General features: G+C 37.5%; 1 protein-coding gene and 1 long non-coding RNA gene across 2 annotated transcripts; one reads left to right on the forward strand and one right to left on the reverse strand.

The window, feature by feature from the left end:
• Positions 1 to 21,654: 21,654 nt before the first annotated feature.
• Positions 21,655 to 77,152, reverse strand: LOC120529669. Its single transcript, XR_005633791.1, has 3 exons — positions 76,565 to 77,152; positions 40,865 to 40,983; positions 21,655 to 21,970 (listed from the first exon to the last, which is right to left on the reverse strand). It is a non-coding gene; the product is annotated as an uncharacterized LOC120529669 (long non-coding RNA).
• On the forward strand, positions 75,183 to 101,529 carry LOC120529668 (aquaporin-1-like). The gene is made up of 4 exons (XM_039753672.1): positions 75,183 to 75,561; positions 78,954 to 79,115; positions 80,401 to 80,481; positions 101,041 to 101,529. The coding sequence occupies exons 1-4, from the start codon at positions 75,208 to 75,210 to the stop codon at positions 101,218 to 101,220; spliced, it is 777 nt and encodes a 258-aa protein (XP_039609606.1). The 5' UTR covers positions 75,183 to 75,207; the 3' UTR covers positions 101,221 to 101,529.
• Positions 101,530 to 112,036: the final 10,507 nt, after the last annotated feature.

A 112,036-nucleotide genomic window follows, 5' to 3' on the forward strand; every position in this document is an offset into this window, starting at 1 on the left:
CTTGAGACACATTCCTGTCTTGAATGAGCAGGGGTTGGCACAAGGCATTTAGGTTTTTTTCTGTGTTTGAAGCTGTGAATTTGACAAGGGACTAGAAAGCCAAGCAGCTTGACATAAATGAAAAGGAGGTGATCAGGACAGTAGAGTGCACAAGGTTACATTTTGAAAAGTAATATGAATTTTGTATTATTATTTTCAACTTTGAAACAATACCGTTTGATGTGTGATTTATGCCATACTCTTCTGATTTGTTATGGAGGAATTAGATAATGGGTGGAAAGCTATTTTTTTCCAATCAGTTGCTTATTAAATAGTAAAACAAGTCAATACAGAGGAAGCTTATTTATAACAATTTGCACCATTAACTCAAAATAAAATAACCTTCCATTCCCAAACCATCCTTACTAATATTTCTTTTGTATATAGCTGGAGAATCACAAACCAAAATGTGAGAGGGACAGCCAGGATGGGTGGTCTCCAACACCTGATTGTAAATAATCTTGACTCAGTGGTGGCACTTATTAACATTAATCATGGACACCCCATTAACCCTTTCAAACAAGTTATTAACATAGAATGCAGCAAGAAAGATGAGCATGAATATTAACTTTTGGGGTAATTTAAGTGACAGAGAAGAAAGATCAAGTAGAAGGAGAACATGGGATACGAGAGATATGCTGTGTGACCTGTTAGGGTCATTATAGCACTACAACCACACAGACACGAGTCCCAGGTGCAAATAAAAGGTTTATTGCAGCCAAATACTTTACAGGCTTCTTTGCCTACAGTTGTAAAAACACCACACCATTCTTTATTCTCTCTTTTTTTCTTCTTTTTCCTCCTCATCCTCTTCCACACCTCCCAGGTGAGCTTCATCTGTTCTTAACTTCCAACTCCAACTGTCCTGGATAAGGCAGAGTGACTCCTTGTATACAAGATAATAATAATTCTTTACATTTATATAGCACTTTTCTCAGTACTTAAAGGACTCTCCATGCAGGGAGGACCCAGGAAGCTAACCAACAATCTCCTTACTACAAAGCAGCAGCACTACCACTGTGTCACCTGCGTGGATCCGAAAGTATTTCCAGTGCCAGGGCATAGCCTGCAGTCAGAAGTACTGGTTGAAACAGAAATCCCAGAAAGTAGGAATTGTGAATCCCAGTAACTCCCCCTAGTGGCAACCACAGAACCCACAGGTTGCCCTATGGGACTACAATTCCTAGCATACCCTACAGGTGTCTGAATGGGAACTGAGGCCCAGGGATGCTGCCATCTCGGGGGAGAATGTAGTCACAACAGGTTTTTCTCCCCCGGTCCATCTATTATATTGTCCACTGGGCTGGGTGAGAGTTTTTGCTCCATTCCTGCTGGGATGCCAGCCCATGTGTCCCATCCAACAGAACTGATAGCAAGAACAGACAATAGAAAAGGGGCAACTTTGTACCAAAAAGTGACTAATGGTCCTGTAAGGCCAATATTGCCACAGATGGCATAAATAGTTTGGGGTACAATGGATGAAAGCTAGTAATAAATATAGGACACTGATATTTTTGTTTTCTTGCATTTTCAATAATATGCTGTCTCAAGAATGCTGAGTCAATAGTGTTATATAGCATATAGTTTAAAGAAGGCTATACAATATACACACTGGTTTTCAACGCTCTTCCTATATCTTTCACACTCAGTCCAATGTCAAGAAACAGTCCTGGACAGAACATCAATCCACCCACACTAACACATTGGGCAATTGGGAATTGCCAGTTAACATAACCTGTGTGTCATTGGGGAAGTGGGAGGAAAACCCAAAGAGATATGGAGAGAATGCAAAATCTCTATAAGTACAACAAACAGGCATGGGATTCAAAGACATGGATGCTGGATCCATGAGGTGGCAGTGCTACCAACTATGCCACCCTCTTGCGAAAATGACAGTAGTAATTCAGATATTTTAAATTGAGGGCTGTATTGTTTTTGAATAAGCATAGGTTTTATTGTTGTTATTTGTATGTTTGTGTGGTTTATTATTCAGTACCTTTATTGCTGTCTGTCACAAGGACAATTTATTTCTTACACTTGTTCACAGTAAAGCAAGCAAAACATATTGTAACAACCTGGGAATGTATCGGCCTCAAGGTCTGCACCTGTCAGGGACATGCTCCACAAGTGGTCACAAGTGGAAATACCTGGAGAAGCCCACTGTTAGCAGACTGTGAGCAGCAGGTAGCAGGGGGGCAGACACAACACAGAGAGTACTTCAGACATACCACACCAGCTGCTAAATCCCATTGATCATGATGCATGACTGCTGGCGAGCCACAGATTTAGACCCTGGTGTTGGAGTGAAGAATATTGTGGATTATGGGTTTCCTCTGACCCTGGGTAAGTGAAGTGAGGTGGACTCAGGCAGCCTGTATAGACAGATAAAAGGACAAACAAGCTGGGAGCCCAAGGTGCTATCAAACATCAGGGCAATGCAGTGGAGGCACGCTCAAGAAACCAATGATCCTTTTAGAGCCACTTACCAACAATCAGCTTTAACATAATTCCCTTCTTCTGTCTCTTGTACCCCCTACAGGAATTCATTAATGAGTTTACTAGTTTCCATCCATCTCTGAAGTTTACAGTTGATGTTCCATGACAAATTCTACTATTTTTAGATATTTATCTTTTTATCAACTTTTAAAGACTTAAAACCTCTGCCAGTTACAAGCCAACTGACACACACAGTTACCTTCTCTACAGCTCCTTCCACCCCTGCCATACAAAAAACACCCTAACTCTCTCACATTTCCTTGGACTCCACCATCTCTACAGTGATGAAGATTACTTTTGTAATGATGTGCTCAGAATAAAGAGTTTCATCAGTGAAGCCAGGAGTAGACCTTGCAACATCCATTCTAAGAGGAACCCCAATAATGAAAACCGCTGGTCCTCCTATTCTGCCCTAACACTTTTTCTATCCCACTGGATATCAAAAAAACTTCCCCATTTTGCCGACTGATACTTTCAAAAGAGACTTTTTTCCTAACCCTCCCTTGATCTTCTTCTATCGGCCACCTAACTTACACAAACTTCTTGTCCGATGCTCACTTCAAAGAGGAGAGACACATTCTTTTTGATGGACTTTTGAAAATATGTCACCAACATTATCTCATCACTCAGGTAAACTCAATATTAAACAACAGGCTTCTTGCCAGTCTAACAATCTCATTTAATGCATTGCTTGGAGGAAGTATCCAGCCTTCTAGATAGGTGAAACAGGGAGACAGCTAGCAGACAGTTTCAAGGAGCACATTCAAGTCATTAAAGACCTCACAAAGCCTACTGTAGAACACATGATCATATCCACACTCATCTCTTGGTTTGTGTTCTTTCATGGGGCTTCATAGACATTTCTCAAAGAAAAGCAGAAGAAGCTGAGTTCATTCTTAGCCTGGGATCACATATTTCTCCAGGTTTTAATGACCAACTAACTTTTACATTTCTTAGAGGTGAAGAAGAGAGTCCAGGCAGGGTGGAGTGGCTGGAAAAAAGTGTCAGCAGTGATTTGTAACATAAGGGTTCCAGCAAGAGTTAAACGAAAGGTTTACAAGACGGTAATAAGACCAGCGATGTTATATGGGTTGAAGACTGTGGCACTGACCAAAAAAACAGGACACAGAACTAGAGGTGGCAGAGTTAAAGATGTTAGGATTTGCATTGGGTGTGACTGCAAGAATGGATAGAATTAGAAACAAGTACATTAGAGGGTCAATTCAGGTTGGATGGTTTGGAGACAAAGTCAGAGAAGAGGCGAGATTGCATTGGTTTGAACATGTGCAGAGGACAGATGATGGATATATTTGGAAAACGGTGCTAAGAATGGAGTTGCCCCATAAGAGGAAAAGAGGAATGCCTAAGAGAAAGTTTATGAATGTGTTGAGAGAAGACATGCAGGTGGTGGGAAAAAACAGGAGATTCACTGTGGCAACCCCTAATGGGAGCAGCCGAAAGAAGATAAAGATCTTTTCTAATGGCAGCTTTTCTTCACCTAATCTCACCTTTTCTCTTGTCATCTGCCCTGACTTTGTTCCCTCCTTCCTCTGTTATGTACAGTATGCAACCTGCTCTTTCCTTTTCAGTTGCACACCTGATGAAGGACATACAGTACATCCAAAGCATTGTGTCTTTAACTTTCTTTCCTTTAAATGTCTGTTTCTTAATACATTTAATGGCTTTCATAAGGTACATTTCACAATAGAAATATGGGATAAATCCAATTTAGGATTGGGGGACCAAAGACTGTCCCAGAAGTATTGATCAAAAGGCAGACACCAGTTTTAGAAAGGGTACCAGTCCATCACAGGGCTTGTGGCATAAAGTAGTAATTGTTAAAATGTTCAGCACTCCTGAGTTCCATGTTACTGTTAGGCCAGGTCTAAGAGGGGAGCGGAGATCCACATGTGAGAGCTTGGGTCTTAGAGATCAAATGATCGTATGTTCCATGAAAGCTGCTATGTAAAATAGAGTGTTTGAATCTCTTAAAATAGTGACACAGAGAAACAGAGAAATATAATTTTAAAAATCTATGATATCATTTAAATTTCATTTGATGAATCAGTTAATGGGGTAAAAAGTTGGTGCATCCTGCAGTTACTGAATAAAAGGTTTTCACTATATTTTGTTTGTTTTTTTTTTTTTTATTATAACATATTTTAGTTGAAAACATTTTACCTGTACGGTAAGTGTTCTGAGTTTGGTTGCAATTACAGAATTTTTCAAATGGTTCCAGATCAATTAATAACAAATTTGAGCATTGAGTGAAAAGGCATATAAAACTGCACTTCTTTAAATGGGGCTTAGCTGTGTATATTAGTCAGCAAAAGTTACGTTAATGGACTGCCATTAAATCTAGCCACGCAACAAGTGCATATGATGAATTTAAAACTATGTGAAAAAAAAAGAATTAAATAAACACCATATTTTGATGTTACAGTAGCACACGTGATAAGGACTCAATGCCTTAAATGTCTGTCTTTTTTATTTTTCAACATGGAGTTAATTTTCATTTATTTTGAAATGCTTATGCAGTCCTTCTCTGATTAGTTGCATTTGGTGATTAAATTAAGCAATCATAGAGTTAGATGGTATGAAAGTTATAATATTCAATGAAATGATTTAATTGCTATGTATACATTCACTGTGTGTTTCTACTGCTTATTGCTTCTATGAACTTGAAGCTAATGTCAATACAAGTGTTTTCTCTAGTGTTTTAATTTGGGATTTGAATAAGAATACTTTCAAAAAGTAAATATAGCCAAACCTGTTTTTTATAACATTTATTTTCCTATCCCATGTGTTCATATCCACACTTTCTAGCATTATTTTATTAACTTTTTTTTTTTTTTGAGAATTTCATTTGTACAGGTTTAGTGCAAGTAAACATGTCAGGACCATTGTTCCTTAAACTATTTTATAAATTGACCATGTACGTTACAAGCAAATGCAACGTATTATCACATGAATGACTGTACATTCCAATTTGGCACTTGGTTCGTTATTATTATTTAAAATAGTATTTGGACTTTCTGTGAAATAAATATTACTCATATGATTATTTTTCTTTATGTGAATGAGGCTCACAAAGTTGCTGCTTCTTCTTGATTTATTTAACATTTATCATTAATCATCACTGTTGTAATGTGAAAATTTGCATACAAGTTGATAAATATGTTGTATGTCTTTATTTGTAACTTAGACAAAGCAATGTAATATTAGTGTTACATTATTGATAATAACAACAATGGTTTAATGGTTTCAGAACCCCTTCCTCCCTTTAGGACGGAGTCTCTGAATTTTACGACAGAGTTGGGTGGAAGTGCCTCAAACAAGTTTGGTCAATGTTTCTCAACCCCCATAGGAAATTCAGGCTGCCTAACTGGCAAACTTTAGCTCAACAAATGTTTTTAGGCGGTGGTAGGTGTGAAGATGTTTTCTGTCTGATAATTGGTCTGAAGTATGGCTGTTTGGAACTGGCTTGTGTAATAAGCCTTTAAGTACAATGACGCCCTATTGGCTCTAGGGTTGGACAGAAAACCTATAAATTTGCTCTCTCCCTCACTCTCTCTCTCACCAAACTGATGAAAGAGCATCACACACCATGAATTGAAAAGGACAACGCAATGAAGAGCACAGCTCAACAGCCATATTGAGACAGGCATGTGACCTGTTCTGAAGAAAGCTGACCACAAATGATGACTTAACTAGAGACATTTTAAGTAAGTCTGTGTGCCACCTAAAACTAGATATCACCATTTATCAGGTTGAATGGTTGCCAATATTCAAATGTACTTTGCATATTATTATTTATGAATATTATCAATAATATATTGTTTGAATTGTGACTTAACTCCTGCTTGTCTTTTACTACACCTAATTGCCTGAGGTTATAGATGTAGAAGGGAAGGTGTGGAGAAGTTATATGGTACAGTAACATAAACAGTGGTAAATCTGGGAGATTTGAGGCATTCTGACAAAGGCTACACATTAATAATACAATAGGGGAAAGTACAGTAAAATATTACTCTACCAAGATAAAATAATCAGATTATTAAATCATTTAATTAAAAAATTACAAAAAACATAATTGTATCTGGTAAAATATGCCCATGACTCTGAACAGACTGAATAGAGGTGCTATTACACCTAAAATAAAATTATTCTTACAATATTTATTGTCCACCTGGACTTATATTTTATTTATTTATTCACTAGTAGTAATTAAATATTGAATTTTGCAAGTCATTGTATTTTTCTCATGGAATTAATAAAACAGTTATTATAATAATATGTATAAGAACAGAGACTTAATCCTATGATGCCACTGGCCTAGACATGCATCTGCATTGTTATGCTAGACTGGCCCTAAGATTTACTTAAGAAAGGATATTTAACTTTAAGAGAGAGAGTTAAAGCTTCATGTTCTGTTCAGTCTGGTCCAAGTCATTGTAGAAATAGTGACTAAATTTACATACTCAAACTCACCTAGATAATAATCTAAATTAGAATATTAACACAAAAAAATATCTATTCTAAATGTTATCAGCGCTTATTTCTCCTCCATAAACTCCATAGACTATTTAAAGTGGACCTCATGTTGCCCTTTTATAGCAGTGTGTCATCTGTCATCACTTGCATCTTCATTCCCTGTTTTGGTAGTCTGACAAATCAAAATTTAGAAAATCTCCAGCAGGTTGCCAAACACGCGGCTAAAGTTATAGGAGCTGATGTAGATGATCTGGTAAGTGTGTATGTCAGAGGGCAACATTAACAAAACTGGAAATAATCTCAGTTGAAGACAGACACCCACTACACACACAACTTAACTTCAGTAAATCAGGGAGGACAGTTATTATAAAGACCCACACAAACTGCCCCAGATATTATACTGGATATAATAAAAATTCATATCATGGAACTGCTTTAAGTAATAGCCTTCTACCAAAAATGCTACAAATTGTTTGCAAAGTACAGTATATTTTGTCAATTGATGCAACTATTTCAGAATTTTTACATCTTAACCTGCTTGTCTCAATGTTTTTTTTTATTTCTGTCTTTCTGGGTGCAGCTAAGAAGACTATTTTCATGTTTTGTTTTGTTAATATGGCTAAATAAAAACATGGAACCTTTGCAATTAAATTAATTCAATGAAAAACATCATAGTTTTCTCAGATTTTTTTTTTTTTTTACAAATAAGTTTTTTGCAAAGAGTCAAAGATTTCAGGTGCTTTTTGCTTGGTCCCTACAACATAGCCCAGTACATCAGTAAGCACAGAACGCAATTCTTTCTTTCTTTCTTTCTTTCTTTCTTTCTTTCTTTCTTTCTTTCTTTCTTTCTTAGGAAGCTTCATCATCTTCCTTCCTAACTCTGGCCTATCTCTGTGAGGCAGCTGGCTCCTTTTAAGCCACAGCCAAGAGTATTCCAGGTAGCTCATTAGGGAGGTCTGAAATTACTCCCAGGTGTGGTGGAAGCCCAAAAAAGGGCTCTGCCACTCCCACAGCTCCCTCTGGTGGAATCCATGAAACCCAGCAGGACTAAGCTGACAAATAGTAAGTTCCATACAGCCCTGTCAGAATCTAAGGCACTGTTGCAACCCAAGGGGGCTGCCAAGTAGCAGTTTGGGGAAGATATTGTGCTTCATAAGCTTTCTCCACCTGTCCTTCGATTATGGAGGCGTCCCAGCCCGGTAATGACGCTGGGCACCATGCATCACATTATAAGTATAAAATGATTATTTGGGAGGTTACCTAAATGATAGCACTTGTGGTAGGTCAGCTAGTCGTCAAACGTCCCCCACATCCTCTCTGTTGCGAGAAGCATATCATACGTATATTATACAGTATCTGCCAAATAATACAAAGAGTACACAACACATGTTTCCCCCACCAACCTCAAGCGTTACCTGGTAGGTAACCCAAATAATCAGATTGCAACTCAGATTTTAGAATGTAACACTCCAATCTTCACCCTCTTAAATAAGTGAACCAGCCGCCATGGTCCATTAGCGGCTTTGCGTCAGTCACTGACGTCTGAGGTTCGATTCTGGCAAGTGGAAGCAAAAGTGAGTGCAACTGATGAGCCCCACGTGTCATGTACTCTTTATATTATTTGGCAGATATTGTATAACATATATATATACATATATATATATATATATATATATATATATATATATATATATATATATATATATATATATATATATGTATATATACATATACATAGTTCTGATAATAATCTGCTATTTCCAGTGCAAGTAAAGGCTTTTTATTAGCATGATTACCATGTCAAGGTTTTTTCTTCTCCACTATGTATTACAATAAACTTTCTTTTCTTTGCACCTGACACCAGTTCCCCTGGTGAAGCAGAGCAGTCTCCTTTACACCAGACCTTGGGAGTACTTCTGGTGCTTCTGGTAGCACTTCTGAGTAAAGCAAAACGTCCGTAAACTGGGGGCAGCTTTTCTGCCAGATCTTCTTGGCAGCTTCCACGCATCGGAGCAGGACTGCCCATTGGAACTACAACTCCCATGAAGTTCTGTGGGTGTGCTCGCCAGATCCCGCCAGAGAGTTGCTGCCACCTACTGTGCTGCGGTAACACATGGACCCAGGAGGCAAACTCATTCCACCCTTTCTTTATCAAGGTTCCGCCGGTTGGATTCCATTCATCCTGGCTGGGATACCAGCCAACCCGTGTCTTCTATATGCATAAAGGGGTCTATAAATGATTTAGATAGGAATATAAGTAACAAGCTGGTTAAGTTTGCAGATGATACCAAGATAGGTGGATTAGCAGATAATTTGGAATGCGTTATATCATTACAGAAGGACTTGGATAGCATACAGGCTTGGGCAGATTTGTGGCAGATGAAATTCAACGTTAGTAAATGTAAAGTATTACACATAGGAAGTAAAAATGTTAGGTTTGAGTACATAATGGCCGGTCGGAAAATCAAGAGTACACCTTATGTGAAGGATTTAGGAGTCATAGTGGACTCCAAGCTATTGACTTCCCGACAGTGTTCAGAAGCCATTAAGAAGACTAACGGAGTGTTAGGTTATATAGCACGATGTGTGGAGTTCAAGACCAAGGATGTTATGTTCAAGCTTTATAAAGCACTGGTGAGGACTCATCTGGAGGACTGTGTGCAGTTTTGGCCTCCAGGCTGCAAAAAGGACATAGCAGCACTAGAAAAGGTCCAGAGAAGAGTGACTAGACTGATTCCAGGGTTACAGGGTATGAATTATAAGGAAAAATTAAAAGAGCTGAGCCTTTATAGTTTAAGCAAAAGAAGATTAAGTGGTGACATGATTGAAGTGTTTAAAATTACGAAGGGAATCAGTAGAGTGGATCGAGACTGTTATTTTAAAATGAGTTCATCAAGAACACAGGGACACAGTTGAAAACTTGTTAAGGGTAAATTTTGTAGAAACATTAGGAAGTTGTTCTTTACACAAAGAACGACAGACACTTGGAATAAGCTAACAATTAAGTGGATAGGACTGGTGAGCTTTGTTGGGCTGAATGGCCTGTTCTTGTCTACAGTGTTCTAATGTTATCTATCTATCTATCTATCTATCTATCTATCTATCTATCTATCTATCTATCTATCTATCTATCTATCTATAGACAGTTTCTACTCCCCTAATGAACAGCACAGTAATTGTATGTACAACAGAAGTGCAGATAATGAATACATTTTACTATAACCAATAATTACATTACATTGTTGGGAGGGGAATAAAAACCTTCAGTCTACCAGAAAAACAAACATGGACCTTCTGATGATGTCATTATTCTGAATTCACAGGAAAGAAAGCTTTACAGTGGGACGTGCAAAGGAAAAGAAAAGAAAAAGAGGAAGGCTTAAAACTACATGAAGTGTGTAAAACAGGAAACTATACCCTATACTTTTAGCTTGACAAAAAAAAGCGTAGCCACTACAAGTAATGAGCACATTTTGATTAAAGAAATTATAAATCATACATCTACTTTCTCAGTTCCCTTTAACCTGGTTTGGAGTTAAAGGAATATGGAGCCCATGCACCTAACAATTGGTGCAAAGCAGGAACAGACTCTTGATGGGATGCTTGTGTATGAAAGGGCACATATGCAATACATACTACCTTATACTGAGTCTTATTATGTATCTGTGGGATTTAGGACCACACCATTGTTGCTTCATGTACTTGAATCGATAAAGCAGCAGTTTTAATTACTACCCAATAATAAATCAGCCTTCCATTTCCTCAACTTCTTTTCAAATTTTAGGCTCACATGAGCCTATCCATGTAGCATTTGATGTGATATACAGAGAAGGCATATCTTTCCTTGATTTACCCATCTTCCATACAGTTTAAAATTACAAATCAAACAATTCAGATGTGATTTAAGTGCACATTGCTAAGCTTAACTTAAGTTTCACTTTTTTCACTTTCATTGGCACAGGTCTCATCCTCATATTGAACAATGGCAACTGCAGAATACAAAGGTAGTCTTTAGTTAGAAGCAGGTCTAGGGATCTTATGCCTGTACATAGGAAGCAAATGAAACACACCTGAATAATCACAAAAACCTGTGACACCAATTGTCCCAAACATTATGGTGCTTTGAAATGGGGGCATCATGTACAAAAGTATTGTCATGTCTACATGGTGTGACAGAAATGTATGCAAATCCCTTTAAATGAAAGTCTGCAATGTGCACTTTAATCACGTCTGAATTGTTTGATTTGTAATTTCAAACTATGGAGCAGAAGGGTAAATAAAGGAAAACTGCGTCTTTGTCCTGAACAGTATGAAGGTCCCAAACTATACAATCTGATGTTTTTTTCTTTGTTTTTTTGCAAAACTCCACAGAATTATAAAAAATGATTTGAATGACATAATATGAATTACTTAAAAAGTGAACTCTTGCAATTGGTATCCACGAATAACACAAGTGAGAAATGGGTGCAAAAAGTGAAATGTGGATTTTGAAATCAGACAATTATTCTTTTTAAGAACCAGAACTAAATCATAGTTGCGTCAAACCTTTGTAGACCTCCTCTTTTCGCTTAGTACCGCATCAATCGACTTTGCAGTGCAAATCGGGGATGTGTGAGTCATCTGTCAACTAGTTCTAGGGAGCTAGGAACCAGAGCTTATAAATAAAACATATTTTAGAAAGAAGAAAGGAAACAGCAGAATTCAGAGTGATGGGCAAGTCTGATCCTCATATACTCGTTACACACAAGGAGGGAAATCCCTTTGTGAAAATGTCTGGAGGAAAATCCTGCACATTGTAGACAGGAGTGTTCATTCATCAGGCACATTGTGTGCTTGTAACTCCAAACACAGTTTGTTTGTGTTTTTCTCTGTGTTCTGTTTGGTTGTCTTCTACTTGAACTGTTTAGTCTGAGTAGGAAAATGCATTCATACATATAGTGAACCTGATGATCTGTTTATACTGGAATAAACCCAAGCTCATTGTGCCTAGTAGCTGGTTCTGCACTTTAGTATAAACACATTAACATCATCTCATATGCAGATGTTTTACAGTTATTTACCATTGTTTTAAATATATACTGTAAGAATTTGGCAGCCTTTTAATTGCTAGAGAATATTATAGTAAATTCATTCACTCCTTGGCCCAGTTACTAAACTATTTTATCCATTATATTTTTCATTTTGAGTCATTATTTAATTATCTTCTGTTACATTTCTGTGGCTCACTCTACTTTTGATTCCATTTGTCTTTGTGTTTATTTGGCCACTGTAATCAGGCATAGGCAAGATGAAGAGGCCCTACTCCATGTCTTCTTTCACTATAGGTTTCTATTTCTACTTTTCCATAAGTATTTGAGAATCCAGCTTCATTAACTAGCAATCAATCCCCAGCTACTGAACTGAGTTCTGTTTGCCGACAAGTAAATCAAGTTCATTCAGTCAAAAGCTTTTTTGTCAGATTACACAAAGAGCGTTGCACAAACAGTTCATTATTCTCTGATTTTTTTTAGCTTTTGATTCTTCTTTATAAAATTGTTGCAAACATTTGCACAACTTATCACATATTTTTTCAATTTCATTTGTTCTGGAAGGATACTGTTACTATTTCAAATACTTCTTTTATTGACTGTTGCTCTTTCTTTAATATAGACTGGCTAGCAATTAATATTTAGGGCAGCCATGTCCTGCAAGTATAGTTTTTATTGTTTTATTGTTATTACTGTTTTCACTTACATTTTGACTGTTGACCTTCTCAGATTTGCCATGTATGCTATGACATTAGCTTTGGGAAAAGGCTGCTCAGTGATGCGCCCCGTCTGCAGCAGGCATTAAAACTGCCACTACTGCCTCCTGCATCATGCCAAACTGATTCAGATATCTCCATCTAATGTTTTACCTATTATTTATGCATTTTATATTATATATTGTATTCTAATGTATTTGCAAACATGCCATATATACATATGGTGGAACCTCAGTATGCTACATTAACACTGTCCAAACAAAGAAGGAACTCCTAAAATATCAAAATAAAAATATTATTATACAAAAGCAAAACGCTGTAAGAAAAGACAGAATAAACAGACTGAAAGGCCTAACTAGACAGATTGTTTTCATGTCCAACAGTAGAGTTACCCAACATACCTTCTCGAAAAATAATCAACGCCCTCTGTTCTTAACTTAATTGGACAAACTCCCTGAATGTTAACCCTTTAGTCAAGTTCACACGACACATCCATATTCATTGAGCTTTGGCAGGTGATTTCGACTTATGACTAAATTCAGGGACTGAGGAGACCCTGCAGAGTTACCAGGCCTCCCAAAAACACTGCTTCAGCCAACATGAATTATTTTTTCAGATATTACTTATCCCATGTAGTTTATAGTGATGGGTGAGAAAAAATTTTGATATCACGTTCTCATGCATAATGGAGAGAAACATTTCATGATATAAAAGAACCCAACAGCCAACAATGCTGTACAATGGCAAACAATGTGAAAAATGTCCATTGGAAAAAAAAAAAATCTCACATTACTTGTGTCACATAATCCACATGTCAGTTATCCAGTCATATGATCAAAACACATGCATTTTTTTTTCTAAAATACTGTAAAATACACACTTCCAGAATTATCAGGACTCTTGACCTATGAATGACAGGGAGAGGTAGTTCTTTGAATCAAAAGTGACAAATTTATTAAGTAAATGTTTAACAATATTTTAGTAAAAAATGCATATATTTTGCATGTTGTAAGACTGGATATCTTAAATGTGGATTATGCGCCACAAGTAACGTTTTTCTTTTTTCCATTGATATTTAACACATTTTTTCCCTTTGTACTGCATTGCTTGCCATTAAGTTCTGTTATAATCTAAGCATTTTTCTTTCAGTTCTGCATGAAACACAAGTTTAAAAGCTTTTTCATGCTCATCACTGAAAACTACAAGGTGTAAGTAACATATATAAAATATTATTGGGTGAAGTGTTTCTTAAAGCCCATTTTCAGGGGCAGCTGTAAGAGTGATTTCTGGTGAATTTATTTTGCTGTAAAATCTTTTTTTCCTCCTCTCATTTTTAATAAGCAATGGGATCATATCCGTCGAGGTAAGGATCTTGTGCTACCAACTAGTCATTTCAAAGAGCTCTACTGGCACCACGTCAGTACCTATGATCACTTACATATTATGGAATTTCATAGTTTCATTTTCCCCGAATATCTTTTACACTTGATCCTGGTCAGCCTCTGTTGACCCATGCTGACATGAAGAGGGTCTCTGCTTTCATCAGTATGAGTTCCTCATCCTGGAACAGGCACCTATTTGCACTTCCCAAGTCCTGTGACTTTTTCCTTCTTCTCCTGCTTGTGCTACATCTTTCTCTGCCAGGCCACCTGTCACAGATACTGTATACTTAATATGTTGATGCTGAATTTGATAAAGTAAGTCTAAAAACAGGTAACTATATACATATACAGTGTCAGAAATACTGTACATGTTCAGTTGATTACTGATTTTAAATAGCCTGATGGAAGATGTCTGTGATACACTCAGGGTTAAGTGATTGCAATAACTAATTTTATCTGAAAGTATTGAAAGTGTGTTCAATATGGGTGAATACCTCAGAATTCCATTTTTATATCTATATGTTGAAGCCTGCAGGGGACACTCAGCTCCCTAACACCCAATATGGACAGATGCAGACACAAGTTCAACAATACACAAGGCTTTAATTTTGCTGTGGGAAACACTTCCCAACAGTTTCCCACCTGCACAGCACAGTTACCGATGCACAAAGCAGCACACTCTTCAGCCCTTTGTCTTTGTATGCTTGTTCTTTTCTCTCTGCCTCTGCCTCTAGTGCTCCTCCAGCAAGCGTTGTCTTCTCCCTCCTAACTCTGGCTCTGGAACAGTGGCACTGAAGCCCATTTTATGTACAAGGTCTAATACCATCTACCTAGAATGAAAGGGTCTTTAGACATTTGTGGAAATCACCCCACAATAGTAGTAAGAATTTTTAATTTCTTGAAACCACTAAGGTAATGTGTGTTCTTTTTTGTCTAAGTGGGCCAGTGTATTTATGACATCAATGAATGATTCCGACTTTGAGTTTACTTCTTCCAGGAAAAGGTTTAGGCTCCTTTTGACCATAGGTTGGAAAGGCAGGTTGGAAAAATCAATGGATGAAGGAATGGATGGAATTAAACTATGTATTTAGGTTTCAGCTGTGAACAGAACTGTGTTTTCCCCTAAATACCTCAATCTGTTCATTTTTTTACTGAGGACCTGTAAGACATTTGTTTCTCAAACTACACACTCTGATGTCCTTCTCCTCTTATGTAGATGCCCATTTGTGTCTTTCTGTACTTTATTCTATCCATTTTGTCCTCTTCTCTCAAGACAGTAATATACATATTTTGTATGAAATCTTCAGTTTGTTGGCAATCTATCACTTTCATTCTACAATAAAACAATTGACTGGCTTGTTGCTCGAGTAGGCTGTTTCATTTTGGCCATTTTGAACCCATATCTCAACTTTGGGAATGCCAGTACCTTGCAACCCAAGTGAACAGAATAACAGGTTTCAGTGTGCTAATTCAATTGTCAAGGTTTATGAATAACCAATTAGCATTTAAAGTGACTAAATAACATAAGCTAAGGGAGTTTACCATTATGGCACTGAAGAAATGGCTGCTAAAAATGGGGCTTTGCGGTATGAATAATAAATGAAAAAGCAATCATTTCAAACACTAGCAACACTAGTAATGTATTGGCTGTTTTTTAGAATCAATTTAATGGTAACTTGATAAAAAGTGTCTATTTCTGTCTCAGCTTTTGTACAATTAAAGAAAACCACAATTTAAAAGAATAATAAGTCAGTACCTGTAAAACTTTAACTTATCAATATCACTCTTTATGAATTATCTTATGATTAGTCATTCATTTGTCTCTTATCTGACCTGCTAATCCAGTTTAAAATCACTGCATTTAAGACACGAATAAACACTGGACAGGGAATCAGTTCTTCACAAGATGTGCCAATTCATCTAACACTCAACATGGGGGCATTGTATGAAAGACAGGACCCAACTTTGGATGGGGCACAAGATTATCACAGGATATGGTAAGTAACCTACTCGACATGTTTTTAAGGTGTGGGTGGAATTCAAGAGTACTTAGATAAAAATCCATTCAGGCATGAATAAAAAATGCAGACTGTACGCATGCAGTATGCATGGTCACAAGGTTAACCATGTGGAACTGTGCTGCCCCACATTCACAATATTCTGTTAAGAAATCAAATGGCATTTTTAAAAGTGTAGATAGAAAAGAAAGTATTTAAATTTTACTTTCTTGTCCACCTATAAAGCAGAGGCAAAAATATATGGTTAGGCAGGTTGCAGCATGAGTTAAAAAAAACAAGAAAAAACTTTGTTTGTTTGTTTACTTCCACGTTACCATGGAAACAGCCCTATCACATTTGCCGGGGCTCCATTTATTTATTTGTCTTTTCTATTTCTAATATGAAAGCCCCGACACTGTGTTTCTAAGCAGCATTTGGTAGTAGGGAGATATTCTTTGTCCTTAGTTTTAGAAGTCATTCTTTGAAAAGCATCCAGGGATCAAGCATTGAATGGCTTTTATTGGTAGAAACAAACTGCGCATTCTAGAATTTTTATAATTGGTAATCTTTTAAGATTTCTTTGAAATACAGAACACAGGTAGGACATACTTAACAGAAAAATGGCAAAGCAGCACAGCTTGAAGAATTGTAGCAAAGAGCCTAAATTAAATGTAGCCTAAAACTGTTAATAACAGTTGCTGGGTTTAAGCTATTGTAGGCTTCTTTTGGCATACAGTATTGGGGTTCATTAGTTCTGGACATGGCTCAGTTATTTTGGTAATAGTCAGTATATTTACATGAGAACCACGTCCCGAAGTGTCACAATAAAATGTGTTGCACTTGTGATTGAATTTTTCATCCATGCCAGCAGGGAGTCTTGGAAACGCTCTTTATTGACTTCGAAAGCAGTTTGTTCACAGCAAGGAAGTGATTATAATAATAAACAGAAGTGATGCTTTTACTATGCTTTGCAGCCTAGCAGCTTTTATTTTGGAGCTGTTCCATCCTTTTGTATTTTTTCCCCTTTGAAAAAAATAATAAAACAATAACAAACTTTCCAAATGAAAGTGTTATCTGTATCGAGTTTCTAGTGTATTTATTTCATACATGGAATTTTTAATTTGATGGGAATGAGTTCTTGACTGATGTGCTTTACTGTTGTTGTTGTTGTTGTTGTTGTTGTTGTTGCTGCTGCTGCTACTATTGTTGTTGTGGTAGAATGTTTTGGGACTTTCTGTACTATTTTAATTGGAATTCCAACCTGCAACGCCGTAACGGAAAAAAAAAAAGACTCAGTGAATGTGTTTTAGGCTCCAGACCATTCTGGCGTCTCATTATTGATGGTTTCGAAATATGTTATAACTTTTCTACACAATGTTGCTATGTTTAAGCATTGTCTTTGTGGAACTTGAAGGAAATGGCCAACACCCTCTTGTGCATATAATAATATGATGTACTGTACTTCTGAATAATTTATCTGATACGTCAATTCTTTGTTTAAAAGCATACTAACGTAAGTATAATTAACATTCAGTGAGAGCCACCACTCGTAGCGCTGTCACTGTCACCCCATAGCATTTGAGACCTTGTAGGGTGTTTTCTAAGTGAAATTTTCAAAGTGTTTGTTTTGGACCTTTCAAGGATGACTGGCTTCCAACTGGAGATTAACAGCATGTTGCAGGGTTCATTTGTTATTGCTATGTTTTCAAGGCTGTGGATTAAGCTGTTAATATACCCTGTGGTGCACTCGGATATTTTATCTCTTGTTGCCAGATTAAACCATACTGGTTCTTTAATGGCATTTTAAGTTTCTTTATTGGGTTGTGTGGTTCCTTGAAGAACTATTGTTTGACCAAGAACCATTCCATTCTGGGAAGGGCTCTAAGCATATGAAGTTGGTTCTTTGTGCTTTGAGAAACTTCTTAAAATGTAAAAAAACAACACCTGAAATCCTTAATTTTTGGTAGGCTACCTAACAGGAAAGCAATAGATTAAGAAAACCTGGATTTAACCAGTTTATTGTTGCAGCAAGAGTCCCTTTAAAATTATCACTCATTGGTATTTTATAAACATGTCTATTAGGAACTAAATATGGTTCCCCTATGGAATCGCTCTGAAGAAGCCACCTAGAAGTGAATGAGTGGGAACACATTTTTGATTTTCAGAACTTTAATTGAGTTATAATAAAGATAACCTAAAAGAGGGAGAATGAACCAGTCATTGGTTCCATGTGCCCATAAACTGGATGGGTTAAATGTACCCCGCAGCACACATAGGATTAAATGCACAGTATACACCTATAACATCTATTCAGTTCTTCTCACTTGATTCCATGCTACGTGTGGCCTTAACCTCTTTTTCATAAGCTGTCACTAGACAAATAAAGTATGTGTGGGCACGATGTTACCAACCGCAGCAGGCAATATCTTTCTGAAATAACGCAACCTTTTTGTGAAATAATGCAATGTACTTTTTTGGGTTGTTTGAAATAAGTGTCCATTGTTCCTCCTCCTACTTTATGTTTTTCTTTATTTATGGAATTTTCTGCTTATTCCCTCACCTTGGTTTCCTTAATGTTTTGTGTAATTTTTCTAGTTTCCTCCTGATCCTTACCCTTGTCTCTTGTGTGATGAGATGGGACTTCCAGTTAGATTAATGCCCTCAGATACTGCAGTTGTTAGGGCCTTAGATTCCTGTGGGCTGTTTGCAGACATCTGTGGCCAAAGACTCTTTTTGCTCTAGCATTACATGCATGTTGGCTCCGTTTTTGTTCCTCTGTTTGACTGAGTGTTTGCTTATTAGAATTTTTTAATTTTTGGATTTAGTGATAATTCAGTTCACTGTTTTTTATTATATTTTATATCAGTCAGTTAGTGCGTTCCTTTATTGTTATTAATATTGATATAAATAGAATTTAATAAATACATATTTATACATAATACATACATCTTAGTGTGGCCAAGATGTTTTGGTGGCTTTGTCTTTTCCATTTGAGAATGAAACCCCAACTGTATGATTGGAAATTTGATTAAATCTTTATGTTAATTGTGGATATACGTAGGGTGATAATTCAAATACTCCAGTTGTGAGTTTCAATGTGAACTGTTTCAAGATGGCAGATCATCTGGGGCCTCATGTATAAATGGTGTGTATGAATGTTTCCACATTCAAATCGCGATGTATAAAACCTAAACTTGGCATAAAGCCACCCACATTTCCACGGTAGCTCATACCCTGGGGTACGCAAATTCTGCGCTCGGTTTTGCAGACTGGTGGCACCCAGCATCAGAGCAGTGCTACTGATCCAGTGTGGTTTCCCTTTCTTTTTTAGATCCACATCCCTGACGCGGCTTTATAAATATATTCAAATTAACCACATATTGTTTATTAGTTTAATGCATCTGATTGTAATTAACCTGTAACAATATAATGATCCACAGTATGGTCAAACTATTCTAAATACAATAGCTGCTTTAGCGTTGTTACTCTTACTGCTCCTTTTTCTTCTTCTTCTTCTTTCAGCTGCTCCCGTTAGGGGTTGCCACAGCGGATCATCTTTTTCCATATTACTGCACCACTTAGAGTATTAATATCCCTATATCTGAGTGAGGAATCACAGATCTACAGCAGCTGATCGGAAAGAGAATTATCGGTATACAGCATCAAGCCACGCTGCTCTCATACGGCAAATGCTTCAGAGCCTTTCCTGTATGGACCTCGCAGTTCACAAACAGTTTCACCCCAAGAACTATTAATGCACTCAATCAGTCCATCAAGTGCTCCTTGTAGAACTGTTTGTACTTATAAGTACAATTACCTCACTGTAAACTATTGCACAACCTGAGCCACTTTATAAAGCACGTATTTACATATGATGATGATATCATTTTTAAGATGAAATGCAGCAAAATATGTTTATTATATTATACAGATAAAACTAACTTAATTTAAATAATCTACATTGTTAATAAATAAACATGTGACGACACGGTGTTGCAGCGCTACCAAGGAGCTGGCACTCGGATTGTTCCTGCCTCGTGCTGTATTCTTGCTGGGACTGGCATGACGCTGGATGGATGGAGTAATTTAACATGTACTACAAAGGTATTTCAGTGTTCCTTAAAAGTTTCGAAGAATCGGCATTTTCAGCTTACAGATGGCTTAATGTCTATTACAGAACTGATTGTGTGCCGATTGGGTATTTGGAGCAAGAAAAGTAAGGAAAGGAATTGGGGGTTAATACTTTTGAAAGAGACAGTACTGCTACAATAAATTATTTTATCGAAGGTTGCACAGCAAGCATCTTGCGTGACGCATGAACAATCACTGAGCCACCGTGTTCCCACATTTAATAACATCCTTTAACTCATAGCATAATGAAAATGATATCAAGTATACATCTCAGTATTTTAATACTGTAATATCACGAATGTAATGGATTCTGTGTCTTGTCGGAGGAAGAGAAAGCCCGTTTAAGAATCACATAGTGATTTACACACATAGAGCACATAGAAGATCAAATAAAAAACAAAGCTTTTAACGTGCTACTTTAGTTACGATGGGATTTGAGAAACTAGTAAATGAAATGATTTTAAGATGAAATTTATAATGTTCTACTTTAATGACAAAAACTATATGATTAAAGTGGAAATTTCAAGATTAAAGTTGACATTTTGTGCTTTTTTCCCCACTGTGTGCCTATTTTTTTCTCTGTACCCTAATAAGCTTTCATATGACACTCAGACGGTGGGCTACGACTCGCCTTTTCACAGCAACTTTGATATCTGACAACTTTTTTATTTTGGACACTGTGCGACTTTGTGAACTTGAGCTTTCGAGTTTCTCCGACACTCTTTGTCACTTGATCAACACCTTTTTGTTGTTTATACCACTGTTTAAACAAACAAATAGTACGTTTTTCCTTGCCTCCACTTGGTATTCGCTGAAATTCTTCTATTTACCCCTGTGCTTTTGCCATTGCCTTTTCACAGAACACTGAGCTTAAGGGCTATTTATATTGATTTGCACATTCAAAGAGGCGTAATTCCGGAAGGAGTTTGGGAGTGGCAGCAGACACGTGCACATGCGTTACTTTTCACGCTGACTGAGATTTATGTAGAGGAAAAACATGAAAGTTGGTGAATGCACAGATTTATTCATCTGGCTTTTTTTGTGCATCCGAATTGTGGTAAGTGGCCCGGACACAGACAGGCGGACACTTTCATGTCACCCACAACACGTTTATTATACATAATATATTACAGTAAGTGCACAAAATCCCAAAAATCCCCAAAGTTCTGGCCAACACAATAATGCCTTACTTTCTCTTCAGGCTTCCTCCTTGCCTACTCCAAGACCTCGTTCATCTTCCACCCAACTCTAGCTATTGTATGAAGGGAAGTGGCCCCTTTTATAATCCCCCGGATGTGCTCCAGGTGTGTCCCTGCTCCTCTTCCCCCCAGCACTCTCTTCCAGGTGTGGCGGAAGTGCTGACGTCCAGGGCTCCAAAGGCATAGGGGCGCCCCCTGGCGGTGACCAAGGGCCCCCAAAGGTACCAGGGCGGTCGCCCCCACATGGCCTGGGGAAGGCATAAGTCCTCCACCGGTCCTCCTGGGCTTCCTGGCCGGGTGGCCCCCCCAGCCATCTCTGACAGAACATTTCTGCTTTTGTCCACACACCATGTTATAGTGTGAATTCTTCGCACGGCGGTATGCATGAGGCCCTTGGTCTTAATTCCTTCTGGCAGAAAGAGGCAGATCCAGGCAGATTGACACCGGAAGTGACATCAGACGTGCTATAGCTGTCAATGATATGGTCTGCTGTGGGAGGAAAAGAAAAGTAATTAGGACACTACGCCAATCCCTACACTCAAAAAGATAAGCTCTGCTTTATGTTAAACCTAACAACATTTCTGCATCTAAATGTTTCTACAGCAACACATCTTTATACAGGTATTGTCTTTACAAACAACATGCTGTGGTGTAATTTTGAACATAAAAAATAGGAACCGACCTTTTATTGACCAGACCATCAGCCACTCTTTTACTTTGTCTGGACAGGTCATGAATGTTCAGATTTCCTAAATATCGACAACAATGCTTACTTATTATTGTAGCAGAGATTGGTTGACGTGTTCTATGTTGATCACATATGCAAGGAAATATTACTCTGCAACTGGTATGTGTGACAATAAACTTAAATTTGTTACGCGCATCTGGAAAACCCTCATCTCTCCACAGCGCTTGTCTTATACCACAATAAGGTATATCTCATCTTTTATTGTAAAAGACAGAGTAAACAAAAAACTGAAGTTACTGATCAGTTGAACAACAACAGTGCCATAAATAGTTAAAGATTTAAACTGTTGGTAAAAACCATTAATACACACTAAACCAAAGACTTAACTGTTTGCATTTGGGTTTGGGAAAACAACTAGAAAACTGTAAATGGGGACATAAAAATAGTATAAATATAACTAATAGATGGTGTCACATCAGAAACATGCTAATCTGGGCCCAAAACATATATTCATATATCAGACAAAATGAAAAGATTTAAAAATAGCTCAAGTGGATGAATAAAGATTATATTTAAACAACACTAAAAAAATCAAAAAGAAACTTTTCAAAAGAGTGAAATTCAGAGCTAGAGGAATACAAGAAACTGTAGCAAAGCATAAAGAAAACATTTTAAAGGTTAAAAGAGAAACTGCCATTGAAAATAAGACAAAACAGGACTTTTCCAGTAAAAAAGATTTTATGAGATCTTAGAGACACACAAGGAACAATCAACAAAAATGAGTAACGAAATGAAATGTCATCGTCAAACCTGCTTATTTCAGACCAGGGTCGTAGGGAGGTTGGAGTCCATCCCATCTAGCACAAGGTATAAGGCAGGAACATACCAAGAACTGGATGCCAGTCGAGTTCAGGGTGAACAACCACACACACATCCACACAACAACCACACATTGGGGTCAGTTTAGTGTCACCAATTCACCTAACCTGGATGTCTTCAGACAGTAGGAGGAAACCACAGCATCCAGAGGAATTCCACACAGGGAGAACATGCAAACTCCACACCCAAAACAAAAGTGTGGAAAATAAATACTTCACCTAAGTCATCACAAAGTAATAAAGAAATTGCATAAGGTTGAGCTCTGAGTTTGTAGAGTTTAGAATACAATGTTAGATGCTTACGTCTGTTGATGTTTTGAAGACTAATAAAATCTCTGGTATCAATAGCATTTTAACACTAGTACTGACAAAAAGAACAAAACCTTTACTAATCATACCCAAGTTCAGATAGAAGTTCCTGATGACTAGAAAGTTAAATTGGAAGACAATTATATGAAAATGATATACTACATAATTTGGTTCAACATTGGAAAATCTTAAGGCACAGTTATGAACCAACCATTAACTATTGAAACTTTAAGGGAAAAAGTTAAGTTTTTAGTTTCCATGTTAAATGTTTAGTAAACGTGTGCTAGCTTATCCTCATTTGACATGGCTATACCATCAAGATCAACCAGCAGGATTTTCACACGTCTCTATAATGTATTTATTGCAGGATCCACTTTGTATGCTATCTGGCAGACAATTTCTATTTTTGCACATTGTAATGCAAAACACATTAGGACCAGCACATCTGTTTGGATTGTTCCTCAGAATCTGAAGACTTCTACCAGTGGGATTTCAGGGCACGCACTTCTGTGCATTGGGGATTTACATTCCAGGCGTCTTTATGTAGGGTAGATTGCAACAAGAGAGGAAAAAGGATGCGGCACATTTCAATGGTGTCTTTCCTTTTGGAGACCACCTTCCTAGGCTTTGTTTGTTTTTGCATTTCTTTGAGGTCAGATGGGAACATGACGATCTTTGTAAAGTAAAGCAATGGAATTCATGTAATGGGTCTAAAGTACTCCTCATGCCGCACATATATTTAAAACTGTTACTTAAAACTAACCTCTCATGATAGTAATACCCATGTCTTTTGTTTAAATTATTAACAGAATATAAAGCCAAGCAGTAAACAATTAATGTTTGTAAACAAAGAACTATTCAGTTCCCCAGAAATTTCAATTGTCAAGGATTACTATTAGTGTGATGGTAAAGATGATTCCTTTGCAAAAGAAGATGGCTCATTATGACATTTTAAAATTATGCAAAAGCAAGAGAATGGTTATACATTACCTCAGATAATGTTATTATAAAAAACACACCTGTAATATTATTTCTCATAGAATATATATGTCTGATTTATTGACACATATATTTTAATTAAAAATCAATTCATAATATCTTTTTTTGCCACGGACTTCACATAAACCTGTAGTAATATAATAGAATTCTTTTCTTACATTTTTACTGTGATGTATGTTGTAAGAATATTTATTATGACTGCAATATATTTTTTTAGATATACTGTTTTTCAATTGCAGTTATCTCATAAACGTTGTTGTTTCAGAATGTTGTGTTTTAGCAGGATAATGATTAAATATTTAAATAAAAAATAATAATCATAATAATAATAATTTAGTTATGCTAAACAACGATATTGGAGTTCCTAGCTGGATGCCTGACAAGCAATAAGTTTCCAGGTGTAATGGTAACACCAGCATCGCAAAAAACATGAATGAGTCCAAAGTAATGTGTCTAGAACAAACACTGGCATCAATAGAGGAGGAGTATAGGGATGCTAGTTACCAACATGCTTTTCAGGAGTTCTGCTTGCCAGGATAGAGCATCTTTGTGTTAAGGGCAAGTGGGTCAATGCAGCTACTTTTCCAGCAGATGGTGATGTTTTGCAAAAATGAACTAAGTACTAAATAAGTACCTTTATTGTTAAAATATTTACAGAACACTCAACTCATATTTAGATTTTCCAGTTTTCCATGATGTAAACAATGCAATTTCTTATCTACAAAATATTTTTTTGGAGTATGTGGAATTTTCTTTGTGCCTGGTGCCACTAACCTGCTTTCAGGCTATTATCCTGCAATATTATTGTTGCCCAGACTCTGGAAAGACCTACCAAAATTAATCAGGTCAGCTAACTCCATGAATTCTTTTAAAAAACAATTTAAAACTCATCTGTTCAGGAAAGCTTTTAGCTTTACCTGACTTTATTACCCTTCTCTAAGTTTACCTCTATGTCAAGGTGCTCATGTGACCTGTATTTGCGTGTGCTAAACCATCAATCATGTTGTCTGTTAGGCTTTTTCTCTGAATTTACTATCTTACTCTTCTTTATTTATTTATCTAGTTTAGTACAATGCTATATACTGTATACCTTGCCCTTCTTTCTTAAACTCTGTGAAGTGCCTTGAACATCGTAAAGGCGCTATATAAATAAAATGTATTATTATTATTATTATTAATAAACGCAGCCTGAAGTGACCCAATAGTTGACTTTTTGTGATGCACTGTAAAGGACACCTTTTATTTTGGAGTCACCATCATCACTATCATGAATCAGGTCAATTACTTAACCAACAATATTATTAGCACTTTGGGAATTGTTCAGTGTCTTTCATTATTCAGTATTTAATGTTGATGTTCAGGCATCCCCTGCGGTGGGCTGGCGCTGAGCCCAGGGCTTGTTTCCTGCCTAGCACCCTGTGTTGGCTGGGATTGGCTCTAGCAGACCCCCGTGACCCTGTAGTTAGGGTATAGCGGGTTGGATAATGGATGGATGGATGAATGTTCAGGCATCTGTTTCATGATCACATTTTACTTTTAAATATGAAATCCAACACTTTAAAGGTAAACATAAACTTTTGAGAAGAATTAAAAATTAAATAAAACCCAGAATAAAGGAGCCTGTGAGGACCAGCAAATATCGCAGAACAAGCACCATTAACAATAGGATTAGGGTTATTGCCAATACTGGAGGATGTTGAGACATATTTTAATGTTGTCCTTTGGTTTTTGTACTTTATTGTAATTCATGTGATTTTTATGCCATTATTTGGCTGATATTTCATCATCACTGGTGCTGCTGTTTTAATACATTATGAAAAGCAGTGTCTCTACCTTGCTTCCTCATGTGAGATTTACCAGTGGCTATCTACTTCCTTGGCCTCCTTCCATTGCTGCTGCTGCCAATCTGATCTTCCATAACTCTTTCCTTGATCTTTTTTCTATTATGTCCCCTCCCAGCTCAGCCTCATACTATAGACTTGTGAGCCACACAAACTACAGTAGCTTATAAATGTCAATTATGAAACAATAAAATCCACCAAAATTATGAAATTCTGTTATCTTAAAAGAAGATCAGCTATGTGTGCTATCTCAGTGCTTGTCATCTTCTGCAGTAAACCTTCACTGCACTGGGGCATTTTGTTTTTTTTGAAAGACAAAGTCACAGTAAATCATTCATGCCATGTGGTTGTTTTGGTTTTGATTTACTTCCATATTTATGTGAGAACCTACACAAATGAGTAGAAAACATACATATCCTTACATCAAGAAAAATGGGAACAGAAATATGCAACAAAGAATTTCCAGATCCATCTTGTTGTCACAAACATGTTTTGGAAACATGGAAGGCATGTTTTGTTTTATCGAAACACAAAAAGGATGAATTAGAAGGGTTGCGAAGCCCGATTGCATCTTATGATTGAGATGGCGTACAATAAGAATATTTAGTCAGCTGTATTGAACAGTTTCATGAACAGATTTTCTGGTTCAAATTGGTTCATTCATATTGTGTTTCATTATTTTGTAGTATAATAGCTGGACATTGTACATTGGGTATTGCTATTGTCACTATGTCATTTTTATCTTTTTGATTTCAAAAATCAAACTATTTTACAAGTAACACATGTACAGCTAAATGGCCAATGACAAAAGTATCTTAGAAAACATTTGCTGGAAGAACTCAAAATAAACACATGCAATCGTTAATTATACAGATTATAGACCTTTAGTTCTCTCTGTAAAATAGACAGACTATATTGTCTTCGCCATCCCAACCATCCATGTGTCCAGTTACATCTTTTTTTTTCTTTGTAGCTTCAGAGCACAGTACAGCAAAAGCCAGTGATGCAGCTCTTTTCTTTGTTGACATTTTGGGAAGCCAGTGGCCATATTGCAACTTTGAACGAGTGAAGCCTTATTGCAAAATGTCAGTGAGTAAAACCTTTTCTTGGGGCCAAATACACATAATCTAAGCATTCAAGCTGTGTCATGTCAATATGATTGAACAGGCTTATACAGTTTGAGCATATATGATTGGCAACTCTGTTGTGTAATGTGAGTAGTAGCTTGCCCATGATTTCAAAAAATCGCATGGTGCAGAGTATACCAGCTTAACCAAAGCAACAAGTGGTAGGTTGTAACCAGGAAGTCAGAAAACAAATAACTAAGGTTGAATATGTACAGAAGGTTGTATTCAGATACAAAGGATAGGAATTCAAAGACCAATAAACACACATGTAACAAGAGCCAAATTGTTCATTTCAAATCATAGTCAAAAAGCAAAGCCAGAATTCGTTAACTGGAAATATTTCAAAACAACAAAAGAATTACAGTTTTAAAGTTTGAATTGAAAAAAATTAGGCACAAACAGGAACTGCTCAACATGACCTTTATACACTAGCAAACTTGTACAGAACTTTTATCAAAAATGTATGAAAAATGTCCCAAGCTTCCTTGTGTTCCAAGTCTTACTTGTGTGTCTTAATGGATGAGTAGTAATTTTCTCAAACTAAATAAAGAGAAAACAGAAATTTTATTGATTGGCAATAATGGATATAATGAGGTTATTAGAAATAAACTTGATGCATTAGGATTAAAAGTCAAAACGGAGGTACAGAATTTAGGGGTAACCATTGACCTGAATTTTAAATCACATATTAATCAGATTACTAGGACAGCATTTTTCCACTTAAGAAATATAGCAAAGGTTAGACCCCTTATAACACTGCAAGATACTGAGAAATTAATCCAAGCTTTTGTTTTCAGTCGGCTAGATTACTGTAACCCTCTCCTCTCAGGACTACCCAAGAAAGACATAAATCGTTTGCAACGAGTGCAGAATGCAGCTGCTAGAATCTTAACTAGGAAAAGAAAATCCGAGCACATCTCTCCAGTTTTGATGTCACTACACTGGTTACCTGTGTCATTCAGAATTGACTTTAAAATCTTGCTAATAGTTTACAAAGCCTTAAGTAATCTCACTCCATCTTAGATTTTGGAATGTCTTACACCTTACACTCCAACTTGTAACCTTAGATCTTCAAATGAGTGTCTACTTAGAATTCCAAGAGCTAAATTTAAAAGAAGTGGTGAGGCGGCCTTCTGCTGTTATGCACCTAAAATCTGGAATCGCCTGCTAATAGGAATTCGCCAGGCTAATACAGTGGAGCACTTTAAAACACTGCTGAAAGCACATTACTTTAACATGGCTTTCTCATAGCTTCATCTCAGTTTAATCCCGATGCTTTGTATATTCAATTAATTATCATGATTATTCAGGGTGGCTTCAAAATCCATACTAACCCCTACTTTCTCTTCTGTTCTTTTTCCGGTTTTCTGGGGTGGCAACCTGAGCCATCACCACCTAATCAAAGCACTGTGATGTCCCTACATTGATGGAGTAAAGACCAGAAGTCCACATGACTGTCATCATCAAGTTCTTCCATGAGAACCCTGAATACCATGAGGACTGATTGAAGTCATTGATAATAGGTAAAATGCCTAGAGGGGGCTGGCCTGTCTCGTGGCCTGGAACCCCTGCAGATTTTATTTTTTTCTCCAGCCGTCTGGAGTTTTTTTTTTTTTGTTTTTTCTGTCCTCCCTGGCCATCGAACCTTACTTTTTTTCTGTTAATTTGTGTTCCCTTATTCTAATTTTCATTTATTTTTTGTTTTCTCTTTCTTCATCATGTAAAGCACTTTGAGCTGCATAACTTGTATGAAAATGTGCTATATAAATAAATGTTGTTATTGTTGTTGTTGAAGATTCTTGAGTAAGTGTTGTCTGGTCCTAGGGATTTATTAGATTTTTTTATGGGCCTGGAGATTTTTCTAATTTTTTTATTATTTTTAAATAAAACTGTACATATATTGTAGCTCTGTGTCTGCAGTTTCAAAATCATTCAGCACATTGTAAATAGTACCTGTTTTTACTGGAAGGTTACCAACTTCTTCACAGGAGGCAAATTAAGAAAAATGAGAATTGACAGCATTTAGTAAATTCTTTTGTGTACAATTTAATCTCTCTTAGTATTCGTAATACTTAAACTCCTCTTTGACTGTTCTTCTAGTGCTAAAACACAGAAAGAACTTCTGGAGGCGAACTTTAGCATTTTCAGTGATATTCTTCTCTCACACTTCTATTTTTTTCTTCTACAGTTGTTCCAAAATGCACATGAGCATACACATTATTCATTCTTAGAACATTTATTTCAAATTTGCCATTACTTCAAACTTTTACTATGTATGTGTTCTGCACTTTAGGAAGTACAGCTTTTAATTGAACCCATTGCTTTTCATTTATCTATATACCTGACATTTCAGCCCATTTGCTTTCATTAAATGTTTCTCTTTGTTTAAAGGAATACTGCAGCTAAACATATTTTTATTATGCTACTTACCCATTGTACTTTGTAGTGCTGGCCAAGTGTTTCTATGCTAAAGAGACATAATATTTAGAACACACTCCACTTTTTAGGTACACCTTGCTAGTAGTACTGGGTTGGACCCCATTTTGCCTTCAGAACTGCTGTAATTCTTCATGGTATAGACTGAAAATACTGAAGTGCCGGAAACATTCCTCTTGAATTTTGGTCCATATTGACATGATAGCATCACGCAATTGCTGCAGATTTCTCGGCTGCATATCCATAATGTGAATCTCCCATTCCACTACCTCCCAAAGGTGCTGTATTGGATTGAGTTCTTCTAACTGTGGAGACCATTTGACTACAGTGAACTCATTGTCACATTCAAGAAATGAGTTTGAGGTGATTTGAGCTTTGTGACATGATGTGTTATCCTGCTGGAAGTAGCCATCAGAAGATGGGTACAATGCGGTCATAGGGATGGACATGTTCAGCAACAATACTCAAGTAGGCTGTGACATTTAAAAAATGCTGAATTGGTACTAAGAGGCCCAAAGTGTGCCAAGAAAATATCCCCCACAATATTACATCACTACCAGCAGCCTGAACTGTTGACACAAGGCAGCATGAATCCATGCTTTCATGTTGTTGACACAAAATTCTGAGAGTTTGCGTGTTCTCCCTGTGTCTGCATTGGTTTCCTCCTGGTACTCTGCCATCCAAGGGTTGCAGCAGAAATTGAGACTCATCAGACCAAGCAACTTTTCTCCAATATTCTATTGTCTAGTTTTGGTGAGCCTATACAAATTGTAGGTCCAGATTCCTATTCTTAGCAGACAGGAGTGGTCAGCTTCAAAGTTTGACATGTTGTGCATTCAGAGATGCTCTTCTGCATACCTCGGTTGTAGTGAGTTGTTACTTGAGTTACTGTTGCCTTTCTATCAGCTCAAACCAGTCTGTCCATTCTCTTCTGACCTCTGGCATCAACAAGACATTTTCACCCAGAGAACTGCTCCTTCCTGGATATCTTAATTTTTTCTGGCCATTCTTTGTAAACCCTAGAGGTTGTTGTGTGTGAAAATACCAGTAAATCAACAGTTTCTGAAGTACTCAGACCAGCCTGTCTGGCACCAACAACCATGCCACATTCAAAGTTACTTAAATCACCTTTATTCCCCATTCTGGTGCTTGGTATGAACTTCAGCAGGTCATCTTGACAATGTCTACATGCCTAAATGCATTGAGTTGCTAGCTTTTGACTAGATGATTAGATATTTGTATTAACAAGCACTTCAACCAGTGTACCTAATAAAGTGGTCGGTGAGTCTATATATAAAATCTAACGTCTGTCTGTCGGTCTGTATGTCTGTCCGCTCTTCATGGGAGAACTACTTAACAGGTTAGATCTTTTTTTTTTCTATAATTTGCTTGAACATTGTTTTGTTTATTGATTTTTAAAGTTTGTCCTGTTTCACTGCTACGTGGGTGGAGCCACCAGGAACAGCTAGTATATAATATAAATATATAATATTTGTCTATGGTGATCAAAAACTAGAAAACAGCAAAGAATATCAAAAGTTAATTAAATAAATTTGCATAATCCACATCAAGTCATCTATTTGTATGCTCATAGCCTTCCAAACACAAAATATTGTTACATTACCCACTTTTGGAAAACGCTCTTGCAAACGAAAATAGAAAGAATCTAGACACGACCAAGGGACAATATTGTCAAGGGTGCAGACTACAGTGAAAATCTACAACATATCATCATTGTCCAGTGTCATGATCAGTGAGTATTACAACCTTATCTCAAAACTTCCATCTCCCTTACCTTGAAATCTCTGTCTTCCTTATGTGAAATAATTACCTTGCTTCAAATGTTAAATTTACACACATATTGACAATTATGGTCTGTGTTACTTTTTTAGGACAATATGATCTTTCAGTGTGAGTGCAAATCTTTTATGAGAATATTTGACCATTCTCCAAATACTCTGGAATGTGCATGTGAAGTGGATCAATAATCTCTAAACTCTGTTTTCTCACTTCATTTATCAATGGCTTTCTCCTCTTCTTATGTTCTGCTAATTTTTGGGTATTCCCAAGCCATACAAATAAGATGTTCTCCATTAGTTTCCAGATATTTAGTTGTAGTTAAAATCACTACAGCAAGAATCCAAACAAACAAACAAACAAACAATTCAAGAAAAACAATGCCAGGAACACAAACAACCAAATGTATGCCAGTTGCCATTAATGACTGTCAACTAGATAGAAATCCATTAGTTCAACACTCATACTTTCGTTTTTTATTCTGATCCATATTGTGCAAGTTTTTTGGTGGCAAAATTACAGAGAATAATTATAAACCATTCTCCAAAACGAAGTAATGTTATATTGATTGATTTTTTTCAGATAATTGTTAGCTAGGCTCCAGAAAATTAAAAGTGTAGAACATCCTGGGAAATTTTAATTTTGTACCAGCAGCAGTTTATACTGAGACATTGAAAAGGAAACAGAGTTCCTTACCTGAAAATCATTCTTTAAAGTGGCTTGCGGAATTCATTTTTTAAATATTTAGTATGGTCAACAGATTATAAAGTTAATAATCATGTAAAAGGGCGGCACGGTAGCACAGTGGGTAGCGCTGCAGCCTCGCAGTTAGGAGAGTGGAGTTTGCATGTTCTCCCCGTGTCTGCATGGGTTTCCTCCCACAGTCCAAAGACATGCAGGTTAATTGCATTGGCGATCCTAAATTGTCCCTAGTGTGTGCTTGGTGTGTGTGTGTGCACACCCTGTGGTGGGCTGGCGCCCTGCCCAGGGTTTGTTTCCTGCCTTGCACCCTGTGTAGGCTCTAGCAGACCCCCGTGATCCTGTGGTTTTGGATATAGTGGGTTGGATAATGGATGGATGGATAATCATGTAAAAGGCTATTGACAATATAACACAATCTAATGCAGTTAATTACTGCCTTTGGGTTTGTGTGTCAAGTCCAGGGGCATGGATGAGACATACATGTATAGATTGTATGTTCATTTAATTTATTTAATTTATATTTTCATATTTATTGCCTTCAGTGTTTTCGCTCACTGAACTCACTCTCTCTTAAAAGAAAGTACCTGCTGCCAAAGTTTTAGTGGAGATTTTCAGGGACAGTTTGCTGGCTGATACAGTCATCCTTTCGAATTACACAAAGAGCCATAAGAGTTGGCTACAGCACCAGTTCAAAGCTAAGCTGAATAATAGTTTCCTTTCATTTGTAAACATCTTATATATAGATTTTACAATCCGATGTCACAAGAAAGACAGCATAAACTCATTATTATGATGTACTTAAGCTAATAATTCACAGGGATAAGATTTATGTTTACTCTGGTGTCCAAGGTTTGCAGTTGGAGAAGATTTATATTTCATCACTACAACTTTATTTCAAGTGCAAAAAATAAATTATCCATGTCAACCGGAGGTGCTAACATGTGGGAACAAGGTCTGTGTTTTTTCCAGCCCGTGTCCCCATCTAGGCTCTATTGCCATGACATTCTTTCCAAAGGCTTTGTTACTGAATTATTTTTCTGTGTGAAAGTCACAGTCCTTTGTAGTCAAAACAGCTGATTAATGAAGCACCCCATCTAACACTAGTAATAAACCGCAGAGTGCCTGTGCCATTTTAAGTCTTATTTGGTCGTATATCCTCTCCGATGTTGACATTCTTTTATGTTTATAATAAATTAAAAATAACCTTCACTATCACAACTAGAATTCCTTTACACAATGAGAAATAAAGAAATACAGAAATACATGTATTTCAAATTCATTAAAAATCCCATCCCTGTTGGATTAGCAGTGTTTCCCAAAGCCGAAAAGCTTCCAAGAACAGAAACCTCCCCTGGATTTTGGCCAAAATTCTCTTAAATCAGAGAGGATTTACTGAGCTCAAAAGGGCATTATCTATACAAAGTATTTGGCAATCCTAATTTTATTTATTAGCTGTAAGCGTTTCATGCTAATTTCCATTAATATACGGTTGAATTGAGTAGCCCAGTGTTCCCTGTGAAAACACAAGAATTCAGAAGTATTTTCTTTCCATTGGAAAAGTTAGTACTAAATAAAAATGAATACGAGTAAATTCTTTGGTCTTCTCATTAAAGTTACTGAAATTTACTGCTTTTGTCTGATATCAGACTGAGGTTTTACTTATTTAAAAGTTCTTGTGTTATTATTATTTTCAGCTAAATACCTGAACTAGGTATCTTAGAACATAAATGGATTCTTCATAGCAATTGTTACATTTAAAAGAACATAAGCAATTTGATAGATGAGAGGTGACCGTTCAATCCAACAGGCTTGTTTGTTTAGCTATATGCTAAACTATCCCAGTATCAGAATCATCTTGATTCTTCTTAAAGGTTGTTAAAGTGTCTGCTTCAACTGCTTGTCTCACTAGTTTGTTCCAGATTCCCACAATACTTTGGGTTAAAATGTTTACCTGGCTTTAGTCCTAAATGCACTTCCCATTAATTTCATCTGGTGTCCTCAAGTGCACAATTCACCTTTAATTCTGCTGGATCTACTTTATCTTTGCCTTTGAGAATTTTGAAAACCTGGATTAGGTCCTCATATAGTCTCCTTTGCTCAAGACTAAACAGGCTTAATTCTTTGAGTCTGTCAGTCTTGGGATTCACTTGGTTGCTCTCCTCTGTATAGCTTCAAATCCTGTTATTTCTCCCTTGTAGTGTGGTGATCAGAATTGCACACAGTACTGCAGATGTGGTCTGATAGTACATTATATAACCTGAGCATAGCATACCTTTATTTACAGTATATTCAACAGCTTTAATGCTATAACATTTTATTTGTCTTCCGCACATTGCTTACAAGATTAAAATGCAGTGTCAACATTAACTCTTAAATCCTTTTCAGAGGTTGTTTCCTGTATAAATGTATCTTGTATTTATAATTGATTTTCCTTTTACCCAGATGTACCACTTTACACTTGTCTACATTAAACTGCATTTTCCAAGTGTTTGCCTGTCTCTAAAGCTTGTCAAAGTCTTTCTGAAATGTTTTTGCTGCCTCCTAAGTGTTCGCCTTGCTCCAATTTTAGTATCATCTACAAATTTCACAAGTGCACAAACTATATTGAAATCAATGTCATTGATGTAAACCAGAAAAAGTAGTGGTCCAAGAGCAGGCCCTGGAGGGACTCCGCTGATGACCTAAGTGTTATATGTCCTCTTTTTCTCCTGCAGATTAACTAACTTGACATGCAGATGTGTTTGTTAGCTGCAACTATCTATATCAAAGGCTTTTTGAAAATCTAAAAAATTAGGTGTTATGCTCTGCTTTTGTCAACTATTGCAATTGCCTGCTCAAAAAAATATAAAAGATTGGTTTGGTAGGATCTTCCTCTGATAAACCCATGCTGACTTTAATTTAGTTTTCAGTTTGTTATTTAGTTATTTTTATTTAGTATTCAAAAGTCAGGTTCCCGATTTTCAAAACAATTATATTAAAAATAGTTAAATGTCTAGAAAGAGAAACTTGAATTTTTCTGCACTTATGAATTTTTCAGGTTTATAGCAATGTATGGTGAAAAAAATATTTTCCATATTATGTCCAAAATAATCTACATATATGCCATATGCTCAGGGACATCCTTTGCCACACATTTTTATGTCATTCACATGCTTCAAGCTTGTTGCTAAAGCACTGGTTAATAAAACATTCCATGTGATTATTGCTTAATCATCAAATTTCTCACATATTTACATTGTTCTTGCATTTAGTTGTAGAATATTGAAATCTTATTTTTTGGACAATTCGACAGCCCTAAAGCATATTTCGTAAATTAAACTATTATTCACTGGCCTAGAAGCTCCTGTCTGTATAAATAATATAATTCTGACTATTCTTCTTTTGAGTGTGAAACTAGAGAGTTCTGCCCTTTATCACCACAGCTATTTTCTATTGCATTTGAACCCTTGACTATTTACTTCCACAAATAAACAGATATTTGGGACATTGTAAAGGAAAGACTTCAAACACACTCTTTATGTTGATGACATGGTGCTGCACATTACAGATCTATGTTTAATTGCTGCCATATCTACTTAGTAAATCTACTTGAGAAAATGTATGTAATTTCTAGATTTAACATTAGCTTGAATAAGAGCATTTTATTTTAATTGCCATACAACAGTTCAGATATCTAAGTCATGGTTTAAAAAATATGACCTATTCAAATTAAAGTTTTGCATCTTTGTGGAAAGTATTAAATGCAGAGTTAATCATTGAGTTTGCTTCTGGTTTATTGTATACTTGTGTGTGATGGTAAGGATTAGTATTTTCACATTAATGCATTATAGTTGTAAAAAAGTGTGCTTCACTCTGCATTATTCAAAAATAACTTGAATTAAATTGAATGTTGTCATAATATTTCCTTTATACAAACCTTTCCATCAAGCATAAATGTTGGCATTCATGTGTTATATCAAGGAACACACAGCTGTGGAAAGTTAATTCTTTGGACAATTGCTAAATTGAACCAAACTGATTCAGTTTAGCTCAGTGAGAAAGCAGGTTCAGCCAAATAAAGCTGATCATTTTTGTGCACATGCATAGAAGAGTTCATCAAATGGTACTTAGAAGTAATATTAAACTATAAAAGACATTCACCTGCTCCAGCACAATGGGATCTAGCATGTCATTAATCTACTTGGCTAACATGCTATTGTGCAGTAGAAAGCACAAGCACTACAGCCATATCTGTCCATAATTTAAAGTTACCAGAACTCCTATGGCAGCTTTTTTGAATTCTGTGATCTAGAAAAGTAGTAACATCATAATAGTGAAGTGCAATGGGCTGCTTGTGCTTCATCTTCATAGAATAATATAAAATAAAGGGCTCAGTTGTGGACACATCCACACTATCACTTGGCCAATTTGGAACTGCCAGTTAATCTAAGCTGGTCATTTTTAAGACAAGGAGAGGAAAATCATATTACCTGGAAAATGCTAAATACACACAGACAATGACTGGGCATGATAATTTAAACTGTGGGTGCCATCCATTGTGACGTGGTGCCATCACTCCACTGTATATTGAACAAGGCAGAAAACACTAAAAGGTTTAGGAATGGCCACCCCATGTATTACAAAAATATCAAAAGCAAAAGAAAAACAAGATGGAGTTCAAAACAGAGCTAACTAACAGTGTGGCTTCTTAAATATGCTGAAACAGGAAGGGGATGGATCAGGGCGTCCAGAACACGAAATTAGGTCTACTGTTGGTGGGTAGTGGAATGGACAGGAAGTCAACAGTGAGGGCCGGAAGTGACATCATCACTGGGTGGGCTATTTGGTGATGTCATTGGGAAGCATGTTCTTCAGCTGGTCTACTGAGGGAGAAAAGGAGAAAGGATCAGATGACAGCATCAACTCCTGGTCCAACTGAAAAATAACATCATTTGGGTCCCCCATGTGCAGGTGTGTGACAATATGTAATTGTATAATTTTAAACCCTTAAATAATGCTATAATATCACTTGCTTTCTGCTAAATGTCATGTAATGCCTACATTACTTTCATTGAGGAAGCCATTAAATAAGCACATACAGGTATATGAAGCATTTACTTCTGTTACTGCTCCATACTGTAATGAATTATAAAGTTTCTATCAAAAGAGAGAAAATACATTAAATGCACTGTCAGATTTCCACCCTCTTAACTTTTATTACATTGAATGAAAAATGTCATTAATAATCTGTATTGGGAAATCTTATTATGTAATGCTAGCTAACATAGCTCAAAAATAATTTTTTTTTTTTTAATTGTTTGAGAAAAATATTATTAAAAAAAAGCAACTTTAAAAGTAAAAATAAATTAACAAACAATGAAGACTCAGGGCGGCACGGTGGCGCAGTGGTAATGCTGCTTCCTTGCAGTTAGGGGACCCGGGTTTGCTTCCCAGGTCCTCCCTGCATGGAGTTTGCATGTTCTCCCCATGTCTGCATGGGTTTCCTCCGGGTGCTCCGGTTTCCTCCTGCAGTCCAAAAACATACAGGTTAAATGGATTGACGATCCTAAATTGTCCCTAGTGTGTGCTTGGTGTGTGGGTGTGTGTGTGTGCCCTCCAGTGGGCTGGCATCCTGCCCAGGGTTTGTTTCCTGCCTTGTGCCCTGTTTTAGCTGGGATTGGCTCCAGCCTACTCCCATGACCCTGTAGTTAGGATATAGCGGGCTGGATAATGGATGGATGAAGACTCACTAATGTGCTTCTCTTGCAATCTTGTATGTATGTTATCATCCAGTTGACTCTCAGAACCAGCCAACTCTATGTAATTTCAAAAGCAACAGGGGCGTGGTGCTACTCAGACATAAAGAATGTTGGTAGTCACCTCAAGTTCATCCTCTGGTGGTCATTCCAAGGGTCAAATGAATAATAACATGCATACAAGACTGCAAGGTCACTCCCACCCTGCCCAGAAGGGCGTGGGTTAGGGTTGATTTCACCCTACAGTGTTTTAAGTTGGCCAATGAGAAACACGTGTACCAAGAAGTTTTATGAAAATCTCTCCAGCCGCTCAGAAGTGATGCTGGAACATACTGTACATACATACATTGACTTTTATATATATAGATTCATCATAATAATTTAGTAGCATTCATAATATGGTTTGTAGCATAGTCTTTATTTAGTGTCTTAATATAGTGTATAGTCTTAATATAACAAATTAAACTACATGGTTAGCTTGTTTGCCTACATATTAAACTAAGTTTAATATCTATAGTACTCTTTACATTTATAAGATGAAAACTCTGTACACATTTAGAAATGTATACCATATGTAAAATAATCATCGCTAGTTTTTAATACTTTAGAATAAATTATACACCAGTTGTAAACACTGAAATGTTTTCAGCTGTACTAGATGTGTAATATACACTGTACTTGAAATCTTATAGAGAAAAATAATCCAAACTCAAAGTTGACATGTCTTTATCTGAAATGCTCTCATTTTGTTCATCCAGATTTCACATCTCCTTCAATATCTAAAACACATGCTGTTGGGGCAACTGGTGACTCTATATTGTCCTTTTGAGAGAATGAACAGTAATATACAGTATAACATAGTGCACCATTCATGGATTTTTGTGTTTTGCACTTTTTGTTATTAAATGAGGCTCAGCCTCTCTGTAATGCTTGCATAATGAATGAGGAAATTTAAATGGATGAATGGATGAGAATGGCTACTGAACCTGCCACAAATTACTCCTTGAATTCCTTGTTTTAATTATTATGAAAGCATTATTTTGACATGGTGTGAATCAAGTACACAGATAAAGACCTGAACCAGAGGATGCACTGGAATGTTTTAAAATTATGATGAATCAATGTTGAGAGAAAAATGTATGCAGTCCCTTCAAAATTTTGTAGCTCTCCATTAGTCGTTATAAACTACTCTTTAGAAGGTCTTGCCAGTGCTTATATTTATTATAATTTGTGGAAATTTTTTGAGGAGTGTGCTTATCACAGTAATTTGTGAACACAAATTGCACCTTTCATATAAATAATGCATTACTTATGAAATGCAGTTCTGGTGGCAGAGGTAACCGGGGAGTGATACTGAATGCAAAACCAGGGAAGGCCAAGCGATTGGCATTTAAATTGCAAAACTCAAAATGAGAAAATGGGCAAAGCTTTAAAACCTGTCATTTTGAGAATTTTGTATTTATTTATTTAAGAAATTGATTGAAAGAAGTTGATATTCTTGATTTTAAATTCCAGTTACGCAACTGACCCTCATATTTTTATAAGACGAAATTCATTGCATTAGAAGTTGTCACATTTGCAATACCACCAGGCATTCCAGCCAAAATCCCTGAAAGTATGTGAAGATAAAAAGGACAAGAGGAACTATAATTAAAATAAAATCAATGTGTTCAGACTAAAACGGTAAAAAAATATCAAAGTAATATCATGGAGTATTGCTGATGATCTGCTATAGTTAGTTTGCACTAGAATGGTAAAAAATGTTTAATTCCATAAGAATGAGATAGAATGTTCATTTTAGAGGTTATTTCTAAAACAAAATGTATCACCTTTTATATCTAATTCATTGCAAATTCAAATTTTTTAATGAAAGAGTATGGAAGTATTAAATCTATTTTCAAACCCACTTATCCAGAACAAGATCACAGGGGGCAGGAGCCTATCCCAGCAAGCACTGGGCACAAGGCTGGTACAATTCATGGACAGGGCATCATTCCATCACAGGATAAACACATACTAGGGGCAATATAGCATCACCAGTTTAACATGCTTTTGGACTGTGGGAGGAAATCAGACCACCTGGAGAAAGCCCAAATGGACATGGTAAGAACATGCAAACGCAGAGAGTACCCTGGACCTGAACCCTGGTCTCCTTACTGTGAGGCAGCAGTGCTACCACTGAGGCACCCTACGGAGGGGATACTGACACAAAGCACTATGTATAACTGAGAATGAATTCACTGTATCATATCTTTTCTACCAATATTCTGACTTGATTTAATGAGAAATAAGCAGCAGAAATGTGAATGTTCTGACTCAGAGATCTGCCCGTAAGTGTTGCCACATAGCAGCTCTGCAAACTGGAAAATTGAAAGTAAACTGCCCAGTGGAATTGCATTCAAGGTAAACACCATGGTAGGTGAGAATCTCAAACACACTTAGTATTTGATATTTATATAAAACATACAGAAGAATTCTGTGCAAGACAATGTCACCTGAAAAAAACAGAATGGGCACTGAGTGTGGGCCCTGAGGGGAGGTGGATATGTAGGACTGAGGGAAGGAGTCAGAGTTCAAGGTCAGAAATTGTAGATGCTGATGCCAGGAACTGTCCAAGAAGACATGAGAGTGGGTGCCTTTACAAGAATGTTGGCTTGTCACCAGGCCTTTGTTATTTTGGAGTAAAGGAAATCCTATTGCCTTTTGCCCTGAAAAAAAGGTTTCTGGTAGCCTGCTGATATTAACCATTTTCTAATGGTTTTAAACATAAAATATGACTTTGAAGTTAAAAGTCGAGAAAACTGATTTTTGCTTACATCACATGCTCACCAGTTAGTATATGAAACAGAATACGCAGAAGTAATAATTTACCACAGAGCGCAGGAAACAGTCACTGAACATTTGGTTTCCTCTGTTTATTTTCCTTTGTGATCTGCCAGCCTTCTTCTACTTGTGAAATATTCCTTTCATTGCATCTCAGGGTGTTTCTTCTAATCATAGATACAGAAAGAAAAACAAATATTATTGTAGAATCAATAACAACCTGCACTAGGTGGATGTAATTATGTTTTAAGTATGTACTTGAGATTAGCATCTAATTTTGAAGGATGTCCTGAAAAAAAGAGGATCCTTTTGAAGTGGCAATTGAACAGGATATGGAAGATTAAGCATAATGTCATTTGAAGGATATCTGTTAAGAAATAGCATCTATCGCCTAATTTCAACAAATACATATTCTCAGACACATCCAGTCCAATTTCAGAGCTGTCACTTTATGACCGTTGACCAAGACTGTACACCCAGCAATAAAGAAACAGCATTTCAAATTATTTTTAGTTGTACGTAGTTTTACCTACTTACAGTTGTGCTTGAAGGTTTGTGAACCCTTTAGAATTTTCTATATTTCTGCATAAATATGACCTAAAATATCATTAGATTTTCACTCAAATCCTAAAAGTAGATAAAGAGAAACCAGTTAAACAAATGAGACAAAAATATTATACTAGGTCATTTATGTATTGAGGAAAATGATCAAATATTACATATTTGTGAGTGGCAAAAGTATTTGAACCTCTAGGTTTAGCAGTTAGTTTGAAGGTGAAATTAGAGTCAGGTGTTTTCAATCAATGGGATGACAATCAGGTGTGAGTGGGCACCCTGTGTTATTTAAAGAACAGGGATCTATCAAAGTCTGCTCTTCACAACACATGTTTGTGGAAGTGTATCATTGCACAAACAAAGGAGATTTCTGAGGACCTCAGAAAAAGAGTTGTTGATGCTCATCAAGCTGGAAAAGGTTACAAAACCATCTGTAAAGAGTTTGGACTCCACCAATCCACAGTCAGGCAGATTGTGTACAAATGGAGGAAATTCAAGACCATTGTTACCCTCCCCAGGAGTGGTCAACCAATGAAGATCACTCCAAGAGCAAGGCGTGTAAGTCGGCAAGGTCACAAAGGACCCCAGGGTAACTTCTAAGCAACTGAAGGCCTCTCTCACATTGGTTAATGTTCATGTTCATGAGTCCACCATCAGTAGAAGACTGAACAACAATGGTGTGCATGGCAGGGTTGCAAGGAGAAAGCCACTGCTCTCAAAAAAAACATTGCTGCTCGTCTGCAGTTTGCTAAAGATCACGTGGACAAACCAGAAGGCTATTAGAAGAATGTTTTGTGGACAGATGAGACTAAAATAGAACTTTTTGGTTTAAATGAAAAGTGTTTTGTTTGGAGAAAGGAAAACACTGCATTCCAGCATAAGAACCCTATCACATCTGTGAAACATGGTGGTGGTAGTATCATGGTTTGGACCTGTTTTGCTGCATCTGGGCCAGGACGGCTTGCCTTCATTAATGAAACAATGAATTCTGAATTATATCAGAGAATTCTAAAAGAAAATGTTAGAACATCTGGCCATGAACTGAATCTCAAAAGAAGGTGGGTCATGCAGCAAGACAACGACCCTAAGCACACAAGTCATTCTACCAAAGAATGGTTAAAGAAAAATAAAGTTAATATTTTGGAATGGCCTGACCTTAATCCATCAAAATGTTGTGGAAGGACCTGAAGTGAGCAGTTAATGTGAGGAAACCCACCAACATCCCAGAGTTGAAGCTGTTCTGTACAGAGGAATAGGCTAAAATTCCTGCAGGCCGGTGTGCAGGAATGATCCAAAGTTACCGCAAATGTTTTCTTGCTATTATTGCTGCCAAGGGTGGGCGAGGTATGGAATCACCAAATACTGAAAGCAAAGGTTCACATACTTTTGCCACTCACAAATATGTAATATTCAATCATTTTCCTTAATAAATAAATGACCAAGTATAATGTTTTCATCTCATTTGTTTAACTGGTTTCTCTTTATCTACTTTTAGGACTTGAGTGAAATGTTTTAGGTCATATTTATGCACAAATATACTCAGCAAAAAAAGAAACGTTTTTATTTTCAGTAAACTTAATGTGTAAATATTTGTATGAACACTAAAAAAGTCAACACAATAAGACATAAACTAAAAATGTTTCACAATGTGTCCCTGAATGAAGGGAGGCTCAAAATCAAAAGTACCAGTCAGTATCTGGTGTGGCCACCAGCTGCTTGAAGTACTGCAGTGCATCTCATCCTCATGGACTGGACCAGATTTGTCAGTTCTTGCTGTGAGATGTTACCACACTCTTCCACCAAGGCACCTGCAAGTTCCTGGACATTTCTGGGGGGAATGGCCCTAGCCCTCACCCTGCGATCCAACAGGTCCCAGACGTGCTCAGATCCGGGCTCTTTCACTGCGAGGATGATCAGCTGTCCTTCCTGTCTCCCTGTAGCGCTGTCTTAGGCGTCTCACAGTGCGGACATGGCAATTTATTGCCCTAGCCACATCAGCAATCCTCATGCCTCCCTGCAGCAAGCCTAATGCACGTTCACGCAGATGAGCATGGACCCTGGGCATCTTTCTTTGGGTGTTTTTCACAGTCGGTAGACAAGTCTCTTTAGTGTCCTGCGTTTTTAGAACTGTGACCTTAAATGCCTACTTTCTGTAAGCTGTTAAGGTCTTAACGACCATTCCACAGGTGCATGTTAATTAATTGATTATGGTTAATTGAACATGCATGGAAAACATTGTTTAAACCCTTTACAATGAAGATCTGTAAAGTTATTTGGATTTTTAAAACATTATTGTTGAAATACACAGTCCTGAAAAAGGGACGTTTCTTTTTTTGCTGAGTATATAAAAAATTCTAAAGGGTTCGCAAACTTTCAAGCACAACTGTAGTATAGTTTTACATCTTGCCTGAAGAATGGGCCTGAGTTGCCTCAAAATCTTGTATATTGCAATCTTTGTAGTTAGCCAATAAAAGGTGTCATTTTGCTTGACTTCTCATTAGTTTTACTAACTTAGGGACTCTTACGTAATTTAATTAGGACATGTTTTGATAACATTTCTGCCTCTTGACAAATGTAGTAAAACATTGATTTATAAAACTCAAAACTGGGACGGTTTACACCTATGGTGCTTCTCGGTTCCTGATCGAGGGTACTCTTATTAAGACATTTGTATTTGGTACTTTACATATTTGTCGTTTAATCCTTCATTTCAACCATTTTAGCCAATAAAAACAATAAAACAAATCTGTTCAGCCCATCATACATCTACATTTTCTATTCAACTTTAATATTTCTTACCCAGCCCAGTAACCCTCTACTTCTGGAGCATTTTGCCCCATTTGCTCAGGAAGAGAGATACTAGAACCCATCCTTAGCAGCTGTCCAAAGGCCCTGTGAGAAGGTCACTATCAGTAACGAATAGCATATCCTTAGCTATCCTTGACAACAAGCTCCATTACCCATGTAGAACATCACCTATGTGAGAGCATAACAATATCCCAAACTGCAGGCAGGTCTATGTCACACTGTGCAAGACTGTCAGCTAACAGTAGACCTAGGCAAACAACTTAAGTTCCCAGTACACATTGTAGAAACATTTCAGCATCCAGATGTAGTTGCTCTGTCAGAGGCCATTAAACAAGTAGTCATGATAGACCTCACTGCTCACTGGGAGGATCACATGGAGGAGGTGTACAGTATGAGAGGAAGTATATAAAGTATCAGGACCTTCTGGAGCAGTGCCATGGACAAGGATGGCAAGCTTTCTGCCTGCCTGAAAAGGTAGGTTGCAGTGGATTTGCTGACTGCTTGTTCTGTAGAGAACTTAATCTGCTTGGTATCACAGGGTTGGACAGATACAAGCTTTTATTTGCATCAGTGAAGCCTCTAGATGGTTCTGGATAAAGAGGGGTGATCTTTGGACCACAGCTACTGGAACATAAGTTGGGGACTGATCACACATAGCTGCATTGCCTGGGCAAGTGATACTGATGTTGTGCAACACAAAATACCTAACGACCTCAAGATACATCACTAATGACATCCTTCAGATGTGTCTGCTTATATAAAATATGGTTTTCCATAAACATCCCATACTTTCACATACATATTTTAACCTAATGTAAATAAAAAAGTAGCCAGTTAATCAACAAATGAATTAATACTGAAACATAATTTTCTAATTAAGCAAATGTTTGAAATAAAACTTAGTAACTTTTCTTTGCAAATATCTACTGCTATTCTAGGAAGGAGTGATGTAGCTGTAGGAAACGATGAGGATGACTCTCAGAAACTGTTTTTGTGTATTGGATGTTTCCCAAAAATGATATGAATTGCGACAGGAAAGAACATCCAGGAATCTGAGTCGAGCCTCCATTCTCAGGTTTATCTAAATAGCCTGAAAGAAGTCCAGATGACCTAGAGCTGGATATGGCAGATAACCAAGCATTTCACCACTGTTATATTCTGGCTTTGATACTCTTCATCCCACATTTTTTCTTCATGTTTCATATTATGTTTAAAAATTTACTTTCAAACTCTTTGAAATCACTTGTTTCTTAAGTCCAGACATCCAGTATGAGAAAACTTACATATGATATACCCTTTGACTTGTCTTATTCTAGTTATGCAGGATGTCCAACTTTTTGGCATTTCCCCCTAATTTTGGCCCTCTAGACCTGAAAACCCCTCATTTTTAGACCATTTTTTGATCAAATTACACCCTTATGATAAAGGGTAAATCAACAGATGTTTTCTGAAGAAATGATAAAAAGGACCTGAAGCTGTGTATGCCATATCAACTGACCCCAAGGGTTCACCCCCAAAAGAGATATGAGTGGCCAATTTCACTCCTTTTCACAAAACTTCGAAAAAATAAGGATTGGTAATATAGGCATGTGTAGTGTCATTTTATGCTATTTTGATGAATATAATAATATTTCTGATATTTGTTCTATCCAGTGCCAGTGCTAGGTATTTTTGCGACCTAGGCCATGCTTATTAGTCTGCCAACCGACTCTTCCGTAGTTAACCTGTGTGGCTGGGTTTTTCCCTCCCTTATGATCTAATTCACCTTAGTGGTGGCGCAGACCCTAGATATGTTCCCTTAAAACCTGCTCCCAGTGGGTTAAAACTGACAAGCTTTCAAACATAAGCATATGGGGGATTGTTTTAGACTATTTCAAGGTCAGTGATTAAGAATACAATATTATTTTTAATTTTTCATCCCATATTAGGGACCTAGCCCTCTTTAGGGATTCCATGAGAGGGAGAAAAATGAAAAATTTCTGTATGATCAAGAATATTTACACATTAAACATTCAAATACAGTTGTCCCTTGGTATCCGCGGGGAATTGGTTCGATGATCCCCTTCTAATGCTAAAATCCACAGATGCTCAAGTCCCATGTATAAAATGGTGTAGTATTTGCATGTAACCTATTTCCATATACTTTAAATCACCTCTAGATTACTTAAAATACCTAATACATAATGCTATGTAAATCATTGTTTCACTGTATTCGGGGCGGACTGGCCATTAGGGCATTTGGGCAATGCCCGGTGTGCCACGGATTCCAGTCTGGTCATGGGCCGGTCATTTCATGAAATAAATTTTATGTACTGCTTACTTTTTGACATTAAAATTAATTTTCTAAACTACTAAACATTATCTGTCCTATATAATATACTGCATTACATCATCAAGTTGTTTTAGTTTTCAGTACACAATGTTGCAGCAAAAAATTTGGTCAAAACTGCCTTTTGCCGATTTCTGTTTGGATACTGCTACATTTCCTTTAGCATATACAGTACATTATTACAATTTATTTTATCTCATACCTAGTATTTATATTCTTTGTTAGTAATAATTAGTTTAGATTGTGTATTATGCCTTTTATTGTTCTCTGGTCCTCGGCATGAGCGATAATTAGTGGTTTTCAGCTGCGATTATTAGTATGATGAAATAAAGTTAAAAGCGCAGGATAGGAATTTTTCATATTAGGACGGAACATTTATAGTTTATCCATCCATTCATCATTAAGTTAAAGGAACATTTCAATCATGTGCGGTTTTCATTATAACCTTGGTTATAATTTATTCCATTGTAAATGAGCAATTTGATTATCGAGTTGAAAATAATTGTTTCATACCTGTAATCACTTACTTTGCAATGACATTTGACATATACTCCAATAACGTGTAAGCCATGTTACTAAATTTTTATTTTTCATTAAATTTTATTTCTAAACATGTTGTCAAATTTTAAGTTGTGCCTAAACAACGCTGCACAGATTAAGTTTGGCAACAGTTTAAATATCATATCATAGGCTCATAGCACCTCTCTCGTTGAAGGATGCCTGGGTCGGTTTTGAGACCCAGTCCACTCCTGACTGTATTGTTTAGGAAATAATGACAGCAAAGAAAGTCCAAACATGTTCAGTACTGACACAACCATTGTAGCCTAACTTCATAGTATACATCTGCAACAATGTAACATTTTCTTACAGATTGCTCTAATTTAATTACCTGAAAGAGAAATACATAGAATAAAACACAGAATATTTAAAATACAACACATTGCTTTGATTTAATTACCTGAAAGAGATACTTAAGTACATACAGAAAATATAGTAAAAAATATAGAAAATGTAAATTCATTCTCTTTTTCTCTCTCCCACTGCACACAACATAAATAGGGAACAAATGAGACATGAGTTGAGTAATCCTCAAACACCAAGTGCTAGACAGAGACTGAGGATCTGTGAAAGGGTGGAGGGTTGCCACAGAGTATATGCCCACACATCATTTCATTCATGTGGATTCAGCATGGTGTATGGTAAGAGGAAAATTCAGGTTTTGCTTCTTGGAACACTTTGGAATGTTGTTTTTTTTTTGAGTAATTTTCACCCATAGTTGAATTCATGGATTTGGAACCCATGGGGCTGTATTTGACGCACTATCCTTGTTTATTATGTACTACTGCTGAAGTAAATCATTATATACTCAGCAAAAAAAGACACGTCCTCTGACTTTAAACTGTTTTCACTTTCAGTAAACTTAATGTGTAAATATTTGTATGAACACTAAAAGAGTCAACACTATAAGACATAAACTAAAAATGTTTCACAATGTGTCCCTGAATGAAGGGAGGCTCAAAATCAAAAGTACCAGTCAGTATCTGGTGTGGCCACCAGCTGCTTGAAGTACTGCAGTGCATCTCCTCCTCATGGACTGGACCAGATTTGTCAGTTCTTGCTGTGAGATGTTACCCCACTCTTCCACCAAGGCACCTGCAAGTTCCTGGACATTTCTGGGGGGAATGGTCCTAGCCCTCACCCTGCGATCCAACAGGTCCCAGACGTGCTCAATTCCTTCGACGATAAACACGAATCCGTCCATCACCCCTGGTGAGACAAAACCGTGACTCATCAGTGAAGAGCACTTTTTGCCACTCCTGTCTGGTCCAGCGAAAGTGGGTTTGTGCCCATAGGCGGCGTTGTTGCTGGTGATGTCTGGTAAGGACCTGCCTTACAACAGGCCTACAAGCCCTCAGTCCAGCCTCTCTCAGCCTATTGCGGACAGTCTGAGCACTGATGGAGGGATTGTGTGTTCCTGGTGTGACTCGGGCAGTTGTTGTGGCCATCCTGTACCTGTCACGCAGGTGTGATATTCGGATGTACCGATCCTGTGCAGGTGTTGTTACACGTGGTCTTCCATGTGTAAGATGATCAGCTGTCCTTACTGTCTCCCTGTAGCGCTGTCTTAGGCGTCTCACAGTGCGGACATGGCAATTTATTGCCCTAGCCACATCAGCAGTCCTCATGACTCCCTGCAGCATGCCTAATGCACGTTCACGCAGATGAGCAGGGACCCTGGGCATCTTTCTTTGAGTGTTTTTCACAGTCGGTAGACAAGTCTCTTTAGTGTCCTGCGTTTTTAGAACTGTGACCTTAAATGCCTACTTTCTGTAAGCTGTTAAGGTCTTAACGACCATTCCACAGGTGCATGTTAATTAGTTGATTATGGTTAATTGAACATGCATGGAAAACATTGTTTAAAGCCTTTACAATGAAGATCTGTAAAGTTATTTGGATTTTTAAAACATTATTGTTGAAATACACAGTCCTGAAAAAGGGACGTTTCTTTTTTTTGCTGAGTATATTTGCTATGTACACTCCAAATTAGGGCAGCTTATAGTAATTAAGACATCATGTTATATTGTTTACTTAATTAGTTGAACTTTATTCATATATCATGACACGTGACACCTTTTAAGTCATGGGTTGCCATGAGATTGTAACCTACAGCATTCTGCATACTTTAAAAATAGCAATTAAAGGTCAACAAAAAGGCAGATCAGTAAAAGTCAAATACTGGCTTGTGTGAAAGTAAACTAGAAGCTGGTTATAATGGCTAAAAGTGTCTGAACAAACTAACAAAACACAACAAACAGTGGAAGTATTCAGTTTGGATTTGAATGTTTTGCAAGGGAAAAGCAGTAGAATGCGATTGCCAAGAAAACGAATAAGTCTCATTGCGAAGAATGCAGATAAACGCTCCTGCATAGTTACAGTAGATGGCTGTCATCCAGATTTATAAGATAGGTTTAGTTGCTTAATTTTTTGAATGTTGCATGTGAAGTTGCTGGATCATAAAGATTATCCTGAAGAAGGCGTGTGTTTATTTCACTGGAGCCAGCTAGAGGGTCAAAAAGTCTTGAGGTATGTGTCAAGTCTCTGTGGCCTTGTTCTCTGCTTATTGAAATCCTGTTACATTAAGTCACCTCTTACTGCTTTTGTATCTTATGAGTTGGGTTTTTTTTAGAATTATTTTTATTTACCAATGCTTTATGTAGCAAGGTCACTAAAAAAATTTAAACAATGGAGAATCCAAATCTTCAAGAGCATTCAGTTGATCAGTTCAGCACTTGTTTTTGTTTAAGCCAATTATTCTTTGTGCCTTTCCAAGTAAAAACCTGCTTCTCTTAGTTTGTAAAAGAGAAAATCAAGTATCTTCCATGGCATCTTTCCATTTCACACCAAATTTCCTCAACTTAGAAATGAATGACAGGATGCAACCTTCCTCTGCTTGTTTATGAGGAATTTCATACTCATTCTGGGCAGGGCTCTGATTATTTTCTTGGTCTGACATTTTGACGTTGCCAAGAAAATGTTTCTTAGTAATACAACTTGTTTGTCTGTTCATCCTATGCTAATTTTATTTTAATTTTAGAGGTAAATCTGAACAGATTGAAAGATATGAACCTCAATGAACAGTGTAATTTTTGGATAAGCATCTTTAGTACAACCAAGATCTTTTAGATATTTTTCCAGTTGTTCTTTCCATTAAGATATCTTTGGATAATACTTGTCTGGGATTTAGTGGACTAACAATGAATGTTTGCTTTCATGAGGCTTACTTGTGATGAAAATTAAGAAGACAATCTCAAAAATAGCTGTTTAAATGGGGCTGGGACAACTGAACACCCAGTTTTGTAGGAAATATGTTTCACTTGTTTAGAAACTAAACAATACGAAGACTGATTGTACAGAACATGTGTTCTTAGAGCTTAATGGAAGGAAAGAGGCAGTTAATACAAGTCGGCTTCCGCCTTTGTTGACTGAGGCCTTATTACGCAATCTTATACATTAGGGGGCAGTTTAAGTAGATAAACAAACATCCATGACACTTAAGCAACAGAAAAAGGAAAACAGTCTTTAGGGAACTATGCAAAGATCCTTCCTCAAAAAGACAAGACAATTGTGGAAAAGCATAAGAAGTGAGTAACACATGGGTTATGGTCAATTGTATTGTCTGATATTTCTCCCATGGCAATAACTAGTGTCAGTTTTCTTTGCTGATCTAAAAATAGTAGCAACATGCCACACCTTTTTGCAAAAAAATAGGGCTGGGGAAACAAAAACCTCAACAACCTCTTTATTAATTTAAAATTAAAACTTTTGTGGTGCTCTCAAAAGACTATCAGCTATGAACATGTCTTATTTGTACAATGGTTATTTTTAAAACTATACCATACAAACCTATTAACTTAGTTTTCCTTAAATGTAAAGTAAGAATTTATGCAGAGAAGATGATATGCAAAATTTGTTCTGCTTTTCTCCTAGTTTGTAGAAATTCGAAAGAAAATTTAAAAACCTTCATTGAGATTGTGACATTGTTTTTACTAAAAGTATTTTATCCCATTGTTTTCATTCACATTATTTATGAACCCACTCCATGTGCTTATTCTTATTACAATAGAATGGCCAAGCTGTAAAATGGTTGTAGTTATACATTTAAGTAATTACAGACACTATCCAGGGCTGAGTCTGGAAGAGCTGGGAGATTGAAAAAGTATATTAGTAAAAAGCTAAATTACTGTCAGCAGGCAGGTCAGTAAAAACTAAATAACCATTTGAATTATATACCTATACCAAAACCTAAACACAAAACATGGAAATCATAGGCAAAATAATTTAAGAAAAGATCCTCACACGATTAGCATGATTTCTTCAGATCCCTCTCGAACACAATAAGGTTGGAAATTTCATATCCAATACTTTAATGCACAGTGCTGAGGGCCCAGCTGTATTCTGTAGACAAGGCATGTCAACACAGTTTGTCACATAATCTGTGTGTCATATAATTGGCTGCAGACATAGAAACACAACCATGGCATCATTCATAATACAAAGATACAGAGAAAAAATAGTGGTGATCATACAAAAAACAAGACACAAAACGGTGTTGTCAGAATAACACCATAATATATAAGTACGCCAAAATGTTGTATATGTATAAAAAATCCAAAAAGAAACCAAATAAGCTCAGGAATGGACACTTTACATATTGTCAACAAAAATGTCCATATGATGGCTTGAAAGAAAGAAAGAAAGAAAGAAGAAGAAGAGTGGTATGAGAAAATCTTTAAAATCTCATTTAAATATCATAATATTTTGTGATAACGCAAATAAAATTCATCCTTTATAGTTCACTCTTATCAAATACTCTATTTTAAAGCAAAAGTTTGGTATTATTTAGGTGATAGTTGTTTCTTCATAATCATGGTATATATAAATAAATTAAATGAAATTGTGTTCTAAAGTGTAGCAGTTTTTATACGGTGAAAAAAAAAAATACTTAGCCCTCTCTTGTTCTTTAGTGTACAAAGAAAAATGTAAAAACAAAGGCCTTAATCTTACCCAATGCATTCATTCTACAGGCCAAGAGTGTTACTGAGTATTGATTTGCATCTTGAGCATGCACACATATTGTAAAAATGGCATATTCATGACATTTTGGGAAGGAAAGAAAAGAAAAAAGTAAAACATTTTTGTGAGATTCAGGCATTTTAAAAGGAGATTGGCTCTGTGATTCACTTCACTATTCGTTTTTCCCCACTGCAGCCTTCCAGCCTCGGGGGTACAGGTTTTCTTTTCACCTCGAAAAATCATCTCTATGTGCTGTAATTGACATTATTGAATGTTGATACCCATTGAATTGTTGCTTCTGTTCTAAACATAACTAGATAATCACAACTGAAAAAGATCACACAGTCACTCACAAACTTTATGCTTCCATACATAACACAATACAAGAAAAAAGAGGGTGGATGTTGTTTCTTCACAGTATATGAAGGACAAAACATTTTTGGTAACTGACAATTATTACTGACACGGTTTCAGTATTCTGTGTCAAAACAGTTAAACACATGAAAACTTCATTCAGACCTTGGTGCTCAGAGGTAGGAGTGGCAACTCTGTGATACCACACTGCCTGTGTTAAAACATCTGTACTAAAATTACTAAACTTAACTTGAATAAAACTAATTATATGTCTGTTCTGTTCTTGTTACTTGATTGCAGGCTAATGTGTGTGTATGATTATAGCAGTAGCAGCTGGCAATATTCTTGTGAAATAATAAGTAATTATTGTGAAATAATGCAATAATTATTATTTTTTTGAGTTGTAGGTTTAAGCTTCCATATGATTCAGTATATGTGCCTACATTAAGGGTGCAGCCATGACCCCCACTTTGAGCAAGTAAATGGACAGGAAACATATTCTTACCTTAAAAAAGCAGTAGCTGAGTAAAATTGAATATTTCCCATTTACATTTATTGTCATAATCATGCCCCGGCAATGGAGATGGCACATTTTCATAAGTGGAGGCATATGGTTTATTTTAAAGCTTTTGTGGTTTTTGTTTTAACAATAGACCCCTTCACCTCCATTTCAAAACTCAAGAACAGGCTATATATATATATATATAAGTGGGCTGCCACTCTGACCAGGGTTTGTTTCCTGCCTTGCGCCCTGTGTTGGCTGGGATTGGCTCCAGCAGACCCCCGTGACCCTGTAGTTAGAGTATAACAGGTTGGATAATGGATGGATGGATGGATATATATATATATATATATATATATATATATATATATATATATATATATATATATATATATATATATATATATATATATATATATATATATATATATATATAGTAGAAACCAGGAACAGCTCCCCAAACACCCGACACACCAGACACAGAGGCACATTTATTTTCAGCTAGGGAGCTCTGTTTTCCTGCTCTCCACAGCACAGCACCAAAAAGCACAAATACACAGTCCTTTCTTCCTCTTCTGTCTTTCCACCTCCACTAGCAAGCTTCGTCTTCTCCCACCCGATGTCGCTGGCTCCTTTTTAAGCCACACCTGAGAGCACTCCAGGTGGTTCATTAGGGTGGTCTGGAATTGCTCCCAGGTGCGGCTGAAGTCCAAAGTAGGGCTCTGCAGATCCTGTAGTTCCCAAAGTTCCCTCTTGCGGCATCCACAGATCCCAACAGGGCTGTGCCGGCAAACAGTAATTCCCACAAAGCCCTGCAGGAATCTGAGGCACTTCTGCAACCCAGGGGGGCTGCCAAGTAACAGTTTGGGGAAGAGGGTGTTCCCTGGAAGTCCTCTACGACTGTCCTTCCACCTTGGAGGCATCCCATCTTGATAATGGCACCAGCTGCCATTTGTCACTATATATATATAAGAATGCTTTACTTTAGAGCACAGTTTCATCTACCAAATCTATATTTACCGTGATCATGAAGAAATTAGTTTGACTTGATCTATTTTTGGAACCTTATGGTACCGGATATAGATCTAGCAAGTTCTGGAAATGTATGGATGAATGACTGATTCTATTACAGAGTTGTGGACCAAAAACTGTCCTAATAGCATCATGTTCAAGATAGAAACCAATTCTCAATATGAGGCTAGCCCATTCAAGGCCACATTCAGACATTCACAGTTATGTTGGGTTAATTTAGTTTAGATACAAAAATTAACCTAGCATTCACGTCTTTGGGATGAGGGAAAAAAAGTAGCGTACCCATGTGGACAGGAGCAGAATGGACATCATGCCAAGAATCAAACCCAGATCAATCAGAGTTTTAAATCAGCAGTGTGTCTTAACAGACACATTTTACATATATATATATATATATATATATATATATATATATATATATATATATTTGTTTATTTTATAGTATTTTGCCATATACTGTATATATGGTTTTTGATAGCTAACCTTCATTTTGATTAATTTTTAAATTTAAGTGCATTTAAGTGCAATTTTACAATTGTTTTAGTTTTATTTGTTAATGTGAGAGTGTCGATTCACATCATGTAACCTCATTGTTTTGTGTGTGATGCCATGACTGTTATGTTATAAATTTGCATTGATGTTGTTTTGTGTTGTGCCCCAGTAGATAACAACATGTTTCTTCTTGTAAAATATTTAGCTTATTTTTCTTTGACTTCTGGTTAACTTCATTTCCTGGGATTATTGGTTGGTAATTTTCTGTTCTCTTGGATTTGACTCATTTTTGTCCCTGATTTCAGTTCCATCTTGTGGTCTTTTTCTTCCCTAAAAATAATCCTTGAGCACTCAAATGACTCTTAGCACAGCTAACCACTACAATACTGTGGCCCATGCCAAAAGCTCTAAAACATATCAGTAGGCTACACACTATAGTACTTTGGACCATGAAAAGAAGCACATCTAAATACAGTATGTAAAAGCTGTGAACCATCAGTACTAAACACTACAGCACCACACTGCTTCCTTTATATATTCTTCTTAGATAGCAAAACTATTAAACTTTCAATTTAATAAAAAGTTTCTAATCTGTTATCTACCTTCATTCCCCTAAATTGTTTTGCCCAATACAATAATCTCATCAAGTTCAATAATTCTGCATTTTTAAAAATATTTTATATTTTATGCTTAAAACTTGCACTTGGGATAAATATTATGGTATCTTAAGACTTTTAAAAATGACCATCGAAAAATTCAAGGAAACTAATCTGAAAGTCTTATTCCTACTAGTGTGATGGATGTAGAACAGTGGGCACTAAGCAGAAGCCTTTTTCCAGAACATTCCAGTCACTCCTGTATATAGTACAATGTATGTATCCTCTGCACTCAGATAAATTTCTGGAGTGTTTTGATCAGTCGGTTCAGTGAATAGGGAAGTCATCTTTCTTATCTATTATTCTCATTGTGATACTGTCATTCCCACCCAGCTACGCGGACTGATAATCTGTCGTTTAGTTTTGATCATTTGTTTCATATATTTTCCTCACTTAACACTCACTTAATTCTTGTTTTGACATGAATCTTAGATGGAGTAAATAATTGCACTATTTATTTACTGTAAATGCTTGATTTTGGAAGGTTTGTGAATGTGTCTCACAATTAAAAAACTAGCTTGTTTTCTTCATAATGTTTTTGCAGGGAACTTTTCAGTAAAATTAATTTTTGGTAATTTCTACTTGAATTTTACCACTGTAGCAATCATACTCATTTTATTTTGGGACCTTCATTAAATGTCATAACTTCTTGTTATACAATGACAAGTAAAGATATTCTGAGAAACAGCACCACAGCAGGTGTTCATGGTGCTCATCTTTTTATCAGTTGTAGAAAAAAATGTTTCCCTAGATTTTCATTTTGGAACCAAGGCTTCCTGCAAGCCACAGTTGCTTACACCCTCCTCCTCCTTTTTTTGTGCTCCCAGCATGATTTTAATCTCACTCTTTCAGCAGTGAGCTCACCCACGCCATTAATCAAAGACAATCTCTGTGAAGCTGTTAGAGAGCAGCCCTCACCGTTCAGTCTGCTGGTGCTCAGCTGGTACAGAGGCTGCAGACCCAGTACAGAAGCTCTTTTACTTCTGTTGCAGTTGCTACGCTACCTGGGTGGAATTCTCTGCTCTAGTCGGGGGGATGCATGACTGGGACCACTTTCTTTTCTTTAAATTAGAACTTAAGACTTTTCTTCTAGTTGCGAGCATTTATTAACAAAGTTTGAAATTCTTGTCACAGGGGAGCCCTGAAGCTGTTTTAATTGTGAAACCCCTTTTTTGGTAATACAATTTGTTAAGTTAAAAGAAATTTGAAGAAATGCTAATAAAAAAAAATAAAAACTTTATTTGCTTATCTTTTTATTCATCTCTTTAAAATGTGATACAGCGCTATATGAAAGCACGTCTTATGTTACACACTCTAAAATTATATCCCTACATGAGCACTGTGAACTCAGAATACACATACATGTTTCAAGATTAAAGTTTCAAGTTTCATTATTAAATTTAAATCCTCCATCAAAGCATATACAAAACATTTTAATCCAGGCCTGCAGAGAAATAACTTCCAGTCCACCACAACGCCACTACATTTACCATCTTTTTGATTTTTTTAAAGAATTCTTTTTAAAAGAATTAACAATCAATTTAAGATTTGTTGTTATGTCCATTTCTCGTCCTCTCATCATTCTGTTTTCCATTACAGAGTCATATGAGGCCAAATTTTGACTTGCTGGCATTAACAGAGTACTCCAACCAAAAAGAATATATTTTTATATGTTACATACTCAATATAGTTTGCAGTAAAGAGTTTTTTTTATCTCATGTTTTCATGCAGAATGGAGATAACAAACTTTCTGATAGAATGGAGACTGAAGCTGTACCACAGTGAACAATATAAAAGTTCCCATGAAAAAAAATCTAAGGTTACTTGCATCACAAAATATACATACTATGTCATCCAGGTGTCTGCTCACAATGTGAAAAATGCATACGTTTTTACTAATATATTGTTAAATAAATACATCATGAAATCAGAGCAGTGCACACAGAGGAAATGTGTACACATTGGAGCAAGTTTTTGAACTGAAGACATTCAGCATCAGTAAGGAAGTTCATCTCTGTGCAGTGTAACATATTAAGAATTGACAATTTGACGTCCCAGGAGAGACATTTTAATGTCACATGAGACAAGACAGTGAGACAACATTTAAAACAAGTTCACGGGCATCTAACCTAGCAGTTGCTGGAATGCTTTTGGCAGACACATTTCATTTGCTCCCAGCTCTTAAAACAAAGACAAGCGACAAGCAGAGAACGGAGCTTGCCAGCAGCAGCAAGCCAGTAGATGATACTGACCGTTTCTCCTTAGCATGCACTCACCCCAAATTTACAATGTGAGCAGCATTATACAGTATGTCCTGCCAGAAAGAGATTTAACCACGCCCAGGGCCTGAAATAAAGGACAAGTACAGTATTGTTTTTACAAAAGTTTTAAAGTAAAAGTGAAAATAATGCATATGTAACAATTCCTATGAAAATAACAATCTCTTTAAATTGTATATCTGGTTAACCAAACCCGGGGGTAGGCAAGCGAAGTGAGCAGGGGGCAGAGCCCCTTAGTTCCAGTAAAATTACTTATGAATATGAAGGATTCACAATTCTTATATTCATATCTTCTCATCTCATCCTCCCATCTGTTTTTCCTGGTGTGAGCCTCGGTGAAGTCTTACAAGTAAGTATGCAATATCAAGTGAAATATGTCGCACCTAATTCACTTCAGACTGTTCCAAAGTGAAGTTATTTTAGTAGGCCACATAAATAATCACTTTGCGGATACATTGTAAGTGTTATCAACACCAAACGAAGCCTTTGTTAAGGTCTTGTTACATAAGAGGACATACACAAGTTTCCAACGAAAATATACTGTAAAAGTGTGGAAACTTTTTGAATATTCCTCATAGATAGATAGATAGATAGATAGATAGATAGATAGATAGATAGATAGGGGGAAATTTGGCTTTTTACAGAAGCTCTTTAAATAAATAAATACATAAATAAAATACATACTTTGGCCTGAATACACACCAGAATGAATGAATAAATAAATAAATAAATAAACACATACTTTGGCCTGAACGCACACCATAATGACTATAAAGCAAGAAAATTCGAAAGACAGAAAATTTCTGACTTGGCTTTCATACTCACCGTGAACCATTATGCAGACATATTGCTGTTGTTATTAAAGAGCCCCAGTTGTGTTTAACACACTTCTGTTAAATAATCTGTTGGCTGAATGTCCTCAGTGTTAGTATATTAGAGAGAGGATGTTCAGTTTTGCATTAACTCGCTCCTTTGCTACGACCTCCGGGGGACCAGAGTGTATCCTTTCAATTAGCTTGTTGATATGGTGGGCCTCTCTTGAAGTGTTACCAGCCCAACACTGGGGCATGTCAGTGGAAGATTGCTGGGAAACACCTGGAGCCCATCCGGGTGGATATAAAAGGGGCTGCCTCCCTTCATACAAAGGCTGGAGTCGGGTGAGGAGAAGGACAGAGCTTGGTGGAGAGGAGTGGAGGCGGCCTGAAGACTGAGGCCTGGACTTTGGAGGTATTGTGTGTGCACTTAGTACTGTAAATACTAGGTGTAAATAAACGTGTGGTGGTGCTTAAACATGTCTGCCTGTCTATGTCCATGTCCCGTTCCACACTGGCGTAGCCGGCAGGATGCTTCACCTGGTTCAAGGCGGGGACCTGTATAAAGAAATAATGTTGTGGACGGTCCAGGGCAGCACGGGAGCCCACCCACGTGCCGCAGAAGCGGTGTGCACACAGCCTCGCGAGAAGGACTTGCCCCACGGACCGCCACTGGTCCACAGAAGAGCCGCTTCCCCCTGGTGAGAGAAGACAACAGGCGGAGCAAGAGGACAGTGGGCTCCTGCAAGCACGCCGTCACTGGAGGCACCCAGGACGGTATGCCATCTAGGGAGGCCACGCCGAGGACGTCACCTCAGATAGATGGGACCCGGGAGGTAAGTTCCCTGCTTGCGGGGCTGCGTGTGTTTTGTGTTTAGCAGGCAGGGGTTGCCCGGATCCGCACTGCTTCGTTGACATGGCAGAGCTCAGAAAGCCGTGGCACCTGCGGAGCTGCCTGGAGGCTCATCTCAGCACCAGGAGGGAGAGCAAAATGGCCGCGGACCGGAAGTCCCTCCCAGTGATAGGCACGGGATTGGACGGTGTGTCTTGTGTGCCCGCCGATGATTGGATGGAGGCAGGATAAAAGAATGTCCATCACGTGCCGGGTAAAGACCCGATTGGGCCGGAGGGAAAGGCCCACAGGAAGCAGTCGACGTGTGTTGCTGACAGACAGGTAAGCCCACCGTCGGCTGACTTTCTGTCCTTGCCTGTGGTCCTGCATGAACTGGAGGAGTGCCTTCAGTCCGCAGGGCCATTATTGCAGGTGCGGAGTGTTCCCCGTGCAGAGTTGCAGAATGTGGAGGGGAAGGCGGTTGTGTCATTACAGATGCTGCGTGTCCCTTCATACAAAGGCTGGAGTCGGGTGAGGAGAAGGACAGAGCTTGGCGGAGAGGAGTGGAGGCGGCCTGAAAATTGAGGCCTGGACTTTGGGGGTATTGTGTGTACACTTAGTACTGTAAATACTAGTTGTAAATAAACATGTGGTGGTGCTTAAACATGTCTGCCTGTCTGTGTCTAGGGTCCGTTCCACGATAGATAGATAGATAGATAGATAAATAGATAGATAGATAGATAGATAGATAGATAGATAGATAGATAGATAGATAGATAGATAGATAGATAGATAGATAGTATTGTTCATAATGGCTTTTATTTTGTCTTCATTCTCTCCATCCTACCTCCAGCAGGTTGAGAATGTGTTCCATAGTTCTGTAGCTAAGACTGCCTTGTTAATCAGCTTGTTAATTTGGTGGGTGACTCTTCAAGTGATGTTACCGGGCTAGCACACTACAGCATAAAAATTCACATTGGCCATGACAAGAATTGCAGAATATGTGAAGGATGTCAGAGTTTGCTATGCACTTTATTATCATACAAATACAGCACCTCTGTGTTACTAGACCAGTTCTGCCTGTCACTGATGTTGACTCCTAATTACTTAAAGCAGTGCTCCACCTCTGCATCTGCATATAGGTGTACACTTGGTAAACAGAAACAAAATGAAAAATTGGAAAGTTTAAAGATTTAGTGGGTGACTTACATCCTCACAGAGCACTCCCAAAACCAATTATAAACCTCTCTTGTGGTGTTTCACTTTCTTTCCTCACCTACAGTATAGCATTTTAAATATTAAGGTCTGTTCCTGCTTTCATCTAAACTCTTAAGTCATTACAGAATTGTAAATGCATGCTGTTGTGTTTTGTATCTTTCTTAGAAATATAGGCAATTGGTTTGTATTTTTTTTTTTTTGGATATTAATTTTGTTGTTCTTTTCCATTAAAGTGAATGGGATTTCTTTTTTCTGTATTTTTCTTCAGAACATTAACAATCAGTAAAATGGAAACAGACAACAGTTATCTGGTAGGTGAACAACCACTTTTTATCATTTCCATTTATGGTACAATGGTTGGTACTGCTGTCTCATTACTCCAAGGTCAGGTCATGCCTGTGTGGGTTTCCAATGTTTTCCCCATACCTGGGTGGGATTTATCGAGGTACATTGTTTTATTCCCACATACCAAGCAAAACATTTGTTTGGATAATTGGTCTGTATGAGTTTGCCCCTATAGGACTGGCATCTCAGCCTGCACGTGTTATTGCAAAATATTCTTGTACGACTGCAATGCATAATTATTTTGAGCAGGTCTAACTATGTTAAGTTGTGCATTTATTAATAATTGTCCATTGTAAGGTGCAGTTTGATAATCGGTAACCTCATAACACTATAACTATAAAAATGGTTCTTGTTTACAACAAATTGCAATTTGGTTGGTAATATCTAAAAAAAGAAACCCATATATTAAAAAAGAAAATGTCAGCATTAAAAAGACAGTACTATATAAATGTATTTTCCTGTCTTCAAAAAATGGATTTGCTAATACCTTTTTGTCAATTTGTAATACTCTTATTATTAATTCAAATGAATTGTACCAAAAGGGTTTATTCAGAAAATGAGATCATAGTCACTGTTGACACCTGACTGGGTTTATTTGTGGATTTATAGTCTTGCCATCAGCGGGAATCAGAAGGAGCTAGGATTCAATTTACTGTTCTCCAGTATTAAACTCAGCTGGCTGCCAAAACATACCCATGGCAAGTTATGCAGGTTATTTTGACACCATTGTTGTGCTTAACTGTTAGCTGAGTAACTGTAGACCTTCTGTTACTCTGCATTGTCTCCTTTGGCTCCTAGATATGAATAGTATGTTCTATACCTCAAGACTCCCATTGGCTGGATATGTTTTAGGTGATGGCAATGTGATAATGTAATTTGTCAAAATCCCAGGAAGGTAGCTATTCCTTCTGCAATCATATATAAATTTCTGCCATCTTCTTCCATGGTAGGACAGTTAGCCATTCTCCCTATGAACTGTACACAGCCTGTGACTTCATACCTGCATGCCTGTGTTAAATAACATTATCCACACATGCAATACTGTCACTGAGTGAGCAGTCATTTGTGTAGGAAAGGCTCATGTACTTCACAAAACAGTCACTGAGTGCAACAGAAGTGAATATCCATCCATCCATCCATCCATCCATCCATTATTTTTCCAAATCAGTTTTAACAGACCACAGAGAGTCGAAGAATATTTTGGTATCATCAGCTGAAAACCTGAACGGGATGTCAGCCTTTCATAGGGAATGCACAAACACATACACTTAGTTGATCTGCACATCCTTATTGTGGGAGGAAACCAGATAGAGAGAACAGTGGTGAGTGAGTGAGTGGGTGGTCATTTATCATCAGGTCCTCAGGATTTTAAGGCAGCAGCAGTGTAATGAACTAATGTTGCATGAAAGGTGTGTATTTTTTTCAGTTGACCACTTGTCAGTATGTGCTTTTAATTTATGAAATAAAAAGAGCAGAGAAGTTACTGATAACGTATTTTTACAAAAGCATGTTATTTTAGTGTATGGCCATTACTATAAAATTAAGAATTAATTAGATTGGCATGTCTAAAGCATACTGTTATACTGTACTGTTAAGTCTGTATATGCTGTAGTATGCACTGATGAGCCAAACATTATAATCACCTTCTTAATATGCTGTTGCTCCTTTGTGTACTACAAAAACCAACAAGGCATGAACTCTGCAGCACCTCTGAAGTGTGTTATTGTATTTGGCACCAGAATATTTAGCATTATATTCTCTAAAACCTGTAAGTTGTGTGTTAGGCCTGCTACAAATTGGACTTGGTGTTCTTACACATTTTACACATGCTCAATTGAACTGAGATCTGGGAAATTGGATGCCAGCGAGACAACTTCATCATGTTCCTCAAACCATCCCTGAACAATAATATGAACATAATTCTGTTAAAAGATGCCACTTCCATTCGAGAAGACCGTTGTCACGAATTGGTGAAGATGATCTGCAACAATGTTTTGGTAGGTGGTGCAAATGAAATTAATATTCACACGAATGCTCAAACCCAGGGTTTCCCAGCAGAACATTGCCCAAAACATCACATTCCCTCCACCGACTTGTTTTCTTCCCCATTTGAACGATGTCCACATATCCAGCCGTCCATATAATGCCAAATAAAATGAGATTCATTGGGAAATGTGACCTTCTAACTTTGATCCAAATTCCAGTTTGTGCCTATTGTAGGCTCATTTGATGGTAGACTGGGATTAGCATGGGTACTCTGACAGACCTGCAGGTATTCAGTCTGATATGCAGCAGTGTTAGATGCACTCTGCATCATGAAAAATTATTCTCGTAACCATCAACAAAATTAACTGTGATTTGTGCCACAGTAGCCCTTTTGTTTTTTTGTACCAGGTGAGATTCTCTGACTCATTCACCTAGGCATAACAATTTGCCCCTTATCAAAATGGGCCTTTACATCTGCCAGTATCTTCTGAATTCAACCTGCATTACGTTAAGTTTAGCAGGGCTGCAGGGAATTTATTTTGTGTATTATTTTATAGTCAGGTCTCCTTTACCTTCTTGTTTATCATCATTTTTTGTAATAAACCCATTTTCATTTATTTGATTTGGCCTCTGCCTAGTTATTAGGGTTCATTGACTGCTCAAGGGATTCATCTACAGGTCACTGTTTATTCGTGTATAAATATTTTCATGCTTGACAAGGGCACCTTGTTTTGTTTTTGACATACTACAGTTAAAACAGCCACATGGTCCTTATGTATAGGATCTTCTAAAACAGACAGTTTCTATTTGAACCAAATTATTTATGACATGCTTTACCAATGGCACTATTGACAGTCCACCACATCCACCACTATGGAGAGTTCAGTAATAAATCCACCTGTTCATCTGTTCATATTCTGTATCTGTTTATTCCATTATAGGTTCATAGGGAACATGGAAAAACAAAGGACATGAAGCCTGCCTATCACTAGGTATTCATACAGGGCCATTTAAGAGTTACCATTCAAACCTAAAAAGCTTGTCTTAGAAATGTGTAGGAGTATCTGGAGAAAACTCCACACAGACAGTGACTGGGCCCAGGATTTGAACCCAGATCTGAAAATGTGAGGCAGTATCACTAACCAATGAGTCTCCATGCCTCCCAGTGTTAAAAATAATTCTAATAGTCTGGCAAATTAAAAAGGCTACAAACTAGCATAACCTGCATAAAATAAAAGGAGAGGATGCCATCATTTAGAATTAGAAGTATATAACATACTTATACTTTACCTTCGATGCAGGAACATCTTAGCCCAAGATGCTGAGACAGATTATAGGATAAGTGTTAATAAGTTTTATAAGATAAGTGTAAATATAAGATCTTTTCAATGATTTAAATTTCAAACTATACGCCAGAGTATTCTAGTGGTAGCAGTGTGCTGGTTAACAGGATGCGTTTGTTTTAATTACATTAGCCGCATTCAGAACACATTCGCCTCCCTTATAAAGTGAATACTTTAAAGGGAAAGTTTGGTTTGTAGAAGAGAAAAAAAGAATGGGTCAAGTAGAGATGTCATGGATGCCATGAAGTTTTGATGAGCTCTGGTGAATGATGGTAGTGTTCACAAGCACTCTTAAGAAGAGTTTGCTGATGAATACCCAAGATCTTGAACACATGATTAGTAAAGTAGTAGCACAGAATTACTGCTGTAAGAATACAAATCATGTCTTTGAGAAGAGCTAAACACTCAGATAAAACCTGATTAGTGTAGCAATTAGCCATTTGATACTGATTCAGTACAATAATGAAATTGAGAAGTAAAGCTTCAGACCTGTATGTTCTACAGAAATTAACAAAAAGTTAGAATCCAGCCATCTTTCAAACCTGCTCAGGCCATATACAGGGTCATATTCATGATTGAAAAGAAAAACGTTAATACCAAGACCAGTGCCCATATTTATCAAGCTTCTCAGAAATACTCCTAGGAATTACATTAAAAGTCTGACAAGATAAGAATTTCTCTTACCCTGGAGTAGGACATGACAAGTAGTTTTGAAGTGTCCAACACCCACTCCTAGTAAGAAGTACAAGTTCACAATTTTACAACACCCCAAGCCACACTCATGAAGGTGTTTCCTTGGAAATCCTGATGATGTTTTGTGATTTTCTAAAATTATTGCTAATCCTTCACCAAAAAGATGATAATAATAAAAAAAATAAAAATAAAAATAAAAAGAAGAAGAAGAGGAAGAAGAAGGAGAAGACCATAATAAAGTAGAAAATAATTATACAAATGGCACATATGCCTTCCTTGTTACTTCGTTAGGAGCCTATAAAGTTTTACACAAGAATATGTCGTGTAAGAGAAAGCTGAACTGGAGAGGGGAAGAAAGTCTATTTCTGGCAGAAGATGTTATCAGACATTCTACTACAGAATTCCAATTCTAAAAATAATACTCATGTATTTAAGAATAGCTACAACACTCAAATAAAACCTGATTAGTGTAGCAATTATCCATTTGATTACTGATTCAATACACCACAAAGATGATAATAATAATAATAATAAAAATAATATTCATATTAATTGGAGAAAACAAAGAAGGTTTCCTTAATACTTTGTTAGGAGCCTATAAAGTTATCCTACGCCGATACAATTTAGAAAACATCTTTTACAACAAACATGGCCTGTCAGACAAAGCCGAACTGCAGAGGGGTAGAAACTCTGCTTCTGGTGGAAGAGGTTGTCAGACACACAATGGTGTTAAAGGCGAAATTCAGTCCAACTCTGACAAAAATGATGTTTTTAAAGGCCATCTCTGATAAAATGAATTCACATTTACAAACCACATGCTTCAGGAATGCGAGAACTGGTTGTATGAAGCATTATCTACATGCTGCATTTAAAAAAGCCATCAGTCACACATGTCATTTCCTACTAAACCCATCTCCTAGCCACTTTGGTATTGTTTAACCATCCTTGTTTAAATGTACATGTATGAATATTCAGGTCTCATCAGTGTCACCATCTCCAGTGTACAGGGACACGAAGCAGCGCTTCCACATCTGGTAAACATATTATTAATAAAACAATAATAATCATTCAAAATCAAATAGATTCCTGAGGTATGTCATTGCTCGTGTAAATGCGCATATTGTTAGATTTATTAAAATTGAGAGAAATAAATTGTTTGTAGTGGGTGTGGCACAACAATATCATAATTTTTCAAAGGACGGTATGAATGTTTGTGTAACTTAACCACCTGACTCATTTTGCTGATAAAGGAATAAAGTCAAAAAATAATTAATTGATGCAGTTTATTTACCTTGTTTTACATAACGTTTTCAATAAATTTTTAAATTACCTCCACTGTTAACAACACATTCTTCTAAATTAGTCTGCAAATTGTTTGGCATATACAGGTTTTCAATTAACAATTCAATAAACAGAGTAATAAAATTCAGTGGCAAAGTTAAATTATTCTTTTTAAAAAATAAGCGATTCCTATTTTATACAGATGATAGGATAAACCTTCAAAAAGAACTTGATAAACAGTCCAGTCTGAAATGTTTAATACTACTAACTTACAATTTGCCTAAAGTTCTAGAGTTTGTCTGTGCAGTTTGATATATTCTGATGTTTTCACAGAAAACATTAAAATAGCATTATGAGAAGAAGTTCTTCCTTGCCAGGGCGTAATAAACCTGTTGCAGGTTTAGATTTTTTGCATGCTGTAATGGTCGTAGTCCACCTTCTCAAGGACTTTCATCCCAGCAACTTCATGTGGTCACAGCTGGGGTGCCCCAAGCCCGACTTGTGTCCCTTGTCGACTTCTCTCAACACCACATTGACCCCATAAGCCCTTTTCAGTCTCCTGTCTGCCATCACCACATAGTCTTAAGGCAGGAGCCCACTTGGAGTGCTGGGTCGCTCCTACTTCCTGTTCACTCTGGAAAAATTTGCCATGCGCTCTTGTTGGGGCTAAATCCAACCACCTACAGTATCTTCATTCTATAGCACCTGCTTTGCAAAGGTCCTGCCTCCCTCTTTCTCGCCTTTCTTCTTGATCTCCATCTTTCTTTCTTTTACTTTCATTTTGATTCCCCTGTTTTCCTGCTCAGGTATCCTTTATACTGCTAGGAATGTAGATGTGCTGATTACCAACTCCAGAGCACTAATGAGACAATCAATTGAACTACATATGCCTGAACATGAATGTGGGGTCAGCCGATCACCCCATTAACATATGAAGATACATTGTCTTGCTACCATGCACCTCCACACCCCTCCAAAGTCCTAGCACTCTGTATTTATTTAAATTGTGCATCGCCATGGACCTCTCTCTTCACAGGTACCAACAACAATATGGCTGTGCCAATTAAAGAAATCCTAAAATATTGATGCTTGCAGGAAAAAGTGAAAACAAAATAGTGGCAAAGTTATGTTAAACACAAATAATATAAGGAACCCTATTCTAAGAATGAAAAAAATGACAAAATAGATTCTCCACTACACAGAACCCAAAATTATAATGCTAGGTAACAGGAGGCAAGGCAAGAATCCGTTCTGGACGGGACAGTTGCCTATCACAGATGAAGTACATTTGCCCAGAAACACACTCAAAATAAACAGCACATACATACATCTGTAGGATGAGGGAGGAAAACAAACTACCCGTAGAAAACCAAAGAAGGCAAAGGAGATTGACTGTGTTGGAATGTAAGAGCAGTCTCCAGGAGCTGTGAATCTGTAGCACTAATCACTGTGCCAATCTACCTCCTGGGTTTTTGTGTAAATTCTTGCAGTGTCTTAACCCAAACCCTGGAATGAGTCTAACACAGAAGCTGCCCTTTGAGTTTCCTGTATTTTTGAAGTCTCCTCATTGTGTATCAAAGATTAGAAATGCATCAGGCTCACATAAATAAATAAAGAGCATAACTGAGGGAAATTCACCTAATATATATCACATATTTTATTTGCATTTAAATTGAGGGATTGATTTTGATAGCACGAAATCTTCTTGAGGGGATCCCCTCGAGGTTGCTGGATATGATGGCTGGCCTGTACACTGGTACTGTAAGTGCTGTGCAGAGCGGAGGCAGGACCTTGGCGTTTTTCCCAGTTGACTCTGGGGTTCGTTAGGGGTGTGTTTTTGCTCCTACTCTGTTCAATACTTGTATGGACTGGGTGTTGGGCAAGGTTGTGGGGTCCAGCAGCTGTGGGACATCTGTTGGTGAAGAAAGGTTCACGGATCTTGACTTTGCTGTCGATGCTGTGATCTTCGCGGAGTCAATGGAGGCTCTGATTGGGGCACTCAAGAGACTGAGCGAGGAATCTGAGTGTCTGGGCTTGCTAGTGTCCTGGATAAAAACCAAGATTGAGGCCTTTAATGACCTCTCGGGCACAGCCATCAGCAGTGTGTCTGTTTGCGGAGAGAGTGTTGACCTTGTTGAGAGGTTTTCTTACCTTGGCAGTGACATTCATGTCTCTGGTCACTCTTCCTATGAAGTCTGTAGATGGATTGGGAGAGCATGGGGGATCATGAGGTCGCTGGAAAGGGATGTGTGGCGCTCCCGATATCTATGCAAAAGGACGAAGGTCCAAGTCTTTAGAGTCCTGGTGCTTCCTGTCTTGCTATATGGTTGCGAGACATGGACGCTATCCAGTGACCTGAGACAAAGACTGGACTCCTTTGGTACTGTGTCTCTCAGGAAAATCCTTGGGTACCGTTGGTTTGACTTTGCATCGAATGAGTGGTTGCTCATGAAGTCCCGAATGAGGCACATTACCTGCATTGTGAGGGAGCGTCAGTTTCCCCAAGGGTGATCCGGCTCGTAAGATCCTCATTGTTGGGGAGCTGAGTGGCTGGACTAGGCCAAGGGGTCTCCCACATAACAGCTGGCCGCGGCAGATAGAGGGTCATTTCTGGAGGGTGGGACTGGACCACGTGTCTGCCTGAGAAGCTGCAAACCGGGATCCCGAGTTGTTTCATTGTGTAGTGGGTGCGGCAACACACTGTACCAGTGCATGCTCGCCTACTTGACTTGACTTAAATCTTCTCCCATTCATTTTTATTTGTTTTATTCAGTTCTGGATTTTGGTGAGCCAATGTCTATCTTGGCAACACTGAGTACTATGCAGCAACCAACCCTGACATGGGTAGCAGTCCATGATAATTTACACAGTACCCTGGGTTAATTTGAAAAGGTTTTAGCAAAAGGGCAACTGTTCATTTATGTGGTTTGTATTTAAGTCAGTGAGACTTCTTTATGCGTGTCTGGGTGTTTTACTGGTTTACCATTTCAGGCCCAATCATCAGCTTGGAAGGACCCTTACTGCCCCCCAAAGAGCATATTGGACAGAATCTTTCTCTCTGAACATCAGGACATTGCCTTAGTTAGATATTATTCATAACTCCAGCTTCTCCAGGTACTTCAAATTTTCATAAATGTGTTGTTTGCAGCTATTAAAGATTTAATAATCTCTACTAAAATGGGAAACATGGTGGTGTACTGGTCTACTCTGCTCACTCACATTTCCAGGACATTTGCTTTGAAACACTGTCTGTGTAGAGTTGCACTTTCATTCTGTAGGTTTTTCTCTAAATACTTGTAATTTTTCAATTCATTTTCAAAGATGTGCATGTTAAATTGATAAGTGACATTATATTGCACCCTTATTTGCTGGACAGGACCTGACACTTTCAAGTCCTTGTGATGCCAACCTTCAGCCTGGCGATGCTGTGCCATTGGAGTTCCATTGTCTTTCATTCTCAAAAAACAGGGTCTGGCTGAAATGTAAACTGCTAGAGGGAACCTTTTTTCCAAACTGATGCCTTGTTTTTTTTTATTTCTTGAGTACCATGCATGATTGGGTCTACCCCCCACCTTGGCTCCTTCAATCTCAAATTGTTATCCATGGGACTATTTATACATTTATCTCGGTGGTTCTCTCTTTTACTTTGGCAGTTTATTACAGAACTCGTCCCACTTGTTAGAGAGCTTGTTAGAGAGCAAATGGTTCCAGGTTAACAAAAGTGGGATCATGTTGATATTCTAATGGTGGGAAGTATCATGAAATCAGTGACAAACCTTCGTATCATAAGGGGGCAACACAAAGTTCCCAACTGTAGATTGGGGGCTGAGTTGGAAGATATTGATTCTTTCAGACAGACAGCCATGAAGATTCATCTTTTTAAGGGCAACATTAGGCAATTTGTTGCAGGGACCTCAGGACCAGTCAGAGGAAATTCTAGAATGGTGTTCGTGTGTCAGACATAGCGAATTTAGGACAAAAACGTACTAATGGAAGAAAGAGACCAACAGTTTGAGAGGTTAAAAAAAGAGAGAGCAGCAGCATTTCTGAGGTGGGCAGGCTATCCCAGGAGTTTAATTTCTAGTCATTGGGTATTTTAAACTTGCGGACTGCAGTTGCTCGTTGCCGGACAATGTCAATTTACACAACTAAAAATCATCCAACATGTCATATTTAGTAATTGTGTGACTACCTTACAGCACAGTCGTGTTCACCCCTTTTCGTATGGTGTGCTACCTGATAGGGCCAGTGCTGTCTGTACAAATGGTTAACTGGTACTGTGAGTTCAGCTGCAGTCTCAGGTCTATTGTGTTTTTTCTATTCTGTTGTAGTACTTAAAACATGACACATCAGACAGCTAAGCCCTATTCTGTTTATGATGTCCAAAACATTTGCATCTATAATAATTTTACCTCTGAATGAACATTCATTGGTTGTCCGCTCTCATGCACACATAGCCTGCACTCCCATGACTAAAATCAAAATCAAACATGTTTTTGGCTGTTCAGTCTAAAGGCCTCCTGTTTCCTGGTGACATTACTCACTTTCAGAAAAGTAAATCACCTGCATTGTGGCATGGTGTTGTTTTTCTTTATGTTCTTCCTTTTCTGCAAACCACCCTAGGCTATTTACATTTCGATTCCTTAGGCATTATTTTTTGGTTCAGGATTGTGCTCCTCTTTTTATTATAGGTATTTCATATATCCTATGTATTGTGGCAATAGGGGGCGCTAGTGCTCCCTTGAACCCTCAGGGATGACTCCAAACACCAGGTAAAAGTCCAAGACTTTTTATTATGGTTCACAGTGCACCAAGCACCTTCCACACTACTCATAAATATTTAACCCAACAAATAAACACAATATTCTCTCTCCTCCTCGCCCAGACACTTTGCTCCTCTCCCACCCAGCACAGCTCAGTGTCTGGACTGAGCCACAGTCCTTTTATAGCCCCTGACCCGGAGGTATTCCTGTCCCATCAGTCCATAGTTCCTATTTCCTTCTGGGTCAGGGCAATCAGTCCTTAACTTCAACCCGGGAGCACGACATTTCTTCCCGTCACGTGACCGTGACGTACTCCCGGGTCATACGGCATCACAGAGCCCATAAGCCCCCCCACAGCGACTCCTGGTGGTCCCCAAGGTATCCAGCAGGGCTGTGTATAAACACTACAAAGTCCATAACGCCCTGCTGGACCTCGGGGCACGATCCTGCTGTCGGGAGAGCTCCTCCTGGCGGCCTGGGGGTGAGGACCGGCATGGGAAGCCGGCAGTCCTCTACAGTATGTAGTACTAGCAAAATACCCGCGCTTCGCAGCGGAGGAGAAGTGTGTTAAAGAAGTAATAAAAAGAAAAGGAAACATTTTAAAAATAACGTAACATGATTGTCAATGTAATTGTCGTAGGCTTATTTTAGTATTGAGAGTGAATTTGATGATTGTATAGAGTTCAATTTATGATTGTAAATGCAGTGTGTTAGAAATGAACATTTTTAGGATTTAAGGATCTCTTTGTAAATGACGTTTGCAGTTCTGCCCTCGGGCTGTAAAATGACCAAGCTGTCTTCTGAGCTTACTCTTGAGCATACAACGTACAGTTGGCCATGTGAGAAGCAACGTTGTGTCAAGTCAATGCAACCTTTTTTAGAGTCTGACCCTGTGACTTATTTATTGTCATAGTGAAGCACACCCTTACTGGAAATTGGAGGCGTTTGAATTGGCGCGGACAGCAGCCATGCAGAAAAAGGAAGGGGGACCAGGGGCTGCCCTTCTGCATCTCTGCTGTGAAATAAATTGTCTGTTAATGGAAATAAGGAATGAAACCGCCAAAAGGAGAGGTCAGCTCTGAAAGTTCCTTGTGGCATAATGGTGGGAACCGTCAAAAAGAAGATGTTATTTTCGAACGTTTGTTACGGGGCATGGCGCGAAATGAAACATACTTAATGTTTGTAAGTACAGTGTATAGGATGAGCATGGGAAATTTGGGCTTCCTATGTATATTGGAAGTAGCAGAAATAGTGAGGAGGGGTTTTCCCTATCTATACAGTATATACAGTTTAGGGGGTACACCCATTCCCCCCTAGGGTGTCGCAATAGGACATGAAACATACCTAACTTTTTTAAGTTCACTGCAAGGAATGAGCATGCAAAATTTCAGCTTCCCACCTATATGGAAAGTGGAAGAATTAGTGATGAGTCAGTGAGGGCTTTGCCTTTTATATGTATAGATATGCTGTATTTAAAACAAATCACGCAGTATTTATGATATATTCCAGATATGGTAATTAAGCAAAACCCTTCCAATAACTAACTATAGCAGCAGCCTCAGTAAGAGCTAAATCAAAGTTTGCCCTGACATTCTCACTGCTGTGCTTTGTAATCCATAAAAATTACCTCATTGTGTGAGGCTTATTAAATTAATATTGATTTAGACACTGATGACAGAGATTTATTTAACATCTATATAAATGTTGCGTGGGTTTTATGGCATTCACAGTTGGGGTTCGTGACTTCTCTGAAACCTGGCCAGAAGTGAAGAAAAGTGTGCATATTACTGCTGTGCACGGTTACTATACAGTCACTTCAAGAAGACCTATACAGAGCTGACTAAACACAAAGTGCTCCAAAAATCATAACAATATGCCAGACGTGAAGATGACAGTAATACAACTGGAAGGACTGCCAGACTGCTCTTAAGCCATTAAATTGGCAACTGCCTCGCTTCGTTACTGGGAAAATTTCTTGTGGTCGGCTTTGAGTCAAGAATTATCTTTTTGAAGAAGAGCTGGTAGACCATTACATGCCTGTCTTGGCTAATTTGGCTGGAAAAAATCCATTGTAGATGTTAATCATCTTTTGTCTCCTAAAGTTAAATCACAAGAAAAATCTATTTTGTTTTACCAGTGGAAAACTCCTAAATATCAGTCCAAAGTTACAGACAGGACATGTGTATGTTGCTCCACATTCGAACTCCCACACCATAACCACATCATCACCATCAAAAAATGTTTACAGTAAGCGCCATACAGAGTGGTTGCAATCAGCTACACACTTTGTGAGCATGTGCCTTGTCCACCAATGTCAGAAAATACATTACGGTAGTTTGTGCAAATATTGCAGACAACTAGAGAGCAGTGGATGTTGGGACATCACTTTGAAGAATGAAGCAGAACGCTTTCAATTACAAAACATTCCCAGTGGTTTTGATTCCAGGACAGGAAAGACCAAACTGTACAGCACATTGGTAGCTATGTGACTTGAAAGGATGTGTGATGTAAATGGGAAGGAGGGAGAACAACTCAGCAAAGTCTAGAGATTATCACTATGCTGACATTAACCTCCTGACTGTAACTGTCAAGTCAGCGTGAATTATTCAGTGAAACATCACTTCCAAATGTTTGTCATTTCTGCAGAAAAAGGTTTACTAATAGGTGTACTTCATAAGTACTTTCTGCCAGTTACTGCACATGTTGCATGGTCAGAAATTAAACACAGCTGAAAAACACATACCTACTTAAATATCAGAGCTCTGTGGCTATACTATCTGTTGAAGAAACTCTTGTTATTCTTTTTGCTGAAGATGACACTTGGGCATGTTTGAGAAGTCATCTTCCTGCTGCAGATTAAAGGTGATCAAACACCTTTCTGATGGTACTGTGCAATCTGATTGTACATTTCAGCATCAAATATTCCATTAATTCTGATGTAAGGCAACTCCAGACCTACAATGCTGCAGACATTCATTAATGAAGTGATCTTCATCTCTTCTTCAGACAAATTGTGAAAGACAAAAATATGGACTCATCATTCCAAAGTACTTGCACTTCAGTCCTGTTGTTTTTGTGTCTAGTTGAGTCTCTTGGCTTGGTTTCAAACAGGAAGGAAAGTTTTTTGAGCAGCCTATCTTCCAGGAAGACAACTTTTGACAAGACCTATCCAGACTATAGAGAGGTGCACTTGGGTTCCGGTGATTTCTAATAGCTAACAGCTGATAGCACATGATTTTGAAGGGTTGTCAGATTGACATATAGTATCTCTCATATGCTGCACTTGACCACATCATTTATAATCCCCAGCCTTTCCTTGTACATCTTCAAACTCCTGTTTGTTTGGAAGAGACCTTGTTGGTGCAGGATGACCACTTTGTCTCTCCTGTTGCTAAGCTTACTCTTGATCTTGCCTGAAGAAGGGGCCTGAGTTGCCTTGAAATCTTGCATATTGTAATCTTTTTTAGTTATCCAATAAATGGTGTCATTTTACTTGACTTGTCTTGCAATGGTGCAAGAATTGATGACTGGAAGGTTAAACTGCTGCATCTGCTACACTGCTAGTCTCGTTGTCCTTTTCCTGGTTTGATATTTTCTACACCCATTTCTTCTTCAGGTCATCAGTTTGGTTTAGTAAGGGCATTATGTAATTGATCATTAGCACCTCTTTAATACCTTGGTTTAATACTGCATTGGGCTAGAGACCTACACAGTCATCAGATTTGGATCTGCGAAGTGGACCATTACTTAATATCTTACCTTTGTAACAAAAAGTTAACATTTCTCAGGAACATTACATTTTTTTAAATTAATGTTTGGAAATTTACTATTTTGTACTGACTGACACTAATTCAGAAAACAAACAAAAAAAATATAAAGACAAAAATGATCAAAAATCTACGGTGTATGTAATAAACTTTACAAAAATAGACAACATATGATAATTTAGGATGAAACTCCTTAAGGACATTTAATTTTTGAATTTCTGCTTTAATAAATACTACACATTCCTGTACAAACACCTTAAACAGAGTGAGTAATTTAATTCCTAAGTAAACTCTCACTAATGATGTTCTCTTTGTACAGTTTTTCCTTCTTTGAGTACAGTAAATGCAAGTACTGTAATACTAATAATAATCAGTATAAAAATAAACATATAACCCTATACAGATTATTGCAAACAGTTGCACAAATGTAATAACTTCCAAAATCTATAAACACGTGTTACTTTTAAAAAAAATAACATGTGGAAGCTAATATCTCTAAAAAGATATTTAACATTTTGCTTTACTGTTAAAATATTTCAACTGTTTTATGAAAACAGAGATGAATCCCACAATCACACATTTCAACAAGAAGAAAAAAAGTCCTTTTTAAGACTTTAAGTGCCTGTCATTAATTCAATAGGTCAGGGAGATTTTTTTTCCTTTCTTTGCAACACCCCCTTCCTCCCACAGCCAAGTGGATGATCTATAAATTCTCCAAGAAATGTTCTGTGCTGCTAGAGTTTACGCAAGACCACCAAGGAGCCCTAATCATGGCCAAAGAATTCAGGAGCAAAGCATTTTGGAGAGCCGTAGTGGCAGAGCTGCTTGGCATGACTGTGTTTGTATTCATTAGTATAATGGCAGCTATCCCCTCTGGCAACGGGGCTGGTAAAGAAGTTAAGGTATCATTAGCCTTTGGGCTAGCTATTGCCACCTTGGCACAAAGTTTGGGTCACATAAGTGGGGCACATCTAAATCCAGCTGTGACCTTTGGGTTGCTCACGAGCTGTCAAATTAGTGTCTTCAAAGCAGTGATGTACATGTTCGCCCAGATTCTGGGTGCAACAATGGCCAGTGGACTCATCTATGGAATCAATCCAAACAGCAGCATTGGTCTGAATCAGGTAAGTGCTACTGTACAGCCAGGGAAATCAGAGGACTCACTACCTGTGAGAAAAGCATTCTCTGACAGCTACAGTACTGTGCATAAAATAACCTGTTTTAGAAAATATAGGTCGACACGTTTACATTCATGTATTTCTTTTTGATTATATTAATCTTCTACTATATTATTTTCATGAGATTCTTTTTTTTTTCTCACTACAATATTTAAAATTCCTACTGTTGTTGTGGATGCTAAAAGGATGTGAGATACTACTTAAAGGAGAGCAAATTCACTTTTCCAAAAGCATAAAAGGTAAAAGTTCTTTCTAGTGTGAAGTATCTAGTACTGGCTTAATTATATTATCTTAAAATCTAGCAGATGCAAGTATATAATTTAAATGATCACTTTATTAAACATTTGTTTCCAGGTCATTTTTTAATTATTAAAACAGCAATGTTGTTATTATTAACAAAGCATATCAAATCAAATTAAAAATCAAAGTATTAGTAATAGTAGTAGAAGAAGCGGTAGCAGTAGTAGTAGCATTGTGTATTTTTCAATGACAGGATGCTTAAATAATTGTAAATTTTACTTTTCAAAACATTTCAAATGCTTAAATTTGCACTGTGCTAAACAAATATGTTTTTATACTGCAGAAAATGTTGAGAACGTTTAGCCATTACATAAACATTTCTTACAAAAAATAAAGGTGTGTCATTTAAGTAATGTGGAAATATGATTCAAATTTAGCAAATGTACAGAAATATATCCACATTTCTAAAAAGTAAGACTATTTTGGTTTTGTCTGAATATTACTGTGTGATTTTTATAATATAATATAATATAATATAATATAATATAATATAATATAATATAATATAATCCCTTTTATAATAATATTCTGGGTGAAAGTCTATAGATGCATATTACAATACAGAAAAAGTTACAATACATATTTTTTTATAGGAAACCAGTCTTTAGGGAGAAAAAGAGAATTAACTGATGACAAAATAAATACTTACAAAATAGTGAAGGAAAGTTTTTGATTTATGCAATGCTTTCTTTCAGTGTCATCTAGGGACAAATGATAGGATATCCATTGCACTGCTCAGTGAAGCAGGCTGCACTTCAGTAATAAAATAGTAGCAATTACAAGATACAACAGGTTGTTATTAAAGTGTATATTTTTGGATTAAGCGACCTCTGCTGGCTTCATTGATGAAGTGAATTTGCAGAAATGACTTGGTTTATAACAAACGGATTGTACTAAAAACGAATCAGATTTGATGGAAATCAAATTCAAGTAAATCAGATCTCCAAAAATAAAGTACTGCATGCATTGCCAACAAGTGCATACAGTATTTAGAGCAGGGCTGCGTCAACATTAATCTGCAAGCAAAAGAAAATACAAGAGAGTAAACATCATGATGAAAAATAAAATGAAAGCTGTTCTATGCCAGAATCTAGATCAACTTTGTCATGAGGTGTCATTTATAAGTTTCTTTGCATTTTTTTTGTTCATTTACTATTCTGTTTTTTAAAGACATAATGGTGCCTGAATGAATGCTGTGTTGAATTCTCAAAATACAAAGCCAAACATCATCAATGTTAATGATAATAGATAAACATTTTTGATATCAATATAGGCAATACACTTGAACTATCTAGGGCATATAGATAATATATGGTATATATGGACATATAATTGTACATTTTCTTCTGTTTATTTATTCCAGAAAAAAAAAGCCTTATCGTTGTTCATGAACTGCATAAAGTGGGCATGATAAAGGATGGTTGAATGCAACAACAACAACATTTATTTATATAGCACATTTTCATACAAAAAGTAGCTCAAAGTGCTTATAAATGCAAATGCATTTATTATGAAAACTTGAATTATATCAACAGTAACTCAAGAATATCCAACCTGTGAGAATTAAAAGTTTATTTTTCCAAACCCTTTATCTGCTGATAATGTGTCATGGAGGTGGGGATGTGAACTTGGAGAGTTATTAGTAGTGAGCTGCACAAGGAATCAGCCAACCCTGGGTGGCGCAGTGTGTGTGCTCAACCACACACACACAAACACCCACACACACACACACACGCACACACACAATCGCCAATTGAGAGTCCTGTCAGTCTTGCTCATCTTGGAGAAAACTAAACACTTGTAAATGAACACAGGGAAAGACAGCAGGCTCCACACAGAGACACAGCAGGGATCTGAACCCAGGATAGTGGAGATGGAATGCTACATTCATAAAAAGAGTGGTTTAAAATGTGATGTTTTTTATTTTTATATTTTTATATCAAACTATTCAAGTATGGTCATTAGCACTTAACCACTCTTTTTAGTACATTTAGTTTTAGATAGTAATGTACAGTGTTTGAAGTGAAACCAAGTTACTAGTGGTACTCTTTTTATGGTGATACAGTCAATCTTTATTTAAAGAATATTGGGTGTGAAGACTTGTGAAAAGGTCCTGGTACTCACCGCTACGCTAAAGCAAGGTGTCGATACTCTGTGTTGAAATTGGAAGAGGTGTCGTTGCTGCGTAACAGTGAGTAGCACTGCTACCGGTGAATAGTGGACCACTTGAAGCAAGTTACAAATAGGAGAATTTTCCAAAAAAAAAGACTACAGTTAACTAATAAAGGACTTCAGTATGACTTTGCTTAACAATTGAAAGCTCGCCTGAAATATTGCTGAAGTATTGCAACAATATAAGGATTTATTGAACTTTAAAGGATGCTTTTAGAGGACTTTCTAGAAGAAATTCAGTTATACTACACAAAATTAAGTCATCTGGAAAATGTCATTGCACATGCATATGACATCATTAATGCTTTGATGGACATAGTTGAAAACGCTATCTATCTATCTATCTATCTATCTATCTATCTATCTATCTATCTATCTATCTATCTATCTATCTATCTATCTATCTATCTATCTATCTATCTATCTATCTATCGTATTTACTGTGGCTGGATGCCGGACTGACAGGTTACCAGAAGAAAATTTGGGGCACCAACCAGATCATCCTTTTCAATATTAAAAATAATTAACTTCCAGCTGTAGGTCAGGGTCTGTCTGCTCGGGACCTCCATCCAGTGGGTCGCTCTTGCCTCCTTCTTTTCTTTTATGAACCAGAAAGGACAGAGTGTTGCCCTGACTGTGCAGTTACTTGGTGCTGAGGGGAGAGAAGAAGATGACCGGTAGTTTATTACATAACTCGAACGAGCCAGTAAGGAGATCCATTGACATGCATGTGTGACAGTATATTCATCATTCGAAAGTGACCCATACATTAATTACAGGGAATTGTATTGTTATTGTTTTGCCATTTTATATCTTTTTTATGCTACTGATGCATTTATATTTAAACATTTACATTTATGTTGCAGTTAAATGAAACACAGCCTGGACAAGCTTTGGCCATTGAGCTCTTTGCCACTTTCCAGCTGGTCCTCTGTGTATTAGCAGTCACCGATAAAAGGAGACGTGATGTTTTTGGAGGAGCACCTTTGGCTATTGGATTGTCAGTTGCTCTTGGACACCTTGGAGCTGTAAGTTTACAATAAACTCTTGATATGCATTCATGATTTTTAAAGAACAAGGATTATTATCAGTACAGAGGCTTCCTTTAATTTGAATAAGAAGAGTTGTTGTTTAAAATGTACCCATTCTTCTACCTCCTCATCTGCCTACAACTAGCATTGATGGGGACCTCAACAGGAGTAGATAGCCACCAGCTAAACACCTTTGTGTAGGTTTTAATCAGCAGACAACTTGAACTGTTTTTGTGCAGGTGACAGATGTGTGCCTACTGCCTGCTTATAAATTCTGCACACATTGCACCTTGACCCAGAATTGAACGTGGTGTGGTGTATGTTGTCTGTTGGCTGAGCAATCTGCTGCACCAGCAATCACTCAACATTACCCACTAAGATGCCAAAAAGAAAGCTTTCATGAAGGAAGTTACCAAATTCTTATGAACAGTTGAAATTGTGCAACTACAATATATATTTTATATATTTGGATTTAAATGGGGGTGGCATGGTGGCGCAGTGGTAGCACTGCTGCCTCGCAGTTAGGAGACCCGGGTTCGCTTCCCAGGTCCTCCCTGCGTGGAGTTTGCATGTTCTCCCCGTGTCTGCGTGGGTTTCCTCCGGAAGCTCCAGTTTCCTCCCGCAGTCCAAAGACATGCAGGTTAGGTGGATTGGCGATTCTAAATTGTCCCTAGTGTGTGCTTGGTGTGTGGGTGTGTTTGTATGTGTCCTGCAGTGGGTTGGCACCCTGCCCGGGATTGGTTCCTGCCTTGTGCCCTATGTTGGCTGAGATTGGCTCCAGCGGACCCCCGTGACCCCATGTTCGGATTCAGCGGATTGGAAAATGGATGGATGGATGGATTTAAATGTGGTCTGGAAGCGCAGCTTACCCTAAAAAAAGTAGTCCTCTCACTTGTGTTAAAATTTTGAAATTTTTGGAAGAAAGTGAAAATTAAACTATTACAAGAATATTAAAAATTAAATTAGAAATAATATATATTAATTTGATAGCTGGATCTTTTATTAAAGGTTTGATGACATGGGGTCTCTTTTACACAGTAACAGACTGATATGTGTGTCAGACACAGGTATGGGGAGATTTAAATCTAAATATTAAAATAATAAAGCAAACAGACTGTTTAGGAACTCCATCTGAAAGATGAAGTTAATGTATTGTTAAAATTATTTTGCGTCACACAGTAGCATTTTAACAAATATTTAAGTTAGCAGAAAGTGACTGCATTTTGAGGCTTTTTAAAAAAAGAAAACAAGCAGATCAGTGTTTTATTTCTTTTCTTCACAGATCAGCTATACAGGCTGTGGAATAAATCCTGCACGATCATTTGGCCCTGCTCTGATTAAGAATAATTTTACAGATCACTGGGTGAGTGTATTACTTTATAAAGTGTATTATTTTATACAATAAATGAAAGAAACCCTTGAGCTACCTAGAACTTGTGTACATGCATTTAACAAAAGTGTGCAATGTAAAGTTTTACATGTAGATAGCAAAAATATTAGATATAATTACATATAATGTGGTCTAAAACTTCAAAAAACACTTAATGAGAAGGACTTATGAGTTGTGATGGACTCCTTCCTGTTCCTAACATAGTGTACAGAAGTGATTAAGAAGGTTAATAGGATGTTACATTACACAGCACAACATGCAAAGCACTGCATAAGTCAAGGACGGTTGTGCTATAAACAGCATTGGTCTTCTTATTACAAAAAAGACATACTGTAGCAGCAGAAGAGAAACTGAAAAAAGAGAAATGAGGGTAATTCTGGAAATATGGAGCATAAGCTATAAGAAAAGTTGGAAAGAACTACAGTAAATCCTTTCAGTTTAAGCAAATAAGAGGTAATGCTAGAGTGTTTAAAATTATGAAAGGAATTGGTGCGATAGATGTCACTTGTAAGATATTACTCTGAAATGAGCTTTTAAACAATGAAAGACATTTAAGGGCAAATTCTGCTTAAGTGTTATACAGTTTTTCTTCTAAGAGAGTGTAGTAGATAGTAGCACTCACAGGACCTTCAAATCTCAACTTTAAGTTCCTTTAAAAGAACTAAATGAACAGGCATTGACAAGCTAACTTATTTATGACAAAACATTTTCTGGTGTCTTTAATAAAAACTACTGCATGACTGGAATGAGGAAAGTCATCTGATTGAATGTCTTAATCACATAATGGCAGACCCTAACGTTTAAGGAACTGCCTGGAACAAAAATCCACAATTTTATTTTGCCCAGTGCATTGTCATCTTGCTGAGTTGATGTAAATTCTTGTGTGCTTTGTAATGTTCAAGTTGAAGTTTACGTTTATTGGCAGATTCCTACTAGCTTGTCTCCTCAGAGCAGCCGACAATAATGAAACACAAACAAAAAGACACACATACAGACAAAAGTATATATATACATATATATCAAATGTAAGCTATATACTCTGTATTGTATACACAGTAGTTGCAAGTACTTGTTTATACTGTATACTATATATATATATTATATATATATATATAAACGTCTACACATGGAAGTGTGTGTGTCTGTCTGACCAGGAAGTGAGAGGTGGAGTCGGCTTAAGGGCTTCACCTCCGAGGAAACAGAAAACTCGCTTAGCCACTAATAATAAAAGAGGACAGCAATTCAGCAAAACGAAACTTTAGAAGAAAGACAAAAACGGTATCCCTTTTACTTTTGCACAAGCGATTCGAGCACATTGGCAAAACAGATCCTCCTAGGATGCTCACAGTAGTTCCTTTCAGTTACCTGACATCTCTACATTTCATTTTTTTTTCTTACGATTTCAATAGTTTCTGGGACCCCTGGCTTTTTACAGCACGAGATTACACAGCTAGTAATATATATTAAAAGACGTTTTTGTGTCCATGGCTATTTGCACTTTAATCACAGTCAGTCTACCTGCATATGTGTGCTCCTTATGGTATTTTTTTAAGAAGTGGAAGGGAAGTCATCTTGGAAGACAGGGATTAAAACAAACTGAGTTATACAGAATATAAAATTGAATATAAATAGCAGAAATAACTATATATACAGGTTTCTTTATGAGTGGTTTAGTGGATGGTGTGGCTGCCTCACGGTGCTAGAGTTCTGGGTTTGAATCTTAGCCCAGACAACATATGGCATTGGGATTTTATCCCAGTGTCTGTATGGTTTCCTTCCAATATCCTAGAAAGAGGCGTTTTAGTTCAATTGCACACTTACACTGGCCATTTATCAGTGACAGCAGGTGTTCCAGTTTGCCCGCCTAACAACGAGTATCCAATCAAGTGTAGGTTCTGCTTTGATCCTGAAGCTGCTTGGAAAGACAACATTTCCCTGCAAGTATGAACTGGATATGTGGCTTAGAAAATTTATGGATATATTTTTATACACTGGAAGTTATTAGTTTTACTAGGCCTTCTTGTTAACATTTTGCTTGATGCAGCTATCTAATGATGACTACACACATATGCATCTTTGTCCTGCAATTGACATGACATTTCTTGCAGTGCATCCATCCATCCATTATACAACCCGCTATATCCTAACACAGGGTCACGGGGGTTTGCTGGAGCCAATCCCAGCAAACACAGGGCGCAAGGCAGGAAACAAACCCCGGGCAGGGTACCAGCCCACCGCAGGGCACACACACACACACACCAGGCGCACACTAGGGACAGTATAGAATCACCAATGCACCTAACCTGCATGTCTTTGGACTGTGGGAGGAAACCGGAGCCCCCGGAGGAAACCCATGCAGACATGGGGAGAAGATGCAAACTCCACACAGGGAGGACCCGAGAAGCTAACCTGGGTCTCCTAACTGTGAGGCAGCAGCGCTACCCACTGCGCCACTGTGCCGTCCTACAGTGCATTAAGTGCAATTTTAAATATAGTAGTTAAAAATAAAAAGAAGCACTGTGCTGAAACACTTACAGTAAATGGCAGTAATGAAAGGCTATGCAGTACGATCAGCCTAGTTTTAGTGTGTGTTGCACCTAAAATACAATGCTAAAATTAAAAATAAAGCTGCCACTTTAGTATGACTATAAATGCTGAAAATAAATGCATGGATAGAAATCATGAGTAAAAATGAGAAGTTAGAAATAAGAATGGGCTACTTTAATTTGCACCTTTCTCTCCTCATTGTCAATCAAAAACTGAAGCAAAGAATTACATGTTTAAAAAGTAAAAGCCCAACATGATGTGAAAAATTAGACTACGATGTGGGGATGTAAACTAAAAGCTAGCACAATACAAATGCTGTAAAATACTTCTCAGATCAAAAAAAATACAAATGTGAAAACAGCATGATACATAGATAAACAGAAGAAAGGTTATCCGATTAAGAAATTGCTTAGACAGTAAATCAACAGTTCTAGTTGTCCCAAAGAGCCACCCTGAAATTCACTTCTCCATTTGAACTGATTATCATAAATGCTTTAAAGTAGGCTTTATGGCTCCAAAGACCTAGATCAAATCCCAGCTGGTCCTCTCTCTATATGGAGTATGTTTGATCTCCCAGTGTCAAACTGGATCTTCTCTGATATTTCACCTACATTCCTAAAACATACAACTCAGATGGACTTGTCATTTTAAATTGGCCTTATGAGAGTGATGTTGGAGTTGTGTGCTTAGGAAAAGGACTGGTATTCCATCTGAGGTTTGCTCTTATCCTCCTGACCAGTGGTAGTCTTTGGCATCTTATAACCTTGCATTTGAACAAACAGATTCAAACAATGGGTGGAACAAGTTAAAGCAGAACCTTTCAACACTTTTGAGAAAATGTAACAAAATTAACATAAAATAAAACAAAACAAAACCATCCCTGTTTATATAGATAGCCCTAATTCATATTCAAAGCAAGCAAGCTTAAAAAACTAAATATAAAATCTGTATTCAAAGTAATAATTAATATGAAAACAAATAATTTGTAAATATTATTTTTTCATTAGATTGTTTGCCTTATACATAAATGAAAATTCTACATATTTATATATTTACTGAAGAGACAGATTTTATGTTGGAATGTGAGAGGAAATCAAGGTGACCCTAAACAAAAACACAAGTATGGACAGAAAGAACATGGAAGCTCCACACAGACAATACAGGATTCAATCTGAGGCTGCTTCATTTGTGAGACAACATCCCTAGCCACTACACCTCTGTACCAGACCGCTCAACAACAACAACATTTATTTATATAGCACATTTTCATACAAAAAGTAGCCTAAAGTGCTTTACATACTGAAGAAAAGAAAAACAAAAGACAAAATAAGAAATTAAAATAAGACAACATTAGTTAACAAAGAAAAGGAGTAAGGTCCGATGGCAGGGTGGACAGAAAAAACAGAAAAAAAAACTCCAGATGGCTGGAGAAAAAAAAATAAAATCTGCAGGGGTTCCAGGCCACTGGACCGCCCAGTCCCCTCTGGGATATTCTACCTAACATAAATGAAATAGTCCTCTTTGTAGTTAGGGTTAGAGTTTATGTTACTCTTACAGCAAATATTATGACAACTTTCACAAAAATGGATGTTATATTGGAACAAATTAGCTTAATACACCAATCAGTTTTTTTTTTCATATACAACATTCCTAGCATTCTTATTTAAAGACGTTCAAAATTCAAGTAAAATAAATGCCAATGAAATGTTTGGAAAAGGTGAAAGAATATGATGATCTTTAACCGATGTATATAGATCACTGTACTATTCAGTATTTTGATGTGCAGTGTGATAGATAAAAATAAAACCTTGATTCTAGTTCTACTTCAGCACTCATATATAGTATAACATGGTTTTGCAGATCCCAGCAAAATATAAAAAATATATTTAACAAAGCAACCTTACAAGATATGTCAGTCTTGTATATAATCATGGATACGCCAATGATCCTTTGTTAGACACAGGATTTTTTAGCATTTGAATATACAAGAGAATATTTACCATATATGGCACACTAGATCATCCTGTATTCGGTTACACAGAGAGATACATGACACTTCATTCCAAGTCATGGGCAACCTTGAGAGACTGCATCCTACAATAAACTCATCCTATCTGGAGCAGTTAGACAAAAGGCAACATAACTGAAAAAGCTTAACAGACTAAAAATGTTACATAAAGGTTTTCTACTACAAGTCTTAACAGTTAAGAGTTTTAAATAAGGAAATACAATGGTAATCAATTGCTATTTATTTTAGTGTTTATTGGCTATGATACCTAAGGAAAAGAGCATAGTTGAACATGATATAAACCTCTGGAAAATGATACAGAAAAGATTACAGGGCCTCCAGGTGGTAATTCCGATCTGAAAACAAGGATCTGAAATACAATACAATAAATTACAATACAATTTATTTTTTGTAGAACCCAAAATCGCACAAGAAGTGCTGCAATAGGCTTTAACAGGCCCTGCCTTTTGACAGCCCCCAGCCTTGACTCTCTAAGAATACAAGGAAAAACTCCCAAAAAAATCCTAGTAGGGAATAAATGGATGAAACCTTGGGAAAGGCAGTTCAAAGAGAGACTCCATTCCAGGTAGGTTGGGAGTGCAGTTGGTGTCAAAGAGAAGGGAAAAGAAATGAATGTTCTTCTCAGTAGAAGCAAAGAGGAAGATAGCTTTTACTTAAAAATAGCTGAATCACAAAGTGCAGAAGCATCATCCAATTAAACTGAATTCAACAGACTACAGTGATCCCTCCTTGGTCGCGAGGGTGGCGTTCCAGAACCCCCCACGAAAGGTGAAAATCCACAAAGTAAAAACCATACATTTATATTGTTATTTTTATATTGTCACGCTTGGGTCACAGATTTGCACAGAAACACAGGAGGTTGTAGAGACAGGGACTTTAAAACACTGCAAACAAACATTTGTCTCTTTTTCAAAAGTTTAAACTGTGCTCCATGACAATACAGAGATGACAGTTCTGTCTCACAATTAAGAGAATGCAAACATATCTTCCTCTTCAAAGGAGTGTGGGTCAGGAGCAGAGAATGTCAGAGACAGGGCGAGACAGAGAGAGAAAAGCAAACAATCAAAAATCAATAGGTGCTTTTAAGTATGCGAAGCACAGCCCAACAAAGCAGTCGCAAGGAGGGGAGCAATGTGAAGGTAGTCTTTCAGCATTTTTTAGAGGAGCGTCCGTATCCTCTAGGCCAGTGTGCGAACAGCCCCTCTGCTCATACCCCCTCCATCAGGAGCAGAAAATGTCAGAGAGAGAGAGAGAAAAGCAAACAATCAGAAAGCAATAGGTGTTAGAGCTTTTAAGCATGTGAAGCCCCACGCGGGAAGCATATCGTATATCATTGAGGAGTTTTATTTAATATATAATATGTACTCTGATTGGGTAGCTTCTCAGCCATCCGCCAATAGCGTCACTTGTATGAAATCAACTGGGCAAACCAACTGAGGAAGCATGTACCATAAATTAAAAGACCCATTGTCCGCAGAAATCCGCGAAAAATCAGTGATATATATTTAGATATGCTTATATATAAAATCTGCCATGGAGTGAAGCCGCGAAGGTCGAAGTGCGATATAGCGAGGGATCACTGTACAAGAAAACTTCACACACTTACAATGTCACTTACCACACACTCAGTTAAGGACTTCATTCTCAACATGCACACTGCAAGGCACTTGTCAAGGGTATTAATTCAAAATAAATAAATAAATACATTTTCATTCCAACAGATGTGTATATTACTGACACCATAACCTAATAAAATACATTTTAAACAGAACAAAATGATAGGAAATTTTAAAAATATGGATAGTGGAAATTCTAACCCCAATGGAACCCACTGAATGTCACAAAGAGGGAAGTAGCTGATAGTCTGACTGGTTGCAGGAGTCTCAGTCTTGGGTTCTGGGTAGCCAGAATGCCCTCTTTTTGGCTGTTAATGGAAGTTGTTAATTATGTACACAATTTATTCCCATGCTCATTTTATATTAATGATTTTCCAGAATGTGCAATGTCTTCAAATGAGATTAGTATTATCTCTATTTTTTTATTTCCTATATTTGTTCTATTTAAATTTTCCTCTAATTAATTTAAGATTTCAATTTGTATGTTTCCTCAATTATATAGCATTTGATACAGGATTCTCAACAGCACTGCTAATGTTTGCAAAGCACCATCTGTTGGAGTTAAAAATGTAATATTTTTTTTTACTGCATGCATTACAAAATACATTCCAATTAATGGTGTGCTACTTACATTTATGCTGGCTATGCCTAACAGAGATGAACAGGCAGACAGACAGAAATCATCTTGCATTATGAAGCAAAATATATGAATAAATTATAGGTCTTGCTGACAGGATAGCTGCCACATTCTTGGGAGACCATAGTGTATAATTAACAAGAACGGTTTTAGTTTCAGCTTCAGGAGAAATCTTAACAAAAGTTTTTGTATAAAAATTATTTTTATTGATAATTTCACGTGTGACATAATTCAGTCCTCCTAAATATTCATTTTTGTGCTCATGAATGTGACAGAGTAATCTGACATTTCAGGAAAGGTTGAGTATTGGATCTTACCGTGTGTTATTACTTGCTGAGGAATACAATGAAGGCCCAGACAAAACAACACTGCTAAGATCCTCAGTGATGACTGATTCTTGGTTGGGCATTTAAATGGTAAAGACCACACAGGAAATATCCAGATGTAAATAAACTGCCTATTAATTACAAAGATTCCCAGTCAAGATGTGCAATAGTAAATGCTAATACACTATTGGCCGCACACAACAAAAAAAAATTGTGGTGATAACAAAATCATAAAATTTTTTCTTCATCTCTTGCAATTTTCACTTTCATTCTTTAAATCTGGGTTTATGCCTTGGTTTTTCATTTAATTCTTAAACAGTTCAAGGCAGATGAATTACAGATACATTTGTTACAGTAATTAATGACCATCCTAAATTCACAAAACAGCTGAACCTGTAGACTGTAGTGCTCCCATTGCATGACAGCAACTTGTCATAATTGTTATATATACATTCAAGTGTAAATAATACACAGTGCTTTCAAATTGATTTATACTGCATAAAATATGTATATGTATGTGCCATGCTTATAGCCAATCAAATGGAATGGGCAAGGCAAATCAGTTCCTAACGTTAAACAGATATCATAAGAAAACCTCTCTCTCCTCTTGTCTTCCTGTTCTCCATCTTCTGTCTCTCATAATAAAGTGTTAAATACTTTGACCCTCAAGTGATGCCAAGGTGCTTAAATCTGTCAAAAAGGCATATTTATTCTACAAATAAAATTTACAAGGATGGGATCAAGAAAGAGAGAATACCATTTATAAAAAAACACAACACAATAAACCTCACTGAGCCATCCCTCACCAGCTTAATGCTTTTTTGAATGTCTGAGAGGGAGCTTGTCTGCTTCCTCTGTACTAAAGTACTCTCCCTCTTACCTCCTTGATCTCTCTGTCTCTTTCTTTCTGATGCTTCTTTTTCCCTCCAGTGAACATTTGTTCTGACTCTCCTCTAACTGTAGACTCATTTTTACTCTGGTCTATGGTGGCTTAGGACCAATTCTGGATATACTTCTGAGGGCAGGTCAATCACTCCTTGCAGTGGCCTTTGATGTTCCTGTATCCCTTAAAAGACCTAGTCTCCATGACAGCTTATAAGCTGCTTTGTTCTCTCTCGGAGAGAAGAATCTCAACTGTTCAAACTGAATAGCTAACAGGTGCTTGCTGTCCTGAAGAAATATTACTTAGGTCTTCCTGACAGATCTCTAAGGTTAGAGAATCAGGGACACTTAACTCAGGTTTCCTACCCTCATCCAGCTTTGTCTCTCTCTCTCGTGCTCTGTCTATCACTTTGTTGTCACCATAGTTTTCACTTAGGGTCATTTGCACTCTAGTGGCCCTGTTCTTCCCAGACTGGGAAGCACAAGTAATTGTCACTGACAGTGTCTTTTGCTTCTTAGGGTGTTTTAAAATCCTTTACTCTGCCCTGTACTAGATTGGTGGCTTTCTTGTTCTGGGCAAACTCTTACCTGATGAACACAAACTCATAGTATACTTCATAAACTCATTCTGCATTCCAGCATCTTAGTTTCCTTTCTTGTACTCTTAAAAAAATAACACAATGTTTACAAATGAGACCAGCATCTTTGAATCTCTCATGATTGCTATATCTGGTAGATTTTCACAGATTTTAGTGAAAAGTTTTAATATAGATTGTATAAACAAAATTATTGTATATGTATTCTCAAACCTGCATAATCCATTTCAAGAGCTGCAGGGGCTGAAACATTTTCGGGAAGCTCTAGATTCATAGTCAGTCAATCACTGGGCACACACGTTGGGATTGCTTTTAAGTCACAAACTAATGCTAATCTGAAAGCTGTGGGTGAGGTAGAGAAGCTGGAGTGCCCTTTGGAAAACTCCATTCTGAAATGGGGAGAACATGCAAACTCTAAAGACAATAGCAAGGAGCAGCATTCAAACACAGAGTCCTGAATCCATGAGGCAACACTGTGTTTTCATGCAATCTAAAACATGCTACACTTCATTGTACAAATTATATTGTGAGTATAAAGTGTTAGCATTCATGTGCCATACAGTGGCCTGACATTGTTTTCTAGGCTGGCTCCAGCAGACCCCCGTGATCCTGTGTTAGGATGTAGCGGGTTGGATAATGGATGGATGGGTTCCTGCCTTATGAAAACAATTGCTGAGATAACCTCTGATTTGCTCCAAGACTTAAACATCCAAATACCTAAATGAATACTTAAATGGGAATTAGATATTGTAATGGTTTGACTTGAAGCGAAAAACAGGAACATGGCTGGAGGTATGGACAGATGGGAGTGAAGATTAATTAAACCTAAGAGCATGGCCAGAGAAGAGCAACTAGGGCTCATTCCAGGGCTACAGGGGACGAATTATGAGGAAAGATTAAAAGAACAGAGTCTTTCCAGTTTAAGCAAAAGAAGATTAAGTGGAGACATGATTGAAATGTTTAAAATTATTAAGTGAATTAGTCCAGTGGATCAAGGCTGTTATTTTATAATGAGTTCATCAAAAACACGGGGACACCATTGGAAACTTGTTAAGGGTACATTTTGCACATTAGTTCTTCTTTACACAGAGAATCATAGACACATGGAATAAGTTACCAAGTAGTGTGGTAGGCAGTAGGTCTTTGGGGACCTTTCAAAACGCGATATTATTTTAAAAGAATTAAGTGGATAGGACTGGCAAGATTGTTTGGACTGAATGACCTGATCTTGTCTACAGTGTTCTAATGTTCTAATGTATCAGGCTTACTGTATATACAAGCTCCCTTCTCTGACTTAAAGCAAGCATTCACATGAAACAAGAACTGTCCATGGTAGCCAATCCTGCATTGGTATAAGTTGTGACATAGACCAGTTTTAGAACATGTACACAATTACATGTAAGTGCTTGTCATAAGATGATTTATTGCAATAAACATTCACATTCTGAAATATATGAATGCTTGGACATTGTTTTTTAATAATGTGACAGTGAAAGTGAAAATGTTCTGTTCCTGACAGAGAATATACTAGTAAAATCTCATGTTTTATGGTGAGGTGTTCGCAATGAGTAGTTGAAAGAGTAGATCAATTCTTACTAATCAAAGATATGCACAATTCCAAAGTAATCTACGGTTTGTTAAAAATACAGTATGAACGGATGCAATGCTTAAGCTAATGTTGCAGCAGTAACTTTAAATCCTGTCAGCCGCCACACCCCACAGTATGTGGTGGTATATTTATTTTTATGTGGATTTCAAGGTCAACACACAGTCATCTGCAACAGAGAAAGTAAATCATCTGAATAGACCATTTCAATAAATGCATTAAATAATGAGGACAAGACGAGAACTGGGACATCTGACATTGTGGTGTAGCCATAATAATTTGGACCTTAAAATTCAAAAAAGCTCAGGAGATGATCATAGATTTCAGGAAACAGTCACCTGCTCCCCTATCACTTGCTATAAATGACTCAGCTGTTGGAATAGCAGAATCACTTACGTATCTGGGCAGTATGGTGTCACAAAACCTTAAGTGGGACAATAACATCACATCCATTAGTAGCCTATCAGAGAATATTCTTTTTGCATCAGCTGAGGAAATTCACTCTTCCTCAAGCCATCATCAAGTACATTCTGACCTCATCTATAACTGTCTGGTTTGGTGCTGCCTTTTTTCAGGCTGAGGCCAATCTGCAACACATCCTCAAAGACTTTGAAAAGATCGTAGGCTGTCCTTTACTGCACACTGAAGTCCTAAATGAGTACAGGGTAAGGAAAAGGGACGATCATTGCTGACTTGACTCACCCAGGGCATTACCTGTTCCAAAGACTTCCCACCAGCAAAAGAAAAGTGCAATGAAAGCTAAAACAGCACGTCACCTAAACAGTTTTTTTTCCACATGCAGTTGTTATTCTAACTAATCAGGTCTGAGCTTCTCCTCAGTTTCTATGTACAGGTATACCTTTACACTAGACTGCCTAGACATTTTCATCCTTCTCTTTATTTTTTTGTATTGCCCTCCGTTGTGCCCTTGAGCAAGACCCTTAATCTGCAATTGCCCCATCGTGGGTATGACTTCTGTATCCAGCCCTGCAAACAGGTCCTCCAATTTGCAGGGAAAACTTGGGGGTTGGAGGCAGGATTTGCAAAAAAAACTCATAGTGTTCCAGTGTGGGGCTGAGGTGTCAACCATTGCACAGCTGCACTCAGATCTCAATCCAAGTGGTTTGCCATTTGGTGGGTGCAGCACTGTGTTGTAATTAGCACATGCTCCCAACCTCCCCCTCCTTGTATACTACATTATATTTTATCCTTTTATATTTTATCTTCTTATATTTATTTTTTGTATTTTGCATTGTCCTTGTATGTTGCACTGATACTCGAGACAAATTCCTGTACACATTAGTGTACCTGGCCAATAAAATGAATTCTGATTCTGATTCTGATGTGTACTTGGAATATATCCAACACTCAGAAACCTTGCATAAAGCCTCATGGAACAACATGTAATACAACTACAATAATATTTTAATAGCTGCAGTGTAGCTATTATTTTGGTACTTAATTCAGGCTTTGAAAATTACAGTTGCTTAGCCTTACTGTACATTTATAGAGTAAATGATTACCTGGTAGTACAAAAGATAAAATACCTGCTCCCCTCCTACTGCTTCATTTAAAATCCATTTTATTCTGTTAAACAGCTAGTGGAATACTACCTTTAATCATTAAAATTGAACATGATAGTCAGAGGCTTGGTTAAATAGAATCTTCTTTATTTATTATTACATGTTTTGGCAATGCACTGTTTTCTAGAGGACAACCTTAATGGATAACATTTTATACACAAGCACAGCCACATAGGAGAAAATTGTGAGGCCAGTTCACCTGCTGTGACAAATTGTGATAGGAATGTAGGAAGAAATATAATTAACAGCATTTATCTCATCTTCTTCAGCCTCATCAGTCTCCAACTCTTTCCCTAATCATTCTTCTTCCCAAGCCATTTTCTCTTGTGTATACCCAAATTCCGCCATCTAACTTAATGTTTCCATACTGGTGTTTGCTCTTACGTACCAACTGTATCTTTCTCTTAATTCAACACCAGTTTTACAGACCCACGCATTTCTTGTTTATTGTCTTTACTATTTCATATCCTGATTTCATCAGTGATGTCTTGCTTCCAAACCCCATATTCACTCAACGTGCATAAACCTATGACAGTGAACACATCTCTTGGAAATATTTTAATGCATGACTCACCATTGCTTGAACTGCCTCCATTGGTATTCAACATGTCATTGATGCAGCAGAAGGCTGTAATTTTCTTTGAATGTCTTATGTTCTTAATATCTGTGTTGATAAATACTACATAAATACTTGGAAACCTCTTAGACACACCTAAAACAAGCAAATGTTCGGCTCACTGACCCACAAGCCCTACCTCTTCACCTCTCACTCTCACTTGATACTTTATGAGCACTTTACCGTTTTTTGCTATCTGTCTGAAGCAGTTAGACAGTTGATTCTGAACATGAATTTTCTTTTACAGTCTGGATGTCACCCCAGTCTTTCAAATGCCACATTCAAACTGAGCCAACTAACATGAGCAGTTTAAATATGTTGTTGGAAATATTGCAAGCTTCATAGTACAACTGACTTTGTTGTAGTCAAAACCAGTCCTTTGGTGAATTGAGTCAGCAATACAAAACCTGCAACCCTCATTTAACTTTCTTCTTTATGGTCGTCCAAGGGAATGACAGACTTAACAAAAATAAATTTTAGGACGCCAACCCAGCTGTCCCTGTTTATTTTAAAGGAAAACAAAATGTTACCCTCCAATAAATATGGGGCTGAATGATTCTATGCATTTCTTTTAAGTATTAGAGGAGCTCATTCTCTCTGGTTGCTTGGTCATGACGTGACATCTCCTTACAGGCATTTGTGCTTTTATTGCCCAGGGACCAGAAGGGGTGGAGTCAGTTACTCTCACTGGGAAGTTTCTCAGTACTGTGGAGGAAAAGACAGATAACATAGTTAACATCAGCTCCCCCTTTCAGACCGGGATGGAACTACATACCTGGGAGGAACACACATGCAAGACAATTTATATTCTTTTTCATGATAAATATAAGATTTATGAAATGGAAGGGTACTCATGAACTTCTGTGATCACTTTTTTTATCCCACAGCTTTTGGTAGCTGCCTAATCCTTCCACAGAACATAAACACATGCGTATCTCAAAACCGATGACATAAGGAACATTAGAGAAAAAGTCAGCAATGAGCTTGACTCTTAATGCTGGTTTACTTTCTGGAAACAAACAACTACTAAAGTACAGGAAGGCAGCACAAGATTATGTGGTCTATCAGGGAAGCAGGATCATAAAAACATCTCTGGACAGTTGTTGAGTCCCTGGATCTACAGCTGTGTCCAGTTGGGTAGGTTCAGAGAAGAGGATTGAAAGATGAATGGCTTGATGAATTCCAACAGGACACAACTCAACTGTTAAACCATTGTTATAACAACCACCATTAGGATGGATTAGTTGTTCTTTTTACCATCATATTTAAATTTTTATCAGTAAGTGCTTATTCACCTCTGTGCAGTTTTGCATATTAAGAGACTTTGATATATATACAGTATTATATATACACGGTGGTCCAGATCTAATTATGCAGATCCAGATCGTCTGGATGACTTTGATTTATGTGGGGACGATTCCAGTTGGGCGCGAAAACGATTCTTCATGTCGTCAGTTAACACACTTCTTGATGGTCTGGGATTTTTCCGGTGATTTTCTATGTAATAAACTTAATAAGTTATAACATAATGAAAATTGCATAATTAGCTCTGGACCATCCTATAGATAGATAGATAGATAGATAGATAGATAGATAGATAGATAGATAGATAGATAGATAGATAGATAGATACACACACGTAATGTCCTATCCTGTGACCTGAGATGAAGACTGGACTCCTTTGGTACTGGGTCTCTTCAGAAAATCCTTGGGTAACGTTGGTGTGACTTTGTCTTGGATGAGCTGTTGCTCATGGAGTCCTAAAAATGAGCCACATTACCTGCATTGTGAGGGAGCGTCAGTTCCCTTGTGGCGCGTTTCCCCGATGGTGATCCAGCTCGTAAGATCCTCATTGTTGGGGACCCGAGTGGCTGGACCAGGCCAATATCATATATATTATGATAGCACTTACACACAGACACCGGGTGTCGAATGCCACACACTTTAATGAACTATTTACACTACATAAAAAGTCCTGCACCACACACAGTGCCCCAGCACCAAACATCCTCCAATACAGGACTTTAAATGTCCGTGGGCCGCCTTTGTTCTCTCTGTCGCTGGAGCTTCGTCCTACTCCAGCTCCTTGACTGTAGGAAGGGGGCCCCTTTTATAGTCACCTGGATGTGCTCCAGGTGCTTTCTGACGTTCTTCCGGCGACACTTCCTGCACTTCCTTCCCAGGTGTGGCATTAGTGCAGATCTCCCCGCCTTTATGAAGCTTGTGGTGCCCCCCAGTGGTAGCAACGGGCCCCAACAGGTTTGAGCCTCCGTGCTCCTTCCCCATGGTCCCTTCACTATCCAGGGCGGTTGCCCCTTTGTGGCCCAGGGGACGTATAGATTGCCTTCCGGCCCTTCCCCAGCCTCCTGCCACAATGTGTGTGTGTGTGTGTGTATATATATATATATATATATATATATATATATATATTGTGGATGCTGGCCTGGACACAGACAGATGGACATCTTATGTTCACCCAACACACATTTATTTATAATATTTACAAGTTTTGTGCACTCACACACCCCAGTGCCTCCAGCACTGATTCCCCCAATGTCCAGGCCACACAGTTCCAGTGCCTTTCTCCTGGCCGCCTCTAGTCCTCCCTCTAGCTCCGTCCTCTTCCACCCGACTTCTGCCAATGACTGGAGGGAGGTGGCCCCTTAAATAGGAACCCGGATGGGCTCCAGCTGCTTCCCAGCATTCCCCTGTAGCCACGCCCCTGTGTGGCGGAAGTGCCGGCTGCGCACCCGGAAGCCATCTGGGTGTCCCCTGTCGCCTTCTCCCCAGCACTTCCTGGTGTGGCGGAAGTGCTGGGCTCCCGGGATATTCCAGCACCGGGGCCGCCTGGCGGTGGCCACGGGTCCCTACAGGGCTGGGCTTCCAAGCCCTTTACCCGAGGCCCCCAACATAACCAGGACGGACGCCTCGGGTCTGGAGGAGGCACAAGCCCTCCATATATATATATATATATATATATATATATATATATATATACACACACACACACACACAATAGTGATCCAGTTTTTTCAAGTTAGTAGACAAAGAAAAATGTAACTGATGCTTACACTTCTTCTCTGCAGAGCTGTGTGACTTATTTGAGCTTTTATTTTTAAAGAAAAGGAAACCATATGAAAGAATAAAACTTAATTTAACAGATGCATTGTGAAATCTCGAGTCAAACCTCTTTTATGACAATATTTTACTGGTGCTTTGTATATGTTACTAAGACCTAAAGAAGCCTTTGTTATGGTCTTGTTACATAGCAATATGCAACTTATAAATACATTTTTCCAGCACCTTAACTAAAGTGTTTCCCTAAACACTTTTATATAATACGTGAGTGTAAATAAAAGTTACATCTATGTGTTAACTTTTAAATATCCAAATAACAATTTAAAGCATAAGTCACAGTTACGATTTGACTATCAATATTTAATTGTGCACTACAGCAGTAAACTAAAAAACAATTTATACTATCCTCATATTCTGTCATCACCAACATGCATGTGCATTAACTTCAACATCAGTGCAGACACCATCCATGCATTTTAACCAGACTTTCTCAATGTCCAACTCATTGCTTTGCACCCTTACTGTATGTTAATCCCTTCAATAGATTGTCAATCATATAAAACAGTTTCTCTGCCCGATGCTTTACTTAAATTTGCCTCACACAAAATATGATTTCCATTTTTCTTTTCCAAGTAAGAAACCTTCATTTAATGTCTGAATTCTCTTTGTCATCCTGGAGCTTCTTGAAATACAAAGTGGAACAGTCGCTGATGGCAGTGAACACCTTTAATGAAAGAGTATTCACCAACCTTCTTATTGTCATGAGAAACACTAGAGCTCCTCATTGTAGTCAGGAAGACCAATCACATTACAAACACATTTCAGCAGTTACATGCTGTGCAATGTGAGACGAGGCTTTAAGTTGAAAAAAACGAGTTCAGGGAAAAAAAAAAAATAAAACAAGACAAACTCCTAAGTCCTTTTAGTCTCTATACTGTACATGCATCCTATGCAATACAGTACCCTCTTGTATCTGATAACTTTTACCAAATCCCAAAGTCAGCAGCTGAAATAAAGAAAAAGTAATATTCATTTTGTAATATCTTCTAGAATTCATTCTCAGAGTGTTTCTCTTGCACAGTTATAACAAGGCAAACATTTTAGTCATAAAAATTTCCATTCAAATAGTTTGGGGGTGGTTGTTAATCATCCTTTGCCCTTTTCAATACATTTACTTTACTTTGGAAATCATTACTTTTTATGAAAATGAAAATATACTTAGGCTAGATAGAATGCATAATTCCAAATGGATGAAATTTCTTTTTCTTCTCCAAATACATTTGCCAGTCCCTCACACATTGCTTTATTACAATCAATGCTTTGCATTGAGATTTTTATTTATGAACCAAAATGCACTTTTCAGTTTGTTTGGAGCTGGTTGTGTTTCAAACTTAAACTTATAAAATAATGGCCATCTTGATGTCTACCCAGTTCTCTGCCAAAATAAAACCAAGACTATGTGTGCATTATGTGATTATGGCGACAGAATTTAATGAGATGAAAAAGGTCAAAACAAAATAAGCTGCAAATTAATAGGATTTTACATATAACATTTATATAATAATCCCAAACTTTCCTCCCTGTTCTTTCAGAAGGTTAACAAAGATACATTAATAACGTACAAAGGATTTGAGAAAAATTACATACATGGAGGCTAAACAATTTTACAAGCACATAATAGAATTAAATAATGTCAAGAAATGAATCTTGGACTTCAATGCTTTCCTGGCCTGTTTTTATAAAGGAATCATTAGTAGAGTCTCTGCCATCACATTTGTCAAGTGTAGTGTCATAGTGAATATGGATGAGTATTATTAACTGAGTCATGATTTTCACATTATTTATATGACCCGTGTCAATGAGACAAAGCAGATGACACATCTAAAGAAGGGCAATGGTGAACTCTAATTATGTAAATTTACACCAAATGAAAAATGCTTACAAATGTCCCCACAAACAAATCTGGAAGTTGAATAAAAAAATAAATAAATAAACACAAATCACCTCTATCTAAAATGAAGATCTGATTTCACCAGGTATGTGTTAATCCCCAGACTCGCCTTTCGGAGTGCCATGACCCAGCACATATCTTGGTGGCACTGGGCACAAAACAGCCATTGACCCCAGATGATGTGTGGCTCATTGCAGGCTACACTGATACAGTATATACATCCATATTCACTCATTATGGACCAATTTAGAGTTGCCCATTAACATGACATGCAAGCCTTTGTGGTGTGGGAGGAAAACCAGAATACCAGGAAAAACACACACAGACGCAAAGAGAAAGTGGAAATTCCAAACTGATAGTAACTATGCTGTGATTTTAACCTGAAATCCTGGAAATAAGATAAATTCTTATTAACTACTACCCATCAAATAATATATAAATCACTATATATATATATATATATATATATATATATATATATATATATATATATATATATATATATATATATATATATATATATATATATCACTTTCTGCACATTTTCACATGGGATTTGTTCTACAGTTTAAAAGATACAAAGTTTATCATATTCCACAGTTTACTGTTATTTAAGGATTCTGAATTTCAACTACAATGCTTAGGATACATAAACTAGAACAATGCAAACAAAGGTCAAAAACACACAAAACACAAGACAATGCTAGTTCATAAAGTACTATGTGGGTTCAAGAGTGATGGCTATTGTTGAGGCTAAAAGGTACGCAATGCTCAAGCAATTCCACCATCCAAGCTCCATATATTTATCACTCTGACCCACCCATGACGTGAGTGCTATATCATGTTGCATTTTAACAGACACATGCAAATATTTATGGATATTCAGCTACCCCATAATTGTCAGCATCAGCCAAACCTCCATAAGTTGAATTCTATCTGATTGTACAATGCCATAGCTGTTTCTGTTTTGTTTATTTTCACTTTAGCCTGAGGTCTCAGTGCAGCTTATTAAAGCCAAGAACTATAAATACTTAAATAGTGCTTGGGTCAAATATGTTTAACACTATATAGAACAATAAAACTATCAGTGCAATATTATTCAGTACTGAGCACTTCAACTTAGAGTTGGGCTTTGAGATGGAATAACTTAAGTAATGGCTTCACAAGCAAATTATACATCATGTGCAAATTTCAAAACTACTGCAGTGCATTCGCTTTGCTCAGCATCATTCAATAAGCAACTACTTTCTCACTTCTGCTGGTAAGAATACCATGAAATGGTGAAATTTCAAAAAATGTAACAATAGTCAGGAACAAGCTGATCTATCACAAGCTTGGAATCTTGTGGAATTATGAGAAAAAAAAATGAAGAGGGAAATGCATAAAAGAAAGGCATCTGGTTCTAAATTTCATGCCTGCTGGCAAGAATTACAAATTTAGCAACACTGCAGTCTGCAAAGAATTTACATTTGACTTTTATAATTTTCACTTTTATAATTACGGTGGCGCAATGGTAGTGCTGCTGCCTCAAAGTAAGGAGACCTGGGTTTGTTTCCCGGGTACTCCCTGCGTGGAGTTTCCATGTTCTCTCCATGTCTGCATGGGTTTCCTTCAGGTGCTCCGGTTTCATCCCACAGTCTAAAGACATGCAGGTTAGGTGCAGTGGTGATCCTAAAACTGTCCTTCGTGTGTGTGTGTGCCTAGCGGTGGGCTGGCGCCCTGCCTAGTGATTTGTTTCTGCCTTGCACCCTATATTGGCTGGGAATGGCTCCAGCAGACTCCCGTGACCCTGTGTAAGGGTATAATGGGTTGGACAATGACTGACTTTTATAATCAGGGAATTCACAAAAGAGAAAAAAAATCTTTGATTAAACTGTGTTATAGAGTAGAATGTGAAAGGAAAATGAACTTTTCATAGTTTGTTACTGTTAAAATTGGCCCAGTCTCATTTAACTATTCTAGGGGGCTTTGCTCGGCCACCCCCTCCCCCCGGGGCATGCTACACTACTCTCTGCTGCTCATGCTGTGAAGGGGGGGTTTGAACACACGCTAAGGAGATGCGGTCGGATCAGCTGCTGGCTTGCTGCTGCTTTTGCCAAGCTGTGTGTTCTGCTTGTTGCGCTGTGCATCGAGCATTTAAAAGCCTGTACAGCAGCTTTCCTTTTGTCTCACTGCCTTGTCTCGCAGGATATTAAAGTGGTGTCTCTCACGAGATGTTAAAGTGTCTCCAAGAAAATCATGTATCATCTCCTTCCAAGATTTCTTTTTATAATAGGGAGATGTTGTAGATACAGACATGAGCTTGTGTGCACCTGCTCTTAATAAACAAAGAAGGCTATTTCTAATCACACTAGACTGAGGACTCAGAATATATGTTTGAGTGGGTACATTTGCAATATTTTGATACCTCTTACTGAAATTCAGTAGAAGCACAAAGTGGCACTCATTATTTTGTACAAAAAGGACACAAGTGTTCTATACAAACAAGCAATGCAATTAATGGTATGAAAGAGCATTTTTGTTGCTGAGTGAGGTCTAAATTTAATCCTCTATTCGCTGTGGCCGTGAAAGGGCTGAGTTTGAATCCCCTGATATAAATATTAGGAAAATATCTTTACCCTAGCTACTCTGAAATTAAACAAAAAATAAAGTTGTTTTTGACTTTGTCAATACAAAACCACATATTTTGAAATAGTAATGCTTGATCCTCTATCCATACATTTACTAATCCACTATTTAAGAGATATGAGTCCATTCTAATTAAATCATTCCCAAAGTAGGAACCAACCCACAGCACTTCACCATACACTCACAACAGTACAAATTAAAGTCACCAATTAAATGTAATATTTATGGTTGTGAAATGTGAAAAACCATAAAGCTTTTTAAACATAACAAGAGAATTTAAACACTATACATACTGTACACTGAACTGAAAGTCTAGGGATCCATTAGCTTGAAGGGTTAATCACTTGACTGCTGTCCCATCGTTTTATGGATCTATAAAGTTAAAATATTTTATATTTACATTTTGTTAAATTTCTGCTTCTCCCTTTTGAAAACAGGTGTTCTGGGTTGGACCCATGATTGGTGGAGTGATGGCCGCCCTTGTGTATGATTTCATCCTGTATCCAAAGACAGAAGATCTGCCCGACCGAATGAAGGTTCTGATGAATGGCCAGGATGGGGAGTATGATATAAATGACACTGACGAAACAACAAGAGTAGAAATGTCATCAAAATAAACTCATCCTTATACAACAATCAGTAGGTAGGGGAGTGTGGCAAATCATGTTTAAAACCATCACTTTCTGAAAATGGCATGTTCTTTTCTTTCATAATATTGTTCTCTTTTTTAAAAAACATATAAATATTCATAAAACATCTGAGATTGTACCTTTTAATTATGCATTTTTATTTCAATGACAACTGATAGCACTGAAATTGTCTTGTAATCTGGCAAAACATTTTGAACTATGAAAGTAAAAATGAAGATAAAGGAAATGAATGGGGTTTATTACATTATATTTTGGATACCCATGTAGTCTTTTTAATTTTTTAAAGATTTTTTTAACAGTGTTGCACATTTATCTTTGTATAATGTTATGTTTGGTAAAATAAAGTTTCTTAAAATATTTTATAAGCGATGTACAGTTTTCTTTAATAAATAATCTTTAACATTTTGCTCCTAACAGAATGACACAAAAACATATACAGTTCTTCTGCTTCTTCTTCCTTTTCATTTTTTTCCCACATCTATGTGGAGTCGATAACAAAAACATCTACAGTACATTGTATAAATATTACCATTAAGTATATAATTCATCATAACCTTTTACTTCATTAGTGAATTCACAGCTTTTGACTGGCAAATCAAAGCTTTACAGAACAGGGCTAATTTATCAGTATTTTTTAAATGATATTAGAATATTTTTTCCAAACCTTTCTAATGTTAACATTACAATATTTGAACAATAAGCTGGCAACAGGGCAGAAGTAACAAGAACATTTACAATGGTAAATCAATCATTCTTTTGGAAAAAGGAAATCCTGAATTGGTTCCCAAAACACAATATATTTAAAAAAAAGGGGACTTCAAAGGCATTTACGAGCTCTAACAGTAAATGTAACAAATGTGTATATTAAAGAGGAAGTTTTGTTTGCCAAATTCTTTCTTTTTTTTAAATATGGTCCTTAGTAGCTGCACATTATTGTGTTAATTCCCTTTCTACTTCATCCTTTAAGAAAATTGTAATAATCTGATTCAACTGTGTGTTAAGGATGTTTAAAACAGCTTTGTGAAAGATAATATTAAATTTCTAATTAATTTCATTTGAGGGCAGCATGGTAGTTAAGTCTTCATGCCTCATGAAATCAGAATCCCATGTTTTAACCCCTTCCTGAGACCCTTGCACAGTTATAGTGTAATTTTTTGCACACAATTTATATTTTGTATACTTACAGCACAGGTCAGTAACTGACTTGGTAGGAGTCTCACAGAGGGAAATGTTATATTTTAGAACATTAGACAAATTTTGACTAGAACAGGCCATTCAGTTCAACAAAGTTAAGCCGTCCTATCCATCTAATTTCCACGAAACAACATCAAGTCAAGTTCTGAAGGTCCTAGAAGTCCTCTTCACTAACACTTCTTCATCTTTCTCTCCCCATATCTATGTGGGCTAATTCCTAAATCCTCCTACCCAGTTGGAACCTATTCCTTTAAACCTTCTTTTACTTCATCCTTCCACTTCCTCTTTGGTCTCCCTCACTTTCTCTTCCCCTTACTTCCATTCCCATCACTCTTTTGTCCACATATTCATTGTATCTCCTCATCACATGTCTATACAACTTCAACCATCTTTGCAATACTTTCTTAGATACTTTCTCATACTTTTGTTGTTCCTGTGATGGTCTCATTTCTTATTCTGTCCTTCTTTGTAACACTGCACATCCATCTTAGCTCTCTACCACACTACTTGGTAAGTTATTCCATGTGTCTATGGCTCTCTGGGTTTGTTTAAACTGAAAAGGTTCAACTTCTTCAACTATTACTCATAGCTCATATGCTGCAGTCCTGTAATCAGCCTATCGTTGCTCTTTTCTGGAACGTTTTAGTGTTGCAATGTCTTTTTTTGAAGCTAGTCAGTAATTTTCAAATGTGCTTAGACCTGAACAAGGTCTCGGGGGTCTGCTATTGTTTTTCCCAGCTAGCATAGGGCACAAGGCAGGAATAAACCTGGACAGAGCACCCACACACTTAATATACTGTACATTCGGGCCAATTTAGCGTCACCAGTTCACCTAACCTGCATATCTTTGGACTGTGGTAGGAAACCAGAGTACTTGGAGGAAACCCTTGCAGAAACAGGGAGAAAATGCAAACTCCATACAGGGAGGACATGGAATGCGAACCCTGGTCTCCTTACTATGAGACAGCAACACTACCACTGTGCCTCCATCATTTTTGAATCCCAAAGTCCCAAACTGTATTCAGTAGTCCAGATGGGGTCTCTCCTTAAGCATAGCTTGTTTTGTCTTATACTCTACACATCATGCTATATAACCTAATATTCTGTTAGCCCTTTTAATAACAGGGTGGAGTGGTGGCTCTGAGGCTAGGGATCTGCACTGGCAATCGGAAGGTTGCCGGTTTGAATCCCGTAAAATGCCAAAAGGGTCTCTGCTCTGTTGGGCCCTTGAGCGAGGCCCTTAACCTGCAATTGCCCTGTCCTGGGTATGACGTTAATCCGCATCCATCCCTGCATGTAGGCCCTCCAACCTGAAGGGAAAAACTTGAGGGGTTGGTGGCAGAATTGGCACTCCAGCCACCATTAAAATAACCTCACACTGTTCCACTCCATCTGAACTAGTGTGGTGCTGAGGTATCACCCGTTGCATGGCTGCACTCGTGTCCTAATCTGGATTCTGAGTTGGTCTGTTGTGTGGTGGGTGCGACCACTGTGATATACTTCTTTTCTAAAACATATTATTTTCATTTGATCATCTAAGCCATTAAATGGGTTGTCCATTGAAGCCCCATCCCTTCTTTTGTTCGTTTTCTGTTTATTCAAACTATATTATAAATTGGGTAGTACTGTAGTTAGAATTTCTCTTTCATGGTTTGAATCCAACATCCAGATGCTGTGTGCAGTATTATTTTTAAACATTTTCCTTGTATTTGTATGTGTTTTTGTATGTGTAATTCAGTTTTCCTCCCACATCTAGGTTTATGTTATCTTATATTACATGGTTTGCTCTAATCCAATAATAATTATGTAACTCTTTTTTATTTTAGTTTTATTTTTTAAGGATTTCATTACAATGAATGAATAAAAATAAATGTGATTTACAAATCAGATTAGATTGCTCTTCCACTGCCTATCTACAGAGCAGAGGAAAGTTGAAGTATTCTCTTAAATACTGACATTTCCAAATGGTTAGCAATGCTTCTATATGCTCAATTCCCTGAGAACAACATTAATAAATACCTGCCAAATTCTAAAAAGTTCCATTTAAAGTAAGTCTAATTCCTTTTTATAAAGTAAAATAGGATATTTTTTTCAGATTGTACTATGGTAGACTGGGGAAGATTCTTTCGGTCATGGCAGACTGGCAGTGGTGCAAATTATTATAGTAAGTTTGTCATTAAGCAGTGACACCCCCATTAGGTTTTAGCCTAAACAGTGTTACAGGATTAAGGATTATCGTGAAACCATGAAAGACTGATAAATAAGTAAAGATTAAATTCAGAACTCTAAAGGATTATGTATTAAAAGAAATCAAACAATCAAGTTCAAGTCAGCTCTAGATATGATAATATTCACTTTAACACTCTGTGAAAGAAATAGCTGGACACACAACAAAGGTTTGGGACAGCCACCCATATAGTTTTCCTGGCTGTAAAAGGTTTAAATTTACAGTATTTTTCTCAGGGAATTTTTGAGTATAATGTGTGCAGGTTAGAGTCCAAAACAGAACTGTTTAAGTATGGCGGATGAGGGGTTTTTATAGGTGCTTCACAGGAAGTGACATCCTCGGGGCTGGGACAGGAAGTGACGTCCTTGGGACTGGGACAGGAAGGATTTTTGTGTTTGGTCTGCGGAGAGAAAAGAGAGAGGTTTAGTGTACCCCTCCACCCCCTGGCCTGGCATGGAATTGGCATTACCTGGTCGCTTTGGTTGACGTCCAAGCGTATGTGTGTGACAGCTCATTGCCAATAACTACACAGATTACATAGTGTTTGTACAGATAAGCAAATCTGATCTTTTTACAAATACCATTGAACAAGTGAATGCTGTCTCTTTATATATGAAGGCATTAGAAATGATCACTAAAACATATAGAAGAAAAGCAAAGGAGGATGTTGAATAAAGCCATCCAATTTTAAAAGTGTAAAAAAAAAGATCAGATTTAATAAGTACTGAAAAAAGAACAGAGAAATCATTGCCATGGAACTACCAGAAAATAAAGTTATAGTAGATATAATCTCCTCCTTTCCAAAGGTTTACCAAGGTCATTATAATAAATAATTATGTTAATAAAAGAGATTTGGAACCTAGCTTTTGAGTCAATTATTCAACAGTTGGAGTGAAATACTGTATAAGTGCCTCAGCCTGGAAAAATACATCACTGGTAAATAATGGAAATGAAGCTTTTACTAACACATAGCAAGCAAAGATAGAATGGGCAGCAAAGTCAACTAACAAGGTCCTCTGAGGATTCCAATTATCAGTACCTGGCAGGAAACACCTGGCATTTTGGTCAAACTCTGAGTTTGTAATCTGACTAGAAAAATCATACTCACTTAGAAAACCGTCTGGAGGTTTCAGTCTGTTCCTCCCTCTCTGATCTCTCAATTCTAAGTGGTTGTTAAGCGAGAAATTAGACTCAATGTCTGACATTTTAAAATCCTAATTTAGCTGACCCAAAGCTTTCTTGGCAGGAAAAGAAAATACTCTGGGAATAGCTTGTACTAAATTAACTTTTTTTTTTTTTAAATTATGCACCACTTAATGAGATTTTGAAAAAGCTTGCTTCATCCTGCCAAACTGAACCAAAATTACATTTTTTTAAACTTCTCTTCAAAACTTAGGCAAAGACCTCAGTACTGCTATTAGAAGGCAGAAAATGTATTCCTGCCATTTGCAAGTTGGTCACTGGGTGGTTTATTTTACAATAACTGTGGAATGTGAAGAAGGAGCAAGAAACTAGCCCTAAAAGCATGACATTTCAACACTTCTTAATCAAAGGTAAACTATAGCTGCATTGTCAAGGTAGCTGATGCAGCGTGACAACAACAATTTATTTCTTATATAGATCAAAATCACACAAAGAATGCCTCAATGAGCATTGTAAGAATGCTAGAGGGCGCTGTTGCCCGTGAACCCAGAAAAATAGATACGCAGACACAGGGTAAAATCAATAAGAAGATCTTTTAATTATTCGCCTTCCTTCAAAGTGCCTTTTAAGCACCATAGCCACCATACACAAATAAACCAAGCAAGCTCTGTCAACTACCTCCCAACTCCGGCTCACTTTCTGGGTCTCCACCAGTCCTTTATATAGTTCTTGACCTGGAAGTGCTCCTATTCTTCCTTCTTGGAGAATCCCAAGTCTTTAATCAGCCTGGAAGTACTGTAGGGCTTCTGTCCTCATGACTTCCTGGAAGGGAAGCATGACTCCCCAGGTCCTTTAATAGCTCCCCCTGGCGGCACCCACAGCACCCAACAGGGCTGAGAAACTGGACTCCAAGTCCCAGGATGCCATGCGGGAATCTGGGGCACAGCTACACTGCAGGGGAGCTGCCATCTAGCGTTTTGGAGGAGGCAGTGTCCTGAAAAAGCTGCCTTCCCCCATCCTTCCACTTTAGGGGCATCCTGGCCAGGTTGAGCCGCTGGCCGTCCATCACAGCATTTACAGGCATTTTTTTTTCAGCCCTCCAGAACTCTCTTTAAGAAGACAAGAAAAAACTCCCAAAAAAGAACATTGTCAGAAACAAATGAAAGAAATCTTGGGAAGGGCGATTCACAGAGAGATTCCCTTCCAGGAAGGTTGGGCATGCAATAACTGTCTCAAAATGGGGTAAATACAGCACAGAAAACAGAACAGAAGTAATCCTCTTCACAAAGCTATATGGCCAATCTATCATTGCCACATTAGAAATACAATACATCCATCCATCCACCCATTATCCAACCCACTATTTCCTAACTACAGGGTCACCGCTAACCTTATGTATAGCATGACAGTAAGTTAAGATAGTGCACTGTATATTGAACATAAGTTCATAAAGAACAATATAGGAAATACTTATGCTTACGCCTGAGAAATTTTAAATTAAAGGGGCTCAGGAAACTACTCTATGGAAAAGCTTCATACAGACATGAAGTTGAACATAACTATTGGACTGACACCAGTCCCATAAGAATGCTTACAATAGAAAGAAGTGTGTGCCCCTCTGGGATACTATTTTCAATACATTTTCAATAATGACAAGGAAAAGTTCAGTACATGTCCAATACAAATAATTAATTTAATGATTCTACATCATTAAATCATCTCCCACTTGGACAGAGGCAGTGGTGCTGTAGTAAGAATTATGTTTCTGGACTTCTCTAGCGCTTTCAACACCATCCAACCTCTGCTCCTCAGGAACAAGCTGACAGAAATGGGAGTAGATTCATACCTGGTGGCATGGACCGTGGACAATCTTACAGACAGACCTCAGTATGTGCGTCGGCAGCACAGGATTGCCACAGGGGACTGTGCTTTGCCCAGTCCTGTTCAGCCTATATACATCGGACTTCCAATACAACTCGGAGTCCTGCCACGTGCAAAAGTTCAGGAGTGGGCAGGAGGAAGAGTATAGAAACCTAATCAAGAAATTTGTTAAATGGTGCGACTCAAACCACCTACAACTGAACACCAGAAAAACCCAGGCCCAGGCTCCCCCCAGACTCCATGATTATCAGAGGTGACTGTATGCAGAGGGTACAGACCTATAAATACCTGGGAGTGCAGCTGAATGATAAATTGGACTGAACTGCCAATACTGATGCTTTGTGCAAGAGAGGACACAGCCGACTATAATTCCTTAGAAGGCTGGCGTCCTTTAACATTTGCAATAAGATGGTGGTGTGCTGGGGAGGCAGCATAAAGAAGAGGGACACCTCACGCCTGGACAAACTGGTGAGGAAGGCAGGCTCTATTGTAGGCACGGAGCTGGACAATTTAACATCTGTGGCAGAGCAACGGGTGCTGAGTAGACTCCTGTCAGTCATGGAGAATCCACAGCATCCACTGAACAGTATCATCTCCAGACAGAGGAGCAACTTCAGTGACAGACTGCTGTCACTGCCCTGCTCCACTGACAGACTGAGATCATTCCCCCCCACCCACACTATGCGACTCTTCAATTCCACCGAGCGGGGTAAACGTTAACACTACACAAGATTATAGACTGTTATACCTGCCTCACACTCTCCACCTTGCATTTTTGAACTCTTTAATTAATATTGTTTTTATCAGTATACTGCTGGAGTATGTGAATTTCCCCTTGGAGATTAATAAAGTATCTATCTATCTATCTATCTATCTATCTATCTATCTATCTATCTATCTATCTATCAGTCATATGAGTTCTAACCCCGTCCACCCTCGCATCATCTTTGGAAAATGTTTTACCTGTTTTTGTGTTTGAAATTCACAAAAGCACCCTAAATTTGGCTTCCTGAGATGTTAAACTGAACAAATTAGATTTACTCCTCAGCAAATGTAGGATTAAATGTATACCTATAACTTTTGTTCATTTCTTTTAACTTGATTGGATGCTACGCACATCTTCCTTACTAGCTGTCACTAGACGTATGTGTACGATGTTACTCAGGCAGCAGGCAAGTATTACAGATTATTTTACTTTAAGAAAATAAATATTGTGCTACGTTACCCATTACTTTAAAAAGTAATTGGTTATACCATTCTTTTAATGTGTTACCCCCAACACTATTGTTCACAACGCATAAAAATATCCTAAATGTCATCTGTTCTTAAAGTTAGGATCATCTGTACTACAGCTTAAGATGAACAATCAATATAAAACAGGTTTATGGTAAAAACTTTTATGTCTAGGGCACCTAAAAGGGATTGTCAGAATCGGGTCGAAGAAGACCTGGAAAACATAGCTTTGAGGCAGATATTGTGAAGGTTAAAATTTCCAGAAGACCTGACAAAGTACGCCACCTCAATTGAAACATTTGAATCAGAATCATGAAACCAATCAAGTCACAAATATTCTGGTAAGATTGATGTCTGTTGATAGCATTGATGGAAACAGGAGCTCAATGTGCACCAATGCATAACACTCAATAAAATAAAAAAATATATAAGTAATGTATTTTTACTGAGCATTAATTATAAATAAACTTCAAAAAATCTGTTTATAGTCTAATCAACTGTAACTGACATACCAACATTTGCAGCAATCACAAATGTACACAGATATAAATGTCCATCTATCCACCCATTATCTGAACTCCATTCTATCACAATTGCTGTATTTTAATCTTTAAAATTTAACTGTAAAATACATTACAAGAAATTTAGCATATAAACACATTAAATATACAGTAAATGGAATTTTTATTGAAAGAAACTTGGTCCAATGAATACATTCTGAAGGACAGAATAGAAACACAGTCAGAAAAAGGCAGAAATGACAAACAAAAGAATATGTGGAGAATGTGTTATTGTTATATTAGTAAAAAAAAGAGAAATATAATGAACCATTCATCAACGTCTGTGTGTTGGAATTAACTTTTATTTCCCATTCATTCAATCAATCCATTGAAGGAACAGGGTTCTTTTATTTTCTAGCTTTGTAAAAACCTATTGCTAAATGGTAACAACAAACCTTGGATAAAATGCCATTGTATCACAGCTCACATTCAGACATCTAAAATCAAGTTCACCAAAGGAGTTATGTTTCTCTTTTTGTGTTGGCATATATTGTATATTGTTAAACATGAGATTGTGGTGAGTCTCCCTCCTATGGAAACCATTTTTTGGGCGCACTGGATTCCGGTAACAGTTACTCATACAGTTTCCATTTCCCTCTCTGAGGTAGAGGAACACTGCCTGAAAAAAGTTTGGCATCACTCTTCTTCACCCCTCCCGCCAAGGAAGAATAAAAAGGTCAAACCATCAACAAATGTTGTCATTTGAGCAGCAGAGAGCAACCAAAGCACAAGATGCTCCTAGGAACTATAGCTTTTATTTTTGTCATTGGTGGCGCAATTGCACATCTGCCATCATCCTTTCTCTAAAGTCTTGGTGCAACCATACTGCTAGGAAATGGGTTTCCTTTCTATTTTTTTCCTTTCTACAATATATAGTATATACAGCTTCAAAGGATCACAGCCAGATGATGCCTGAACAGGTCCCCAACAGACTACCCCATGTGGGCTTGGAGCCATATAAACGATATCTCCAACTGAAGTCATTGTCTTTTGACCCAGGAACAGGAGAGATCCTCTCAGGTCCTAATCTGGGATCTTGAGTTGGTTTGTCAGGTGGTGGAAGCAGCAATGCGCTGTATGATTGCCTGCTCCTAACCTCACCTAACCACTTTTTTGCTACCTCTTTTAATGTTGAGCTTATTTGGAAGTAAAGGGTAACATTGTGTCTCTTTCATCAGACAGTGGATGTGACAGTGAATGCTTCAGTTAAGTGTTTTAGTTTTTTTTTTTGTTTGTTTTGTTTTTTAAGTACAGCAGAATGAAAAGAGCAGGAAAGTAGCCAGAGATTGAGGACCCATCATGCGTTCTCTTGAGACCTGGGTTCTTCTTAGTTAAGTGGGAGAGAAAAACAGAATATATGCTGCTGTGCAACCTCGTAATTCTTCCTTTATATGCCTTTCAAATCGACCTCCATAATAGCCATACAATTGTCGTGTTTGTGACCGTATTATATATTTAAATGTTTATAGTATTCATGCAGAGGTGCTTTTAAATCAGCCAGAAAACCTCAAATGATCCTAAGGGGCAAATATTTTAAAAAATATAAGGGAACATCTGCAAAAAATAAACAAAGTGACTGGACCAGGGTAACTTAACACAGGATAGAAAATGATCATAATAATCAAAATGCTACAGCCACTCTCAGCCCACCTTTTGTGCCATGTCTGTCTGGTTAGGCGGTCACTCCATTTCATTACCTATAAAACCTTTTCCTCTTGTCTCCTCCACCTCCTCTAATCTTGCACCTTCCTTCTTGCAGTTAAGTGTTGACTACTAGCTTTCCTTCCAACTCAAAACCTAACAATGGACTGGCAAGGAGATTTCCAGCACGTTTCACAAGTGGTTGGCCAATCCAGTCAAATAATGTGTCAACTTCCCCCTGGAATTTGGAGGGAAATGTGGAACGCATCCTACAAGGTGGCATTCTTTCCTTGACTTTGTAGGCACCCCTACTACAAGCATTTCCAATACACATTACATTATTATGGCCTTAGTGCTTCCATTTGTGGCAGCTCAGCTCCCCTGCCATTGCTAGGAAACACTAAACCAGGACATCTTATAAACCAGTTCCTGTCCTGGATTATACACAATGGCCTGCGGCCCAGCTCCTTACCATGACACAGCTCTTACGCAATAAGAGAAGTCTAAAGTCCAGAGGATCATACTGCCTGGAAAAAATATAAAATTAGCAAGCTGAGGGAAATGGCAGTTCACCATTCTTCACAAGAGAAAAAAGAACTGTGAATTAAACTGGAACTAAACTGTTGCTTGGTAACTCTGAAGTAAAAAAAAAACCCTCTTTGCAAAATTTGGATGGAAAATAAATATGCTAGTAATTCTGCAGCTAAAAAAATTCTGCTGAATATTTTTCAAAACGGCATTTACAAATGTGTTATTTCCTCGTATTCTCTGTATTTTGCAGTCCCCCATAACCCTGAATTGGATTTAGAAGGTTGGAAAATAGTATATTATTTCTCAGTATGACTGCTTATATTAGAACATTAGAACACTCTAGACGAGAACAGACCATTCAGCCCAACAAAGC

This window comes from Polypterus senegalus, chromosome 5 (assembly GCF_016835505.1).
Source record: "Polypterus senegalus isolate Bchr_013 chromosome 5, ASM1683550v1, whole genome shotgun sequence".
NCBI lineage: Eukaryota > Metazoa > Chordata > Cladistia > Polypteriformes > Polypteridae > Polypterus > Polypterus senegalus.

Bases quoted from the DNA above. Each gene is read 5' to 3' on its own strand.
- LOC120529668 (XM_039753672.1), top strand. From the start codon at position 75,208: ATGGCCAAAGAATTCAGGAGCAAAGCATTTTGGAGAGCCGTAGTGGCA. The intron at 75,562-78,953 runs GTAAGTGCTACT...TTTATGTTGCAG, and splicing joins GCAGCATTGGTCTGAATCAG to TTAAATGAAACACAGCCTGG. The intron at 80,482-101,040 runs GTGAGTGTATTA...TTTTGAAAACAG, and splicing joins ATAATTTTACAGATCACTGG to GTGTTCTGGGTTGGACCCAT.